Genomic DNA, 144179 nt, shown 5'->3' with positions numbered 1-144179 from the left:
ATGATCGCAGGGGCCAGCGCTTTGGCACAGGAGGTTAAAGCCCTGGCCTGAGGCGCTGGCATCCCACATGGGTGCTGGTTCTAGTCCTGGCTGCTCCTCTTCCGATCCAGCTCTCTGCTTGGCCTGGAATAGCAATAGAAGATGGCCCAATTCCTTGGGCACCTGAACCCATGTGGGAGACCTGGAAGAAGCTCCTGGCTCCTGGCTTCAGATCAGTGCAGCTCCAGCCATTGTGGCCATCTGGGGAGTGAACCAGTGGATGGAAGACCTCTCTCTCTGTCTCCACCTCTCTCTGTAATTCTGTCTTTCAAATAAATAAAATAAATCTTTAAAAAAAAGATTATGATTACAAAGTAACTTGAAAGTATATTTTGCCAAAAATTAAAGGAAAAGAAGGAAGGGAAAAGAAGAGAGGGAGAATATGGAGTATTATAAATTGATGTATTATAAATTATATATATGAAAAACATGAAATCCATTCTCTTGATATAAATTAATAATATACATGTAACCTGCTAAAGCAGGTACCCTATTCTCTGCTTACATAGATTAATATTAGATTCATGTAAAGTACTAGACTTGTTTGTGTGCAAATTTCATATTGTTATATTTGGTTTGTTGTTTCAACCACATGAGAATTTGTTGAATTCTAATCTTATAATTCATCTGTAATCCTAGTCTTATAATCTAATCTTATGATTCTATGCTTATATAATCTATAATTCAAATGTAATTATAATCTTATATAATCTGTAATCTAATCTTATAATTATAATCTTATAATTCATCCTTTCATTGATCACTATATACAGATATCAGCATAATAGCTGTAGTGAAAATGATTAATAATTTAGTGCTGAGGGAATGCTTTCTAAATTATTTCTCCTGGAAACTTTCTTCTACAATTATAAAAGTTCTTACCAAGCATTATTTGGATTATTTAGCTAATTAAAATCCTCCTATCCATGGCACCAGCCTACAGTTGTTTCAAGAGGATGTCATGAGATTCTGGTCAGACTGACATCCTAATATCTTTAGTCTACTAGAGCTCCTTTGATTTCCAGCATATAGCACTTGAGGAAAATGAAAGTGTAGTTATAGTTGTGTTATTCCTACTTAACTAATGCTATTCCCAAATAACACTATTTACTATGAAAACTGATTTTTAAAAAAATCTTTAAAATCAAAAAAAGCTAATCGGAGATGTTAATGCTCTTTGAATAGTTTACAACATAAAGAATTGCTGTTTTATTTTAAAATAAATAAGTAAATAAACAACAAAAAGGATAACACAATAGTGCTCTTGCTAAATAGTGATTTCAAGGAAAACTATGAAATGCCTGACACATAATTCAAAATAATTATTCTATAGAAACAATGAGATGCAAGAAAATACAGCAGACAATTCAAAAAGATGAGGAAAATTACATTATATGAATGAGAAATTGAATAAAGAGATAGAAATCATTTTAAAAATCTATCAGAAATTCTGAAACAGAAAACTTCAATTAATGAAATGAAAAATACAACTGAGAGCTTAAACAACAGAATAAACCAAGTGGTGGAAAGAATTTCTGATCCTGAAGATACTTTGGAACTAACTCAGACAAAAAGAAAAAGAAAAAAATTAAATGGAGTGAAAAAATCTTACAAGACATATGGGATACCATTAATCAAACAAGCAATCATATTACAGGGATAAGTGGAGGAGAAAAGAAGTAAAAGGCATTGAGGACTTGTTAATCAAATAACAGCTCAATATTTCCCAAATATTTTTTTTTATTTTTAACTTTTATTTAATGAATATAAATTTCCAGTGTACAGCTTATGGATTACAATGGCTTCCCCCTCCCATAACTCCCCTCCCACCCGCAACCCTCCCCTCTCCTGATCCCTCTCCCCTTCCATTTGCATCAAGATTCATTTTCAATTCTCTTTATATACAGAAGATCAATTTAGTATAAAGATTTCAACAGTTTGCACCCACATAGAAACACAAAGTGAAACATACTGTTTGAGTACTAGTTATAGCATTAAATCAAAATGTACAGCACATTAAAGACAGAGATCCCACATGAGGAGCAAGTACACAGTGGCTCCTGTTGTTGACCCAACAAATTGACACTCTAGTTTATGGCGCCAGTAACCACCCTAGGCTCTCGTCATGAGTTGCCAAGGCTATGGAAGCCTTCCAAGTTTGCCGACTCTGATCATATTTAGACAAGGTCATAAAAGACAGAGTGAGGATAGTAACCAATGATCCTAAGAGTGGCATTTACCAGGTTTGAACAATTATACAGCATTAAGTGGGGAAGAGGACCATCAGTACACACAGGTTGGGAGTAGAGCCTTGGTGGTAGAGTAGAGGTTATGATTACAAAGGAATGAGGCCCAAGTGCGCTAGACAGGGTCTAGAACAAAGGACAGAGTCATTATTAGAGGAGCTAAGAAAGGTGCTGTCTAAGCTACAATTAAGTTTTCTGATTGAGAGGCAAATAGAACCTGATACAAGGGGCTTGATAATAATCTGGTGGGCTTTAGGCCTTGTAAGTTAAGAGGCCCAGACCTATCTATCTCTTCCCATGGGGTATATCCTAAGGGAGGTGTGAACCTCCTAGGGGAAGGCACTCTGTTGACTTTCATTACTTGGCTGGCCTGGGAGGAGAGCTGGCCAGGTCAAGGCAAGGGGCATCTCTAACAAGAAATTTACAGTTCTGCCTGCAATGTTGCTGACCCTACTTGACCATCCCCTCAGCTGCAGTGGTCACTTTAGAAGTTGGGCTGAGTGAAGGGCTTTTCAGCTTAGAGCCAATAAGATCTGTGGCTCTGACCTGGGCATCCTTCGACTCCAGGGCAGGTCCATTTCCAGTGATCCAACTCTTGGCAGAGCTGCCAGGGCTCTTCACAAGCTGACTTCTGCTGAAGCCCAGGCTTACCACATTGAAAGCCACTGCAGTGGACTGGCCTGTTGGGTCTCCTTGAGGGCAGATCACTGTACAGATCAGCCAGTAATAGGCCTGCCACCCATTGCTTCTGATGCCTAGCTTTCTTTTCCTCCTGGTTTGTGTTAAAGCAGACCAGAGGATGCAAGTCAAGGGAGTGCCCGTGTCCCATCTCTAATCTTCGGTGGCCTGAACTACAAGTCTATAGTCACAGGCATATTCTGTAGTAGTTTTTCTAAGGTAGACAATGCCCATGAGGAAAATTATATTCTCACTTTAAAACTTTCTTTCCCTTTGGTCTGAAAGGGAGGTTTTTTCTACTTACTGTATACTTCGCTGATGGCGAAGTGAATCTAGCTATGAGATTATTATTTAAGTTCTTATTTTGGCTATGCTATCACAGAAAAATGTTAGCCATCTCTTTTATAAGGTCTAAAGATTAAATTGTGTGTCCTACAGATTCCTTCATAATAGAATTAGTTTCCTACCTTGAAGAGAATAGAGAAATGAAAGAACAAGTTGGGCTTAGAATAGAGAAGTGACGGAGCAAGACCTAGATTGCTTGCTGACAATAGCAATATTACATGAATACTTAGCAAACCGTTTCAACCATTAGATAACAACTTAAGAAAACATTTACCAGAAGGTCCAATGCCTTCTATAAATTTTAAGAATCATGTATTTGAAAACACCTCTTAAATATCTAACATGGTGTAGTTTGTTTAGCCAGTAACCTTAAGCACAACCATATAAAATGTTTTTTTTCTTTCTACCAACACGTTTAAAACATATGATACACAGATTCAGGTCACACAAATTAAAATGTATCTTTGATTGATTTTAGCAGCTTAAATTTATGGACAATCTTATCTATAAGCCATTTAAAATAAAACTCTTAATAAAATTTCCCCATGTGGACATACAATATGTACACACATATAACATAGCATAATAGACCAATATAGCAATTTTAATAATAGCTTTTAAAATCTTTAACTCTTTTTGTAGATTACCAATTGATTTGAATTGCTTTTTGTTTTTAGTAACCTCAGTTAACCATACTTTCTCTCAGTTGGTACTGTTAATACATTATTGGCTTCCTCTGTTTACAGAGCCATCCCAAAGTACTGAATACAATAGAAGTGGCTGGAAAAAGTCCATAGGAACCTATAGGAGGACAGCTAAACACAGAACCAACAACACTTTAGTTTTATGAGCAGCAAATCATATATAACTATGGATGACAAAAGACTTTAAGTCGCCATGTTTAAAATTATAAACTCATCAACCAACAAGAGGCACTTGCTTACTTCACGGTATTTTTGAAAGCACCTGTAGGATTATACAAGTATTTAACCCTTTAGGCCTCTGGGGCTTTCTCATTAAGATAACTATCATGTCTAGTAACACAAAATCATTAGACTTTTTAATTCTCAAACATTTGTATTAATATCATTTTCCATTATAGAAACTTAAAGTTTGGCACCACATCACATCTTGACAGTACTTATAATATAATCCAAATAGCCTGACTAGTTGGTGTCTCTATAAGATGAGATACATAGGTCCTTTGATTTTTTCAGTTGGGCCCAAACTGGAAAAACCAAAGTCCAGGATTTACTGGAAATTTTAGAGTCCATATTGTTTGAAACTTTGATTTCTTGAATGCCTGTCACGAATGCCAAGAAGGCTCAAAATCCAAAATATCTGGTTGAAATAAGATTCCTTAAAATCATGACATAACATAGACCAAATTTGATCATTGTTACAAGGTGATTATTCAAATCTTTGAAAATAAGCACATATTTAAATAACCCATAGCTCTTAATAAAAATGTAGCTGTTTTTGAACAATTAGAATTTAACAGACATCAAGAGAACATAATAGATTACTTTAACACATTGATTTAACAGAGCATCAGAGTTTAATTCTATGTCAAAGAGAAATTGAGCTTCCTGTGATCTTTTGCTGTGAGGTTTCCTTCCTTTACCTTCTTTCATATTGGTGACCATGTTTCTGTGTTTCTGTGTGTAACACATCTTTAAGCATTTTTTGCAGGGCTGGATGAGTAGCAACAAATTCTTTCAGTTTCTGTTTGCTATGCAAAGTCTTTATTTCACCTTCATTCATAAATGAGAGCTTTGCAGGATATAATATTCTGGGCTGGCAGTTTTTCTCTCTTAGTATCTGGGCTATGTCTCGCCATTCCCTTCTAGCTTGTAGGGTTTCTGATGAGAAGTCTGCTGTGAGTCTAATTGGAGATCCTCTAAGAGTAATCTGTCATTTCTCTCTTGCACCTTTTAGAATCTTTTCTTTATGTTTCACTGTGGTGAGTTTGATTACAACATGTCGTGGTGAGGATCTCTTTTGGTCATGTTTATTAGGGGTTCTATAAGCTTCCTGTACTAAGATGCCTCTGTCCTTCTCCAAACCTGGGAAATTTTCTGCTAGTATCTCACTGAAAATGCCTTCTAATCCTTTCTCCCTCTCCATGCCTTCAGGAACTCCTAGAACCCGAATGTTAGGTTTTTTAATAGTATCCTGTAGATTCCCGATAATATTTTTTAGATTTCTAATTTCTTCTTCTTTTCTTTGGTTTGCCTGTTTCCTTTCATGTTCTCTGTCTTCTAAGTCTGATATTCTCTCTTCTGCTTCGCCCATTCTGTTTTGAAGGCTCTCTAATGTGTTTGTCATTTGATCTATTTTATTCTTCATTTCATTATGATTTCTTGTCACTATCACAGTTTCTTGTTCCACTAGTTGTTTCATTTCATTTTGATTCCTCCTTAATATTTCATTTTCGCGAGAGAGATTTTCTATCTTGTCCATTAAGGATTTCTGTAGTTCAAGAATTTGTTTTTGAGAACTTCTTAATGTTCTTATCAATTTTTTGAGATCCACTTCTTGCATTTCTTCGATCTCATCATCTTCATAATCTTGAATTGGGGTGTCTTTTTCATTTGGGGGCGTCATAGTGTCTTCCTTGTTCTTGTTACCTCGGTTTTTGCGTTTGTGGTATGGCATGTTGGAGATATTTGGTTTCTTCACTGTGGTGTTTTTTCTTGTTACACTATGGCTCTATATTAAGTGGACTGTCTGCTTTCAGTGGCGCCTTAGAGGCTTGAGATGTGTGTGGACTGAGAGTTGTGTTTGGTTCCTCAGCACACATACCCATTTATTATGATACACACATACACACACACACACATCTATGTGTCCACACAGACACTTTCATTTTTACTCACAAAGTGGCTACAGCATAGGCAAAAAAATTGTAGCTCCAAAAGAAAACAACTGCTTGTCTAATAAAGAGTCCATGTAGCTCAGAAAAAAAAAAAGTCCTCTCAGGAAATTATTACCTAAAAAAATGTTCTTGATATGAATTTGAGATCTAAGCCAATGAAATTGCTTTTGCAAAATAGCCGCTTGGATGCAAGGTGATTTGTGCAATTAGAAGGAATCAACTAAGGCTATTTCCTGTACTTTCTTTAAACATGGGTGTGGGATGCTTGCAGGTGCCCAGGGATGCTCCCATCATGCCAGGTACTGCTGCAATGCCATCTTTGCCTTGTCACAAAACTTTGAATTTGGTGGATGATTCAGTTTTTGTAGAATATCTATGATTCCCATGTCTCATAATTTATCCTGGGATTATTATGAACCTTCTTCATCATTCCCTGTGAGGATTGTTTAAGCTCTTTTGCTATTGTGCTATCTGCTATGTTGGCTAGGATGCACAATGTTTGCTCTTTGACCTCAATGTTGTGCTCCCTTGCAGAACAAGGGTGACAGCTTGCATAATATGCTTTCATGAGTACTCATTATTTTATCTATATAAGGCAAAATAGAGAGGAGATTTCTAAGAAGTCCCAAAGTCCTCATCAGCACATTCAAATCTGAATCTAATAATAACTGGAATAGCTGGTCAGTACTCAAGCTTTGTAAAATATCTGCTTTTATTTTTTGTTCAGCCTTAAATGCTGTATTCATTAAGGCCCCAATTTCATTCACTCATAAAGCAGGATTTTCACTTTGAGTTAATCCAGAAAGTAGCTCTATGACTCCTGATTCTAAAACTGGCTGTTTGCTTGGAAAAGATAAATCAAGAAATTACATAGCACAAAAGGTGCTACTAAAAGGATTTTATCAGGTACATTTTGTAAAAACCTTCATTAAAGTTTTCCAAAAGCATGACCCTAGAAACTGTTTCAAAGTTGCTACACAGATCTGGATAAACCTGATAGCAGCTAACCGCACCTTGACACTAGACTCAGGCAGGCCAGTCACAACTCGGTCCATCATATTTTCAGTCTCAATGATCTTTTTCTTGGTATCTTCATCATTTACTCCAAGAGAGGCATACAGTTTGAATGCACCCTGGTGGAGTTCGTGAGCATGGTTTAAGTCACAATCAAGCTTTTTAAAATCAGTGATGGCATTCCCTGAACTGGGATACTTGAAATAATCAGCAACCATGGCAATGAGGTGATCAGTTATGCCAGTGATTCTCTGTAGCTCAACATCTGGCTCAATTTGATGAGAGTTTCTGCTCCTTCAACTTTCTCCTCTACTTCTCTATCCTTACTGCACATTTGAACCAAACAAGGCAATGTATTTAATGCAATAGAGTTGTCATCTGTCCAAATTGCTCCAGCTCTACCCGTGTAGTTAAAAAGTCTGCTAACGTGGATTGTATCTCAATAGGCTTATTCCTCTGTAATATCTTCACAAAAATTTGTAGCAATAATTCTTCATCAACCAAAACGTTCACAAGGGTCATCAATACCTGGGAGTTTTCAACAGCTAACTTGGAGAAGTACATCAGCGCTTGCATTTGACCCTTGCGTGATAGTGAAGTTAGTAAGTGAGCAATATTATGAACTGCATCATGGTAAAATAAAATTGATTATCTGCACCTTTACAGCAGTGTGAGAGGATCTGATAGATATACTCCTGGGTATAAGGAGGCCTAAGCAGTGCTATGAGGTGTGGTATCACTGTGGCATCATTATACAATAGTCCTCTAGAGAAAGGGGACTGATGAAGATAGTAGGTAGACATGAGCATCAAAACGTCAATGAAGTTCAGGTCAGGGGAGAGTAGTCCTTACAGTAAGGCAAGGATAATATAGCAGCCCAGTAGAGATTTGGCATTGCTTTCAGTACACATTGCAAAGCTTCCTATTACCACTGCACATTCTGTTTTCAGCTCTGTGCTTACGGTTTCTTGCTGAAGCAAGTATAACATTCTTGGAACGGCTCCTAAAACAATGAGGTTGACTCTCTGCTTGTTTCCAATTACAGCATTTTTCATGTCTATGACACCTTGCAGCACTTTCTGGGGATCAGGGTCAAATAGCCTGTCAACGTGGTAGCAACTGCTAGCTCTTACTTCTGAGAGGACACTGGTGTGAATTGGAGTCTAATAGGCATCTTGAGCCTTCCCTCAGTAAATTTTTTTCCTGAAGTAACCTTTTATTTAATGAGTACAAATTTCATAAGTACAACTTTAGGAATATGGTGATTCTTCCAATCATACCTGCCCTCCCAACCCCCACCCCTCTTCCCTTTCCCATTCCAAGTCCCATTCTCCATTAAGGAAAAAACACTGTTCCTCGACAGTCAACACAAGGGCTATTCAAGTCAGTGCTTCTCAAGTGTCAATGTCACTTTTACAGATTGCCTTTTAGGTGCTCTATCAGTTATTACAGATCAGGGAGACATATGGTATTTGAATGACTGGCTTATTTCACTAAGCGTGATGTATTCCAGATTCATCCATTTTGTTGCCAATGACTGGATTTCATGTTTTTACCACTGTGTAGTATTCCATAGAGTACATATCCGATAATTTCTTTATCCAGTCTTCAGTTGACAGGCATTTGGGTTGATTCCTTGTCTTAGCTATTGTGAATTGAGCTTCAATAAACATGGGAGTGCAGATAACTCTTTTATTTGCTGATTTCATTTCCTTTGGGTAAATTCCCAGGAGTGGGATGGCTGCGTCATATGCTAGGTCTATATTCAGTTTTCTGAGGTATCTCCAAACTGACTTCCATAATGGCTTTACCAGTTTACATTCGCACCAGCAGTGGATTAAAGTACCATTTTTCCCACATCCTTGCCAGTATTTGTTGTTTGTTGATTTCTTTTTTGACTTTTATTTAATAAATATAAATTTCCAAAGTACAGCTTTTGGATTACAGTGGCTTCCCACCCACCCCATAACTTCCCTCCCACCACAACCCTCCCATCTCCTGCTCCCTCTCCCATTTCATTCACCCACACAGAAACACAAAGTATAAAGTACTATTTGAGTACTGTATGAGAGCCATTCTAACTGGGGTGAGGTGAAACCTCATTATGGTTTTGATTTGCATTTCCCTGATGGCTAGTGATCCTGAACATTTTTTCATGTGTCTTTGTGATGTATCACATTGTCAGTAAATTTTTAAAAATTGTAATCATGCTATGTATAATTTCAGGCCACAAAGGAATAAGACTAGAAGTTAACGAGAACAATAAAAAATTTTCCAATAAATGGAAATTGAACAACATGATCCTGAATGATCAATGGACCATTGAAGTAATTTAAGTGGAAATTTTAAAAATTCTTTAAACAAATGAAAATGAAAACAGAATATATCAAAAATCTGTGCAACACAGCAAAAACTGCATTAAGAGGGAAGTTTATAGCAGCAAATGTATAACATTAAAAAAAAGTTCTCAAATAAACAATGCAATAATGCATCTCAAGGACTTAGAAAAACAAGAGCAAACTAAACCCAAACCTAGCAGGAGGTGAGAATTAATAAGTATCAGAGGAGAAATTTGGATTGCTTGTATTGCTTTGAGTTCCATTAGTCAATTGCTATTCTTCTTTGAATTTGTTCATCAAATGCTTAGTAATTACTTTCAATATAAAAGGTTATGGTCATCATTACTAGAGATATCACATATGACAGAATAAGGCAATGGGATTTTCATCTATTTAGAAAGTGTTATACATATTCAATACATGTCTCATATGAATCTTTCAAACTAAGAGTTACAGGGATAGAAAGAACCCATCTTTGGTTAAACTGTTGGAATAGATAGTGAAAACAGTAGATGCATTTTCATATATTTGTAAAAAATACTTTGTAGTCTGGGAGCAGAACAGGAGAAGGAATGATGAAGAAAAAAATTTCATATCATTTCTTTAAAGAAATTTCACCTACATTTTTGCCTCTTCTGCACCCTTGACTATTCAACAATGGTAGCAACAGCCCAGACACTAAGGGGAGCCTGTGGCCAAATACAGATGCATGAGTAGCCTGGCTGAATTCAACAGAGGAGCCAGCCATCCAGTCAAAAAAGGGGTAGTGCTATTTCACAGCAATAGAGAACTTATAAGAGGCAAAGGAAGTTTCGTAGGGATGCAAGGCCATAATGAAGTATTAAGTTGTTCAGGTATGTTAGAGCAAAGCATAGAGGAGAAATTGACCAGTAAAAGAATAAATGTAAGGCCGAGAGTAAATTCCCATGGTGAAGAGTGGGTAGAGGGTTATTGTGGGAAAGCAGAATGAATGTTTAGGAGCTTTCTCCAGGCATGGGAAAGAGACTACAGGCAGGGGAGATATAGCTAGTGTGGCTCTGCGTCGTGCATGAACTCCATTCTATCATTTTCTTGGTGAATTGAGTAAAGATCTAAGTTGCATTCTATTGTTTATTCTTAATGCAAAGTGCTTTAAGATTCACTACAAATGTGTGTTCTCAGTAATTCTTGTCACTCTAGGAACAAAGGAGGTGTGGTGAATGGGTAAACTAAGTAGATTTTAAGATGATGGGAGATTAACACAACTAGAATGTGGTTCTAAAACAAAAGATGAAGGCACTAAGGCATTCAGACTGTATGGTTGCTTATTTTTGATGCTTTAACAATCTGATGTAGATGGGAGGCTGACTATGAGGGCAAGGAAATAACTAAACAGGAGATCCAGAAGCCAAGATTAAGAATGATTTGCAGTGTAATCACTTTAGGTAGACAAAAGGAGAAAGTCAATGCTTAAATTCAAGATCTAGACATTAGGAGAATCTGCTTAGAGCAAATGAGTAAAAGTAGAAAGGAATTTGGAAAAGACAGAAAAGAAGCTGGCAAGAACACTAACTCATTCATCGTAGAGAACCAGCAGGGTTGGCAGCAAATGACGGAAAGGAAATCTGTGTGGCAGTGAGGGGGCTCAGGAACTGGCAGGAGAAATAGCTGTGAAGTTGGAGAAAACTGAGTTGGGAAAGGTCAAGCAGAAGGAGAAATAAGACTAAAAATAGAAATTCTGAATGGTAAGGCAACAAAAGCAAACCAAAATGCCCTTGTTAATATGTATCGTTGTACTATATTAAATCCTTTGAAACATTTCCTTTGAAACCAATCCTCAGGCATGAAAATTGCATCTCAGACCTGTCCACCATAGGTCACCTAAAAATAACTTCCAGGTACAAGAGAGAGCTGGCGAGCAGGTTGGAGCTGAGAGGTTTGTGGATCCAGCACGCTATTTAGATCCAGAGAACACACGATCCAGCAACTCACGCCAAGCCAGAGAAGCATGTGCTCCCGGTGGGGCCCCTCTCCAGGACTGCAAACTCTTACTCCTGGTAGTCAGCTGAAAAGCATAGCATTGCTAGTTTTCAAAATTCAACTGTCACAATCAATGAATAGGTGCCTTCTGGTGTTCCCTGGAGCTCCAAAGGCCTAGGATCTGGGCCAGTATTACTGGGCAAGTAGGCTGTGTATTTGCACAGACCTCTGTAAGCTCATGGGTCCTATAACTGGTTTAATGGTCTACTGTTGTCACCTTGAAATTCTCAATAGCTTTTTTGAGCAAGTGCCCAATATTTTCATCTTCCTTTGGGCATCCTAAATTAGACAGTTGGTCCTGCCTGGGATCTGTGTCCTGCATTCTGAATCAACAAAGACTGAAGTGTTGTCACTTCTGTAATCTAAAGTGACAGCTTCTTTTCTGGACTTCTTTCCTGAGAGCACAAACTAGCACATTAAATCTCAGAGATATGCAATGCAGCAACCATTCAAGATCTCTTACTGTTTCTATCCGGGTTGAGAAGAAGAGGCTGCAACAATAACGTACCACTCCTAGAGCACAAGATGATGAAAAGGAAATCCTTCTGAATATTCAAGTTTTTTGGAGGTCTCTGAAGCTTCAGTTAGGCTTTGTATTATATTTCTAGAATCAGTTCTTAGAAAAAAAAATCAAGGCCATAAAATTCAAGTTTTGTGATCACCTGAAGTCAGTAAACATTTTCCATAAAGAGAAAAAGAATAAATATTTTATGCTTTGTGGCTCATATGATCTCAACCTTAACTTCTGAGTTCTGACATGATAATGTGGAAGCAGGCATAAACATGACATAAATGAGTAGGGGTACTCATACGCTGATAAAACATTGTATATGCTATGTATCCATATGTATACCTAAGTACCAATGGTGCTAACACTGAAAGAAAAGAATATTTTAGATAGTTTGCAATATTTCTTGAGATTTTCTAAATTGCTTTGATAATATTGTTGGAAATGAGTAACATCCAATATCATGCATTTCACTTATTCATCATAACTTTGATTCCCTTTAATCTGGAATAGTTTTGTGTCTTTATTTACATTTATGACATTGACATTTTTGGGAGCACAGACTGTTCCTATGTAGAGTGCCTCATCTTGTGATGGCGCCTTTCGTTCTTCATATGATTAATTTATGTTTTTGTGATTTTTTTACTGATCTAAATCCAATCTTGCCAGACAACCACTGAATTAAAAGCATTTTTAATAAAACCAACTTTTGGTCTTCATTCTTTTTTGTATCTGTTTTCTATTTCAATAATTTCTGCTGTTACTTTCTTTATTGTTTCTACTGTCTTTAAAGTTGATTTGCACTTTTGCTTTCACATATTTACAGATTTATTTTTGTTTTATTTCTAGTGATTTGTAATGTTCAATGTAGTGCTATGTATTTTAATCTTAAATTATGTACAATCAGGAAAATAATGACAATGATTTCATTTTTTGATTAGTTTTGGGTTTGGGGGAGACTTCTTTTAACCCAGCTATGATTCTTTTTGGAAAATGTGATGCTCTAAAAATGTAAATTTACTCCAGTTTACAGAATGGGGTTTTGTGAATTACCTGTGTCCTTTGAGAATCAATCCACAAGAAATAATCACCAAATAATTTAGGTGAAAATGGACATATTTATAACTTATTCTTTTAACAGTTTGGGGGGAAATATGTGTATGTGTCTCTTTCATTATTTTGTACTATTTTACCATTTTTCTGTGAATATGAAATTGAAAAAAATCTTAGAAGGTGAAGTCCAAAAAATTAAATTTAAAGAAAATTAATTGCAGTAACATGTGATGGGCAGGACTTAGCTGAAGGATCATTGTCTTCTGACCCCATCCTACATGAAGGAGTCATCTCATTGGATTAAAAATTTCAGTAAAAATCAGATTACCTGAAATTCTTCCCTTGTTTTCCTGTGTCATCTAACCCAGACTGAGTCCCTTATTCTATTGATGTCTAAGCTTCTCTATCTTCTCTATAAAGCTTTTCTTCAAATTACTCTGAGATACATGGGAAGTTTTGGGAAAACTGGCATGGGAAAGCTTGCTAGTTTCTCTTCAGTGTGTGTACCTCTACCACCAGTTGCCACATCACTAATGTGCTTTGTAAGACTACCCAGAGGAAAGAACCATAGGGAGTAGGCAACAACAGGTTGTAGAAAAGATGAGGAATCAAGAAGGTAAAAGAGAGGAAGGACTTGAAAGGAAAGATATAGACCATAAAGTGGGGCAGCAAATTGGAAAGAGGGAAATTGGAATGAAGAATTTGAAGCCAAACCACAGAGAATTCAATCCAATGAGATCACTAAACTGAGGTAGGAAAAGAAACATCACAATCTACTTCCAAATGTGTTTCCAGTCTCTGCTCATTAGAAATAAAACCTCTACCATTGTATATTCCTTACACCCCCAAATAATGTGATACTCACCCTGGGGTAAAATTGAATATCTCAGTTTGTCCTGAGAAAAGATGTTGCCCTCAGTTTGCTGACAACCTGCAGGAACTCATGCAGGAAAGGAATGCTGTATGTGTGTTACTCCTGGAGATACTATATTTAGTACATTATGTTTCCCAATCTTTATCATTATTGGCCCCTGTTGGACACATCACTCATTATCCCTGTCACACTTTAAAGATTTTGCATAAGAAAATAGAATATGCTCATAGATGTTTTGGAAATGTCTACAACATTTTCTGCTTGGCATATGAATCTTGTCCAAACCACAGTCTACACTGAAAATAAATAAGACTGAGATTTGCTTTATTTATTTATATCCAGCCCAGCATCAAAAGCAAGTCCTCTATCATCCGTCTCACACTGTTAGGGTTGAAAGAGTCACAGTAAATCATTGAATGAGAAGAATAATATCTGGAGAGAGTGTGTGTTTCATCTAAGGCTCTAGAGCTAGTCGGTAGTAGGGTGAAGATTCAGGAGACTTATTAAGCCTACTATGCAACTTTAGAGTGCTAGTGCAATGTCAGTTTGAGGTAAACAGGAAATTCAGAGACAGGAAACCCAAACACAAATACCAATGAAACATGACTCCTCAAGTTAGATCATTCAACTTTGCAAAGTCAGAGCTTCTGCAAGTAAGACCTCTTTGGCCCCTTTCTACCACTGGAGCTTCCTTGCTCTGCCATTAACCAGTCGTATAATACTCAGAAATCACTTGAATTTCTGAGTCTAAGCCCCCTCATCAGTACACAAGAATAATCTAATAAATTCAAGCTGAAGTGATGGATTCAAGCTGAAGTGATGGAGGAATGGTGATATCTGACACACAGAGATGTAAAGAGGGTAACTGTCTTGATCAGAAGAAGGAATGAGTTGATGAGTATAACCACGTTCTTTTCCAGAGGCAAACTGAACTATGTTAAGCAGACAAGGTAGGTACTCCCACACCAATGATTTTCAACAGTAACTATCAGCCACTCTCTCCCTGAGGCAATGTGTGCCAGTGTAGTCTACTTGGACTGCATAGGAGAGCCCCCAAAATGCTGGGGAGCTAATGGACCACATGGGCAATCTACAACCAATGACTGAAAACTTCCAGCTGCCTCAACTTGGGATGAGAGCAGAGCAACAATTCTGGAACATATTCTTAATATCCCTGTATCAAAATGAAACCTCAGCAGCACACAGCAACAATCTATTCGACATCACACCCTCTACCAGTTTCCTTTTCTTTCCTGTATCACTTTTCTACTCCATAAGCTATTTCCTGGAATTACCTCACACATAAACTATTTGCCCTCAAATCTTTGTCTTGGAGTCTGCCATGGAGGGTAAGAGGGGACTCCACTTGAAAGAATCAAGTAGAAATACCCTACTGGTAGTGTAGGGTGCAAGCCTGGGAGCTGTGTCAGGAACACAAACTGCATCTCCAAGTTGTTGTGCTGCTATGTGGGAAAAGGTGCTCAGAGTTTAACTTTATATATAAGAACCCGAAGGTGAAACCAAAGCTTCTAAAAGCAGGAGGGAATTTGAGCAGGAAGTATTTCTGCCCAATAGCTATCAAAAGATGATTGCAGGAAAGCTCTTTATAATAAATAAGGAAAGTAAGAAACAGAGAAAAGCAATAAGGATCCTGTTTTACCTCCAACACATCTGTCTCCTAGCTGGATATGCACAAAGAACATAAAAGTCATATAAAATATAAAGAAATGTATCTCTTGGGCAGCTCAACAATTGGAGTCTACAGCCATCCTTCGTGAGTTAGTGCAGAAGGCAGCTAGATCCCTATACAGTGTCCAGAATGGCCCCCTCGTAGAAGTTCTTGCAGATTTAAGTAGATTTCTCCTCTTGTACAACTTAAGGCTGCATCTTTTAGGAAAAAGAAGGAGCTAGGCTCACCATTCCTAGTTTCTATTCCTGAGTGCTGAGAGTCAGGAACCCCATCTATTCTCTGTACATGTTTCAGCAAAGTATGGTTCTGCAGTGACAGCTACATTTATTTCTAAATCTGACCATGAGTATGATGAGTTTTCAGTATTATTATCAACAAACACTCTAACTTGGTTCCTTTCATCTACCTAATATGCATCATATTCTGATATTCAGTCTTGTGTGACCCCCTCCCATGAGTGCATTACCTGTGACTGGTTTCTTATCAATACCAAAAGACAAACGTTATGTCACATAGACAATTAAATTATCTATATTATATAAGTTTGTGACATCCTTCTTGCAAGGAAACGTCTCTTATTGCCTTTGAAGACACAAGTTGGGAAGGTCCATGTGGCGAAGAACTGAATGTGGCCTCCAGTCAACAACCTACAAGAAACCGAGGTGCTCAGTCTAACATGCCACAAGGAACTGAGTCCTATCAGCAACCATGTGGGACTTGGAAACAGATCCTTTGTCAATCAGACTCCATATAAGGCTGTAGTCACCGCTGGTAGGTTGATTATAGCCTTGTGAAGCCAAGGACCAGAGGCCACAGCTACGCCACCCCCTGGCCTTAAAAAACTGAGATAATAAATATGTTTGGTTTTAATCTGTTAAATATGTGGTAATGTTGTTACACAGCAATATATAATGAACATGCTAACTATGATCATGTACTGACTTACTGTCACTATATTCTAAGATTTTTACCATTTATCTTAAGTCCTAAAGAGTAAACCCTGTGATTTGCAAGTTACTGGATTTTTCATTGTCTTTAAAAAATCTGTTAGAATGAAAAAAGGATGCTAAAAATGTTTTCACCAATTCACTCTTTGAACAAGTGGTAGGAGGGCCCTGGCAATGGGCACATCTGAAGAACTGGAGAAGTCCCACTGTGCCTGGGGTAGGTTAGAATCAACCTGAAACAAAATGAGGTTTGGTGCTTTGGGCTCCATTTTCCTCACACTTGAGTTTCAAAAGAAATTACAAAGAAAGCTAAAATGTCAGTAATGTCTAGCTAAAGATTCATGATTGGAAACAAAGGAGGCATGAGATTCTATAAAACGAATCACGTTTATGAAAAATTGGTGAGACTACGGTGCAATGACCAAACCTTAGGAAAACTCTGCACTTGAATTTGTATATAAACTTACATGATCAAGGGTGGTTGTCAAAGAAATGACAAGAGCAATAATATAGAAGAGGCCCCCCTTATCTGCAAGGGATACATTCCAGGACCGTTCCATGGATGCTGGTGGGATGTGATTCATCCCTTTGTTCACTGTATCCATGCTGGATGTACTATCCATCCATTACTCACTTAGTAGCATTCTCAGTGATAGGACTGCAGTGATATCCTAGCGCATGTATGCAGAACAAGGTACTATCTCAGTTCCTGGCATTCTGTTTGCATTCATCATATTTACTGAGTCAGCTAAAAGATAGGTTTCTGAGTGTGGGGAAATACCCTTTCTTCTCCATATCAGACCCCCACCATCCCACATCTTCCTTCGCACAACAACCCTGCTCTCCCAACCTTGCTCTCCCCTTCACCAACCTCCATTCAAAAAGCATCATGCTCCTCACATGCATCCAACCACTCATTCCTAGATAAGTGGGCTGGAAGGACAATGCAGCTCCTCTTTCAGGCTTGTCTAAAGCCCCTTAGCACAATGTCTCAGGAGTACAAAGTCATTGGAGTGGGTTTCTTTCCCACCAATTTCTTGAGATATTGAAGGACATTGCTGTTAAGTCCTATCATGGGCTGAACTGTGTTCCCCTGAAATTCACATATTTTTTAAGGTTTATTTATTTATTTATTAGAAAGAGTTACACACAGAAGGAGAGGCAGAGAGAGAGAGAATATTTTGAAATAGGACCTTTATACTTTTCTCTGAAGGGAGGAGAGAACTTCCACTTTGACTATGACCCTATCGGAATAAGATCAAAGTCAGCGAACTCTAAAGGCTTCCATAGCCCTGGCAACTCATGACTAGAGCCTAGGGAGATTACTGACGCCATGAACAGGAGTGTCAAATTGTTAACTCAGCAACAGGAGTCACTGTGTACTTACTTCTCATGTGGGATCTGTCCTTAATGTGTTGTCCAATGTGAAGTGATGCTATAACTAGTACTAAAACAGTATTTTTCACTTTGTGTTTCTGTGTGGGTGCAAACTGATGAGATCTTTACTTAGTATATACTGAATTGATCTTCTGTATATAAAGATAATTGAAAATGAAAAAAAAAACCTGGTGTTAAATTGGAAATTGCATAGAAAATTAACTAATTTTTTAAAAAATATATCATGTGGGATCTCTGTTTTTAATGTGCTGTACACTGTTATTTAATGCTATAACTAGTACTCCAACAGTGTTTTTTCACTTTGTGTTGCTATGTGGGGGCAAACTGTTGAAATCTTTGCTTGATATGTGCTAAACTGATCTTCTGTATATAAAGAGAATTGAAAATGAATCTTGATGTGATTGGAAGGGGAGAGGGAGCAGGAAAGGGGAGGGTTGCAGGTGGGAGGGAAGTTATGGGGGGGGGGAAGCCATTGTAATCCATAAGCTGTACTTTGGAAATTTATATTCATTAAATAAAAGTTTAAAAAAAATTGCCGCAAAAAAAAGAGAAAGAAATAGGACCTTTAAGGAGATAATGAAGGTTAAATGAAAATATAATAGTGAATCCTTAATCCAGTAATGTTGATGTCCCTTTAAGAAGAGTGTGAGAGAGCAAGCATGTGTGTGCACAAAGGAAAGAGCACATGAGGACACAGCAGAAAGGCAGATATCTGCAAGCCAAGGAGAGAGGCCTCAGGCCAGCGCTGTGGTACAGCAGGTAAGGCTGCTGCCTGCAGTGCCAGCATCCCAAATGGGTGCTGGTTCGAGACCCGGCTGCTCCACTTCCGATCCAGCTCTCTGCCATAGCCTGGGAAAGCAGTAGAGGATGGCCCAAGGACTTGCACCCATGTGGGAGACCTGGAAGAAGCTCCTGGCTCCTGGCTTTGGATCAGCGCAGCTCCAGCCAGCTGGGGAGTGAGCCAGTGGATGGAAGATTCTCTCTCTCTCTCTCTTTCTCTCTCTCTCTCTCTCTCTCTCTTTCTCTCTCTCTCTCTCTCTCTGCCTCTGCTTCTCTCTCTGAATAACTGTGACTTTCAAATAAATAAATAAATCTTAAAAAAAAGAAAGATGTATCAGGAGAAAAATACCTACCAGCACTATAGTCTTCTAGCCTCCAAAACTGTGTGAAAATGTCTGCTGTTTACAACACCTAGTGGTCTGTTACCATCGGCCCTCTATACTTGTGCATCTGTTTACCCAACAAACTGCAGATGGAAAATGTTCCCAAAAATATTGCATCTATAATTAACATGCATGGGCATTTTTCTTGTAATTATTCCTTAAACAATATAATATAACAGCAATTTACATAGCATTTACTATTTTTATAAGTCATCTAGTGATGACATAATGTATACAGGGGGATTGCATAAGATTATATGCAAATACTTTACCATTTTGCACAAGGACTTTATGCGTTACTGGATTTTGGTATCCTTGGAGTGGGATGGTCCTGGACCACTCTACTCCCTCCTCCAAAGACATCAAGAGCCAAGTGTATTTTGTTATGGCAGCCCTAGAAAACTAACAAAGGTACAGTTGTATTGAATGCACAAATTCCAATCTCTGACCTACACATTCTAGTATTGCCTTGGGTGATTTAAAAGTACTTTTTCTCTTTCAAAAGTTTTATTCTGTGCTGTGTATTAGCTAAAGTTTGAGCTATAAACATTGGGATTTATCTTTCAGCATGGAAACATCTCAAGGGCCCCTTTGTTGTCTTCCCAAAGTGAAATCTCAACAAAGCAGAATGAAGCCAGAGGCTTTGTTTCCAACAGCATCGTATGTGTGTACTAGGACACCCATATATGGAATCCATTGTCTTTTTTATTCCAGATGGAAATTTCCTAGCATATTATTAAGAAGAGGTTGTGGGTTTCCTTGGAGATGATACAAAATAATTGTAGATGTTTTTAATCCTTAATTTAAATATTCCCTATTGGAACAGACATGTCCTGCTTGTCCATAATGATTCAAATGAGAGGCCAGTGGACTGAAAATTTTCTCCCCAAAATCAATGAGTGAAAGCTCTCTCATCCTTTGTGGCAAAGTTTGCATACATGAAAATTCTCTTGCTCAAAATTTAGCTGTCCAGTTTCTAGGACAAACCTTCTGAGCATTCAAACCTATTTTAAATCATTTCTAAAGAGGCCTCCTATGTGAGCAATGGTTTCACAAAACCAGTTTTTTACAAAGGTTACATCCTCCATCTTTGCATCAATGGATTGCATCATAATGAAATCTGGGTACGTTGAAGTCATCACCAGCATCTCAGGCACTCTGGGACAGTACTTCTAAACGAATAGTAACTACTGTCCAAGCATTGAATTTATCTTTAGAGTAGACCATACATGAATATTTATTTGTCATTCCTAGAGAATGGCCTTTTTGGAAAGCTTATCACTTCAAGTTGTATTTTTGTTCACATAGGTTCCATGAGGAGAGGGGATGGCCCCACTACTCATGCATTCCACAAACACTCATCAACCTCCCAACTCCTCAATAGGCCACTGTGCTTATACTAAAGGGGAAAAGACCCAGGATCTTCCCTCTACACTTTGGCTACTCAGACTCCTAAGCCCTTTTATTCCCTCTGTTCTGAGCTGTTCTGGGGTTTTCCTCACCTATTCAGTTCTACCTATTTCCAGGTGAAAGAAACCGATGGGAAATGAGGCTTCCCAGGGATGAGTCTGATATCTACAACACCTTTCCTGGCACCAACATTGTATTCCTCTTGGAATATTTCCTAATTATTATTGTTAAATATCTCTGTATCCTTCCTCCTCTATTAAATGCTGTCTCTCTTCTCTTACTCTTGCCATGAGTCAGGATGGAAGAATAAAATTAACAATAACAGCCAGCGCCATGGCTTAACAGGCTAATCCTCCTCCTGCGGTGCCGGCACACCAGGTTCTAGTCCCGGTCGGGGCGCTGGATTCTATCCCGGTTGCCCCTCTTCCAGGCCAGCTCTCTGCTATGGCCCGGGAAGGCAGTGGAGGATGGCCCAAGTGCTTGGGTCCTGCACCCACATGGGAGACCAGGAGAAGCACCTGGCTCCTGGCTTCGGATCAGCACGATGTGCCTGCTGTAGCGGCCATTGGAGGGTGAACCAACGGCAAAAAGGAAGACCTTTATCTTTGTCTCTATCTCACTATCCACTCTGCCTGTCCAAAAAAAAAAAAAAGAAATTAAAAAAAAAATATCCACTTTCAATTCACCAGAATTTATAGAGTACTTACTATCTACCAGATGCTGTGAAAAGTACTTGAGAAACATTATGTCAATTAATCCTCACAAACAACCCTATTATTATAAATGAGTCTATTGAGACATGGGGACCACACAACTTGTAGGTGGCAAGCCAAGGTTTGAATCTCATGTTAAGCTCTCAACTATGTTCACCAAGCAAGATTTATAACAGCCAGGAACTATATTACAATATTGGAAAATACACTCTGGAGTAACGATATTCCAGAATGGACAATTTGGGAGTATCAAGTCAGATATTTTCTGGTTCACCTCTCTGGGGACATTTACCAATGTATGGGAAAATTTGCAGCTGTCACTCACGGGGACCACTACTGGCATCTGTGGAGTAAAGTCCAAGGGTGCTGCTAAACATACAAGATGCCACTACTACAAAGAATTATCCAACCCAGGATATCAAAAGTGCCAAGATTTAGGGTGCTGGTGTCATTAGCATGTTTCCTATCCCCCAATCCATTCTTTTCTGTAGATTTTAATTCTCTATGTCCATTTCAACAGTCTGATTTCGTGTTAATCTTTTGCTATGAGGATGAGGAACCCTGTCTCTTTAGGAAGCAGAGAGAGTGACTAAAGGAAAATATCACATTCAAAGAATCTCCTGAGGGACAGCACCCCACAAGGAACAAAGTGCTCAGGGGGGCAGTATTTCAGGAACAGTGACCCAGCAAGCCCACTGGCTGGCATTTCCACACATATCACTCTCAACCAGTGCTTCCTGGAATCCTGTCCCAAGAAAGTGGTTGAGGATAGGCAGAGTGGTTACCCTGGAACATGCCGTTGCAATGAGAAATCTTGAAAGGCAAAAAAAAAAAAAAAAAAAAAAATCGAAACAACAAATCTGTAACCTGATACCAGCCTTAAATTCTCTCCACTAACCATAAGTCAAGAGAAAGTGAAATAATTTCCATCACACTCATACAGCATGTTCTCTGGGGTTTGAAGGAATCGAAGAAACAATGTGGAGAAAATGCATAGTTCTCTGGTATAATTAGTGAGAAGATAAATTCAACAGGCTTCAGTAATAAAACCTGGGTTCCAGCCATGCCTATGTTGAGCAAGTCCTAAAAGTCAAAGAACGATAAGGCAACTTGAGCAGAGAACATCTTTGTTTACATTACAGGACCCACATGTAAATTTTGAAAGCATGCTATTGACTGAAGAAAATATTTTAATTGGCCTTTAAAAATATTCTTACAGGGACAAAATCAATTTGTTTAAAGTGTTGCCTGGCTGGTCTCCGGTTTTGGCAGCTCATTACACTGTCTTAACGCCATGAGAATTATTAATCATTATGTCAGTTTCTCTAAAATGCATTCCAGATTATATCCAATTCTGGGTAAAGGTTATTTATACCTTAGAATGTTTTTAACTGCTTTATGTCAAAGGAAAATATGGCATTACCTCATTTAACATCTTTTTCAATTATAATATTTTGGCAGATTTCATCTTGTATGAGTAGTCTTCAAAAAGTTTATGGAAATGCATATTTTGAAAAAGCAATGCAAGGATTTCAAAAACAAAGCTGTACCAAAATTAACTTTTAAATCTATTTTTCCACGAACTTTTTGATGTACTCATACTTCTTTGAGCCTGGGATGTCTTTTATCCCCTTGACAGTTTCCCAATACTCTTGTCATTCAAGGCCTAACTCACATACCACCTCCCCAATGAATCAGTCCCTGATTCCCTGCCAGCATTAACGAGAAGTGCCTCTTTGCAATATCCCAATGATATTGCTTCTACTTTCACTAAGAATTTCTAATAGTTTTGCTCTATATTATATAATCATTTGTATCTCTCTTTCTGAATTAAAACAACTTCCATGAGAATGAGAGCATTTTATACATTTGCATCCCAGAAAATTGAAAGGTTGCCTGGAATTAGTAATCATCCAATAAGGATTGATTAAATTATGTGAAGCTGTGTGGGTTTCATCAGAAAGAAATTGCTTTTCAGTTTGTTTTCATCATTTTTGTAAAGTGGCTTGCTGATTTCTATAACTAAGAGACCCAAACCTCAGTCAGTGAGAACAAGTAGTTCTAGTACCTTGCCTGCTCTGAACTTAATTTTGAACTCCAGTAGGTGATAGAAAATGAGCAAAAGATTTTCTGACGAATATATAGTCCCCGAATGGGACCTCACCAAATATCATGATCCAATTAGGTGAATAATGTGCTGAATATTTGGCTTCATTCTAGGAGCTTACAGGAAAGCTAGCTAATAGTTAAGGTGGGATCTGCTATAAATAACTGTATCAAAACTCCCCTACTCATTCTCTCACTCAGTAGTCTCATTTATTATTAGCTAGAGACATTTAAACATTTAATGTGACTAAGCTTCTTCATCAGCAGGGTCTGGGATGGAAAGGATCCCAACTGTTTATAAGCTGGGCTGACCCCTTAGGAATCAAAAGTAAGAAAATTGATAGTGAAAAGAAACTCAGTCAAAGCAAGCTGCAAGTCTAGGGGCATATGATTGTTTTTCTGTCTTTGTAAGAGACCTTTAATGGTCCTATGTGTTCTGTCAATGATTGCCTGTCCCTGTGGGTTGTATGGGATACCTATGGCAGAGTGTATATTCTAGGACCTCAGGAAGGAATTAAATTCCTGTGATGTATACGCTGGCCCGTTATCAGTCTTTATGGTCCAGGGGACACCGAGGACCAGCATGGCTGACTTGACCACTTTTATCACATTACTAGCCTTTTCTCTGGATTGGGCTGTTGAAAATACAGCCTTTGAATAAGTATCTACCACCATCTGGACAAACTTCTGTGTTGTTGCCAAATAACTCCTATGGGAACCTTGAGGGTAGATATGGTTATGGCAAACAGAGGCGCCCTAGGGTCATATCTAAAGATTTTTAAATTTGACAACTGGGTGTTGATCTTTTCTATAGTGGATTTGGCTGCTGGTGTCAATGTGATTTTTGAGGAAGGGCTGTTCCCCTTAGTAAATTGAATAGCGATCTAAGCTCTGCAGGGGCTACAGCCAATTGATTTGGCTACGTAGTTGCTGAAGTTCATTAAGTGAGTATTTATGTTTGACTTTTAGGTTTGGGCCCATTGGAGACTTATGGGAGGAGATTTGATAGCCCAGGAATTGAAAGGGAGGAAAATGTTGTACCTTTTCTGTGGCAATAGACAAGCCCAGGAATTGTAAATTTCTTACTGTCTCACTTAGACAGGCATTCAGAGTTGCTGCATTCTCATGAGCAAGTTAGACATCATCCACATAATGTATGACCAAGCACTGATCTTTAAGCATACTGGTCACATGAGAAATGTATCTTTGGCAAATGGCAGGGCTGTTTTTCATGCCTTGTGGGAGTACTGTCCACTGGAATCTCTTTGCAGGGAGCTGGAAATTGGGCTCCCATACTGTAAAGGTGAAGTAGACCTTATCATCCTCCGTGATGGGAATGGAAAAGAAGCAATCTTTGATATCAATGGTAACTATGTGGTATCTTTTAGGAAAGGCCCTGGATTGGGAATGCCAACCTGGAATGTACCCATTTTTTTTATGATTTTGTTGATGGCTCTCAAATCCTGTAGCAGCCCATACTTTCCCTGTTTCTTTGGTATCACAAAAATGGGTGTGTTGTGGAAGGCTCTATGTGTCCCTTTTCCAATTGTTCCTGTACCAATTCTCTAAGGATGCCAAGTTTGGCTTGTAATATTGGCCACTGCTCTACTCAAATGTTTCCTGTTTTTTCTCATTCAATGGGGATTGGGCCTGGCTTTTGTATGAGGTGAGCAGTGGCCCCTAGAATTGGGAGTAAATCTTACTTGTAGGCTCTCCATCAAAACTGCTGGCTCATGGAGATTTGTGATCCATAGTAAGGATAACTTGCATTTGTGAGAGCACATCTCTCCCCCATAAGGTCATGGAAACCTCACCAGTTAACAGAAAGATGGTTCCCATAACTCCATTGTCATCTCTCCACGTTACAGGCATGATGACCCGATCAGCCAATTTTAATCCTCCAACACCTTGGAGGTCAGGCCCAGGCGCTGTCTTCCATTGTTGCATTTTCCTTGTGTCCCTAGCTTTTAAGACAGTGGCATCTACCCCCATATCAATTAAACCCACAAAGGCAATTTCATCTAAGTATAAGGTCAATTTTGGCCTCAGATTGAAGATAGGCATCAACCAGTTAATGGTGGTGGGACTCCCTCTTACTTGCTGGGCTGAGGTCCACCCCATTGGGAGTTTAAAGGCATGGCCCTGCAATCTTTTGCCTAATGAAAGATAATGGGTGGATTTTGCATCTTTGGGAAAACCACTGAAATGACACTGTGTATTGATATGCATATCACACTCTCTATATCTTCTACCTCACACCCCCAACCCACATTTTTGTTAGACTTTGTTTTCCTAGCACTGATCCCTAATATCCTTCCGTAGGAAAATTACTCTCAGGATGCAATTTGTGGCTAGGATTCTGCTTGCAAATATCTATAATTAGGACTGGTGCTATGGTGTAGCAGGTGAAGGTATCCTATATGGACACCCATTAGAGTTCCTTGCTGATGCACCTGGGAAAAGCAGCAGAGGATGGCCCTGGATTCCACATGAGAGACCCAAAGGAGGCTCCTGGCTCCCAGCTCCAGATTGCCACAGCTCTGGCATTTGTGGCCTTTTGAAGACTGCACAAGTGGATGGAGGATCTCTCTCTCCTCCTCCACTCTTTCTCTGTTACTCTGCCTTTCAAATAAATAAATAAATCTTTTAAAATAAAGTCACAATTATTGGGGGAAAATGATCACAAAAAATTATATCAATAATGGGACAAACCTTTCTGAAGTAGTGAGTTTACAGCTGAAGAGAAGGAAACCAGGTACAATTTAAGAATTCCCAAGTTTTCTTTTTCACTTGCATTTATTACCCTGCAACTCTGACAGCAGGTTCTAGTCCTTTCTAGGTTTTCACAAGTTGTATAAATGTAAGCCAAGACCCAGTTTTCTTATCTTCAGAATAAAAGAGGTTGGCAAAGTAATCTCTAAGATCCACTCCAAATCTAAAGGTCTATGATTTTGTTGGTTTTTAAGTAGAGATATATCTGTTTCCTCCTAGAGCCAACAAGTTATCAGAAGAATCAAGCACAATCACTAAAAACTGTTAGTAATATGAAGAAATGCCCAAACACTTAGACATTCAGGCTTTCCTTGAAATTTTGTAAATTAACTTGTTATTCCTTTTCTCTGGTGATATGCTGATCTCATGTGGACATTACCAAGGTCACTAAAAGTAGAAACATTTGCCTCCTTCAAATCTATCCTTGAAAATGCAAGTATTATTTCCTTTTTTCCTGAATCACATATGTATTTCCCACTGGTATGTAGCAATCAAAAGATAAGCATTTTTTTTCATATTTAATTTTCACAAGCACATGGCTTCAATTTATCTCCAAGAAGCTTCTAAGTTTAGGTCCATCTTGTTTTTAAGAAAGAATTTCATGAAGAAAACAAGGCAGAAAAGAACATAACAAACAGAAACTGATGTATTCCAGAAAGGGAGAACTTTACTTCAATAATGAAAAGTTTAGGCCATAAGGAAGAAGGATATTCATGCAAAACTCATTGCAAATCCCTTTTACTCAGTTTTTTATACAACTGTAGAACCAAATGTAACACAAGAGAAAATCTAAGGAAACTTTATTTTGGAGATTAGGCATTTGAGGCCATACTTTACAGTTTGGGCAATTGGATGACTAGTTTTGCCATTTACTGAGATTGGGAACCATAGAAGAAAATGTGCAAGCGGATAGGGAGAGGAAAGATCGTCAGTTGAGGATTTGGCTTTGAGTTGAGATGCCTGCATAATGTGAGTCAAGATGTTGAGAAATTAGAGGGATACACAGATCTTATACTCTGGAAAATTTTATATGTTTTGTATGTGTGTATAAAACTTTGAAGTATATACCTATGTATGAAATTAATTTGTGAACAGTAATCTATACCCACATTGTAGATAAGAGATTTTTTTAAAAGAAATGCAAAGGAGTCACAGAGAGAACAAAACCCAAGCACCATAAGGAAAACATCAAGATCATGGTTCCATACAAGTAAAAAGATATGTACATTTTTTAAATTTTTATTAAATTAGATTTCATGCACTTCATAGGTGCAGTTCTAATATGATAATTATACTTCCTTCAATTCCCCCTCTCCTTCCCTCATTCTCCTTCTTCCTTCTTTCCTTTTTTTTTCTTTCATTTTTACAAAGACATACTTTCAATCCACTGTATAACCACAGGCTTAATTAACCACTAACCACAATTAACAAGTGAAAAGTAGAAAGACCACAGTTCCTCAGGAGTATAAATAAGGGTTAAAAACAACAATCATATCACAAGATGTCTGTTTCCATCCCATACATTTTCTATATTCTATATTAACTGCCACATATTAGAGAAATTATATGGTATTTGTCTTTTTGAGACTGGTTTATTTCACTAAGCATAATGGTTTCCAGTTGCATCGATTTTATTGTGAAGGACGGAATTTTATTCTTTCTATGACTCATTAGTATTCAAAAATGTATATATGCCACATTTTCTTTATCCAGTCATCAATTGATGGATATCTGGGTTGATTCCATATCGTAGCTATTGTGAATTGAACTGCAATGAACATGGGGATACAGAAAACTCTTTCATGTGCTGATTTCACTTTTTTGGGGTAAATTTCCTGGAGTAGAATGGCTGGATAGTGTATGGTAGATCTATTTTCAGGTCTCTGAGGAATCGCCATAATGACTTCTACAGTGATTGCTCTTTTACATTCCTACCAACAATGGATTGGGGTACCTTTTTCCCCCATATCCTTGCCAGCATTTACTGTTTTGTTTGTTTGTTTGTTTTTTGGATGATAGTGGGGTGAGGTGAAACTGGGGTGAGGTGAAACCTCATAGTGGTTTTTATGTGCATTTCCCTGATGGCTAGTGAACCTGAGTATTTTTTCATGTGTTTATTGGCCATTTGAATCTCATGCTTTGAAAAATGCTCATTCATGTTCTTTTCCCATTTCTTAACTGCATTGTTTGTTTGGTTGTTGTTGAGTTTTTTGAGCTTTTATGGATTCTGGAAATTAATCCTTTATCAGTTGCACAGTTTGTAAATATTTTCTCCCATTCCATTGGTTGCTTCTTCACTTTGTTGAGTGCTTCCTTTGCAGTGAAAAAGCTTCTTAGCTTGACATAATCTCATTTGGCTGTTTGTGCTTTTTTAAAAAAAAAAAATTATTTATTTGAAAGTTAGAGTTACAGAGAAAGGTAGAGACAGAAAGAGATGTCTTCCATCTGCTGGTTCACTACCCAAATGGCTGCAATGGCTGGGGCTGAGCCAGACCAAAGCCAGGAACCAGAAGCCAGGATCCAAGAGCTTCTTCCACATTTCCAATGAGGATGTAGGGGTCCAAGCACTTGGGCCATCTTCCACTGCTTTCCCAGGTGCATTAGTAGGGAGCTGGATAGGAAGTGGAGTAGCTGGGACTTGAACCGGCACCCATATGGGATGCTGGCACCACCATCTGGGTCTTTAACCCACTATGCCACAGCACCAGCCCCTATCTGTGTTTTTATTACCTGTGTTTCTGGAGTCTTTTCCAAGAAGCCCTTGCCTATGTCAATGTCTTACAAAGTTTCCCCAACATTCTCCTCTAGTAATGTCATGGTGTTGGTTTGTAAATTTAAGTCTTTGGTCCATTTTGAGTTGGTTTTTGTATAAGGTGTAAATTTGGGGTCATGTTTCATACTTCTGCATGCATAGACCCAATTTGCTAAGAACCATTTGTTGAAGAGACTGTCCTTTCTCTAGGGATTAATTTTAGCACATTTGTCAAAGATCAGTTGGTTGTAGATGTATGGATTAATTTCTGGGGCTCTATTCTGTTTCATTGGCCTACATGTCTATTTTTGTGTCAATATCAGGCTGAGTTTATTACAACTGCTATACAGTATGTCTTGAAGTATAATTTTGTGTGGTGCCACCAACTTTTTTTGTTGTTGTTTAAGATTTCTCTAGCCAAACAATCCAACATGGGAAGCAGGATACACAGCAGACTCATAGAATGGCAGGTGTCCTAAACAGCACTCTGGCCTCAGAATTAGCCCTTAAGGCATTTGGATCTGGCTGAAGAGCCCATGAGAGAATTTTAGGCATTGAAAGCCTGGGGAAAAAAAAGACCTAAATAAAAGATCTCTTTGAGTGAGATCCAGTGGAAAGAACAGGCCATCAAAGAAGGAGGTACCTTTCTCTGAAGCGAGAAGAGAACTTCCACCTTGACTATGACCTTGTCTAAATAAATTCGGAATTGGTGAACTCAAGAGGCTTCCATAGCCTTGACAACTCGTGACAAGAGCCTAGGATGATTACTGACACCATAAACAAGAGTGTCAATTTGTTAAGTCAACAATAGGAGTCACTATGCACTTACTCCTCATGTAGGATCTCTTTCCTTAATGTGTTATACAATGTGAATTAATGCCATAACTAGTACTCAAACAGTACTTTACACTTTGTGTTTCTGTGTGGGTGCAAATGTTGAAATCTTTACTTAATATATACTAAATTGATCTTCTGTATATAAAAATAATTGAAAATGAATCTTGATGTGAATGGAATAGGAGAGGGAGAGGGAGATGGGAGGATTGCATATGGGAGGAAAGTTATGGGGTGAAAAAGCCACTGTAATCCAAAAGCTGTACTTTGGAAATTTATATTTATTAAATAAAAGTTAAAAAAATTCAATACATAAAAAAAAGATTTCTCTAGCCCTCGAGTGATCACTGACATCATAAATAAGAGTATCAATTGTTAAATCAACAACAGGAGTCACTGTGCATTTGCTCCACATGTAGGACTTCTGTCCTTAATGAGTTGTACTATGAGAATTAACAGTAAAATTTGTCTTCAAACAGTACTTTATACTTTGTGTGTCTGTGTGGGTGCAAACTGTTGAAATCTTTACTTAGTATAGAGTTTATCTTCTGTATATAAAGATAATTAAAAATTAATCTTAATGAAGAATGGGATGGGAGAGGGTACAGGAGGTGGGACAGTTTAGAAGTGGGACGGTGGGTATGGGGGGAAGAACCATTACATTCCAAAAGCTGTACTTATGAAATTTATATTTACTAAATAAAAGCTTTCTAAAAAAATAAACTGTTTACATTTTCTAAAAAAAAAAAAAGATTTCTCTAGCTTTTTGGGGTCTGCTGTGTTTTCTAGATCTGAGAATATTGTTGGCATTTTGATTGGGATTGCATTGAAACCATAAATTTCATTGGGCATTATGAACATTTTGATAACATTAATTCTTCAGAATAGTTACATATTATATTTCTTAAATTCGTAAGTGGAATAGGTCCCTTTTTAATTCAAGTAATGGCAAGAAAAATAGCAGAGATTGTATGACAAAGATAGGCAATATTGAGAAGAATTTGTAAACTTCAGGGAGTTTCAATTATAACATCTCAAAACTGGGACTAGGATAAGCAACCTAGAATTGTATTTCTTTTCAAAAATTGAGACAAGAAGAAAACATGGGAATAATCTCCTGTGCCTTCGATATGTAGCCTGGCCAAGTCAAGACTTACACTTCTTTCAGCATAAGAATAAATGCCACAGAGCCAAGGGTTTATCTGCCTGATGGTTCAGCTGCACCAGCCCACCTTAGACAAGAGAAAATGAATTGAAATTCAGAGCATTGTTGTCCCACTAGTAAACTGCTGTATATGATCCTATTCTAAGAAAATCTCACACAAGTTTGCTAAGAGTAGGAAAGGACTGTGGAAAGTGGTTACTTTATTTGTTGTTGAACATGTTTTTCACTTAAATTCATTCATGTGGTTTTCTGTATGCAATAAGTGTATCTGTTAAAATGTTTTTGACATAAGTCACAGAATATCTAATTCAGAGTAACAAACAATTAAATGCAGGATTCTTTAATTTAGTAGATAAATAATGTCAGCAAGGATTCTAAGGTGAGACTTTGGCATATTAAGACACAGATCATGGTGTCCATATCCCATCAGAGTGCCTGAATTCCACTCCACTCTAGCTCCTGACTCCAGCTTCCTGCTAATAATAGACCCTGGGTAGCAGTGGTGGTGGCTCAAGTGGTTACATTGCTGCTACCTAAGGGAGACACCTGGATGGAGTTCCTGGCTCCCAGCCTCATCCCCAGTCCAGTCCCATCTGTTATGGACATTTGGAAAGTGAACCACTGGATGGGAGCCCTGTCTCCTCCTCCTCCTCCTCCTCCTGTTCCTCCTCCTCAACCTCCTCTTCCTCCTCCTCCTCCTCTTCCTTTTTAACCAGCTAAATGAAATATTTTTCAAACAAGGATCCTGGCTCAAGGAGAGGAAGGCATTTGGTGTGGTGGCTAAGATGCATTTGAGATGCCCAATCTCTTATCACAGTTCTTAGGTTTAAGTCTCAGCTACGCTTTGGATTCCAGCTTCCTCCTGATGAACATCCTGAAAGACAGAAGATGAAGACACAAGAATTTGAGTCTCAGATTGGACTCTAAGCTCCCAGTTTCAGCCTGACTCAGTACTAGTTGTCAAAATCTTTCTCTCTCTCTCGCTCTCTCGCTCTCTTTCTCTCCCACTCTCCCATTCTCCCTCTCTACTGCTCTCTTTCTCCCTCTCTCCTGCTCTTTCAAATAGATAAATTTTCAACAGTTCTGGGAAAACATAAATTATCTTTTAATTTCATTTTTAATGAACTTTTTAAAGTACTCTTGTATTTCAGTTTTATTATCGCTAGTGTGTCACATGACACCCTTCATAATCCACACATGACTGCAGAGGCTTCAGCCAACAGCTCCACACACAACAGTATCCAATGGCCAAAAGATGTGTTTCTTCCTGTGTCTCAATTATCTCTAACAAGAAAATTTCAGAAGCTCCCCAACTGACTTCTATTAGGTTTCTATTGGCTAGATTTGATCACATGTCCATGCCCAACACTATCTGTAAAGGGAATGAGTACTGCAATTACCTTAAACCAATCATAATTCACTTCCTAAGGTACATAGAAGTTGTCACCTAATCTGAGCTTACAGAAAGGTGAAATCAGGACAAAATCAAGCCTCTGCCCTTAAGGAAAAGAGGATGAAATGGCTCAGGCCATGAAAACAACTGTCACAGCAGAATTAAAGAACAAATTTGGGAGGGAAGGGTGTCAGGCCACAAATGAGGGACCTCTGTTATTAGAGTATATAAACCATTCTTGACCTCCCCATGATGAGCAATTAAGTCAACAAAGAGGGTTTGATTTCAAAGAGATCTTCAAAAGCCTAGCTAGTGAATTAATTTATTTACTCAATAAATTTAATGAGTATTTTATATCTATGAGATATGATTAAAGTTCTAAAGAAAATTTCCCAAATCTAAATAACATTTTTACTTGTAAACAACACCTCCAAAATTCCTGAAAACATTTATTTTAAAAAAAAGTTCAGGCTTGAAAATATTCTCAGTAGTACTAAAAAATTGTCCTAATTTTTTTTCTAACCAATAAATAAAAATTACATAGATTTATAGTGTACAGCTTGATGTTTTGAAACATGTATACATTGTGGAGCAGTTAAATCAAGCTAAACAATATATGCTTTACAAAATATACTTTATTTGTAGAAAGAAAATTAAAATCTACTCTCAGCAATTTTTAGTACACTACAATGCTTTTTTTTTTTTTTTTACAGTTTAGGCTTTTATTCAGTGTGAAAGATGCATAAGAGTGAGGACTCTGTCTAAAGGAGAGAAGTAAATCTGGGTTCATACCAAGTACTAGGAACCAGCCACAAGGAAAAGCACCTATGCCAGGAAGTATAGGGTGATTTGGCCCGAAGGCCAACTGCCCTGAGGGGCAGGGCTGCAGTCAGCGCCGTAGTGGCAAGAGGTCAGAGAAAGAAAAAGGGCTGGACACATCGTGTCCCAGGCTTTTAATCCACTTCTGAAGGGGAGTGGTCAATTAACCTGATTGGCCAATGGGGTTCAGGTGTGGCCAGCACTACCTTGCCATTAACCATAGTCAATGTGTTGTACAACAGATATCTTGAACTTAATTCTCCTGCATAACTGGAATTTTGTATCTTTTGACTTCCATCTCACCAAACCCCTACCACATCATGTCCTGGTAACCACCACTCTCCACCCTTCCACTCTCTGCTTTTATGATCTCAGACTTCTTAGATGATGTATATAAGTGAGATCATGGGGTATTTGTCATTGTGTGCCTGGCTTGCTTCACTGAGCACCATGACAGGTTCATCCATGTTGTCACAAATGACAGATTTCCTTCTGAATTAAGACTGAATGCGGCCAGTGTTGTGCCATATTAGGCTAAGCCTCCTCCTGCAGCTCTGGCATCCCATATGGTCACCAATTCATGCCCCAGCTGCTCCTCCTCCAATCTAGTTCATGCTCATGGCCTGGGAAAGCAGAAGAAGATGCACCAAGTGCTTGGGGCCCCGTACACAATGGGAGACCCAGAAAAACCTCCTGGCTCCTGATTTCTGATCAGACCAGCTTCAGCCATTGTGGCCATTTTGGGAGTGAAGCAGTGGATGGAAGATGTTTCTCTCTGTCTCTCCCTCTCTCTGACTGTAACTCTACTTCTCAAATAAATAAATAATCTTTAAAAAAGAAAAGATGGAATAGTATTTATTTGCATATGTACACATTAGTGGGGGCGCTGACTATTCTATTTTTGTCTTAAATATTGAGGTTGCAATTTTCAATCTCAATCTAGGTTAATTTTCTTAAATCTCAAAATCTCAAAGAGCAAATAATTTTGATTACCCAAGTACCTACATATTTGAGTCATCATCTGTTGGCTTCTGAGGGTGCACGTTAGCTGCAAGCTACATCAGAAGTGGAGCCAGGATTTGAAGTAGTCTCTTAATGCTGGACAGTAAGACTGGCCTGCCTGGTTCTTCAACAAACTAAAAATAAAGCTACCATATGATCCAGCAATCCAATTTCTTGATATATGTTCAACAAAATGAGATCAATGTATCAAAGATACCTGTACTCCAATGTTCATTGCTATGTTCACAATAGCCACGATATAGAATCAAATTAAATGCTCATAAGTAGAAAAATGAGGAAAAATGTGGCAAATACACACAATCGGATATTATTCAGGCATTATTTCCTTATAACAGAAGGAAATGCAACAACTTACAAAACGTGAATAAACCTGAACATCACGCTAAGTGCAACAATCCAGGCACAAAAAGACAAATGTCACATGATCACATATACATGCAGTATTTTAAGTAGTTGAGCTCATAGATGTAGAGAGTGGACTGGTGGCTCCCAGAAGCTGAAAGGAGAATTTGAACCAGAGAGATGTTTCTAATGTTTCAGTTAGAAGGAATAAAGTTTGGAGGTTTATTGTACAATAGGGTACCCATGATTAATAATAATGTATTACATATTATAGAATTACTAACAGAGTAAATTTCAAATATCTTACAAAAAAAACGGCTGAGGTAATGAATCTGTTACTTAGTTGTTTTGTTTTGTTTGTTTGTTTTTGACAGGCAGAGTTAGACAGTGAGAGAGAGACAGAGAGAAAGGTCTTCCTTTTTCTGTTGGTTTACCCCCCAAATGGCCGCTACAGTTGGCACACTGCACCCATCCGAAGCCAGGAGCCAGGTGCTTCCTCCTGGTCTCCCCTGCAGGGGCAGGGCCCAAACCCTCGGGCCATCCTCCACTGCCTTCCCGGACCACAGCAGAGAGCTGGACTGGAAGAGGAGCAACCAGGACAGACTCTGGCGCCCCAACCAGGGCTAGAACCCAGGGTGCCAGCGCCACAGGCGGAGGATTAGCCAAGTGAGCTGCGGCGCCGGCCTGTTACTTAGTTTTAATCATTACATACACCTCTATTATATATATACATATATATATACACTATATCACTATATATGAGGTACTATAACTATATACTATATAAAATATATATATACTATATATATTAAACATTATCTTGAAGGTCATGAATACCCCTATAAATATAACTCTGATTTCTCATTTTAAAAGTATTAATTAGAGGGCAGGTGTTTTGTCTACTGCTTAAAATGTGATTGGCACTTCTACAGCCTCTATCAGAATGCTTGGGTTCAAGTCCCAACTCTAGTTTCATTCCCATCTCTAGCTTTCTGATAATGAACACCATGGGAGGTAACAGATAATGGTCAAGTAACTGGGTCCCTGCCATCCATGTGGAGATCTGATTGAATTCCTGGCTCCTAAACATCCCTCTCTCTCTCTCTCTCTTTCTCTCTCTGACTCTAAAATTTAAAAATAATAACATTGATTTTAAAATATATATATATTATATATACTATATATAGATATATATAAACTGAAGACCCTTTTTAGATATGAAATTATTTTACAAACATTACTTATTTCCAGTAAGGTATTTCATGGTTTACTGTTAAAGAGTTTTAAAATAGTAACAAATAAATAAATAAATAGCTTTCCAGCACATAGATCAGTGGGAGGAATGCTGAAGAGAGTACCTAGAAGAGCTCAAGTGTCCACTTATAAGGGATCAGCTTTTGTAAAAGACAAGTTTATTTGTATAATGGTATACTATTGCAGCTATTTCAAAAAAAAAAAAAAAAAGAATGAGCAAGAGTTCTAAATATAAATGTAGAATGGTTTCCAGGTTATGTTAAATAAAACATTAGGTGCAAGATAGCATAAAGGATGCTAACATTATTAAATGGGGAGAAAAGTATGACTCCATCTGTGTACATAAAAACATTAAGAGAATGTATAAAAGTGTAGTAAGATATTCCCTTAACTGGATGGACAGGAACCAGAATATAAATGAGATTTTTGAACAAATACCCTTTTACAACAGTTGAAAGTTTGAACCATGTGGAAGTATTATCTAAAAAATATTTTTTAAAAAATCATATCGCTATTTTTCTTGAAGTTCTAGACATGTTCATTAATAGGGAGGAAAAGATCAAAGAATTCTCCTAGGTCTCACCTCTTTCTTTCTCTCGAGGAATCCATCAATATAATTGTCCATATGTCTTTCGGTCTTCTGACATCCTCCTTTCCTTAACTATCAAAATAAAATCCGATCCCCAGTTTGTAATGTTGTGAAGACCAGAATGTTCCTTGAGATTCCTAAGGATTTCTATTCAAATCTCCCTCCCAGCTTGAGTCTTGACGCCAGTTTAAATCTGGCATTTTATCTGTGCTGTTTCCTTTTGCTCCGGTTGGCTCTACACTCATCTATACTCCTCCCACCTTCATTTTCACAAAGCACCATTAACACATGGTGGTTATAAGATGATTTTATAAACTGCCGAAGATTTTCAAATGAACTAAATAATTGCAAAAGCCATCATTAAATGTCCTTTCAGAGCTGTGACAGCATTTTATGGTCAACCACCAGGGGGTACATGTACCTTTCAGGGTCTTTCTGCTGACAATTACAGAACAACTCTGTAAGTGTAAACTGTATAAAAGTGTTAAGAACACACATGAATTTATCCATTTTGTACAATTTTGAACCCATTTAATATAAGCTATTCCCACTCAGTAAAAGGACACTTCTGAATATTAGATTTTTTTTGTCCTGTAGGATATTTATAATTTTGTACCTGTTTCAGCATTCCTGACTACATAAATATATATGTATATGTTACATATATACACATACATAGTGTGTGTTCACACATGCATACATGTGTGTATGTGTGTTCACATATGTGGCTATTAAAATTATTCTTTAAGCTAGTGTGTTTAAATTTTATGTGGATAATTTAGCTTTTTATAAATTATATTTTAGCAAAGGGATTAGAGCATAATACATTAGAAAGAAAATAATAATTTTAAATATCATTCACCCTATTCCTGAAAATTCTTAGCCACTCTCACCACAAATATTTCTCACGGATCATCTATCACCTTGGGCAATGGCCATCTGCCATGTTTCCCAGACACTTTCTATTTCTTTCCTGTCATTTCTTTTCTTCCATATCTCAACATCTCAAGCACCGAAAGACAATTCTATTTCCTCATAAAGTAGAGAGATTTAACTTCGAACACTCATCTGAAACTTAGCTCCTGGCCTCTTTTGCACATGAAAGAGAAGTTGATTACTAATATTTTATTTAGAAAAAATCTAGGGTGGTCATTTGGTACAACAGTTAAGATACTGCTTGGGACATCTTCATCCCATATTGGAGTGACCACGTTTGTTTCCGGGCTTAACTCCTGTTTCCAGCTTCTACCCTAGGAGGCAGCGGGTAACAGCTAAATTATTTGCATTCATGCAACCCAAGTGGTGGGATAGGATACCTGGATTAAGTGACAGGCTCCTGATTAAGTCTGGCCCAACTCTAGCTGTTGAGGAAATCTGGGAAGTAAATCAGAGGATAGACAATCTATCTATCTCTCTCTCCTCTCTCTCTCTCTCTCCTCTCTCTCTCTCTATTGTTTAATTTTATACCCAAGATTAATACTACTGTTGACTGAGAATTTCTTCTTTTGTTGCCACAGTATACAACACTCTCTGCCAACCCAACATCTATGCCACAAAAACACTCAGATTCAAACTCACCCTAGCAGAAATAATCTCAATATCTGACAATGGCTGGTTTTCATCATAGAACTGTAGCTCAGGACCAGAATCAAGTATAGCAAATGAAATCTCACTGGGTTCTTTTTGGCTAATTTGGAGAGAAAACAAAACAACTTTTTAAATTCCTTCTAAGCTTGAAAGTCAGAGAGATGACAATAATAGTACATGAACTAAAGTTTTATTCATTAAAAGAGTCATCTCCCATTCCTCTAACCTCTCTTTCCTGGAAGAGTCATTGTAGACTCAGGAATTGCGTTAAGTTGTCATCACAATTCTTCTGCCCTCCTGGCGACCTTTGTCTGTCTCTGCTTCTCATGAACTTAGCCTTCCCCACCCTTGATACTGTTCCGGAGATGTGACTGTAACATCCCTGCTCGGTGACAATATTCATCACTGGGTTACCCAGTTATGCTACACTTTGCCACAGCCTGACAGAGTAAATTGTCTTTGAGCCTGGAGCCCTAAGGGGAACAAGGTACCAGACTAACCCTGCAAATAATGGGAATGTTTCTCTCTCCCCATCACCCCAACAATGGCACCTGGAAACCAGCTAAGAGAGAGCGCCATTCTGTCATCAGTAGTGACTCCCTTGGGTCTTGTGCCAGCATCCAGCAACTGGTGGGTACAAGACACCATCTTAACAACAGTAGCAGCTGTGGCAGATCTGATGCACTCACTCAACAACCAGTGGGGAGAAGGCACCATCTTGAAGTCAGTAGCTCTTGTGCACACATATGATCCAGGGATTTTACCAGAGGAAAAAAATCTGCATTCCCCACTGACTTTGAGTCTAGCTGGGAGGATTGACAGGGGGCTTGGCACACATGTAGGACTGTGAGGTGCTCCAAGCCTCTCAACGTATCACAGGCCCTGTGACTCAAACCACCAAGATGGAGCACACACAAGCAGCTAGCTCTGGGATCATCTCTGCCTCTCCTTGGATGCAATAGGCTAGTGGAACAGATTGGATCTTCTGCATCCTATGACTTTGTGTATTGATATGGTGAGAAGTCTATGACTTCACGATAGGGTGCAGGGTGTTGCCAGGTCTCTGGGCAATCATTGTGTGTGGCACCAAAGGATCAGAGGGTGATTCATTGTAGCAAGATCCATGTTCACACAAGGATACCACAGAAATAAATAGAACCATACCAGGACTTACTACAAGGAGCTATATGCCAACAAATTGGAAAGTCTAGAACAAATGTATAGATTCCTGAACAAATACAACCTACCAAAATTGAGTCACAAAGACATAGAAAACCTAAATAGACCAATAACCAAGACAGCAATTTGAATCAATAATAAAGACTCTCCCAACAAAGGAAAGCCTAAGACTGTATGGCTTCACTGGAATTCTATCGGGCTTTTAAAGAACTAATTCCAACTCTTCTCAATCTTTTCAAAACAACTGAAAGGAGGGAACCCTCCAAAACTCCTTCTCTGAAGCCAGCATCACCATAATTCTAAATCAGAAAAAGATACAACAGAGAAAGATAACTATAGACCATAATCCCTGATGAACATAGATGCACAAATCCTCAAAAAAATACTAGCTAATTGATCCAACAGCACATCAGAAAGATCTTTGTCCTGGAGCAAGTGGGATTTATCCCAGGTATGTAGAGATGGTTCAACATACATAAATCAATAAATGTGATATGTCACATTAAAAAATTGAAGAATAAAACCATACAATTGCCTCAATAGATGCAGAGAAATTATTTGATAAAATACAACATCTTTCATGATGAAAACCTTAAGCAAATTGGATATAGAAGAAACATTCCTCAGGGCAATTTATGACAAACCCCCATCTTATTGAATGCAGATAAATTGGAAGCAATTGCACTAAGATCCAGAACCAGATGAGGATGCCAAGTTTCACCATTGCTATTCAATATAGTTCTGAAAATTTTAGCCAGAGCCATTAGAAAAGAAAAAGAAATCAAAGGGATACAAATTGGAAAGGAGAAAATGAAACTATCTGTATTTGCGGGTGGCATGATTCTATATATGGGGAACCAAAGACTCCACTAACAGACTATTGAAACTCATAAAAGAATTTGGTAAAGTGGCAGGATATAAAAGTAACACAAAAAAAATCAACCCAGATTTCCACCAACTGATAATTGGATAAGGAAATTATGGTATACATACCCTATGGTACATAAAAAGAATGAAATCCTGTCTTTTGCAACAAAATTGATGCAACTGGAAACCATTCCATTTACTGAAATAAGCCAGTCCCCAAACAACAGATACCATATATTTTTCCTGATCTGTGGTAACTAATAGAGTACCAAAAATATACTGTATGGGAGTGAAATTGATATTTTGAGCTTATATGAATGTTTACAGCCTTGTATCAACTGTTGAGAAACAGTGGGTTTTTTTTTCTCCTTGGTAATATTTTTGAACTCATTACTTAGTGTAGGGTTAATTTTATGAGTAAAGTAAACTGAAAGTAGATCATTGGAAAAATTATGAGAAGGAATAGAAGAGGAAGATTTTTTTTTAAGGGAAAGAGCTTATTGGGGGAAACCCGACAGACTGGAGGGAAGGAGCAAAGAAGAAAAAGATGGAGAAGGAGAGTGTAAGAAAGAGAGAGAGTGTGTGAGAGAGAGAGAGAGAGAAATACAGAAGTTAGGAGACAGAGAAAAAGAGGGAGAGAGGCAGACAGACGAAGAGAAAGAGAGAGAGATGTGTTCAGGAACAGGTCCTTTTAAAACTTCACCAAGGGGTGGGCAGGGAAGTAGGAGCAGCAAATTCCATTAGGATGCGGATGGGGCTGACACCTGTGGTTGGGCCATGTGGCCACCTGGAAGGAAGATATTTCTTTATACTCTTGGCTACATCTTCCTTGCCTGTGGAGATCCAATTTTCCCAGCCCCATTTCTTTAAAGAGACGGTCCTTTCTCCCAAGAGTGATTTTAGCTTGTTTGTCAAAAGTTAGTTCTAGATTCACAAATTAATTCCTGGGTTTCTATTCTGTTTTGCTGGTCTACATGTCTATTTTTGTGACAGTACCAGGCTGTTTTTATTTCATCTGCCCTGTAGTATGTCTTAAAGTCTGGTATTGTGGTACCAACACTTTTTTTTTTGTAAGATTGCTTTAGTTATTGCACAACTCTTGTGGTTCCATATGAATTTTAAAATGCAGCATTGAAAGAAAATTACAGACCAATATTCCTGATGAACATAGACGCAAAACTCCTCAGTAAAATTCTGGCCAATAGAATGCAACAACACATCAGAAAGATCATCCACCCAGACCAAGTGGGATTTATCCCTGGTATGCAGGGATGGTTCAATGTTCACAGATCAATCAATGTGATATACCACATTAACAAACTCCAGAAGAAAAACCATATGATTATCTCAATAGATGCAGAGAAAGCATTTGATAAAATACAACACCCTTTCATGATGAAAATTCTAAGCAAATTGGGTATGGAAGGAACATTCCTCAATACAATCAAAGCAATCTACGAAAAACCCGTGATCAGCACCCTATTGAATGGGGAAAAGCTGGAAGCATTTCCACTGAGATCTGGTACCAGACAGGGATGCCCACTCTCACCACTGCTATTCAATATAGTTCTGGAAGTTTTAACCAGAGCCATTAGGCAAGAAAAAGAAATTAAAGGGATACAAGTTGGAAAGGAAGAAGTCAAACTCTCTCTCTTTGCAGATAATATGATTCTTTTTTTAGGGGACCCAAAGAACTCTACTAAGAGACTATTGGAACTCAGAAGAGTTTGGCAAGGTAGCAGGATATAAAATCAATGCACAAAAATCAACAGCCTTTGTATACACAGGCAATGCCACGGCTGAAGAAGAACTTCTAAGATCAATCCCATTCACAATAGCTACAAAAACAATCAAATACCTTGGAATAAACTTAACCAAGGATGTCAAAGATCTCTACGATGAGAACTACAAAATCTTAAAGAAAGAAATAGAAGAGGATACCAAAAAATGGAGAAATCTTCCATGCTCATGGATTGGAAGAATCAATACCATCAAAATGTCCATTCTCCCAAAAGCAATTTATACATTCAATGCAATACCAATCAAGATACCAAAGACATTCTTCTCAGATCTGGAAAAAAATGATGCTGAAATTCATATAGAGACACAGGAGACCTCGAATAGCTAAAGCAATCCTGTAGGATTGCTTTTTCTAAATCTGATAAGAATGTTTTTGGTATTTTTATTAGGATTGCATTGCATATGTAAATTGCTTGGGGTAATATGAACATTTGGTTATACTAATTCTTCCAATCCATGAACTTGGAAGATTTTTCCATTTTTTTTTTGTTTTGCTTTTAAAAATTAAAAATTCAAGTCAAATATATAAAAATGAAAAAAAAAAAAACCTTCCCTGGAAACTAAGTGATGAACTAGCAATGGATTTTGGTGATGTAATGTGCTAGACAAAACGTACCAAGAAATAAACTTTAATCAAAGGAAGTATACCTGAGTGAATTAAAGAAACTATATCATAGGCCGGTGCCATGGCTCACTAGGCTAATCCTCTGCCTGAGGCGCTGGCACCCCAGGTTCTAGTCCCAGTTGGGGTACTGGGTTCTGTCCCGGTTGCTCCTCTTCCAGACCAGCTCTCTGCTGTGGCCCGGGAAGGCAGCAGAGGATGGCCCAAGTGCTTGGGCCCTGCACTCACATGGGAGACCAGGAGGAAGCACCTGACTCCTGGCTTGGAATCGGCACAGCATGCGGGCCGTAGCAGCCATTTGGGGGGTGAACCAACGGAAGGAAGACCTTTCTCTCTCTCTCACTCACCGTCTACTCTGCCTGTCAAAAAAAAAGAAACTATACCATTAAAAATATAGAAATCAGGGGCTAACATTGTAGGGGAGTGGGTTAGGCCACCACCTACAGCAACAGCATCCCATATGGACACTGCTTCATGTCCTGGCTGCTTCCCTTCTGATCCTGCTCCCTGCTAATGTGCCTGAGAAAGCAGTGAAGTATTACCCAAGTTATTGTATCTAGTTCCCACAGGGGAGACCTGGAAAAAAACTTCTGGCTCCTGGCATTGGCCCAGCCCAGTACCTGGCATTGCAGCCATTTGGGAAATGAACCAGCAGATGAAATATCTCTACTCTCTCTCTCTCTCTCTCTCTCTCTCTCTCTCTGTGTCTCTCTTTCTCTCTCTCTCTCTCTTTCTCTTTCTCTTTAATTCTGCATTTCAGATAAGTGAATAAATAAATCTTTTAAAAACATATAGAAATCAGTAGTTACAGTGCTAGTCCCATATAAAAAGACTCATAAAATAAAGGAACCCTTTATTCTATACAACTCTTAATTTTCCAATTAATGAAACACAATGATAGGTTTGATCTGAAATTTTCATACAGGACCAAGAATTTAAATTTTTTCTGCCTGAAGGGAACCAAATGAACAACCAAATAAATCATCAGTGCTATTTTCTAGAAATACAATAAAAGTATATTAATATCTTTAACATACAAGAAATATATTGATTGATTTCAACATAACATTGCCAATAGTTAATTTTTTGTATGGTGGGATATTAATTTCAGTGTACAAACACAAATTTCCAGATGTATCCCAATAGTAAATTTTCTTCAGACCCACTTAAATGCAACGTCATACAGAACTGCTATTGTAATATAATTCATCTATATATAACATTGTTCATTATTCTTTTTTCTTTTGCACTTTTATCTAGCTAATTAGCAAGTCCTGTCAATGCTTCTTTCAAAGTGGTTCTCAAAAATAACATTTTCTTATGATTTTGCATCCACTGGTTCACTCCCCAAATAGCCACAATGGCTGGGGATGAGCCAAGCTCAAGCCAGGAGCTTCATTTGGATCTCCGACATGGGTAAAAGGGGCCCACGTACTTGGACCATCTTCTACTACTTTTCCAGGAACCTTGGTAGGCAGCTGGATCAAAAGTAGAGTAGCTGGGACTTGAACCATTGCTCACATGGATGCCAGCATCACAACCCAACGACTTAACCTGCTGCACCACAATGCTAGCCTCAAGAGACAGGTGTAAAAAAAAGAAAAATAAATAAATAAATAAAAATAACCTTTTCTTATTTCCATGCATTATTACCCAATTTCAATCTCTTCATACTTTACTCCTGATTGCTCCAATAGCCATCTTATTATTCTTTACTATTTTTTGCTTTTTTTGAGTGATTTTATTAAACAATTTTACTGATTTATGAAAGCATAATTTATAACAGCGCATATTTAAACTGTGTCATTGGGTGAGTTTTGACATACATAGCCATTGCCTGAGACAACTTGATCAAGACATTGAACATTTCTTCCCAGTCTGAAAAAGTCATGAAAAGTTTCTGTGCATCCTTGGCAACCAATTCTTCTCTCCACTCCCTTAATCTCCAAGCACATAATGGTCTGCTTTCCGTCACTATACACAAGTTTTCACTTTATATACTTTTATGTAAATAAGATGGCACAGTGTGTATTCAGAATAATGATTTCAGAATTTATCCATGTTATTACATGTATTTGATCCTTTTGATTATTGAGTGATAGCCCCTTGTATGGATATACCACATTTTGTTTATCCATTTACCTGCCAATGGATGTACAAGTGTTCTATTTTGGAGTTATTACACATAAAGCTGCTATGAACATTCATGTAGAAATCAGTCATAAAGAAATTTCAATCTAACATGTTTAAAAATTGAGGAGTAAACATAATTGCATGACAGAAGAGACAGGAAAAAAAATCAAAGAGTAGCCTTCATTGTCTTGGGGATTACAAAGATCTAAATAACAAAGATGAATCCCACAAATAAAATAACTTATAATCACACAAGACCAAGACCATTACAAGGAATATATGACAGTGGAAAAGATGAGGAAATGGGTAAAAATCACAGGGTATGGGTTACAGGCTGGTCATTATAACATCAGTACAGTAATGATCACTTACCAGTGGAAGGAAAAGAAATAATTTGAAAAAAAAAAAGAATATGTGTTATGTTTTCAGAATTATCCAAGCAACAAGGAAGCCTGCTCCAAGATACACCATTGAATGAAGTGGAAATACAAACAGAAGGAGAGAGAACATAGTTTTATTGAACAGCTACATGGGTCAGACACAGAGCTTGGCATCTACATGCGTTCTCTTACTTGATCATCACTACAAACTTGTGCCAGTTATTATTGATCCCATTTTTGTAACAATTTAATGAATGCTTTGGATGTGCCAGGGATTGCACTAAGGTTTTGGCTTAGAACGCCTCTTTAAACCTCACAGTTCTGTTGAATGTTAATGTTATCATATTTTACAGAAACAGAAACTGAGATTCAGAAGGTTAGATGACTTGTCTATGATCATGCATGTATTAACAATGAAACAGATTTCACAGCCCTGGGATCCTTCCTAACCCATGATATTCCCACCAAACTAAATAGAAGAATGAGCTGTAGAAAATATGATGAAATGGATCCAGGCAAGGTTTCTCATCCTGGAAAGGAAAGGCTCTAATGAAAAGTCACTAAAATTCTTCTAGGAATACTTTTCTAAATAAGTTAAACAGACATCCAATCAATAATTGGTATAATGTGCAATCACATTAGCTAGAATATGCCAAACTGCCCTGACCTGAGCTAGTCCAAGGCAGGGAGCTCCCCATGATAGACAGCATTCACCCCCAGAGGCCAGCAGATAATCACAGGTCCAGACAATTTACATCACTTCATCTCTCTGCACAAGGGAAGAAATCACTGAATGAGCACATCTCAGCAACAAGACTCAAAATATCAGTCTTTCTTGAGAAACACCAAGAGAGATGTTCACTGATTAGCATAAAATGGAGGCTATTTATAAAACTGAGATACGATTTCCCACAATTGGTTCCATGGCCACTATGTAGTGATAAAGTATCAGGTTGTGTCTGCCCTCAGAGAGGTTACCTAGCAGCAGAGGCAGACATTGAATAAACATAAAAGTTACAAAAGCTATGCACAGGAACAGTTATGGAGCATGGGAGCCTAACAAAAACTGGAGCCAAAAGCCAGGTAACTCATCCACTAAGGCTTTCCTGGGGAAGTAATGTTTAAGATGAAAGCTGGAAGGTGAGAAGATAGGCTGAGGTTACCAACGTGTGTGTGTGTGTGTGTGTGATGGGAAGTGGAGGTTGACAGTAGAGAATATCCTTGGAGAAGGGAACAGCATATCAGTACATACACAGGAATTAAGGAACTCAGAACATTCAAGAATTGAAAGAAAATTGATGGAACTAGAACAGAAAGAACAATGGAAATGAAGTTGTGAGAGGTTGGAAAGGTAGGCAGAGTCATTCTGGCTTCTTTATCAAATTCATGGGCTTATTTAACAAGTCTGCTGTTGATAGAGATTTGCTCTCAGTGTTCTGCCAAAACCCAGTTTAAGAGTGTGCAAGACAGAAGACCAGGCCAAACCATGAAATCCACCAAGGCTATGATGCCATCCTATTGGCTCCACAAGAAACAGCCCACCAGCCCTTTATCCTCAGAGGTGATATGGTTCTGCCGAATGGCTATAGAAGCATTTTCTTCTGTGGTTAGTCACAGCATATCAGCATAGAGACAAAAAGATTCTTTATGCTTTTTTGTAATAAATATTTTTTACACATCTTGGTAGAAATCTAAACATCCATTTGTTGGGTTTTCCACATTGGCCAAATATCCACCTCCTTAACCAGAAATGACATTGTAACTCATCAGCATAAGTTTCTTTGCTTCCAAAACCCAATCAATAGGATTCTTGCAGAAATTCAATGCATTCTTGGGTTGCATTCTCTAAAATAACTGTAACTGATAATATAATCTAACTTACTGATGATAAATACACTCATTTTAAGCCCTCATAAGAATTTTACAGAATATCACTTAACAAATTCTGAACCAGAAGTCCTCTTCCCCAAGAAAAGCTTATGAAAATCTTAAGCTCAAAATCTTTTTTGCTGCTCTGCCAAAAGTCTGAACCCAAGTCTGAAAAATAAGTTGCCATGTCTAATGATTACAATTTCCATTTCCACAGACAATTCCAGAAGCAGATGTGGCCCCAAAACATGTTTAGAATTTTTCTACAGTTTACCACATATCCATTACTAAACACTGAAAACAGTGAGCTCAAAATTGATATTGAATATCCAAACTTTGAATGTATATAAATAAAATACCCAGAGTTTTCTAACTGAATTTTGTAATTTAACTTTGGTACCATTAGATGTATCCAAACATATGCAGAAGTTCAGAAGAATGAGGTCAAGACAGAAAGGGAAGCTGAGAACCAATGGTGGAAGGAGCTAAGCAGAGAGAGGATTCGGTTAATGTACAGGGTAAATATCCCTCGTGGCATGTTCCACTTCCTAAAAGAGCGAGGTCAGCCTGGAGATGACCAATTTCCAATAGAGCTCAGTGGAGGACAAATAAGATATTAAACTGTAATTTATGTAAACTGAACATGTAACTGTTGAAAAGCAAAACCTGTGCTTGGCTTATTTTAATTAACAATGTCCTCCAAGGTCACCCACGTTGTCACAAATGCCACAATTTTTTTTTCTTTTTTCTTTTTTCAATAAACTTCTTTTTAATTTGAGATCATTTTTATCCTTACTGAAAATCTGCAAAGATAGTTTCCATAAACTCCACAAACACCTAGTTTCCCCTATTGTAAACACCTTTATTTTCATGGTATATCTATCAAAACTAAGGAACCAGCATTAGTATATTGCTGTTAACTAATCTCCTCATTCTCTTAAGATTTCAGTAGTTTTTCCCTAATGTTCTCTTTCTTCCAGAATCCCATCCATGATCCATATTACTTTTAGACATGTCTAGATTTCCCTCATTTTAGGCTGAAAAGTATTACACTATATATATATATATATATATATATATATATATATATATATATATATACTATGTTTTCTTTATGCATTTATCTGTTGATGGACACTTAGGTTGTTTCCATATCTTCCTTGGCTATTGTGATTAATACTGCAATGAACATTGGCATTAGACAACTCTTCAACATTCTGATTTTTTTTTTACTACTTTTAGCTCTCAGTGGTATTTGCAGTTTATTTTTTATTATTTTTTTAAAGATTTATTTATTCATTCATTTGAAAGGCAGGTTTACAGAGAAAGGAGAGCCAGAGATCTTCCATCTACTGATTACCTTGCTAAATGACCCCAACAGCTAGACCTGAGCCAGGCTGAAGCCAGGAGCCAGCTTCTTCCTGGTTCCCCATGTGGGTGGCAGGGCCCCAAGCACTTGGGCAATCTTCCACTGCTTTCCCAGCCATAATAGCAGGGAGCCAGATTAGAAGTGGAGCAGCTGGGACATAAACCAGCACCCATTTGAGATGCTGGAGTCACAGGTAGAAGCTTTACCTGCTATAACAAACACTAGCCCCAACATTTTGAGGTCAATTCCTCTGGATATATATTCAGAACTGGAATTTTTGTGTTATCTAATAGCTCTATTTTTAGTTTTTTGAGTAACCTCCATACATGATCTCATGTATATGTAGAATCTCAAAAGGTCAAACTCATAGAAGTAGGAAGTAGAGCAGTGGTTAGCAGAGGTTGGGGCAGATAGAGAATTGCAGAAGGATAACAAGGTATTGATTGAAGGGTACAGTTGACTATTGGATACAAGGAATAAGATACTGAGATTATTGCGCACCATGAGGAGTATGGTTAATAAAAATGCAATGCATACTTCAAGATGGCTGAGAGTAACTTTTAGTTTCCAGAACAAAATATGTGAATTGATGAATGTGTTAACTATCTTCATTGAATCATTCGTAATATATACATATACCAAAAATGTTGAGCTTGATAAATATATAAGATTATGATATATCAATTCAACTGTTCAGCTTCTGAAGATGACACATGGGGTGGCTAAGTGAAACACAAATGTGTATTTCAATTTGAATTTCAGATAATGATGATTTCAAATAAGTTTTTATTTGCAATATCAGCAAAGTTTTTGTTTTCTAAATTGGGCAACCTTAGTGGTAGGAGACAATATTTTTATTTTTACTGCATGCCTGCTTGATAAGAGACTGAGAATGAAAGTTTGGCTGTGAGTTGTTGAGACAAGGAGAGAGAGATAATTGCTCAACTGAAACCTAGGAATATTCACACAAGCAAGGAAAAGACAAGAAAATGAACCACTGTTCAATGACGGGGGACACAAGAAGTGATATTTATGATATGCCACTTTGCTGATGTGTAAAATCATCCTCCTATCCTCTACAAATTCATAGTGAAGATTTGGATTGCTCACTAATGAATGCTTTGGGGTAGGAGAAAGTAAATTCTTTCTGGAATGGATTCTTCCTTGACACTTAAAGGTTCTGAGTATTGCTTAAAGTCTCGTAAGCAAGTCCACATCTGTTGGTTTCAGCCTTTAAACCAGCAGGTCTTCAAAATCTGCTGCATTGATATGAGCCCCAGCAGACATGACCCTGCTTGGGACTAGTAAAGGACAGCTCCCAGCAACTAAAGAGCAGGGCTTGGACCCAGATTAGACTAACATCACTAACTTCCCTACTCTGATAAGGCTTCGATGACATCCTATCCACGAAAGACTACAACAATTCCCATAGGAAGACTTTTTTAATATTGTTGTTGTTAAACGTTGGACTAATGCCAGGTTTCAAAATAAAAACTTGGAAATATGATTCCATCCTGATGAATAACACCTGCAATAAACAGAATATTTTTCTAAATCACTCTCCCAATTCCATCACACATCAAATTGTTACTTGGTTAGGTGGAGGGGCTGGGGGATATTGTTGTTATTAAAAATTGTTTTATAAACAATGAAATCCGGTCATTTGCAACAAAATGGAGGAATCTAGAAAACATCATGCTGAGTGAATTAAGCCAGTCCCAAAGGGACAAATATAATATATTCTCCCTGATCGGTGACAACTAACTGTGCACCAAAAAGGAAACCTGTTGAAGTGAAATGGACACTATGAGAAACAGCCCTTGTCCTGACTGTTGATGTACAATTTAATACTTTATCCCTTTTAGTATTTTTTTTGTTCTGGTTAATACTATTGGTTGAGCTCTGTGGCTAACACACAATTATTCTTGGGTGTTTGGATTTAGCTGAAGAGTGATCCCTGTTGGATATAAGAGTGGGAATAAGAGAGAGAGGAGATGTACAATTTGGGACATGCTCAATTGGACTTGCCCCAAATGGTGGAGTTAGAAACATGCCAGGGTATTCCAACACAATCCCATCAAGGTTGCATGTACCAATGCCATCTCACTAGTCCAAGTGATCAGTTTCAGTTCACAATTGATCACACTGGTAGGACTAAAAGTCAAAGGGATCACACAAACAAGACTTAGTGTCTGCTAATACTAACTGATAGAATAAAAAAGGAAGAGAACGATCCAACATGGGAAGCGAGATACACAGCAGACTCATAGAATGGCAGATGTCCTAAATAGCACTCTGGCCTCAGAATCAGCCTTTAAGGCATTTGGATCTGGCTGAAGAGCCCATGAGAGTATTTCAGGCATGGAAAGCCAAGACACTCTGGCAGGAAAAAAAAAACACAACCTAAATGACAGATCTCTGTGAGTGAGATCCCAGTGGAAAGAACGGGGCCATCAAAGAAGGAGGTACCTTTCTCTGAAGGGAGGAGAGAACTTACACTTTGACTATGACCTTGTCTAAATAAGATCAGAGTTGGCAAACTCAAAAGGCTTCCATAGCCTTGGCAACTCATGATAAGAGCCTAGGGAGATTACTGATGCCATAAACAAGAGTGTCAAATTGTTAAGTCAACAACAGGAGTCACTGTGCATTTATTCCTCATGTGGTATCTCTGTCCTTAATATGTTGTCCAATGTGAATTAATGCTATAACTAGTACTGAAACAGTATTTTACATGTTATGTTTCTGTGTGGGTGCAAACTGATGAAATCTTACTTAATATATACTAAATCAATCTTCTGTATATAAATATAATTGAAAATGAATCTTGATGTGAATGGAATGGGAGAGGGAGTGGGAGATGGGAGGGGTGTGAGTGGGAGAGAAGTGATGTAAGCCATTGTAATCCATAAGGTGTACTTTGGAAATTTATATTCATTAAATAAAAGTTTAAAAAAATTGTCTTGTATTATTGAGAGAGAATTGAAATACATGAACCTGCACGTGTCAGGCATCTTGCAGACTGCCACACATGTGCAGGTTTAGATGTTTTGCTGATCCTTTGGTCTGGACATTGTGACTGTTCTTTGGTCTCAACTTTGGCTACACGTTACTATTACCTCAGTTGCTTTCTTAAAATCCTGACTCCCAGACTACATCCCACATCATTAAACCAAATTGTGTGAATAGAATCCAGGCATCATTTTTTTAAAGATTTTATTTATTTTAAAAAAATAAGATTTTATTTATTTGAAAGGCAGAAAGAGAAAGAGAGATCTTCCATCTGCTGTTCACTCCCCAAATGGCCACAATGGCCAGGCCTGCACCAGGCCAAAGCCAGGAGCCAATAGCTTCTTCCTGGTCTCCCACATGGGTACAGGGGCCAAAGCACTTGGGCCATCTTCCACTACTTTCCCAGGTGCATTAGCAAGGAGCTGGATCTGGAGTGGAGCAGCCGGGTATCAAACTGGCACCCACACAGAATTCCAGTATTGCAAACTGCAGCTTAACTAACTCCACAACAGTGCCAGCCCCCAAATTTTTTATTTTAATTTTTAAAAGGAATCTCATTATGCAATCAAAATTGACAACGTCTTATAGACTCTGGTTCTCCTCCATTCCCATATAAAAGTGACCCATTCTAGACAAGGAGTGAATAAAATCCACCATCCATTTTGAGCTTGAGGGCATTGCCCTTCTTGACTTAGAACAAGTCACCTTCCTCATTGTCATCCCAATTTAAGGCAGATAAGGCAGCCACCAACCCCCCCCCCCCACACACACACACACACACACCAGCATACAAAGAAAAGCGGAGGGGTTGCATAAGGGAAGCTGAACAATCTGTCTTCTCTTTCAACGAAAGAGAGTCCTAGGAGGAGGGTATAGGAAGCAGCAGCAGGGGCACGGGCCCTGCGGTTGAGTGCATGGTGCCCGGCATCCTGGGCTAGCACCATGCTCCGCAGCTGGGCCCACATCTTCCTTCCCTTCCCCGCGCCCACATCTTAGATGGCTGTCTGAAACAACCACCACACGGCGCGTTTCCAGATGCCAGCCCACCCTGGGATTTCCAGAGAAATCGACTCATTCTGCACCCACCCCAATCCTCTGCCCTCGACACCCCTCTGTGGTGTGAAGGATTGTTTTAAGGAGAACAACAGCCTTTCCACACACACACACACACACTCACACACAAAGGAAACGAAAAATTCCAGGTAGACCAGCTGTTCAGAGACTGCGTTTTCATGGAAGCTTCCCCTGAGATCTAGGAAGCTGAGACCAAGCCTGAAGGACTAAAGATTTCTGCCGCTGAAAGGTGCTAATTTTATTGTCGTTTGGTGGAGACTTTTTTTCTGTTGGGTGAACAATTCATTCCTTATTTGCAATCTGATGTTTTCCTGGCACTTTCCAAGGCTTGGGAAATAATTTAAAGGGATCCAGTATATCAATGACTAGTAATGTTGAAAGCCTTGAGGATAGATGAGACCTTGAAAAATGGCTTATTTGCCCTCCATGACTTCAGGCAGGATCTCATTTAAACTGTCCCAAACAGAAACAAATTCTAGATAGCTTGAAGAAAACCTGAAACCTCTTGAGACCAACTGGAAGAAACTCCCATGGTGAAGATTTTTGCCATCCCTGTGTTGTTTCTGGAGCAATAGCCAACGCCCAGACTTGATTTAGCATGACTTTGTGAAAGGAACAAATTCCTGTCATTGAGCAACCAAAGGTCTGTAATCACTGTGGAGGAGACTTCAAGCTCCATCCTTGGTGTGCATGAGAAAAAATCTAAACAGAAATAATTCCTGAAACAGGAAAATAGGCTGGAAGTCTTCACCTGTAGGAGGAAAGTTCTTGGAGGAACCTGGGGAAGCCCCGATGGAGAGACCTGCTAATCAGAGAGCAGTATTTGTTGGACATGGGAGGATTCTCCCATCAGTAAACTCAGTGTCCCGTATAAAGAACATCTAGTGTGATTGCTCATCCCTCAGTCAACATTAGGATCCTGGTACTGTGGACAGACCAGCACCCATCTCATTGTAGAGAGGTCAACCAACTGTGGCGTTCCCATCAGAAAACTCATATTGGGAAGAAATGCAATAAAGAACCCTTTAGCATGCAAACTGAGCAAATAATTTGGCTTCTTGTCAAATGGTGTTACTTAATGGAGATTAAACACATAAGTTATAAAGTGCTGAAGGAAATGTTAAATGCACAAATGTTGACAAGTAAAACCAAACAAGCTAGCTTCAATAGATACATGCTCACGTGTATGTATGCATTAAGAGTTGCTGCACAATTGTGTTGTATTTGTCTTGCTAAAACCAGAAAATACTATGTCAAATAAAAATGGGCCATTTTGCCTTTAGTAATACCAAGAACAAGAGATTCTTCCTAGAATACTTTATTTGATAGAATCTTATGAAAGTCAATATTCAAAAGAAACATATGGTGTGGGCATTTGGCCTTGTGGTTAAGATGCCTACATCAGAGCTGCTGCCCAGCTCTGGCCCCTGACTCCAGCTTCCTGCTAATATAGACCCTGGGAGGCAGCAGTGATAGCTCAGACAATTGGGTTGCTGCCATCCAGGTGGGAGACATGGATTGACTTCCCAAGTCCTAATTTTGGTCCCAGCCCATCCCTAACTGTTGTAGGTATTTAGAGAGAGAACTAGTGGCCAGGAGTTCTCTCTTTCTCTTTGCTTCAAATAAATAAATAATAGGCAATTATTTTTAGGAAAGCTCTAGTAGAAACATAATTTTCTATCAGTCAAGGTCAAAGTTAAGACCTGCTGCTCTAGTGTCTTCTGCTTGAGGGCTTAGCAGTGCCTGAGCTGGCCATGAGTCAGTCACTAACAGTGTTAAGCAACAATAGGATGATGGGCCAATCTACTGCCCATAATGTGCCTTGAGTCCTCACAGATGGGAAGGGTGAGCTAATAGGGAGAAACTCATGGACTCCGTATCCCATGCATTGGAAGGTCTTCTGTGCCATGACTTTGTGCTTGTAGGAACCAGAGTCCCACAGTCTGTCTCAAGTTATGAGGGTTTTGTTGTTGTTGTTGTTGTTGTTGTTTTGACAGGCAGAGTGGACAGTGAGAGAGACAAAGGTCTTCCTTTCTGCCGTTGGTTCACCTTCCAATGGCCGCCGCAGCCAGGTGCTTCCTCCTGGTCTCCCATGGGGTGCAGGGCCCAAGCACTTGGGCCATCCTCCACTGCACTCCCGGGCCACAGCAGAGAGCTGGCCTGGAAGAGGGGCAACCAGGACAGAATCCAGCGCCCCGACCGGGACTAGAACCCGGTGTGCCGGCGCTGCAAGGTGGAAGATTAGCCTATTGAGCCACGGCGCCAGCTGTCATGAGGTTTTTCTGGGTGGATAATTAAGACAGTAAGAGAAGCATGAACACTATAGGAAGCTCCAAATTATGAAATGGTCCTACTAAACAGTAGCTGTTTGTTGAAATTGTGTCCCTAGGGTAATGTGGCAATTCTCTGCAATGTGGCTTCTACTTTCTCAGTGGTAGTGCTGTTTGCCAACCCCCATCCCCTCTGTACTGTATCTTTCTTCCATCTCACTCTCTCTGTTTACCCAAGACCATAGCTTCTTCTGTCTTTCTAGGAATCCAACTGTCTTTTGTCTCTGGATCTTTTCAGAATTTGATGAGAATGCCCAGGCAAATCAAATTTTCTTATGGGCACTTACGCTCTAGGAACCCTTCAAAACTCCCCACAAGGATTCCAAGGTGTGTGCAAGGCAGAAAACTACTGTCCCAAAGAAGAGTTAGTACAAGTAAAGCAACCTGGATTTATGACAGCCTCAATTCAAAACGAAAACAATGTATGGAAATCCTATTGCCCTTGCATTTTTGCTTATATTCAGTGTCTTATTTCTCTTTTTACAGAGTATACAAGTATGTATATATATATTTTAATATTTTAACTGTTTTCTTGTACGTGAGAGGAAGCAAAAGTTGCCTTATTAAGTGATAGTCTCTTTTTTTCTTTTAAAATAGCATTTTATTTTTTCAAATATAATTTAATTCCAAATGCAAATAATAATTCAGTCAATTTAATAAAGCTCTTTAAAAGATTGAATTTATTTCTCTTAGCAATGACTTCCATTAGTCAAGACATTGGTACTTTCTCATGAACCAAGACTGCCATCTAGTGGTGACTACCTCTGAATTCCAAATACAGAGTGTCAACTTTTAACTCTTGGGGAAGTGACTGGTTAATTCCAACAACTACCTAAAACGAAATGCATCTGCTCACAAAAGGAGCTTTGCCAATTTCAAGCTGTGTGTGTAAATATCCCCGGGATAAATTATTTTTATTTTACTGAACTTATAAAGAAAAAACAACTTCTGGATTCTGTCAAGTATGTTTATTTTAGTGAATTTAGAGGTTTTAGGACTGATAAACAGTTTTTATAAAGTAGTTTATATACTCCCAAAGTGAAATGATTATTCATGAAATCAGCATATAGTGTGGGTTTAATGGTGACCACTGAAAATATCATATCCAAACTCTGAAAAGCTGTGGGTGTGAACTTATTTGGAAAAAGGGTCTCTGCCATTGTAATTCAGCTAAGGATCTTGAAACCATATCCTGGTGATCCAGGCAGGACTTAAGTCCAATGAAAAATCTGGAGGAGATACAGAAAAGAAGAGAAAGCACAGGGAGAAGGAAAAGACAGTCATACGGAGACAGCAGCAGAGATAGGAATTGATGCATCTATGAGGCCAGGGACACCTGAAACCAACAGAAGCTAGAAGAGCAAGGAAGGTATCTCCACGGAACCTCTAGAGAGAATGTGCCCTGACACCTTGACTTCAGATTTCTGGCCTCCAGAACTTTGAGAGAATAAATTTCTGTTGCTTAAAGACATCTAGTTTGTGGTAATTTATTACAGCAGCCCTGGGAAACTAATATAATTTATTCTACATCCATTTTCCATTTTCTTTTTTTTGTCCTTTTTTCTCCTTCAGGAAAGAAAATAACATGCTTAGAAATGACCCAAGCATCTAAATTTCCTATTTTATATATATACATATATATGTATACATACACACACATATATATATAGAGAGAGAGAGAATGCATGTAAATTTATTAGTCTACAACAGTATAGGATGCTATCCAATTAACAACATGAATACTTCACTGCTACTCACTGTCTCCAAAGGTAATTTGCATGTCAAAAATTTCATTTCAAAAGTTTTTCACTAGAGATACCTAAATAGAAAGATTAGTCAACCAAAATTCCTCTTTCTAACATAGAACACAAAGCAACCAAAGTTTTGTCTAAATATGGATATCTATAATCAGAAAAACTCAAATGTCAGGCCCTGTTAGGACAACATAGTAAACTCAGCAGGAATGTTCATGAGCTGCCCTTCATGTGAGGTATTTGGAAGCTATGCGAACACTGGAAACAACAATGCCAATACAATTGAATGGAGACATTAATAAAATTGTCATTTGGATCAGCAGATAATCTTGTTACTCATTATTTGGGAATTTGGAGGAAGGAAATATACAAGTAACCAAAGGCAGCAAATTCCCTTCAGAAAATGTGGTATGCACACATTGTGGCACAGGTTTGGTTCAACTGAATAATGCATGAAGATGTCTGTTTTAAATTACACACTGACTAAAGAGTCGACAAGGAACTGCTGAAGAACAATTGGATGGCCACCAGGAGCCTCTATTTCATGTCTGATTCTCTGAAGGTGATTTTTTCCCCTAGGTTACTGGGGATTCTGTATCATATGGGGCTGAAGAAACAAGTGTGGATTCTGTGGTTTGCGCAGGAGACAGCTCTGTTGAATGTGCTGATAGAATTCTGGAGCTGAATAGTCTGAAAACAGGACTCACTGAAGTCCACCTGGTACTCCAACACTGTCATGTGTCAAAGGGTTTTCTGCAATACATATATCCAAATATATCTACTTAAAACTTTGAGGTATAGGGTAAGCTCAAATGTACCTTTGGGCAGAGAGTGAATAACACACAAGAAGGGGAGAGTGCTATCTTTGTTGGATTTATTTCATTATTTCTCATCTACTTTGTTTTCAAGATGTTTGGAATACACTGAGAAAGAAAGGACACTGGGGCTGGCGCTGTGGTGCAGCAGGTTAACGCCCTGGCCTGAAGCACCAGCATCCCATATGGGCACCAGTTCGAGACCCGGCTGCTCCACTTCCAATCCAACTCTCTGCTATGGCCTGGGAAAGCAGTAGAAGATAAGTCCTTGGGCCCCTGCACCCATGTGGGAGACCCAGAAGAAGCTCCTGCCTCTCCTCTCTCTGTGTAACTCTGACTTTCAAACAAATAAATAAATCTTTAAAGAGAAAGAAAGAAAGAAAGAGAGGGAGGGAGGGAGGGAGGGAGGGAGGGAGAAGAAAGAAAAGAGAGTGACTCTGATAATGATGGCTTCCCATTATAAATCCTTGAAAAATAAAATTGACTTCCCCCTTAATAGAGGATAAATTTGAAGTTTAAGTTGGTTGAGGAGGTGGCCTGAAGATTCCACAGACAAAATATAAGGTCCTTCTTGCCCAGAGTTTGTGTTACTTCATGGTCTTTCTGACCACCTGACCATGAGCTTTGGGCTTGCCTTTCCAGTTCCAAACCAGTTGGCTGCAAATTCATAAAGAGCAAGGACCTTGTCTTTCCATCATCTCATCAGCATCACCTCACTCAATGACTGTGCACAATAAAGCACTCAACGAGTATTGACTGGATGAGCAGGCAAGAGGTACAAAAAAATATGCACTTGGGGAAAAACACAACATCAAATATTCCACAAGCACTTGCCATTTCCATATGTAAGTATCTACCACAGACAAATATTCTAATCATAAAATATATAAAAATCCAGGGCCGGCGCCGTGGCTCACTTGGTTAATCCTCCGCCTGCAGCGCCAGCATCCCATATGGCCACCAGGTTCTAGTCCTGGTTGCTCCTCTTCCAGTCCAGCTCTCTGCTGTGGCCCAGGAGGGCAATGGAGAACGGCCTAAGTGCTTGGGCCCTGCACCCGCATGGGAGACCAGGAGGAAGCACCTGGTTCCTGGCTTTGGATCGGCGCAGCACGCTAGCCGTAGCGGCCATTTGGAGAGTGAACCAACGGAAGGAAGATGTTTCTCTCTGTCTCTCTCTCTCACTGTCTATAACTCTACCTGTCAAAATAAAAAAATACATTAAAATTCATAAAATGCATGAAAAGCAGCCCAGTGTTCAGTAAATGCAAACTATTTTCAGTGAATTTAGGACATACTTTCAGCAGCTGAGAAGCTGATCAAGTAAGAAGCTTGCTTCAGGATTTATGATGTTCAGGATTGTGACCAAAATTAGTTATCCTAAAGTGATGTTGAAAGCTTTGTCTGTGTATGATGAAGATATTAGAAATCTGAATTAAGGAAATGATCAACAGTTTGACAGTTTAAAGGTTTGTTGATTATTCCCTTGTATGTGAAGATTAATATCGATGCACTAGTATAAGCTTGAGCTAGGGGTTTAAGTTTTTCCTAGGTTCATTATTTTATCTATTTATATTTTGGGCTTATCCACAGTTTTGCTGGTTGCACCTAAGTATAACCTAAGGTCATTGGTTGATCCTTCTGACAATTTCTAGGACTAAAAACATGTCTTTCTCATAGTAGAGCTGAGGAGTTGGTAAACTGTCTTCAAGATTGAGATATGCATGTTTAATGAACATCTTATAGAAATCATCCACAATAATCTCAGACATTAACTCTTCACCTGTATCGAGGGCCATCATCATTGTTGAATGCACCTTGTACCCTTGTTCTTGAGGGACCAAGGAAGGTCAGGAGATGAGTGATGGCACCAGGCCAGGAAGTCAGCAAGAAAGAATCTATAAATGTAAGTTTTAAAAAGACAAAAGTAGGAATGTAGAGGCTTAAAAATCCAACTCTGAATATTAAAGGGTGGGGGGAAAACTTGGGTGAAAGCTAAAAATAGACATAGAAGAATAGAACACAATTTCATCATAGCAAAGAAAACTGGCTAGTGTAAAATAGGTGATGATAGGTTGATAATAAAATGTTACTGCCTGTTGTTGGTCAAAAGTAAAAAAAAAAAAAAGAGAGAGAGAGAGAGAGGAGAAAGTGGGAATTCTGTGATGTATGGGAGGAAAAGGAGCTACTGAAAGGCTAAACAGAGAACAGATGGTCCCCAATTTATGATAGGTCAACTTGCAATTTTCTGACATTACAATATAGTAAAAATAATACACACTCGGTAGAAATGGCACATTCCATTTTGAGTTTTGATCTTTTCCTAGGGGCCATCCTCTCTCATGATACTTGGCAGCAGCAGCAACCACAGCTCCCAATCACCCTGCAACCATGAAGTAAAACAACTTTATAGTGTGTTGTGTTGCTGAACTAGGATGTGCAGTAGGTGAGGTGAATTCGATGCATTTTCAATTTGTGATGAGTATGTTGAGATGTCACCATATGGTAAGTGGAGGAGCAGCTGCACTTGGAACTGATATAATCAATCAAGATTTCTGGGAGAAGCATTTGGCCCTGCAGTTAAGATGTCACTTGGGAGAACCTCATCCCAGATCAGACTGCCTGGTTTCAAGATTTAACTCCACTCCGACTTGAGCTTCCTGCTAAGGCACACCCTAGGAGGTTGCAGAGGAAGGCTCAGCTATGAGTCCCACCTACCCTTGTGAGCAATTCAAATTGAGTTTCCCCCTCCTGGCTACAGCCCGGTCCAGCCTTGGTTGTTAAACATTTGGGGATTGAGTCAATGGATAGAAGCAATCCCTCTCTCTCTCTCTCTCTCTCTCTCTCTATATATATATATATATATATATATATATATTTTGCCTTCCCTCTCCCCTCTCCTCTTCTTACTTTGCCTCTCTCCCTTTATCTCCCTCTCCCTCTTCACTCCATCTCTTTTCCTTTCTCTTCTGCTGAAATTAAAAGAAAAGTCCATTGATTTATATCCATATGGCTAACCTGATAGATGTCTACCAAATACTCCTTGATTTCTGGCTGAAGCCTCCTCTTGGGCTTAATTTTTGCCAACAGCCAGTCCTGAAAATCTATCAGCAAAGCCAGTAATCCTGTCTTGCTGGAAGCCATCTCAAGCATGGCTGTACCTGCTTGGAACTGCCTCTCCTTTGCTCATCAAGCAGTAGCCATCCACTGCCAGGGCTTCTCTGCACACACATCACAGAGAGTCCCTGAATTTGTGAACCTCAGGTTGGGCTCTGGGTTGACTGTTGGGTGTTGGGTGTTGTATTAGTCTACTTTTCACTTTGGCCTTGGTATCAGCTTGGCTCTAGTGAAAATCTCACGATGGATGGGATCAGAATGGTGGGAATATGTGCAAGAGGAAGAGTTTATGTCACCATTGAAAGCGCAAATCAGGCATTTATTACCTAGCCTCATGAGAACTGACTCAGGGATCCCACAAGAACTGCTAATACCTCCTGAGGTAAGAACTCCCAATGACCTAAAGATCTCCCCCTAGGTTTCCCTTCTGAAAAGTTTACCAACTCCCATAATAATGGGAGTTATTCTTTTAACGATAGCATTTATAATGCATTGATGATAGATAAACTACTTATATTTCTAAGTAATTTTAACATATAGAAAGGTGAAGAACAATAAACTCACAAGCACAAATGTGCACGCACACACACACACAAACATAGTGGAGGGGGAGAAAGGTAGTATGGTATTATTTGTTCTTTGAAATATATAATTTTAGGCCATAGTTTAAAATCATTATCTCCATAACTCCTAACTCGTTCTAGATTAAATCCAAAATAAGCAGAATATAAACAAAAGATCATTGAACTTTGGAGCTCTACATCTTTCACTTAGTAGCTCTTTGATATTGGACAATTTAAATTATCTGTGTTTCAGTTTCCTCATCTGTGAAATGGGTACAATACAACTATCCACTCCAGAGAGCTGAGAGCAACATTAGATGCTATATGTTCACCAGTCACTCTGTGTTAGCCTGTACTAATGACTAGACCAATTATTTATATTTATTTTTAGTATCATTATTCTATTTGATAGCAATAAATTTTGAAATTCAGAGCCTAAGTGGAAATTAAAACAAGAGGCATAGAGCCACCCACATTTTTTCCTTTTAATCCTCACCCTATGCCCTTTGGGGCCCTAGGCAGGAAAAACAATGGCAGGGGTAGGGTTGTCAACGAACCCCCAGATTAAGAACAGTAGTGACAGTGGTCAGAGAAGGAATTGTGCAGTAGAAGCTGTGGTAATATCTGACATAACTAATATTCTGTAGGTGGCTTTGTGCCATAGGCTGTGTTAAAATTCTAACTGTCCACTGCATCTCTCATTGCTCCTACTTTGAAAGCTAGAGATGTGACTGATCTTGGAGAAGTCACAGCTCCAGCAAGAAGCATCCTTGTCCATCACCCAGTAAAAACTGAGATGACTGTGCTTTCCTGAAGATCCTTCAAGATGCTCTGACTGCCTGATAGAACCCTAACTTGAGTGCTGTCCTAAGCTTATACAGAAACACACAGCTGGTGGGAGTCAAAATGTATGATACACTCCATGAAAATGCCCAATTTTCACAGCCACTCCCTAGGATAGGAGTTGGGACAGATGGCATGGTCAAGAACTTGCCTTCTAAAACTCAGACCTTCTAGACTCAGAGAACCTTGCTTTTATCTCTTTCTGCATTGACCTCCCTTAACCATTACCTCATTCATAACGCTGTAGACAACCTCAGATTCAGAGACTGAAAAACTGTGGTAGCCACTAAACTTGGTTTCTTCATATAAAACAGTAATTCTAAACCCTTTGCAGTATTTTGACAACTAAATAAGTGTTTAATTCTTGAAGGTTTGGAAAGTCCTGTGAAATTTGCAAGACTGCTCCTTATGTGAATATAAAATATTATTTATTCACCTTTAAATCCACTGACTATTGAGCACTATCTTTATACGTTGTTCGTGATCAAGTATAAAGCTGGGTATGACAAAATTTTGAATATTTTATGATTTCTTTTTATGTGATTCAATGAAGAAAATGTGCAGCTTCAAGAAAACAGCTGGGAAAAAAAACAGCTGGATGCCCACTTTTTGATTTCTCTAAGTAATAGCATTTTCCAAGAACACTTGAGTCTTTTGGTGTACATTCGGAGACTTACATGATAGCTTTGCCAATCTTGTTTTAGCATATGCTGTGACAGTTCATGTGTGATTGTACTTTCCAAGACAGGGAAACTCCTATGGTGGTACCCATTGGCCCACACCTACAATTGACTGGAAGATCAAAACAGGGTCACCAAGTCTGAATTATTTGCCTTTTGCCTCCAAGTAGGCTCCTTTGTTTTAAAGCAATGTTGTTTATATAAACACCAGAGTGAGCCATCTTATTCTGACATACGTGTGAAATTCTCAAACTACACAACTTGGACTGCTTAGTGTTGTGACAGAACAACTAACCCAACCACTGAAAAGTCCAGTTAAAAACAAAGACTTAATGTAATATTTTTCTATTTTAACATAATGCAAGCAAGGAAAGAACACAGAAGTTCTGTTCAGGATACTGTCAGTCCTTCCCCTGTGTGTATCCTGATTTTACTGGTCCTGCTCTGTGCCTCTACATTGAAACTCTAAACCCTGTTTACTCACAGCCATAAAAAAGTCTCCAAAACACATGGAAAATGCATTTGATGAAAAAAATTGTGCATGTATTTCAAAAAATTACACCAAAATAAACTCATATTCTAATTCTATTTACCTAAAACTTTGAAGTATCCTTGTGTGTGTGGGGATGGATGAATGAATGGATAGATTGGTTGACTGGTTCATATATGTGTATTAAAGGATTCTGAGGCCTCTAAAGATTTGAAAAGTGCTAAATAATCCCTGTATTTTAAAAAATAGAGTGTTTTATTGTCAATTGCTGGGTAAGTTCTCTTTTAGAAAAGTCCAGTTTTCAATGCCTTCAAATTCATGCTGTTTGCTAACTATCTCATGCTTTAAAAGTATCCAGAAAAAAAAAAAACAGAATAAATAGGTATCCTAAGTAAAATTAACTGTGGCTCTTTATTAACTAACCTTTCACCCACCTCATATAGACTCTCTCCCAATAAAAATAAGGCAACACAATGAGAAGAGTAGACACAAAGGGTACATAGAAATATGTGTAGAGCAGACAGATAAGTGTGTCAGATTAGGAACAGTTGCCAGGAGGAAAAAAAAAAAGGGAGGCACGAGCCCCATACTAGTGTCCAAGGCAAATTCTGGCAGCAATACCCTGCACACAGGATGTGCTCTCTAGACATGCATGAATTGCTCACACAGAGGAACATGATACTAAGCAGGAAATGTAAGTTTTTTTTTTAAAAAAAAAAAAAAAGGAAATGTAAGGTTAAAAAAAACTAATCGTAGTTTTCACCTAGTTCCCTCAATATTATCCAGAGAAACAGGATAAATAGGCTTTGTATATAGATGGAGAAGCAAAAGAGCAGGTGGAGAAGGAGGCAGATTTACTTTAAGAAAGGGCTTGAGCAGTTGTGCTGGCTGGCATTTCTGAAATACATAGGCAAGCCAACAAGAGGGATATCCAGGTCACAGTTGATGTGACAGTCTTGAGTCCCAAATCCATAGGACAGGATAGGCTGACTGGAAACTCCAGCAGGATTCCTTGAGGCAGCACCGGATCTGCTCTAGCAAAACTGAAACTTTGCTCTTAAGACCTTCAACTGATTGGGTGAGGCCCTCCCCCCCATTATGGAGAGTGATCTGCTTTACTGAAAATCAACTAATTGTAAAAATCAATTAAATCTAAAAATACCTTCACAGCAATATCTAGACTCATGTTCAAGCAAGGAACTCAACAGCATAACCTGGCCAAGGTGACACAGCCTGTTCACAATCACTCCATTCTCTTTTCTACTTTCTACTACTGTAAGTCAGCTTCTATCACAAAAACCCTTGGCACAAAACTGTTTACACATGACTTTTATGTCCCTTATTAAAACTATCATGAAATTAAGATGATAGATTGCCTTTGCTGACACGTATTTTCTCTCTTGCGAGATGTTGTTGTGGGTCAGTCAATCTCAGTAACTAAAGCATATGGTACCAGCACATGAAGTGATACAACAGAAAAAAAAATAAAATAAAAAAACAGGGGGCCAGCACTGTGGCGCAGTGGGTTAAAGCCCTGGTCTGCAGTGTTGGCACCACAGATGGGCACTGGTTCAAGTCCTGGCTGCTCCACTTACGATCCAGGTCTCTGCTATGGCCTGGGAAAGCAGCCCAAGTCCTTGGGACCCTGCACCCACATGGGAGACCCAGAAGAAGCTCCTGGCTCCTGGCTCCTGGCTTCGGATCAGCACAGCTCCAGCCATTGCAGCCATCTGGGGAGTGAACCAGCAGACTGAAGATCTTTTTTTCTCTCTCTCTGCCTCTGCCTCTCTGTAACTCTGCTTTTCAAATGAATAAATAAATAGTAAAAAAAAAAAAAAAAGAAAGAAAGAAAGAAATCTCTAAATAAATCCACCTCCTTGCAGGTAGTTAGCATATGATCCAGATGGCATATCAAACCAATGAATGGAAAGGTCCTATTGAATTAATGGTTTCAGAACAACTAGGCAGAAAATTAGAAAGATTAAAATAAGATAAATTTAAAAAGCAGAGGGCTGGCATTGTCGCTCAACATGTTAAGCCCATACCAGAGCTGGGCTCGAGTACCAGCTGCTCCACTTCCAATCCAGCTCCCTGCTAATGCACCTGGGAAAGCAGCCAAAGATGACCCAAGTGCTTGCGCTGAAGGAGTTTGCGATTATTACAATTCTTTTTCTCCATCAGGTTCATGTCTCTCATCCATGAAGAATTGAGAAGGAAGAATGGAATCCAAGTGTGTAAAACTGAAGTAGCTCATTGAAATAAATTAGAGAAAGCAAAAGTGAAAAACTTCTGGTTGCGCCAAAAGGGGTCCCTGGAATGGAGAGCCATTGAGGGCTGATTATCTAGGGATTTTTATAGGCTGTAAAAGGGGAGCTGTCATTATTGGCCCAGGAGAGGGATACTTTTTATTGGTTAATTGGGTGAAAGTTCCAATCAAACTTGATAGACACAACAGAAAACACATGAAAAGTTCCCCCAAGATGCATAAAATTCTCAGTACCTAGATCAGTTACAACAGCACACAAAAACCTTGATTAAAAGGACTAGCACGTGGCACCAACATCTTTCACAGAACTCAGGTGCTTGACTTTTCTCAGTTCTCTGAAACTCCAGGTGGTGGGGAGGGACTCATTGTCCTTGTCTACCTAGCTAGCAGTCTCTTTTTTGGGCCCTGCTGCCCACATGGAAGACTCTGATGGAGTTCCAGGCTCCTGGTTTTGGCCTGGCCTACCCTCAACCATTGCAGCCATTTGAGGATTGAACCAGCGGAAGGAAGAGCTCTCTGTCTCTCCCTCTCTCTGCCATTTAAATAAATAGACACATCTTTTAAAAAAATAAAATTGGATCCATAATTCACATTTTTTAAGTGAGACAAATTACAAATGGGCCAAAGATTTTTATAGTTAAAAAAATTAAATCACAAATGTCCTCTTTTAAAAAGAGAAGAACCCTTTGTTTCAAAGCTCTTATGACTATCCTGGCGTGATTCAAGCCTGTGGTGGCTGTTCTTTGCAGCACTGAGCATTTATCTCTGTCTGCATTCTCTCCCAGCTAAGTGTATTCTACCTTCCCAAGGAAGATTCGATGGACATGGACATAAGTTCCCTCAGGCCCTAGAACTATCTTTTTTTTTTTTGCCTTTAAAGCATTCTTTTTTTTTTATTAAACTTTTATTTAATGAATATAAATTTCCAAAGTACGGCTCATGGGTTACAATGGCTTCCCCCCTCCCATAACTTCCCTCCCACCCGCAACCCTCCCCTTTCCTGCTCCCTCTCCCCTTCCAATCACATCAAGATTCATTTTCAATTCTCTTTATATACAAGAGATCATTTTAGTATATATTAGGTAAAGATTTCAACAGTTTGCCCCTATATAACAACACAAAGTGAAAAAAATACTGTTGGAGTACTAGTTATAGCATTAAATAACAGTGTACAGCACATTAAAGACAGAGATCCTACATAATATTTTTTAAATTAATTTTCTATACCATTTCCAATTTAACACCAGGTTTTTTTTTTCATTTCCAATTATCTTTATATACAGAAGATCGATTCAGTATATAATTAGTAAAGATCTCATCAGTTTGTACCCACGCAGAAACACAAAGTGTAAAAATACTGTTTCAGTACTAGTTATAGCATCACTGCACATTAGACAACACATTAAGGACAGATCCCACATGGGATGTAAGTACACAGTGACTCCTGTTGCTGACTTAACAATTTGACACTCCTGTTCAGGGCGTCAGTAATCTCCCTAGGCTCTAGTCATGAGTTGCCAGGGCTATGGAAGCCTTTAGAGTTCGCTGACTTTGATCTTATTCCGATAGGGTCATAGTCAAAGTGGAAGTTCTCTCCTCCCTTCAGAGAAAGGTACCTCCTTCTTTGATGGCCCCATTCTTTCCACTGGGATCTCACTCACAGAGAACTTTCATTTAGGTCTTCTTCTTTTTTTTCTTTTCCATGGTATCTTGGCTTTCCATGCCTACAATACTCTCTAATTTGTGTTAGCCTGTAGTTCACAATCTACTAGAGAGTAGAACTATCTTTTTGATTGTGAACTACAGGCTAACACAGATTATCACTTGAAAGTGGACCATGTCGAAAATGAGCACCAGTCATCTTTAAGAATGGTCAATCTAGATATTGGTGCAAAGGATGAACTGCACATTGTTGGAGCAGAGGCAATGAATTATGAGGGAGGTCCAACTACAGCAAAACTGTCAACTTTGAAAATGTATGTACAATCAACTGTTTTCCTTGGGGGCTCTGAAAAAACATTGCCTAAAGTCTTAAGTTTGAAATGTGGTTCAGGGCCTATGCAAAGTAGTGGGCAGCACTTAGTAGCTTTGGAGGAAAATGCCGAGTCAGAAGATGAAAAGGAAGATGTGAAGCTATTAAGTATATCTGGAAAGTACCCTACTCCTGAAGGTGGCAGCAAGTTGCCACAGGAAAAAATAAAACTTCCTGTTGGGGAAGATGACAAAGAAGATGATGATGATCATAATGAAGATGATGATGATGAAGATTTTGGTGATGAAGAAACTGAAGAAAAACTCCAGGAAAGAAATCTGTATGAGATACCCCAGCCAAAAATGTACAAAAATCCAACCAGAATGAAAAAGACAAAATCATAACCAAGATCAAAAAGTTAAAAGTTCCAAAACACCAAAAGGACCTAGTCCTATAGATATTAAAGCAAAAATAGAAGCAGTCTTGGGCTCTACTGGTAAATTAACCTCAAAGAGTAAGAGAGGAAAATGAGCAAAATATTGACCATACTGAGTATCACCACCAATCCACACCGAAGTCTTCTGTTTTAGTCTCCATCCTCCTTCCTGATTTGTCATCCATACCCCCTTCCAGGCTGAAAGCAATTTCTTTACTAAAGCACTTTCCTTTGACTGCTGTGATTCAGTGAACATGTCACATTGCTCTCTATTACACATGCCTATGCCTCGTCTCTTTAACCACATTTTAATCATCTTCGTATCTCCTTAGCTGCTTAAGAAATGTTTTAATGCTAAATAAAAGTCTTGTGACATTCAAGATTGCAACAGCAGAGCATTAAGATAATAATGAGTCCCCTTGTAAGCATGGGCTTCCATGAGACTGCCCCAATCACCCACCTATGCAGTTGGCCCTGGAATTACACATGACTGGATTCCAATGTACCCAATTCAAAATCTGGGAGTAATAAAGAACTCCCTTTGTAATTTGGGGCCAGAGATGATCTTCTTACTACAATTCAAAATCAATAAACTGGGGCAGGTGCTGTGGTATAGCCAGCAAAGCTGCCACCTGCAGCACCAGCATCCCATATGGAGGCCAGTTAAAGTCCTGGCTGCTCCACTTCTGATCCAGCTCCCTGCTAATGGCCTGGGAAAGCAAGGAGGATGGCCCAAGTTCTCGGGACCCTGCATCCACATGGGAGACCCAGAGGAAGCTCCTGGCTCCTAGCCTTGGATCAGCCCAGCTCTGGCATTTGCAGCCATTTCAGGAGTGAACTAGAAGATGGAAGATCTCTTTCTCCCTTGCTTTGTCTGTAACTCTGCCTTCCAAATAAATAAATATATCTTTTTTAAAAATCAATAAACTATACAAGGAAAAATTTGATGACATAAAACTTCTGAACAAATCTCAAAAGCAAATTGAAGGAAAATTTGAGTAAAAAAATGTGAAACATATTTAAAAAGGCTAATCTCCCTTACACAAAAAGATCACCAAGAAATCAATTAGGAAAAGACCAAAACAATATGGATAAATGATATGAAGAGATAGTACAGAAAAAGGAGTGTTATATTAGGTTAATTCATTTGAAATTGTAGCCTTTGTATGTCAAAAATGTACGAAAACTGGGAATTTCATATGGTTTAAATTAATTGCTATTAAAGATGTGAACCAATGTTCAACTCATAATAAAAGAAATACAAATCAGAACATCACTATTGGATTAACAAACCAAAAATCAAGAAGTTTTGAAACACATTGGTGAGATTAAGGGAAACTGAGGTGCTCACACATCACACATTGGTATAAATTAATCTATCTCAGAGGCCAGTTTGACACACCTATTGAAATTAAACATATATATATATATATAATTTTGGAATATTAGATGGAAAATTTAAGCATAGAATAGTGTGTGTTGGCCAGCACTGCAGCTCACTAGGCTAATCCTCTGCCTGTGGCACCTGCACCCAGGGTTCTAGTCCCAGTTGGGGTGCCGGATTCTGTCCCAGTTGCTCCTCTTCCAGTCCAGCTCTCTGCTGTGGCCCAGGAGTGCAGTGGAGGATAGCCCAGGTCCTTGGGCTCTGCACCCGCATGGGAGACCAGGAGGAAGCACCTGGTTCCTGGCTTTAGATTGGCACAGCACGGCAGGTGCAGCATGCTGGCCATAGTGGCCACTTGGGGGAGAACCAACAGAAAAAGGAAGACCTTTCTCTCTGTCTCTCTCTCTCTCTCACTGTGTAACTCTGCCTGTCAAAAAAAAAAAAAAAGAATAGTGTGTGTTGTTACATCTTGCATAAAATAAAAAGAAGAGAAATAAGATTCTACAAGTATATCTACAAGTATATTTCTTTTGTAGGCTTAAAGAAACTTTGGAAGTTTATAACACAAGAAATTATAACACCAGAGGGAAGGTGTTAGAAATAGGGAGCAGAGAATTAAAAAGAAAAATCTTCTTGCCAACTGCTTAATAATTTTAGCATTTTGAACCAGGGGAATATATTGTCTATTCAAAAAAAGCTTAATTTAAATAAGTTAGTCTTGGGACTGATTTAAAAAGACTATGTAGTACATACCTATTTGTATCATCTATGCCTAGAGCTACTATTTTTTTAACTTTTATTTAATGAATATAAATTTTGAAAGTAGAACTTTTGGATTATAGCGGCTTTTCTCCCCATAACCACCTTCCCACCAGCAACCATCCCATCCCCCACTTCCTGTCCCATACCATTCTTCATCAAGATTCATTTTTCAATTATCTTTATACACAGAAGATCAATTTATTATATACTAAGTAAAGATTTCAACAGTTTGCACCCACACAGAAGCACAAAGTATAAAGTACTATTTGAGTAGTAGTTATACTGTTAATTCACATAGTACAACACATTAAGGACAGAGATCCTACATGAGGAGTAAGTGCACAGTGACTCCTGTTGTTGATTTAACAATTGACACTCTTAATTATGACGTCAGTAATCACCCGAGGCTCTTGTCATAAATTTCCAAGGCTATGGAAGACTCTTGAGTTCACCAACTCCGATCTTATTTAGACAAGGCCATAGTCAAAGCGGAAGTTCTCTCCTCCCTTCAGAGAAAGGTACCTCCTTCTTTGACGGCTCCTTCTTTCCACTGGGATCTCACTCACAGAGATCTTTCATTTAGACCATTTTTTTTTTTTGCCAGAGTGTCTTGGCTTTCCATGCCTGAAATACTCTCATGGGCTTTTTAGCCAGATCTGATTGCCTTAAGGACTGATTCTGAGGCCAGAGTGCTGTTTAGGACATTTGCCATTCTAAGAGTCTGCTGTGTATCCCGCTTCCCATGTTGGATCATTCTCTCCTTTTTAATTATATCAGTATTAGCAGACACTAATCTTGTTTATGTGATCCCTTTGACACTTAATCCTATCATTATGATCAATTCTGTACTGAAACTGATCACTTTGACTAGTGAGATGGCATTGGTACATGTAGGGCTATCTATTTGTAGGGCCTAGTGAAAATGAAAATACAGGGCCTTGTGTGAAAAAATTCTTACAACTTTCAACTTTCATAGCAGTGACAGAAGAGTATTAACATAATCATGGAGTCCCTTCTAAGTATGTGCTTCCATGGGACTTCCCAAGTCATACACCCAAGAAGTTGCTCCTGAAGGTACACATGACTGGCCTCATCAATATGCCCAATTCAAAATACCAATGTAGCTCCACAACAGAAAACAGGTTGTTTCCCAGAAGGTCTCAGAAACAGAAGTCTGAAAAATTTATTTCCTTCATTTTCTCATGTTCCATATTCTCTTATTTTCTAAACAACTCATCTGAATATATATATATATTGACATTAACTCAATGGGACTGGCATACATATCCTTAAATCTCAGGCTTTGGGACAAAATTGTCTTGCATCACAACTTTATCATTATCCAAAATGATAGAAATTTTAGCATTATGGGCTGGCATCATGGCTCAATAGGCTAATCCTCCACCTGCGGCGCCGGCACACCGGGTTCTAGCCCGGTCGGGGCGCCGGATTCTGTCCTGGTTGTCCCTCTTCCAAGCCAGCTCTCTGCTGTGGCCTGGGAGTGCAGTGGAGGATGGCCCAAGTTCTTGGGCTCTGCACCCACATGGGAGACGGAGCACCTGGCTCCTGGCTTCGGATCAGCTTGATGCGCCAGCTGCAGCGTGCTGGCCACAGAGGCCATTGGAGGGTGAACCAACGGCAAAAGGAAGACCTTTCTCTCTGTCTCTCTCACTGTCCACTCTGCCTGTCAAAAAAAATTTTTTTTTTAATTTTAGCATTATGGTACAGAGGGTTAAGCCACTGCTTGGGACACCTGCATCCACATTGGAGTGCTAGTTCAAGTCCCGGCTATTCCACCTGCATTGAGCTATCAGCTTATGGTTCTGGGAGGCAGTAGGTGGTGGCTCAAGTAATTGAGTTCCTCCCTGCCATGTGGGGGACTCAGACAGAGTTCCTGGCTCCTGGCTTTGGCCTGACCAATCCCTAAATATTGCAGCCATTTGAGGAGTGAACCAACAGATGGAAGATCTCTCCCTTTCTCTTTCTCTATCACTCTTTGTGTCATTGTTTTTCAAATAAATGAATAAATCTTTTAAAGTCATATAATTTTTATACATGGTATTTGTATACATCGCCAGATTTTTCAAAGTAATAAAAAGTTTTCATTGTACTGCATTCAACCAAGTTGTGAAACCCAAATAAGTCCTGGAGACTAATGTGATCCAATTTCAGTCTAGTGCTGCAATCAAAGAATCATAGTTTGGCAGCCAAAAAAATAATAGAGAGAACTTGCAAGGTTTTTGTTCAGCCTCTTACAGAAAGAGACACATCCTTAGCCAAAGAAAGAAACACATCCTTAATGCCCAGGAAAACATCTTCAAAATTATCTCTCATCACTGTCTCTCTCAGATGACTCTACTCAGCTGCTTCTCAAAATTCTCTTCTTTCCCATCACTCCTTATTCCCACCTACATAGATTTTCCTTTCCCTACCCCATTCTTCCTATCTCCATCACTATATCTTCTTCCCATATGGTCACATGTGAATCATTCATCTGCATTTCTTGGGGACCCTTGGGGTTATATTCACATGAATAATCCAAACTGGAGGAATGGGAGTTGCAGAGCAAGACCAGAATTGTCTTTCATGAGCATGAAGTTACGCATACTCATAAGCCATAATTTTTGCCCTTGATACAATTATCACTGCCAATATTGTGCTGTTAACAGAAGTTCTCCCAAAATGAACACAGTGTATTCCTTAGGAAAAAATCACAACTGAAAATTGTTTTGGAATCAAGTAATGAAGAACAAGTGTTCTAAAGAATGAAGTCAACATTTTAAATGATCTTGTTAAATTAGCATGTGGTATTTATTAGCTTTGTCTCCAAAAGATAAATGCTATCTTCTCATAAGCAGGCTTTGTTTTTTGCCATGTCTTCTAGAATCAGGAGGCACAGGCAAATTTACTTGATTTTGCAATTCAGACCAGACCAAGAATTACCATATGGTACATTTGTACCACATAAGTTTAGTTAATGGTGTTCCATTAAAAAGAAAGAATAGGAAAAAGTGCAAAATAAAACATGAACATTTTGTAATTCAAAACAAAGATAAGGACAGCTAGTTTTTTTCCCAGCTGTTAACAGAAAGATTCCAGTGCTCTTCATTTCAATGCTACATAATAATTTTCATTGTTCCTGACTTGCAGAAGCAAGAAAGCTGAAGCATCAAGAACTGAACAATTTGTCAGGGCACTCAGATGATGCAGAACAAAGGTAAATGTTCATTCTCAACTAAGTTGACTTCTAAGCCTATTTTATTACTGTTCCATGCTGCAGACCAATGAAATCCTATTTGTGTTTCCAAATTCTGAACTTGAATAATAACTCTAATGCCAAGTTCACAACAGTGCTAGCTCCCTTCTACATTTTTCCTTCCCACCACCTGTCCATAAAACCCAGTATCACTTAGGCTACCGAATTACATTATTAGCTATTACATGACAAAATTTAGCTTACCACCTTGCATAAAAAGATAAACTAATGAGCATGAGCTTTTCCTAATTGTCTTGAACCATATCAACTTGTCAGGAACTTGGAGGCTGCCATCAACTAAGTTGCTTCTCAAACAATGCAATCTCAAGGGCCTGTGCTTAGGTGTAGCAGGCTAAGCCTCCACCTGTGGAACTGGCATCCCATTTGGGCGCAGGTTCATGTCCTAGCTGCACCTGTTCCAATCCAACTCTCTACGGATGGCCTGGGAAAACAGTGGAAGATGGCCCAAGTGCTTGGGCCCCTGCACTCACATGGGAGACCCGGAAGAAGCTTCTGGCTCCTGGTTTCTGATTGGCCCAGCTCTAGCCATTGTGGCCATTTGGTGAATGAACAAGCAGATGGAAGACCTTTCTCTATCTCTCTACCTCTTAAATAAATGAATAAAATTTCTTAAAAAAATGCAGTACCAGTCTCAGAGTCTCCACATCTCAAAGCTGGGTACTATCTCCATAGAGACTTCCCTGAGACTTTACATTGTTGTGAAGTTGTGCTTTTCCTCTGAAACTAGTGTACTTATAGGTGCTACATACTTTAAGCTTGTACAACCATGAAAACTGAAGTGACAGCTAAACAAGCAAAATCTTGACAGAAAGCTGAAAATAAAGTTGTCCAAGAACTCAGTGGTACGTTGTTTCTGCCTACTGGTTCTTCAGCAGTTTGGGGAGCTCTTTTCTCTCTCACTTGTTTTTGAGTATGTGCAACAGTATGTACTGTGGCATAGTGTCTGTTTTCCAAAACTCCAGAAACATGAGTCAGCTGTTCAACTATTATCTACAATTTTGGTAAAGTACTGTATTGATATAATGTGAACATTTTTCCAGGAATTTCATCTCCAGTGCTTCCGTAATGCTGTCAAAATGACTGTCCTGTTGGGCATGAGAAATATCTGTGTTGACTTTCCAAGGGAAATGTTGTCAAAATGGATTGTTATGGGCTCTATTTATTTATTCAGAGAGGCTATACAATGCACTAATTTAATGAATTTGACATCTTTGAGCATGTAAAATGTCACATGCCATATGCAACATGACTGTAACTTAATGATATCGTTTTAACTCACAATACTTGGTAGAAAATCCTTTTATCAGACTGTTCCCAGTTGAATTGTCTTCCCTCAAAAAAAAAGATATGATGAAGTCCAAACCCCCAGTAACCCAGAATGTGACCTTGTTTAGAAATAGTATTGTTGTGGATGTAATTAGTAGTTAAAAATCTACTCATACTACAGTAGGGTAGAATCCTTGGCCACCATGACTGGTACACTTATGAACAGAGGAAATTTGCACACAGACTAGACATGCACAAAGGAAAGACTGGGCAAAGAGACACACAGGGGAAATGGTCATGTGAAGAAGGAAACAAAGATTCAAGTTTGTGCTACCACAAACAATGCCTGGGAAGGATCCTCCCCAGTGCTTCAGAGGGATCATGGCTTCACCAACACCTTGATTGCAGACTTCTAGACTATAAAACTGTAAGACAAGAACCTTCTGTTGTTCTCAAGCTACTTAGTTTGTGGTATTTTGATATGAAAGCCCTATGAAACTAATAAGGAGCCCTTGATGGTGCTTCAAGTATGATTGTTGGAAACTACCAGAGGAAGCCAGGACTGAACTGAGATTCCTGCTTAAGTGGACTTAACTGGCTCAGAACTTTGCCATTTACATCATATGATTTCCAAAAGTACTTAACTGTCTATAGTCAATGTCTCTCCCTGAACTCCAGAATCAGATCTCATTCTGGGTTGCTCCTCCTGTCTAGTGCATCCCAAAACTAGTATAACAAATGAAGACCCTGGCCTACTCCATCTAAGTGCATGACAACACTATCTTCTAAATTATTTCTGCCAAATCCCTGAAGTCACCTTCTTATTGCCCCACCAGATCCAACCCTTCTGTGAGTCCTCATAAGTTCTACCTCTAGGTCAGTTCCCTGGGAACCCACTGTGAAATGGGGATAATGTGGAAGATCTTTATTAAGGATTGCCCTCCAAAACACCTACAGAGGGAGAGGCTGAGCTGCAATGCAGTCATCACAAAGAATACAGTTCACCCAACGGAGAGCTCTGGAGCTGTGTGAGCCCTTTAGAGGTATTCCATATTTAGTTAAAGATACCTCCTCTTTAACTTCATCCCACTTTCACAATGGTGAATATGAGATGTCCCTGAGAAAGAAGTCTGGCCTTGGCAGAGATGCTCTATTTTGGCAGAGAACAATTCCCAGAGAGGGTCCTTAGCCAAGGGCCATGAACCTTCAAAATTTCCAACAACTGGAGGAATAAGCCTCTTAGTTCAGAAAAGACATCTTGGTAGCATATCACAGCAACTGCTACACTAGAGGCGAAAGAAGACCCATCCCAATCCAGCTAAATCTCATGAAACCAAATACCTATGAAACTTTGGGAACAAATGCAATGACGTGATTGCAAATGGGGCAAGATAATAAATTATAGCCAATGATTGCTTTTCTTCTGGCAGTTCACTTTTTTCTTGTCCTTCCTCTCCCATCTTTTACTCAAACAGCCAGACTTTCTGTTGTTTTTGCTTCAGTAGATAGCTGTGAAAAGTCCCTCCAGTATGACTCTCCATCAACCGAGGTTTGCTGGGGTAGCAGGAGAACTTACTGTCTAGAAATAACATTTGAGAGAAACAGTGGGTTCTGGTTCAAGCTAAGCTCACTGCCCTTTAGTCAGACAGGATTCAGCTGGGAAAGCAGAAGCTGCTGTAAGTATTTCAACCAAGAACTCATTTAATAGAAAGATTCAGAGACTGGCAAAACTGTTAAAATTACTGAGAGAACAACAGTCATAGAAGCCTCCATTTACATTCAATAAATCAGAAAGAACATTCTTTATTTAGTGGATGGTTAAGCTTATGATTATACAATAAACTGAAAGTACGTCATTATGAAAATCAAAAGAAAAAGAAAGGAATGAGGAGGGAGAGTGGGAACACGGGTGGGAAGGAGAGTAGGGTGAGAAATATCACTGTGCTCCTAAATCTGTATTTATGAAATACATGAAATTTGTTCACCTTATATAAACAAAAAATGAAAAGAAAAAAAAGAATCCCAAGTCAGTTCCACTAGTATCAGAATGGCTACGACTAAGGAAGTTGTATAGGGCCTTTGGTGCAAAACCTCATTTCTGTCATCTGCTGATGTTCATCCATCTTCCTACCAGGGCAACCAGGGATCAGTGGCTCCTCTTTCTCTTCTGCTTTCCCAAGCTCATACATATGCCTCACATTGGGAAAATATAGACCAAGAACTTGCTGATGCAGTAAACTGGGAAACAAAACTTTTAGCTTTCCAGTCCTACAATGCACTGTGAACCTTAATGGGTCAAGGCTATTCACAAAAACTAATAGAAAAACATCCAGCACATATGTCACGCCTTCATAATCCACAGCCAAAACCAAAGCTGGAAGCACCACTCATCCCTCCACAGTATTTCCATCACGGTGATTTCCCTTCAGAGACTCAGTCAGTGTGCCTCCTTCTCCACTCTGTGTTTTTCTGCTGCTTCTGGTAACCATAGCTTCTTGTTCATGGAAAGTAGCATCTCTCACACCTCATCTTCTAAAGAGCCACTTTTCCAGAGTTCAAATAACATTGTGTAGGCTACTGTGGGTGGAAAGGTGGAAGGGAAGTCATGTGGAGAGACTTTCACTAAACCAAAGATTAAGGCTCATAACATGAAAAGGATAGGTTGTGCAATACATACTAAACAATGTTCCAATGATCCAGCCAAGAACATACAAAAAAGTCCAAAAGTGTGTCCAGTACTTTGGCATATTCCAACACAAAGGAAACCCACAAAGTGAGTAGAGATGTAGGAGTGGCTTATCCTCACTATTCCACTCATTTATAATAACTCTATATATGTAAGATTCTTCATATTTCTTCTGTATATAAAGAGAATTGAAAATGAATCATGATGTGATTGGAAGGGGAGAGGGAGCGGGAAAGGGGAGGGTTGTGGGTGGGAGGGAAGTTTTGGGAGGGGGAAGCCATTGTAACCCATAAGCTGTACTTTGGAAATTTATATTCATTAAATAAAAGTTTAATAAAAAAAAGATTCTTCATATTTCTGACTCTCATACTAAGTTGTAATTTACTTGGGCATTAAGTACCCTTGGGTTGCTAATCTTTTTGTATTCTGGTATATAAAATGATACCAATTACATTGCAGGATTTCATTATTATTATTATCTATTTGAAAGACAGAGTTATAGAGAGAGGTAGAGTCAGAGAGAGGTCTTCCATTCTGGTTCACTCCCCAAATGACCACAATGGTCAGAGCTGAGCTGATCTGAAGCCAGGAGCCAGGAGCTTCTTCTGGGTCTCCCACATGGGTGCAGAAGCTTAAGGAGTTGGGCCATGTTCTACTGCTTTCCTAGGCCAGAACAGAGAGCGAGATTGGAAGAGGAGCAGCTGGGACTTGAACCAGTGCCCATATGGGATGCTGGTGCTGCAGGCTGGAGCTTTAACCCATTGCACTACAGCACTAGCCCCTCAGAATTTCCATAAGTAAGTGGAATGGTAAGATGAAGCTAGAAAAGTTTTCTACCACATTTTCAACTGGCTGTATAATGGGGTGCATTTAAAAAGTTTGTGAAAATGTATGCTACCTTTTATTCAATTTTTTCAGAACTTTTTGAAGTATCCTCATGTATTCCACTTAGTCACTTTAAGCGTCATGCATCTAAAGTAAAATTAATCTGTTCCTTCGAACTTTCTCCCCTTAATAGTTAATAGTGATTTTTAATAATGTGACTCATCAAAAAAGTAGATAAATCCTAAGGCCAAGGTGTCTTATGATCTACATGGCTGTTAAACATATTTAGGAAGTGATCTGGGAATAAAAACAGTAGGAGGAAAAATTCTCAGGAAGATAAAATAAATATTTTTGGACATTAGACCACTATCTGTAGTCTAGTCAGAAATATTAATGACATTCTTAAAGTATTTGAATACCTGGAATTATTGAGTTATAATGTATGGCATTGCTAGGTTTATTTCATATGGATAGAAAATTTTTTGAGTAATTACAAACATATTTTTAAAATTTTCTTATGTGTTCCTATACCAAATTTCATGAAAAGCCAAAAAAAAGACATAGAAAGAGATAAACTCACCATGGTATTAGAAGAAAGAAAGTGTACCATCTGAAGACATTTTGAAGTGTCTCTAAAAGACAATAAAGTGGCTGGCAGTCAGAATCATATCTGCAGAGTCACAAAACTCAAAAGAGCTCCTATTAAAATACCTGTAAGAGAAGGCTATAATTCAGTCCAGGAAGTTCCACAGTTAATACACAAAATAACAGCAAAGTTCTGAAGGAAGCCTTAAAGATGCTAAGTAAATTAAGTCCCTCCTACAACCTACTAAACAGCTGCTAGGAGAGACACAGGCAACCAGGCTACAGTACCAGATCAGCTCCAGGGCCTGAGACACAGTCAGTGATCAAATAAAACAGGCCAAGGAGGAACATGGCTTCACCTTACTTAGCACTTGGCACCCAACAGGATAGTCCTTACTCCATCCCTCCAACACCATTACAGAGTGTGAACTGTAGTTGCCACCATCAGCATCCTCAAAGATGAGCAAAGATGAGTAAGCAACCAAAAATTAGAAAACATTTGCATAAAGGTGACAGAATTAAAGAATGGTAGCAAATATAATCAATTGAATAACTGACATCTGAGAAAACAAAATGACTAGAAAAACCAACATAGGAAGATCTTTGAAGTAAATTTTACATATGGTTGTTATGCACAGAATGGTACCCTCTGAAATTCACATCTTTGAAGCTCCAACTTGTATGTTGAGATAGGATCTTAAAGACATAATTAAGATAAAACCTGATTGAAGAATAGGGTTTACAAAGGGACACAGGCATGTGCACACACACAGGGATGGAACATGAGAAGGGACAGGATGAAGATGGCCATCTGTAAACCACAAAGAGAGGCCTCAGGAAATCAATGCTGCCAGCACTTTGATATGGACTTCAGTTCTCCAGAACTACGAGAAAATAAATTTCTGTTATTTAAGCTACTCAGGCTGTGGTATTTTGTCCTAGCAAACTAACACAATAGTGATATTTTCAGAAAGAAGTCAAGGGGATGCTGCCACTTGGAAAAATAAGGCGTTTGGAAATTTAAAATGTTATTGCAGAGGGGCGAGTGCTGTGACGTAGCAGACAAAGCCCCCACCTGCAGTACCGGCATCCCATATGAGCACCCGTTTGAGTCCCAGCTGCTCCACTTCCGATCCAGCTTTCTGTTATGGCCTGGGATAGCAGTAGAAGATGGCCCAGGTCCCTGGGCCCCTGTACCCATGTGAGAGACTCAGAAGAAGCTCCTGGCTTCTGGCTTCAGATCAGTTCAGCTCCAGCCATTACAGCCATCTGGGGAGTGAACCAGCAGATGGAAGACCTCTCTCTCTCTGCCTCTCCTTCTCTCTCTGTGTAACTCTGACTTTCAAATAAATAAATAAATCTTTAAAAAATGTTATTGCTGAAATTTTTTTTTAAGTTTTCTAAATAAGGTGCGCATACCAAAAGCATGAATTGGTATACCAGATCAAGCTAAGCAATTCTCCCAAAATGCTGTGTGAAAGAAAGTGAGATGGAAAGCATGAAGGAAGGGCAGACAAACGTGGAGTCTCAGCAGCTGTATGACAGTTGTCTCAGAGGGAAACACAGACGATAGGAAAGCAAAGATAGCAGCGACATCACTGTAGAAACTTCCCCAGAGATGAAGAAATATATGAATCTTTTCATTTGAATAGATAATCCATTGCCAAGCTGAGTGAGCAAAAGAACTACAAAACACATACAAATGAAATTGAAAGTACCTGATGAAAAATAAGATCTGAAAATCCTAAATCCTTCTGGATGGGATTATTAATTTATGAATAAGAGCTTAATATCTGTAATCTCAAAAGATATACCAGATGCTAGAAGATATTGAAGTACTATACCCAAAAGTCCAAAGAAAAAATAACATTGAACCTATAATCCTATTCCCAGTCATATTAAAACCCCAAATAAAGACATATAATAACATTTTCATACATGCAAAAGCTCAGAAAGCTTCTTCGTTCATCTTTTTTGAAATAATTTCTCAGATACACTCCAAAAAAAGTTAAAAGTTAAATATAAAAATGATAAATATATGGAATACATTAAATTAGAAAAATCAGAGAAAAGAGTAGCTATTTCAAAAGTTATTGGCGGTGGCACCATGGCTCACTAGGCTAATCCTCTGCCTGCGGCGCTGGCACTCCAGGTTCTAGTCCCAGTTGGGGCGCCAGTTCTGTCCCAGTGGCTCCTCTTCCAGTCCAGCTCTCTGCTGTGGCCCGGGAAGGTAGTGGAGGATGGCCCAAGTCCTTGGGTCTTGCACCCACATGGGAGACCAGGACGAAGCACCTGGCTCCTGGCTTCGGATTGGCACAGCGCCGGCCGTAGCGGCCATTTGAGGGGTGAACCAACGGAAAGAAGACCTTTCTCTCTGTCTCTCTTTCTCACTGTCTAACTCTGCCTGTCAAAAAAAAAGTTATTGGCATATTTTTAAATTTTAGAATCATTTATTACAAAAATTACAAATGACCTGAACACGGTAGATATGGAATTAGGCAAAGAGGATTAAAGTGGAAAAACACTTTTCTTCTTTAGGGATAATATTTAGATATTTATAGACTCTACATTTCAATCGAAAAATGTAAACTTAAGTATTCATCTTGGAGAAATATACTCCTTATTGGCATTATTAAAGAAGAGAAATTATAGCTCTTATTTTTTGTAAAGATTTATTTTATTTATTTGAAAGACAGAGTTACAGAGAGAGGTAGAGACAGAGAGAAAGGTCTTCCATCCACTGGTTCACTCCCCAGATGGCTGCAACAGCTGGAGCTGTGCCGATCTGAAGCCTGGAGCCAGGAGGTTCTTCTGGGTCTCCCACGCAGGTGCAGGGGCCCAAGGACTTGGGCCATCTTCTACTGCTATCCCAGGCCATAGCAGAGAGCTGGATCAGAAGAGGAGCTGCTGGGACTAGAACCAGTGCCCATATGGGAAGCCGACGCTTCAGGCCAGGAATTTAACCCTCAGCACCAACCCCTATAGCTCTTATTAACATTAGTAATTTGAGGGGGACAGCATTATAGTACAGAGGGTTAAGCCACCACCTGTGATGCCAGGGCACCAGTTCAAGTCCTGGCTGTTCTCCTTCTAATTCAACTCCCTCTTAATGTGCCTAGGAAAGCAGCAGAAGATGGCCCAAGTCCTTGGGTGCCTGTACCTACATGGGAGATCCAGATGAAGCTCCTGGCTTCGGCCTATCCCAACCCTGGTAATTGCAGCCATTTGTGGAGTGAACCAATGAATGGAAAATCTCTCTCTCTCTCTCTCTCTCTCTCTCTCTCTCTCTCTCTAACTCTACCTTTCAAATAAGTCTTTTAAAAAAGAAAAAACAAACTAGTAATTGCACCAAGTAGTTAAAAGATGTCTGATGGAATAAAGAAAATGTCTCCTTGAAAGCAGCAAGAAGCAACAACCTTTCTCAACTGCCCTTTGCATCTTTTGGGCATTTGTGTTAGGAGACAGTACAAAGATCAAAAATATACAAGGGGCCTCAAACTCCAGTTCCCCATTTAATAGCTGTGTGGCCTTAAGCATGATACTTCTCAAAGCTAGAACTTGTCCAATGTTAAAAAGGAATTAATGTCACCTTGTAAAATTGCTGAGCAAATAGTAAGTTAAGCCTCCCTTGATGATGAACCATCTGTATTTATGGACAGGTAAACAGACCTGAGACCCTCCTTTCCTCCAAACCACCTTTGGCTTTTCCCTTCTTCCTTTCTTTGCCCAATCTCTCCTTAGGAGTTTTCAGACAATCCAAAATCTCAGGCAATTGTAGGGAGAAGTCATCGAGATGGGTTTGCTGCAGTTGAGCCCCTTTGTGTTTTTCTGCAACCTTATATTGGGCTCCACATAGAGCTCTGTCAGCATTAGCTGAGATTCTCCCACTGATTGCTACCACACTGAAGCAGAGAACTACTCTTTTCAAATCCTCCTCAAATCATGTCAAGTAGACAGAACCATACAGAAAAGCACTGGGATCCATTCCTTAAGATGGAAAGTGATAAAATTAGAGAGGTACATTCTTTTCTTATCTAAGAGTTGCTCCTGGGTATGTTGACCTATCACCTATATTTGTCATCCTAAATGTGTCTCCTTACTTGTCCTTTTCTTACCATTGCCAAGCCTAAGAACTGTGGGTTATCTATAATCAGTCATTAATGTTTTAGTTCTCCTCAGTTAGTGAATACTTGAAGAAACTAGGAATTCTTGAAGCTCTGGTAGCTGCTCAAGAAAAAAAAAAAAAACAGAAAATAGTAGGGTATAGAAAAGCCTCAAGTAAAACTAGATGGGTACTGTGGATATCCATGACGTAAGGACGCACAAAGGCTTTTGTGTTGTGGAGGCAAAATGCACCATCTAAACTAAATGAAAACCATGTAGCTTATTAGCTAAACAAAAGCCTCCATCATTTAAATCTATGCCATTAATTTGTTTACAAGTATTTTATATACTTTACTAATGAAGACTTTTAACTTTTTGGACTGAAGAATAGGTAAGTCATACAGCTTTAAAAAAAACTTAACTCAGATAAGGCTATTTGAGCAATTTTTTTGCTTCTCAAACTTCTAGGTAGTGGAGGGTTTACCCAATAGTTCCTCTAGCTTTCCACATTCATTCTCTAATGACTTCTTTAAAAAATCATCCCATGTCCCTGACTCAAGATGTACATTATACTTAAAATGGTGCATAAAGTTTTTCACCAATGAGTTCTTATTTTTAAATCCTTCAGAAATATTATTCTGGCTTTCAATTTATTGAAAGTGATACGAATTCAGGGGTAGAATACAGAAAGTTAAGTAGATAGGATACTTATCATAGATAATGACATATGTGGGCTTTTCTAAAACCAAGACAAGAATCTGTTGGCATTTTATCTCATTTTTGTAATAAGTTAAGCATAGTAGAAAATTGCCAGATTTCATCCTGATGTCCAAGTGCTTTAAAGCTCATAACTTTTGATTTGTTATAGTTCTGACACTTATTTTTGGACTATTTGCAATGGTGGATTTTCTTTGTGTAACAAAAATATGGGGAAGCTAAAATGTAGGTAATCTGAAGCAATCTATATGTTTTTGCTTGACCTTAAACTTGAGATACCCAAGTAAAGTGGCTTGTCCAATACATACATCAGAGGCTGAATTCCAAAGATAGCCCATTTGTCTGAACACTCTTCACTGCCTGCAAATATGTTCCCTGTTTTCAAGCCACCACAGACCCAATGTTTTCCTTATATTCACATTCTTAAGGAAGATGGTAAAGAAATGGTAAGTGCATGGCCGGCGCCGCGGCTCACTAGGCTAATCCTCCGCCTTGCGGCGCCGGCACACCAGGTTCTAGTCCCGGTCGGGGCACCGATCCTGTCCTGGTTGCTCCTCTTCCAGGCCAGCTCTCTGCTGTGGCCAGGGAGTGCAGTGGAGGATGGCCCAAGTGCTTGGGCCCTGCACCCCATAGGAGACCAGGAGAAGCACCTGGCTCCTGCCATCGGATCAGCGCGGTGCGCTGGCCGTAGCACGCCAGCCGCGGCGGCCATTGGAGGGTGAACCAACGGCACAGGAAGACCTTTCTCTCTGTCTCTCTCTCTCTCACTGTCCACTCTGCCTGTCAAAAAAAAAAAAATGGTAAGTGCCTTTATAGTTTTGGTCTACTTTGGGCTTCATTCATTCTCCCCACCCCCTCCATCCCACCCATCAGCATCCCATCCCAACCCCACCCACTCGTTTCCCTGACAACTTCTGAAACCTATTCCAGCATCTAGCATGGGAGAGGGTGTGGGCTCTGGAACCAGTAACCTTAGTGTGAATCTGTGATGCTCTACTATGCTGGAGTATAGGATTAGGCAAGAGATTCAACCTCTCTGAGGCTCCACTTCCTCATCTGTAAAAATAGATATGATAGCACAAATTCAGGAATCTCCCTGAAATGAAAGTCCTCATACTAGATGCTCAATAAATCCTAGTCTTGATGAAGGTGGGGAGGTGGCTTGCAAGGAGGAGCTGAGGTGTCCAGCCCCTCGCCGAAGCCCTGCCTGCACTGCAGCCCACTTGCACTGCACCAAATCACCCTACTTTCCACGCAGCAAAAAAAACCACAGCTTCCATGACATCATCACTTAAAACAGCACCGACCAACAATCACCAGTGTGGCTGCTGACCAAGTCCTCGTGATGACCTTTAGCTCATTATAATGTTATTATATTGTCATTATAATAAAATTTACATGACTGACACTTCTGTATCTATCCTGTATCTGACAGTATGAGATTTCCAAAAAAGGGCAAGGCGATGGGCAGTGCTCAAGCGCTATCCCAAACTCTGCTCTCTATGAGTATTCAACTAAGCCCCACATCCCCCAGAAGTCACCTCCAGTGCCTGCAAAGGGTATTAAGAGATGACCTCACACCTCACTGAACACAATCATGCCGACATATGCCCACACTCCTTCTTGACTGTGTGCTCTTGCTCTGCATGCAAATAAATCTCTATTTTCCTTTACCTACATATCATCCTGACTTCCATCAAAAAACCCAGACCCAGCTACCCCATGACAGTCTGAGGAACTTGAAAAGAGGAAGAACAATAGTTGTGTCTATAGACTCATATTTCTTTACTACTACAACCCTTTATCTTAACAATCCAAACGAAAGTTCAATGGCAAAGTACCCAAAGCAAGAGGTTAAAATGTTTGCCTGAAAAAAATCAACAAAATCTTCTGCCAAATTTCCAGTTTCAGCAAACCTATGAATATTCCTCCCAAGAATTTCCACTATCCCTCTCCCAACCTCTAATAGTAAGACAAACAGTCCAGACATTTGTTTGTTGGTAGAGTAGTGGCTCAATCTTCAATCAATTTTTATTGTAACCAAATGTATCCCAGTTAAAGTATAATTTAAAACCATTTTACACATTAGAAGGTATTTTAAGACCTTGTCCTAACTCCATTTGCTGAGAGAATCATTCATTAGTGATTTATTCTGGTTCTTTATATGGCCAACCTCTATGGAGCTTGTTATTGGAAATGCACTGTAGTAATGTCTACCAGGAACCAAAAAGTGAGATAAACACAGACATTAAGGTAACTCAGTGAGTGAATATGAGCAACAAATGCAAAGAAGAGAGGTGTTCTGTCTTACAGGATATCACATTCCCTGTTCCTTTTTTATGGATATTTCATCCTACCACAGAATTCCAATCACCAACTTAGCCACAATCTGAAAAGACATTTTCCTACTTCAAATCATAGCAGAGCCAATAGGTTTAGATGCACATGGGGTGGGGGTGGCGCTGTGGCACAGAAGGTTAAAGCCCTGGCCTGAAGCGCCGGCATCCCATATGGGCACTGGCTCTAGTCCAAGCAGCTCCTCTTCTGATCCAGCTCTCTGCTGTGGCCTGGGAAAGCAATAGAAGATGGCCCAAGTCCTTGGGCCCCTGTACCCACATGGGAGACCTGGAAGAAGTTCCCGGCTCCTGGCTTTGGATTGGCACAGCTCCTGCTGTTGCAGCCAATTGGGGAGCGAACCAGCAGATGGAAGACCTCTCTCTCTCTGTCTCTACATCTCTCTGTAACTCTGTCTTTCAAATAAAATAAAATAATTATTTAAAAAAAGAAGAAGCAGCAGTACATGGGGAGGAATCTTATTTACCATCTGGGATAAAGAAAATATTTTCTTCATTTCCTTAGCAAATACAAATTTATCAAATGATATCAGCTCAAATTAAACGAGGCAAAATTATTTTAATTGTCTAGCAAATGTACTGTAAGAACAATATTAAATACCCACAATTTAAAATAACAAACCTTTTAAAATAGCACCTTGCTTTTAAAATACTGTGTTTCTTGGCTTGTGTTATAAAAATATATTATAAGGGACTTTGTAAGCAAGGTCCTGCAGTAAGAATTTTATAGAACATTTGTGGAATAAAATATGTGAGGAATTTCTCTAGTTTATTTCCTTAAAATGAGCCACACCATAAAATTGGTTACAACACACTTTTATATATATAAACGTCCCTGGGCCCTCATAATTGTTGGATTGTTAGAGGAGCTTTGCTGTGAAAAAGTTGAGGAATTCCAGCTGGAATCTTTCCCCAATTGTTAGTGAAGTTTCTATTTAATTATCTAGCAGAGCTGCTGTAATCAGCATCAACAAAGCCTTGTGCTATAATGACTTCATATGCAAACTTTTGGGAAGCCCATTACAGTTTGGATGGACTTCTGAAATATAGCATTCCACCTGGCAGCTAAACCCCAGAAATAAATGTCCATTCAATTCCTACCCCCCCTCCTAATGTGTTTGTGTACTGCTCGTTGACAACTGTAACATGTTTGCAGTACAAATAGTACTTTGAATTTGGGGTTTAAAGCTGTTCAGCCTCTCTCATGTGGTTGGAATGTTGGCATGGTTTAGGAAACAAAAGTCAACTTTAAAAAAAAAAAAAAGAAAGAAAGAAAGAAAAGGCTGATTCCTCCAAGAAGAGAGAGATGACTATCGACCTTGACAAATGCACTGTAATGTGAACAGGGCAACAGGGCTCATTCTGTTGAGTGATTGCTATAGGCCTTTGCTGTCATGGACTTTTAGCCTTTTGGTGCAAACAGAGTTCGGCTTGTTAAACTGCCAACTTGACAATTTCTATCCAAAGGCTTTTGAAAATTCTATATTCCAAAGTTGTGCTTTTCTGTTGTTATTTTTCAGCAGGAAAACTCCAATGCTCTGGGGGCTTTTGTTTCTGAGCCCATGATGATAACACTTAGCCAACTCAATGGGTCATTGTTCACTGAATCCAAGCCTAGAAATTCTAAAAGGGGAAAAAATGATTGAATAAAATCATTGATTTGGATATCACACTGCACTCTGATAATTTCTTTCAGATCTCTGTTTCCACAGAACTATTTCAGAAACCAAAACATAAAACGGGGTTGGAAACTAATCTTGGTGTGAGGTTATCTCCCTACTGTTGGGCATTTTCCAAATGAGTAAGGATCCAAATACTATGGAGATGTATATTGATATCTTACACTACCTCGTTTATTGTAGGCCCGGTGCTCCACAATCTAAGAACTGGAAGTACTGTCACTCAATGGACACAAACCAGCAAAGCTCATTTAGAAGATATTTATTACATACCTGTAGAAAACAAGGTACTGTCTATAAAAATAAAAAGTCAGAATTGAATATGTCTAAAAGTGAACTGATCTGCCAACCATCTCTAACATCTAACATCTCCAACTCCATCAAGTAAGCTTGTGTCCTAAGAAGATTCCAGCATGCCACTCCAGACATACTTAACCAGATTAAAGGTGGGGTCTACTTTTGCGTGGACAGAGGCTACCATCGATTTCCTCAGTATCTTGCAAGAGACATTATGTTCTCTTTGGAAAGTGTTCCTGGGTTTGTTATTGTTAATCAAATGACATATTTATATAGCATCCTTCCAAGAAGCAGAATGATTTTATAGACACCACTTAATCTCACTTATCCTCACTTATCCCCTGAAATGTAATTAGAAGACAATTTTATTACCATCAAGCTTACAGATAAAACAAAAGATCAGTACTTTGCCTGAGATCACACAGCAAGTTCATTCTAAAAATTCTGGCTCCATTGAGTTGCCCCTCCCCCCAAAATAATTATTTGAACAGTGCTGGTTAGAAAGTTAACTATTTGATGCTAAAACTATTCAAATACATAAAGCAAACACAAGCCTGAGTCATCCCTTTGGTATTTCTTTCTTTTGTTTATACAGGAAGAGATACCCTGGATGGTCAGTAATCCTCTATTTCTCCATTTCTATGTTTTCATAAGTCAATAGCATCAAGTACATTAATGGACTTTTCACCCATTCCAGTTTGCCTGGAATTCCCCAGTTTTGGCATTTCAAGTCCCATGCCCATGAAACCTCCTTGGTCAAGGGCAAACATGAACAGCCCTGAATACAGGTAAACAGTGCTTTGGACATCTATATAACAATGGGAATTCAAGGTTAGTTAGGAAGGAGATGCTAGACCATAAATAGGGTGAGAATAAAACAGTGAGGAGATTTTGTTATAAACTAGGACTAGACTTCCCATATGATCCAGCAGTCTCGCCACTGTGTTTAAACCCAAAAGACTTGAGCACAATGTACCAAAGGGATACCTACATCACTATGTTTATAGCTGCACTGTTTACAATAGACAAAAAATTTTGGAATCAACAAAGGTGTCCATCGTCAGATGAATGGATAAACAAAAATGTGGTATATATACACAATGGAATATTATTCAGCTATTCATAAGAATGAAATTGTACCATTTGCAGCAAAATGACTCAACTAGGGGACATCATGTTGAGTGAAATAAGTCAGACACAGGAAGACAAATACCACATGTGCTCCCTTATATGTGTCAGCTAAAATGTTGAAAACAAAAAAAAAAAAGAGAGAGAAAAAAGAAATGTCTGTGTGTATCAGTACTGCTGCAAATATAGTTTTGTAAAACTTTGTTTTATACCTTTGTCAAACGAATGTTATACTATTGTAGTTTTAATGATCTATGATTACTTTAAAATTTATTATATATGGGTGAAATGATCTTTTTTCCATTTATTTCATGTTTATAGCCATTGTCTATATTCCCACTGAACCAGGGTCCTTTTGCTTTTTACTTGTTAAACTTCTTATTCAGTGAAGTACTAAGCCTTTTTACTGTAATGTAAATTTAAAATATATTATCTCAAAAACTAACAAAAGAGAGAGAAAAAAAGGAGAAGGAAGGAGAGTAAAAAGGAAAGATAGGGAGAGAGGGAGGAAGAGAATTTCATTATGTTCTTAGAATTGTATCTACAAATCACATTGAATCTGTTAAAAAAAACTCATTAAAAACTAAAATAAAAATTTTTAAAGCATAAATTTATTTTGGTGCAAAATATTTTGAAATCTATCCATGGGGGCCGGCGCTGTGGCACAGCAGGTTAAAGCCCTGGCCTGAAACGCCAGCATCCCATATGGGCGCCGGTTCAAGACCCGGCTGCTCCACTTCCAATCCAGCTCTCTGCTGTGGGCTGGGAAAGCAGTAGAAGATGGCCCAAGTCCTTGGGCCCCTGCACCCACATGGGAGACCCAGAAGAAGCTCCTGGCTCCTGGTTTTGGATCGGCACACCTCCGGCCATTGCGGCCAATTGGGGAGTAAACCATCAAATGGAAGACCTCTCTCTCTCTCACTCTCTCTCTCTCTGCCTCTTCTCTCTCTGTGTAACTCTGACTTTCAAATAAATAAATAAATATTTTTAAAAATTAATCTAAGATTATAAAATATAAGTTGAAACATAAAATATACCTAATTAAAGAGTAAATTTGAAATTTTCAAAAAAAAAGAAATCTATCCATGGCTTTTTCATAACACACATTTTCCATGAACTTGTTGAAGACCCCTCATATGCATGGATTTCAATTTTTTTAATAAATTTTTAATTTTCAGAATAGTTTTAAAGTTGCAAAACAAAAATTGTGATGTGAGTTCCAATATATCTCAAACTCAGCTTCACCTATTACTGACAGCTCATATTAGCGTGGTGTATTGGTCACAATTAATGACTCACACCCAGCTTCCCCTTTTTTTAAAATTTTATTTAAGGTATAAAAATTTCATGTATTTCATGTATACAGATTTAGGAACATAGTAAGACTTCCCACCCTACCCTCTGCCTGCCCACATTCCCATCTTCCTCCCTCCTTCCTCTCCTATTCACACTCTTAATTTTTACAAAGATCTATTTTCAGTTTACTTTATACTCATAAGATTAATCCTACACTAAGAGCTCAACAAAACACTGTGGGTTATTTTGTGCCAAAAGAAATTTATCTTTTAATTGCATTTTCCATGTACTTTTTGAAGCACCTTCATTTGAGCAAGACCTTTCTGTCCAATGAAATAGATTCAATGTCCAATCACTGAAACTACTGAACTAGGAATTCTTAAGGATTCTCTGGCAAGGACAAAAGTAGAGTGACAAGTGACCAACCATCATGATTCTCCTAGGATTTTCCTGATTTTAGTACTGATAGTCCTTGTGAAAAGCCTCAGTCTCAAGACAGCTGGAAACCCTAAGAATACTTCCAAGAAAGTGGAACCTAGATTCATCTGCATGTCCTGGTCAGGCGGCTGCAGCCATGAGAGAGGAAAGTATGAGTGGGAAGAGGGGACCCAGTTGGAGAAAGAGGCAGAGCGCTAGGGTACACATTGCAACCTATGGCTTTCAACACAGGAAAAAGACACCCAGAAATATGGTCCATTAATGCTGAAACATGTTTGCTTTAAATGGTCAAAACACGTTAAATGATTCCACAGGCCTAGAGTTTTTCTAAACTCATGAAAGTGGAAAAGTTCAGCACAAACAGAGCAATCCAGACACCCCATAGATGGAAGTCACTCTCACCGCCTTTTGACACTCATCAGACACACTTCAGATGTAATTGTAAGTGTAGCCTTAAAGGGCTGTGATGTTCACACAAAGCCTGGTAGGAAAAAAAATTGTAAATATTAGCAGAGAATCCTATGTTCTTTTAGTTCCCTCTATTTAAAAAAACACTATAATAAGCAAAGTGGAATGAACACAGTTTAAAAATGGTGAAAGCACTGAGGAACATTTGAATCAGGAAACAATCTCCCGGGTTGGAATGTGAATCCCACCTAGGGTACTCAGAGCCATCATCTAGCACGTCAAAGCCATTTTTAATGCCTTCCAGGACCAAATATCAGTGTCTTTCCACCAGAATGCGAAGTGAGAGGGCTACTGTTGACAACAGCACTCCTACAAATAATGATAGCTGTTTGGGGCCAGCATTGTGGCACAGAAGGTAAATCCGCTGCCTGCAATGCCAGCATCCCATATCAGAAAGCCCATTCGAGAACCGGCTGCTCCACTTCTGATCCAGCTCCCTGCTAATGTGCCTGGGAAAGTAAACGATCCCAGTGTGTGGGCCCCTGCTACCCATGTAAGAGACCCAGATAGAGTTCCAAGCCCCGGGCTTTGACCTGGCCCAGATCTGGCCATTGTGGCCATTTGGACTCTCTCTCTGTAACTCAACCATTCAAATAAGTAAATAACTTTTTTAAATGATTTTAAGCTGTTTGAGATGCTCTTCACTAAGGCCATCCACATACTGTAAAAAAATAAATAAATAAATAAGTGAATGACAGAAAGTATTCTGACAGTAACAAGAAACACCATCAAAGGGACTAGTGCTATGGTGCAGTAGGCTAAAGCCCTGGTCTGCAGTGTTGGCATCCCATATGAGTGCCAGTCTGAGTCCCAGCTGCTTCATTTCCTATCCAGCTCTCTACTGTGGCCTGGGAAAGCAGTGGAAGATGGCCCAAGTCCTTGGGCCCTTACACCTGGGTGGGAGACCCAGAAGAGGCTCCTGGCTCCTGGCTTCTGATCAGCATAGCTCTGGCCATGGCGGCCATCTGGGGAGTGAACCAGCAGCTAGAAGACCTGTCTCTCTGCCTCTCTGTAGCTCTACCTTTCAAAATAAATAAATAAATCTTAAAAAAAAAAAAAAAGAAAGAATCACCACCAAGGAAAGGACCAGATCCAAAACCAAATACTAAACTACTCTGTCCTCTGAGAAATTAAGTAAATCTTGCAAAATGCTATGTAGGAATAATCTGCTCAGTTACATTCAGCATATTCACTATGATGGTGAATTTCAGCCACAGTGAGTTACGACAAAGCATGCTCCAAATGCCGAGTCTCCTTGACTGAGGAGAACACAGCATAACAAGGGTCTTCAAACTCCAAGGATTTTCTTCCTGAATACGCGGTATCATCCCTTAAGCACAGACAGAGCAACCCAAGGAGGAGATTCCCCCAGAGCCTAAATGAGAGATCAGAGCAGAGTGGAGAAGAACCTCCCTGAAAACATGGCAAACGCTGGAAGAAACAAGCTTGTAGAGCTGGCGTTTGACACAACACCTGCATTCCACACCCGAGTACCTGCTTCACTTCCTCACTCCAGCTCTTGTCTCCAGCTTCCTGCAATGCACACCCTAGAAGGCGGTAGTAATAGCTCAAGTACTTAGGTCTCTGCCATCCAGGTGGGAGGCTTAAATCCAAGTGGGAGACTTAAATTGAGTCATGGGCTCCCAGATTTAGCGCAGCTCCAATTGTTGCAAGTATTAGGGGTGTGAGCCAATGAGTGAGAGCTGTCTCTCAAGTAAAGAAATGGATATTTTATTTAAAAACAAGAAACACAACTTTGCTCATCTAATCATTCAGTCATTCAACAAACGGTTATTATATGCTTTCTACAAGCTGCACCACATGCTAGGAAAAAAAGGCCAAAAAATTTAGTCTAACTGCTTTCTAGGTATTCATAATCAAAGGAAAACAAATTTAGAAATAACTACAATATCTCTAGAATGCAGTATAACAGAGGGCCCTAAGCAACCTCACAGAGGAGATATAATTCTTTTACATCTTTGTATTATTTTTCGTGCAGCTGTTTTAACACCAAAGTTTTAAGATCTTCCTTCTCAGGTGCTTGTTATTTGAGTAACTCATAAAAAAAGAAATTATTGCTTTCATGAGAGATCAGATGCTGATCAAAATATGTTTGTAGGACTGTCAACAACTACCTTTTACTGAGCATTTATTATGTCCCAGGCATACACTAAGTACTTTGCACACTTTATCCTACTCAATGCTCAGTCCTACATGACCAGCAACATACTATCACCACTTCATTAATTAAGGGGAAATGAATTACAGCAGGGTTAACTAGTTTACCCTGCACCAGTCAGTGATGGGGCCAGAAAGTGAGCCCACACCTAATCCACTAAGATCGTAACCACTATGTTGGCACCACTTACATAATAAATGTCCAGAATTCTATAGTGATTACTTTTCTATTATTAGAATAACATGTATGATTTTTGTTTTTGATGAGCTCTTGTGAAGAATTGTAGTCTGTTTTTAACACTGTTTTATTTGAGTTGATAACTGAACTTTTTTATTTAAACCAATTTCTGCTGGTCTTAACCACAATAGCTTCAAGTTTTTGAAAGCTTGTTCTGAGCCAATATTTGTATCTTTTTCCATTCCCTCAGGCCCTGAGTGGTGTACATAGTATCTGTGTATTCTTATATACTTATAGTTACACACATGTATATGTAATGTGGATTATGAATTGGCTTATTCATGGCCACAGGCACACATGTTGAAGCTTAGCTGCAAATCCCCCACCAGCACAGGCCCTTCCAAGTTCCTGAAAATGATGCTTAGAAATATGTTTGCATGGTCATACATTTTTACATACATTTTTAAAGACATTGCAAAACGTGTATATGTTAAGAAGACCTATAAAGCCTGATCCACCCTGAAGACCTCAGGTAATGGAAACAGGGTTTGGGTGCAGGAGTGCTTGACCCTAAAGACCCAAGGTTCAAATCCCATGAGACAGTGAATGGCGAAGGAGGGGAAGTGCAGCAGGGAATCAGGTGGATGTTAGGCTTACTCATTTGCCCTCATCATTGGAGATTTCAAGGTAAGGTGCAAGAGCAGTTGATTTGAGGGACTTGACTCCCTCCTCTAAAGTGACTTGGAAGTCTTCATTTTAACACTTCATTTACCACCAAAAAGTGGGAAATCCAAGTGATTCTAACACTTCCAAGGCTCTAAGACATACTGGGTGGTTACTCACAATAGTGGCCCCTATTCTGGACAACACATTTGAAAAAAAAAAAAAGTTATTGGACATGAAGCATGTCAAACAGACCACAGGCCACTGAATTTATGGGGAAGTTGGACTGTCAGTTCCTCATAACTCAGAAACAGTGGAGCCAAGTTCAGCATGGACCAATGTATTGGACAATGTTCCCATTCCTTCTAGAAACCGTACACCTGCTCCTACAGTAGGAATTTCCATCAAGCTCAATGACCTTTGACCAACCCAAATAGGCACCCAACAGCTTACAAATACCCACCCCTCTATAAAAAGCCACACTCACTTATAACAACCTGTTTTGATTCTTCAAACTCATTAAGTTATAAAGCGTCTTTCTTCAAAATAGGTAGGCATGACATTTAGTAAAAATACATACGGTGTTAGTTATAAGCAGAGAGAAGCAAGGCTGAAAATGAGTGAGTATAACAAGTACTTTGACAATTTTAGTGGAAATACATTTTTTTTTGACAGGCAGAGTTAAACAGTGAGAGAGAGAGAGAGAGAGAAACGTCTTCCTTTGCCGTTGGTTCACTCCCCAAATGGCCGCCACGGCTGGCGCACTGCGCTGTTCCGAAGCCAGGAGCCAGGTGCTTCTCCTGGTTTCCCATGAGGGTGCAGGGCCCAAGCACTTGGGCCATCCTCCACTGCCTTCCCGGGCCACAGCAGAGAGCTGGCCTGGAAGAGGAGCAACCGGGACAGAATCTGGCACCCCAAAAAGGACTAGAACCCGGTGTGCCGGCGCCACAAGGCGGAGGATTAGCCTAGTGAGCCGCCGGAAATGCACTCTTTACATTCCTGTGTTTCTCAAACGGCTGAGGCTTAAAGTTCATCTGAGGGTTGGTAAAATTGCTAACTCCTGGTGCTGCTCTCACATTTTCTAATTCTGTATGCTGCGACCCTCAAGAATCTTCATTTTTCTTTTTTTTTTTTTTTTTTTTTTGACAGAGTTAGACAGTGAGAGAGAAGGAATCTTCATTTTTAACCATGATTTTAATGAACATGGTCTGTGGCTGCCCTTAAGGAATCCTTCAGAACCAGTTAAACTGCTAATTACATAGTAACGTCTTAGACATCTCCCATTACCAAAGTCTTGGTTGTGATTTGCCCTGGGGTGTCTCATACTCAGCTGCAACAATTCTTTCGAAAACACAAAGCTGCTGGCCGGCGCCGTGGCTCAACAGGCTAATCCTCTGCCTTGCGGCGCCGGCACACTGGGTTCTAGTCCCAGTTGGGGCGCCGGATTCTATCCCGGTTGCCCCTCTTCCAGGCCAGCTCTCTGCTATGGCCCGGGAAGGCAGTGGAGGATGGCCCAAGTGCTTGGGCCCTGCACCCTCATGGGAGACCAGGAGAAGCACCTGGCTCCAAGCTTCGGAACAGCGAGATGCGCCGGCCGCAGAGGCCATTGGAGGGTGAACCAATGGCAAAAAGGAAGACCTTTCTCTCTGTCTCTCTCTCTCACTATCCACTCTGCCTGTCCAAAAAAAAAAAAAAAAAAAAACACACACACACAAAGCTGCAAGCATTTTAGGTCTTCACTATAAGAAGAGCTAGTTACATACCCTCAAAGATGTATTTCCTTTGACCAATCAGCTTACAAGGATCCATACGCTCTGTTCCTGGCTCTTTGGAAACAGAGATGTGGTTCCCATTGGAGCAAAGGTTTCCTTGATACCCATTGTTGTGAATATGTTTGATTCTGACAAAGTGGCAGGAAATATTCTGCGTCTTTGGAGGGAATCCCTGGAAAGGTGGCAGACAGAATTGCTACCTCCCATGCCTAAAGGGCAGAAGATCTGCCTGCTCCCAGTCAGAATGGGGCTCCCCTACACTAAGGTCTTAGCCATACTTTGCCTTTCTGAATCCTTGTCATAGCCTGGACCTCCAGGCTGTGTGTTATCCCAGTAAGAGTCATCATTTTGTTTCTTTACCAAAAATAACTGGAGTCAAATTCTGATATTTATTTGAAAGCAAAAATTCTGGGTGTTGTGCATCCATACACTTACAGCAGAAAATATCTTTAAAGTGCTAAAAAAAGAAAAGAGGAAGGAAGTGAGGGAGGAAGGGAAGCAAATTTAAAATAGAAAGAAAAGGATGAAAGGAAGAGAACACAAAGGAAACTGAGGACTAATTTTTCACCAATGAAAGACTTTCAAAAACATGTATTGTGTTCCATTCTGACTTCTTTTGTATTGATTGATTTGCCCGCAACTACTGATATTAGTAAATAAGTAAAAAATCAATTTGTGGGAGAAGGAAGGATGAAATATATTGCAATAGCTACTCAAACAACAGCAGCTTGAGGATTAAATATTACAGGACAGAACACTATCACCTTTCAAACGATGGCTGGGTCCTGGCATCCAGGTGCCAATTATTGTGAGACTCATATCTCACAGCTATTTCAGTTCTATGTCATTTTTACTATCTGTGCACAAGACAGAAAACAAAAAACATGGTTCAGTTCAGGTTTTGAAAAATATAATGTGCATGGCATAACAGCTTGCTTAAAAATCATATTTGCAAAAGGAGCAGAGATTAATTTATTAATAAACTGTTAAAGGGAATTTATTATTTTTCAAGAAGAATTTCTTTAATGTATCACTCCCAGACTTTAATAGCTCCATTACTGTGCATATTTTTTTTATTTTCAGGGTTTTTTTCTATCATAAACTCAGCCTAGCACAGCCCAGACACTGGGCATATTTCATTGGAGTCACTCTGCTTTATTATCATGACTGGACTTAAGTATCCTTCCCTGGAAATGGCACACGATCTCACATTATAGGACAAACATTCTGGAGTTAGTACAAAGAGGCACAGTAATGATTCAGGATGTAGTTTCTGCCAAGGGTGATACAATCACAAGGTTGGTTTGAGAGAGGAAGTGACAATTTGGAGCTGTCTTGAGTGTGTCCCTGTTACCTGGAGCCTGCCTTACCTTTTCACCTCTCTGATTCAGAGTTTCAATTTCCATCGATGTAAACAATTTGTAATCAGAGCCGGAAGCAAAAGCATTGGAATACATGAGCTCTTGGAACACCAATGTAATAGCAGTAGGAAACTAATAAATCAATCACTGAATTGAGGACAGGTTCTATTGCACAAAAAATCTTGCATTATGACATAAATTGAGAAGCTTGTCCTTAACTGAACACTATATTAAGAATTAACTTTCCCAAAACATCATGTTCCACCTAAAAGTTTATTATGGTTTGAATAAGATTTGGCTTTCCAAACTCATGTAGAGGTGTAAAGCCAAAGCCTTTCATTACTAATTAATGGATTGATGGATTAAATAAGACTTTAGGGGGCCGGTGCTGTGGTGTAGCAGGTTAGTGCCCTGGCCTGAGGTGCTAGCATCCCATATGGGTGCTAGTTCAAGTCCCGGCTGCTCCATTTCCGATCCAGCTCTCTGCTATGGCCTGAGAAAGTGATGGAAGATGGCCCAAGTCCTTGGGACCCTGCACCCATGTGGGAGACCTGGAGGAAGCTCCTGACTCCTGGCTTCAGATAGGTGCAGCTCTGGCCATTGCGGCCAACTGGGGAGTGAACCAGCGGATGGAAGACCTCTCTCTCTCTCTCTCTCTGCCTCTCCTCTCTGTGTGTGTGTAACTCTTTCAAATAAATAAATAAATTTAAAAAAAAAAAGACTTTAGGAGCCAGCATTGTGGCATAGCGGATAAAGCTGCTGTCTGTGCCCCCAGCATCCCATATGGGCACCAGTTCAAGACTCAGCTGTTCCACTTCCAATCCAGCTCCCTGTTAATGTCCTTAGGAAAGCAGCAGCAGATGGCCCAAGTACTTGGATACCTGCACCTATATGCAAGGCCCAGTAGAAGTTTCAAGTTCCTGGCTTCAGCCTGGTCCAGCCCCAGTTGTTGCAGCATTTTGGAGAGTGAACCAGCAGATAGAAGAACTTTCCCTCTCTCACTCTCTTTAGAACTCTCTCTCTAGAACTCTCTCTCTAGAACTCTCTCTCCCTCCCTCCCTCCCTCTCCCTCTGACTCTCATCTGTTTCTCCCCCTCTCTCTATAACTCTGCCTTATAAATAAATCTTTTTAAAAATAATAATTTTTAAAAAGGCTTTGTGTAATTATGGTTTCTTGCAGGTGGGCCTGTTGGGAGGTCTTTAGGACACTGTGACATGCTCACAGAAGGCCGTTCTCAGGAGAGGGACTGGATATAGAAGCAGAGCATGCTGCTTGCCTTTCTCTGCTCCCAGGCTTGCCATTGCTTCCTGGCTCACCATGTGAGTGTTCCTCCAAACACATTCTGCCATTACCAGCCACCACCAGATGCCAGACTAATGGGGCCACCTTATCTTGGACTGTGAATCTCCAAACTGTGAACTGAAATAATCCTCTTCCCTATTAAGTTGCTCTTCTCAAGCATTTTAGTTAAAGCAATGGATATCTGGCTAATACAGAGCCATTAACTCTCCCATCCTCACTGCTTGGGTTATAAATATTCACATTCTCAGTCTTTGGCTTGTCTCATTACTCATTATGAGAAGATGCAACATGCAGGTGTTGCACTACCTACGAACAACCATGGTAACCATACTCATTTGTAGATTCATTTCAGCAAGAATTAGAGATTATTCTTCAGTAGCTGAAATCAGTGCTTCTTTGATGCTGCTGAACATAAAATTCATGACATTCATCAAGAAAAAATAAATAAGTGTCTATAATTTTTAGTTACTATTGTGAAGGGTTGGTTGTGAAAAGGAAACATCCATACTTAAGACACATTATCTCTAGTGAGACCCAAAAAGATTTTGATTTTGTGTTATGTGGCCAAAGAGAAATTCCACATCCTACACCTTGGTCTAAAATTTGAGTAAAAGTGCTTCTAAAGTGGAATATGCATTTAATAATTCCACTTCTATATGCTATAACCTCTCTGAACAATGCTAAGTTCTCAATCATCTTTTTGTCTCTGCTAAATAATTAGTAAAGAGCAAAATAGCATCCCTTATTTTTCTTCCATAAGAAAATCTGAAGTTGATGCTAGCAGGACACTTGTACCCTAGGAAATATGTGACTTTCATTCTCCATATTCCTTGAAAAACATTCTATAATACAATTTTAATTCTAAACAAGATTTTCTGAACATAGAAAGTTAAAAAAAGAAATGAATCCAACAATCACTGTGTAAGTATAAGCAGAAAATTTTGTCAGAAAATTTCATCAATCTAAAACAAACTACTAATTTCAAAAGTAAACCCACTGGAGGGAGGGAGCATTTGGCCTAGTCAGCAATACATCCATATTGAATATCAAAGTACCTGCGTTCCATACTTGGCTCCAGCTCTTTGGTTCCAGATGTCTGCTAATGTGAAGCAATGATGGCTCAACTAGCTGAGTTCCTGCCACACCTAAAGACCTGGATAGAGTCTGGCTCGTGATGTCAGACCCTTCAGCCATTGTAGGCATTTGGATAGTAAACCAATGGATAGGAGAGCACTTTCACTCTTTCTCTGTCTCTATCAAAAAATTAATAATTAATATAAAAGATACGTTTTTACATGGATTAAAGACTTAAATCTACGACCCGAAACCATCAAATTATTAGAGAGCATTGGAGAAACCCTGCAAGATATAGGCACAGGCAAAGACTTCCTGGAAAATACTCCAACAGCAAAGGCAGTCAAAACCAAAATTAACATTTGGGATTGCATCAAATTGAGAAGTTTCTGTACTTCAAAAGAAACAGTCAGGAAAGTGAAGAGGCAACCAACAGAATGGGAAAAAATATTCGCAAACTATACTACAGATAAAGGATTGATAACCAGAATCTACAAAGAAATCAAGAAAATCCACAACAACAAAACAAACAACCCACTTAAGAAATGGGCCAAGGACCTCAATAGACATTTTTCGAAAGAGGAAACCCAAATGGCCAACAGACACATGAAAAAATGTTCAAGATCACTAGCAATCAGAGAAATGCAAATCAAAACCACAATGAGGTTCCATCTCACCCCGGTGAGAATAGCTCACATTCAGAAATCTACCAACAACAGATGCTGGAGAGGATGTGGGGAAAAAGGGACACTAACCCACTGTTGGTGGGAATGCAAACTGGTTAAGCCACTATGGAAGTCTGTCTGGAGATTCCTCAGAAACCTGAACATAACCCTACCATACAACCCAGCCATCCCACTCCTTGGAATTTACCCAAAGGAATTTAATTTGACAAATAAAAAAGCCATCTGCACATTAATGTTTATTGCAGCTCAATTCACAATAGCTAAGACCTGGAACCAACCCAAATGCCCATCAACAGTAGACTGGATAAAGAAATTATGGGACATGTACTCCATAGAATACTATACAGCAGTAAGAAACAACGAAACCCAGTCATTTGCAACAAGATGGAGCAATCTGGAAAACATCATGCTGAGTGAATTAAGCCAGTCCCAAAGAGAAAAATATCATTTGTTTTCCCTGATCGATGACAACTGAGCGCCAAAGAGGAAACCTGTTAAGTGAAATGGACACTATAAGCAACAATGAACTGATCAGCTCCTGTCCTGACTTTAGATGTACAATGCAATACTTTATCCTTTTTAGTATTTGTTGTTGTTGTTGTTGTTCTAGTACTATTGGTTGAACTCAGTAATTAACACACAATTATTCTCAGGTGTTTAAATTTTAACTGAAAAGTGATCCCTGTTAAATCTAAGAATGGAAAAAGAGAGGGAGGAGATGAACAATTTGGAACATGCTCAATCGGACTGGCCGCAAATGGTGGAGTTAGAAATGTGCAGGGGATTCCAACACAATTCCATCAAGATGGCATGTACCAATGCCATCGCACTAGTCCAAGTGATCAATTTCAGCTCACAATTGATAGCTCTGATAGGTCTAAGAGTCAAAGAGATCACACAAACAAGACAAGTATCTGCTAATACTAACTGATAGAATCAAAAAGGGAGAGAAAGATCCAACATGGGAAGTGGGATACACAGCAGACTCATAGGATGGCAGATGTCCTAAACAACACTCCGGCCTCAGAATCAGCCCTCAAGGCATTCAGATCTGGCTGAAGAGCCCATGAGAGTATAGCAGGCATGGAAAGCCAAGATATCATGGGAAAAAAAAAAAAAAAGACCTAAATGAATGATCTCTGTGAGTGAGATCCCAGTGGAAAGAACGGGGCCATCAAAGAAGGAGATACCCTTCTCCGAAGGGAGGAGAGAACCTCCACTTTGACTATGACCCTATCTGAATAAGACCAAAGTCAGTGAACTCTAAAGGCTTCCATAGCCCTGGGAACTCATGACTAGAGCCTAGGGAGATTACTGACGCCATGAACAGGAGTGTCAAATTGTTAAGTCAGCAACAGGAGTCACTGTGTACTTACACCCCATGCGGGATCTGTCCCTAATGTGTCGTCTAAAGCCAAGTGATGCTATGACTGGTACTGAAACAGTATTTTTATACTTTGCGTTTCTGTGTGGGCGCAGACTGATGAGGTCTTTGCTAATTATATACTGAAGTGATCTTCTGTATATAAAGAGAATTGGAAATGAAAAAAAAAAAAACAACCTGGTGTTAAAATGGAAATGGCATAGAAAATTAATTATTTTGAAAAAAAAATTATGTAGGATCTCTGTCTTTAATGTGCTGTACATTGCTATTTAATGCTATAATTAGTAATCCAATGGTAGTTTTTTCACTCGATGTTGCTATATGGGCAAAATGTTGAAACCTTTACCTAATATATACTAAATTGATCTTCTGTATACAAAGAGAATTGAAAATGAATCTTTACATGAATGGAAGGGGAAAGGGAGCGGGAGGGGGGAGGGTTGCGGGCGGGAGGGAAGTTATGGGAGGGGGGAAGCCATTGTAACCCACAAGCTATACTTTGGAAATTTATATTCATTAAATAAAAGTTTAATAAAAAAAAAAAAAGAAAAAAAAAAAAATAAAAGATACGTTTTTAAATCTAAAAACATTAGCAAAATATTTTTCAAGTATATCCCTTGTTTATCTGCTTTATTTCCATCTAGTAAAAGTGTCTACTACTTAGCATGACCTGGTAGTTTTCATGTTTCCTAAGCCCTACAGGGGAAATAGCAAACACTGGTTTTGGTTCATAGACTCTAAGATTCTTTTCAAAACTGTTTTTCAGGTATTGTGTCAAGAAGAATATCAAATTGTTTCTCTTCAATTGCTCACTCTCCTCCTCTTCCCAGTCCCCAAGCTATCTCAGGAGCCATCACATACCTTTGTTCCTGTTGTATTATAATATTATTTTTGAAAGCATACCACTCAACAACAGGAGTCACTGTACACTTACTCCCCATGTAGGACCTCTGTCCTTAATGAGTTGTACTATGAGAATTGATGGTAAAATTTGTCTTCAAACAGTACTTTATACTTGTGTGTCTGTGTGGGTGCAAACTATTGAAATCTTTACTTAGTATAGAGTTGTTCTTCCATATATAAAGATAATTAAAAATGAATCTTAATAAAGAATGGGATGGGAGAGGGAGTAGGAGGTAGGACAGGAGTGGGGGTGGGAGGGCAGGTATGGGGATAAGACCCTAAAGCTGTACCTATGAAATTTGTATTTATTAAATAAAAACTTGCTGAATAAAAAAAGAAAGTATACTGTTTATCAATATATTTGTGAAAGTGACAGGCATTTGGGAAGTAGCTGATAATTGTTTCTTTTGCTGCTCATTGGCCTATTTGCTTATCTGTTTTTGTATTAATAGTATAAGACATCAATCCTATTTAAATACATTCTAATTCCATGTATATTTTTTCATGAATCACCATAAATTAGTAGTATGAGTCTCAGAAATGCTTTTTCCTCTCTCTAAAGGAGAAACAATTCAGATCGATTGTGTAAAACAGATCATTTCAGATTGATTGACTATACTGCTACTCACATGCAGCTGTCCACACTGAACTCACTATCTACTATTTCATAGTAGTTGTAAGTGCAGGCTTTGAAATGGAGATGAAAGGTGTGAATTCTCCCTCTATCCTTTTTTCACTACATTTGAAGTAGGTAATTCAACTTCTTTCAAGCCTCTACTTCCTCATATGTAAAATGAGTAAAGCAATATCTACTTGTGCAGGAAAGAGTTAACACAGCAGGCCTGAAATGCTCCAATTGTACACATTTCCAAGAAGGGTTTGTTTTCATGACTGGCCCTTGGCCAGTTCCTGGAAATTGAGCTGTTAGAATGTTCCAAGAATTAAGAGTGTTTTGCACATTCAAAGCCTTGAGCCAATGTGTACCAGTTTGTCCAGACTGTTGTGCAAGCATTGTGATTTATGGTAAACACCTGCTTGTCTTTGCGGGTGGGGAGCATCAGAGTCGTGGTCAGTCAGACGCATACATGGAAGACACCAATAAAAAAATTAAAAAAAAAAAACTGGTTTTTAGGCACATTGGAGCCTCTCTGGTAGATAACACTTCTTGTGTGTTGTCTCAACTCATTACTGGAGGAAATATAAGCATGTCCTGTGCACTGCACTGGGGGTTACTTTTGGAAGCTAGAGGCTTATTTCCTTTGTGCTTAGTCCCAAGCACCTTTTCCATTTGCTGCTTTGGTTTTTGTATGCTTTCACTGGGATAAACTGTAACTATGTTGTGGCTGAGTCCTGTGAGTCCTTCCTGTGAATCATGGAAACTGAGAGCCAATTTAGGGATACCTAACATACTAACTCAACCTATGGTTATGAAAGTTAAATAAGTGTTGGTAAGGAAAAAAAAGTATTAGATGCTACTTGTTAAGACACAGTAAGGAAGATTTCATTCAGGACCATCAGAATGCATACAGAACCACTGCAACGGGAGAGGGATCAGCAGGTTAAGCCACTACCTGGTACACCTATATCCTGTATCAGACTGTCAATTCAAAATTCTGGCTACACTGCTTCCAATCCAGCTTCCTGTTAATGCTCCTGGGAAGCAACAGATGATGGTCCAAGTACTTAAGTTATTGCCACCCAGTAAGAAACCTGGATGGAACTCCTGGCTTCTGACTTTGAATTAGCCGAGCCACAGCTGTTGCAGGCATTTGGAAAGTGAATTAGCAGACAGAAGATCAATCCTTCTCCTCTCTCTCCCTCTCTCAAAATTCACAAAGCTAAGACATGCAATCAACACAAATGCATGTTAACTGAAGACTAGATAAAGAAATTATGGGATTGCACACCGTGAGATGCTACACAATGGTAAAAAAAAAAAAAATGAAACCAGTCATTTGCAACAAAATGGAAGACTCTGGAAAACATTATACATAGTGAAATAAGCCAGTCAGTCCCAAAGGGACTTTATTTTTTCCCTGACCTATAATAACTAATAAAGCACCTAAAAGGCAATCTGCATACGTGAAATTGACATCTTAAGAAGTGATAGCCGGCGCCGCCGCTCACTAGGCTAATCCTCCGCCTTGCGGCGTCGGCACACTGGGTTCTAGTCCCAGTCGGGGCACCGATCCTGTCCCAGTTGCCCCTCTTCCAGGCCAGCTCTCTGCTGTGGCCAGGGAGTACAGTGGAGGATGGCCCAAGTCCTTGGGCCCTGCACCCCATGGGAGACCAGGAGAAGCACCTGGTTCCTGCCATCGGATCAGCGCGGTGCGCCGGCTGCAGCGTGCCTACCGCGGCGGCCATTGGAGGGTGAACCAATGGCAAAAGGAAGACCTTTCTCTCTGTCTCTCTCTCACTGTCCACTCTGCCTGTCAAAAATTTAAAAAAAAAAAAAAAAAAAAAAGAAGAAGTAATGACTTGAACAGCCCTGTCTTGTCTGTTGAGGAAGAGTTTGGTTTTTTTTCTTACTATTTGTTGAACCCTTTACTTAACATAGAGCTAATCATATGTGTATAAAGTCAATTAAAAATTGATCTTAGTAAAACATAAAAGTGGGAATACAAAATTTTCCTGATGAACATAACGCAAAAATCCTCAATAAAATTCTGGCCAATAGAATGCAACAACACATCAGAAAGATCATCCACCCAGACCAAGTGGGATTTATCCCTGGTATGCAGGGATGATTCAACGTTCACAAATCAATCAATGTGATACATCACATTAACAAACTGCAGAAGAAAAGCCATATGATTATCTCAATAGATGCAGAGAAAGCATTTGATAAAATACAACACCCTTTCATGATGAAAACTCTAAGCAAATTGGGTATAGAAGGAAAATTCCTCAATACAATCAAAGCAATTTATGAAAAACCTACGGCCAGCATCCTGTTGAATGGGGAAAAGTTAGAAGTATTTCCATTGAGATCTTGGTACTAGAAAGGAATGCCCACTCTCACCATTGCTATTCAATATAGCACTGGAAGTTTTAGCCAGAGACATTAGGCAAGAAAAAGAAATTAAGGGGATATAAATTGGGAAGAAAGAAGTCAAACTATCTCTCTTTGCAGATGATATGATTCTTTATTTAGGGGATCCAAAGAACTCTACTAAGAGACTATTGGAACTCATAGAAGAGTTTGGCAAAGTAGCAGGATATAAAATCAATGCACAAAAATCAACAGCCTTTGTAGACACAGCTGAGAAAGAACTGCTAAGATCAGTCACATTCAAAATAACTACAAAAACAATCAAATACCTTGGAATAAACTTAATCAAGGATGTCAAAGATGTCTACAATGAGAATTACAAAATCTTAAAGAAAGAAATAGCAGAGGTTACCAAAAAATGGAAAAATCTTCAATGCTCATGGATTGGAAAAATCAATACCATCAAAATGTCCATTCTCCCAAAAGCAATTTATAGATTCAATGCAATACCAATCAAAATACCAAAGACATTCTTATCAGATCTGGAAAAAATGATGCTGAAATTCATATGGAGGCACAGGAGACCTTGAATAGCTAAAGCAATCTTGTACAACAAAAGCAAAGCTGGAGGCATCACAATACCAGATTTCAGGACATACTACAGGGCAGCTGTAATCAAAACAGCATGGTACTGGTACAGAAACAGAGGATAGACCAATGGAACAGAATATAAACACCAGAAGTCAATCCAAACATCTACAGTCAACTTATATTTGATCAAGGATCTAAAACCAATTCTTGGAGAAAGGACAGTCTATTCAGCAAGTGGTGCTGGGGAAACTGGATTTCCACATGCAGAATCATGAAGCAAGACCCCTACCTTACACCTTACACACAAATCCACTCAACATGGATTAAAGATCTAAAAGTAAGACCCAACATCATCAAATTATTAGAGAACCTCAGAGAAACTCTGCAAGATATAGGCACAGGCAAATACTTCTTGGAAAACACCCTGGAGGCACAGGCAGTTAAAGCCAAAATTAACTATTAGGATTACATCAAATTGAGAAGTTTCTGTACTGAAAAGAAACAGTTAGGAAAGTGGAGAGACAACCAGCAGAATGGGAAAAATATTTGCAAACTATGCAACATAAAGGATTGATAACCAGAATCTACAAAGAGATCAAGAAATTTCACAACAGCAAAACAAATAACCCACTTAAGAGATGGGCCAAGGACCTCAATAGACATTTTTCAAAAGAGGAAATCCAAATGGCCAACAGACACATGAAAAAATGTTCAGGATCACTAGCAATCAGAGAAATGCAAATCAAAACCACAAGGAGGTTTCACCTCACCCCGGTGAGAATGGCTCACATACAGAAATCAAATAACAATAGATGCTGGAGAGGATGTGGGGAAAAAAGGACACTAATCCACTGTTGGTGGGAATGCAAACTGGTTAAGCCATTACGGAAGTCAGTCTGGAGATTGCTCAGAAACCTGAACATAACCCTACCATGCAACCCAGCCATCCCACTCCTTGGAATTTACCCAAAGGAAATTAAATTGGCAAATAAAAGTGCTGTCTGCACCTCAATGTTTATTGCAGCTCAATTCACAATAGCTAAGACCCAGAATCAACCTAAGACTGGATCATCATCAGAAGACTGGATAAAGAAATTATGGGATATGTACTCTATAGAATACTATACAGCAGTAAAAAAAAAATGAAATCCGGTCATTTGCAACGAAATGGAGGAATCTGGGAAACATCATGCTGAGTGAAATAAGCCAGTCCCAAAGGGACAAATATCGTATGTTCTCCCTGATCGGTGACAACTAACTGAGCACCTAAAAGGAAACCTATGGAAGTGAAATGGACACTACGAGAAACAATGACTTGGTCAGCCCTTACTTACTATTTTATTCCTTTTAGTATTTTTTGTTCTACTTAATACCATTGTTGAACTCTTTAATTAACACAATTATTCTTAGGTGTTTAAATTTAACTGAAATGTGATCCCTGTTAAATATAAGAGTGGGAATATGAGAGGGAGGAGATGTACTGTTCAACACATGCTCACTCGGACTTACCCCTAATGGTAGAGTTAGACACGTGCCAGGGGATTTCAATTCAATCCCATCAAGGTGGCATGTACCAATGCCATCTCACTAGTCAAAGGGATCAGTTTCAGTTCATAATTGATCATAATGATAGGATTAAGTGTCAAAGGGATTACATAAACAAGAATAGTGTCTTCTAATACTAAATGATAGAATTAAAAAGGAGAGAATGATCCAAGATGGGAAGCAGGATACACAGCAGACTCATAGAATGGCAAATGCCCTAAACAGCACTCTGGCCTCAGAATCAGCTCTTAAGGCATTCGGATCTGGTTAAAAAGCCCACAAGATTTTCTCAGGCATGGAAAGCCAAGACACTCTGGCAAAAAAACAACAACAACAACAACTAAATGAAAGATCTCTGTAAAAAAAAAAAAAAAAGAAGAAGAAGAAGAAAGAAAAAGAAAGATCTCTGTGAGTGAGATCCCAGTGGAAAAGTGGAAAGAGTGGGCCATCAAAGAAGGAGGTACCTTTCTCTGAAGGGAGGAGAGAACTTCCACTTTGACTATGGCCTTGTCTAAATAAGATCAGAGTCGGCGAACTCAAGAGGCTTCCATAGCCTTGGCAGCTCATGACAAGAGCCTCGGGTGATTACTGACGTCATAAATAAGAGTATCAATTGTTAAATCAACAACAGGAGTCACTGTGCTCTTACTCCCCATGTAGAATCTCTGTCCTTCATGTGTTGTAGTATGTGTATTAATGGTAAAACTACTTCTTAAACAGTACTCTATACTTTATGTGTCTGTGTTAGTGCAATCTGTTGAAATATTTACTTAGTAAATACTAAGTAGATCTTCTGTATATAAAGATAACTGAAAATGAATCTTGATGAAGGGTAGGATGGGAATGGGAGTGGAGATGGGATATTTGCTGGTGGGAGGGAGTTTATGGTGGGGAAAAGGCACTATATTCCAAAAGTTGTACTTTGGAAATTTATTTTTATTAAATAAAAGTTAAAAGAAATAATTGTACCTATAAACACATTCTCATTATATTAATAAAATTTTTAAAAATGAAAATGAAAAAAGAGTAGGAATACAAGAGGGAGGAGGAAGAGGGGCTAGGAGTATGGGGAGGAGGGCAGGCACAGTGGAATAATCACCATGTTCCTAAAGTTGTAATTGTAAAGTGCATGAAGTTTGTAACTGTAAAGCTGTACAGTTCTGCATACATTCCTATGGACTTACTTCTAAGGGTATAGTTTAAAAACTTGCCATGGAACCCAAAATCCCCTTAAGCCAGGTGGTAAAAATACCATCTTCAGTGTTAAAGTGATCATGTGGATAGGATTAAGTGTCAAAGTGATAATATAAATAGGATTAAGTGTCTGGTAATAATAATACATAGAATTAAAGAGGAGTGAATCCTCCAACATGAGAAGCAGTCTACACAGCAGATTCATAGAATGATAATCACTTTTAACAGCATTCTGATCTTAAAATCAGCCCTTAAGGCATTTTGGTCTGGCTGAAAAGCCCACAAGAACATTTAAGGCATGGAAAACCAAGACAATGAGGCAAAAAATGTCCTACATAAAGGATCTCAGTGAATGAGACCCAGTGGAAAGAAGTGGTCATCAAAGAAGGAATTACATTTCTCTGAAGGGAGGAGAGAACTTCTACTTACTTATGGCCTTGTCTAAATATTGAAGGAAATTGTGGATTCAAAAGACTTCTATAGCCTAGGCAGCTCATGTCAAGAGCTGTGAGCGATCACTGACATCATACACAAGAGTGTTAATTGTTAAATTAACAACAGGAGTCACTGTACACTAACTTCCCATGCAGGACATCTGTCCTCAAAGAGTTGTATTATGAGAATTAACAGTAAACCTTATTCTCAAAAACTTATTTCATTTTAATGTATTAAGTGGAGGATATTATTATGTCTGGTAAGTTTTAGTTATGCCTAAGTGTCCAACTCCATTGCTTGTTTTCTTAGGTGCTTCTTTAATTAATGATAAAACTCATTCTCAAGGATTTACTTTCTTTTAATGTATTAAGTGGAGGATAGTCTTATCTCTCACAAGTTACAGGTATGTCTAACTGCTTGCAAAAGATGTATCATTCATGGGTGCTTCTTTAATTAAGTTTCTAAAAAAAAAAGTGAAATCAACTTCGAGATGCAATGACTTGGAACAGCCCTTGTCTTGACTTTATTTATTTATTTATTTATTTATTTTGACAGGCATAGTGGACAGTGAGAGAGAGACAGAGAGAAAGGTCTTCCTTTGCCATTGGTTCACCCTCCAATGGCCGCCGCGGTTGGCGCGCTGCAGCCGGCGCACCGCGCTGATCCAATGGCAGGAGCCAGGTGCTTCTCCTGGTCTCCCATGGGGTGCAGGGCCCAAGCACTTGGGCCATCCTCCACTGCACTCCCTGGCCACAGCAGAGAGCTGGCCTGGAAGAGGGGCATCCGGGACAGAATCCAGTGCCCCGACCGGGGCTAGAACCTGGTGTGCCGGCACCGCAAGGCAGAGGATTAGCCTAGTGAGCCACAGCGCCGGCCTGTCTTGACTTTTGAGGAACAGTAGCTTTTTTTTTTTTTTCATGCAAATTATTGAACTCTTAGCATAGTTGGTCTTCTGGGTATAAAGTTAATTGAAAATGGATCTTAGTGGAGAATGGGACTGGGAATGGAAGAGGGAGAAGGAGGAGGGATGAGAATGTGAGTGGGAGGGCGGGTATGGTGGGAAGAATCACTATGTTCCTGAAGTTGCATTTATGAAATGCATGAAGTTTGTATTCCTCAATTAAAATGTTTCTTTGGAAAAAAAAAGACTGGGTACTTGTGTGGTTGCCATCCCAGGTTTATGATGGGACACATGATCAAATAACAGGAAATGGAAACATAGCTTCAATTCTTGATAAAATTATTGAACAATGAAACTAACCCTGTAACTATTTCTCTCCAGACTTCCTTTAAATAAGCAAAATAAATGTTCATTTTGTGTAGTCACTGTTAGCTGAGTCTTCTCTTATTTGTGACTCATAGCATTCTGAAACACTGGTTTCAACATGTGCTTTCTAAACACAAATTATGCACAGCTCTTATCTGGGAATTCCAAAAAGGTAACACATGTGAAATTATAATTCAACAATGTTCTTCCAAAAGAGACTGACTCAGTAATAACAAACTTCAAAGAGAACCCAATAATTTTTTGTGAAAACAAGTGGAGACTCAGAACTAGAAAATTCTTTGCTCTTTTTAGGAGTCTCAGAATCTCCTTTGCCTTAAAGGTCTTCTTTATGAAGCATAAAATTCTCTGTGCAAGTGAGAAAGTTCTGTGTATATGAACCCTGAGGAGCATATTTTATATTTATACTGTGGATATTAATGTTCGTGTTTGGGAAATGAGAAATGAATGCTATTTTACATGCCATTATCCTTGCCAATTTCTCCAAAGTTTTCCTGCTTCACTTCATAGTAAAATAGGTAATTTGGGACTGGAAGGCCATATAAGAAATGAATGTTCTTTAAGGAATTTTAAGGGAAACTGAATTTGAAAATGTTTCAACATAAAACATATTTAAATATGATATTCTAGAGTATTATAGCTATAAGTGTTTTTTAAAAGATATTTTAAAAATCTATTGTTTGTTTATGGTTTACATAACACCTACTTCAAGACATGTGAAGCAACTTAACAGATAAAAAAAATTGTATACACACACATATACAAAATGCAAATACATATACAATTATTGAGCATCCTCCAAAGTGGTCAATGTAGCAAGTTTTAATTGTTAGAGATCCTCATTGGAAATTTTATTTTCAGTCACTATCAAATAATTTTAAATACCCACAACAATGGTTAATATTTATCCTTTGTAAGAAGAGACGCTACTCAACTTCTTATTTCTCTGCTGCTTATATTAGCTTATTTCATATTTCACTCCCTAAGTAATCCTATACATAAATGTAAAAATATTCATATATATGATTATCATTTACTTTGTAAAAGGAGATATTATAATTTCTATGTCTTACTCTTAATATCTTGTAGAAATCACTACAAACCAGTAGGTACAATACTAATTCATTATTGTTAATGATATCTTTGCCACCACAAATACGTGCTTGTACATATTGATGCTTTTCATTTTATGAAATAGTTTAAGGACTAGAATTTCCAGGCACAAAAGTATCCACATATTTAAAAATTTAATAGATATTGGCAGATGGTTTTCCAAAAACTTTAACACCTCATATTTTCAACAGCCATGGGACAGATCCTTTCTCTAAAGCACAATAATAACCACAGTTGTTTCCAATTATTGTCTGATTGGTGTAAAATTAATTTTATTTTTACTTTCATTTCCATTTTCCTTACTATTTGTGAGTTTGAAAATATTTTTATAACTTTATTGAACATTTGGATTTGCTATTCTTTGCCCATTTTTCAATTGTATTGCTTCTTTCTTTGTCAAATGAATTTACTTGGATAATTCAGTTACAAATAGTTTTCCCTAGATTGAATGTTGGTCTAATTTATTTATGGCATCTTTTGTAATATGAACGTTATGAGATTATGAATTCCAATATTGCTATCTTTATTTTATAGCTTCTAGAACAGACATTCTCACCCTATATATGTTAAACATTTAATTTTCTAAGTATTCTTGCAAAAGTTTTCAATTTTTGATCATGGAAGATTTTCAGCCATCTGGAATTTATATATGAATGCTGAATACGATGAAATCTACTTTTTTATTTCAGATGGATAATTAATCAATTGCCCAAACATCAATTATTGAAAAATCAATCTATCTCCTGCTAAAACAAACTGCTATTTGGGGGATATATTAAACTATCATCTATATCAGGCTGCATCTCTGTGTTGTTTTGCCAGTATTACATGATTAGGATGCAGTGCTCGGCGCCGTCCTCGTCCAGCAAGAGACAGAGACCGAACACTTTGCACGGGGTTCCTTTATTGCTCGGCAAGCAGGAGATCCAGCTTCGATCTCTTCTGGGCAGGAACTTCCCTTACACCCGCGTAGCAAGGGTTTATATGCACAATACACGTCACAAATCAGGTGATAGGCTAGAAGCGCGGGGATAGGACAATCTCGTGGCAAGGCGGGAAGGAGCGAGCAAGAGCGGGAACTCCCTGAGATGAGGAAGAACCCGGAAGCAGGGAGTCGGCGCCATCTTAGGGGCACGGTTCCTCCGGTCTGGTTCCCTACATCTCCCTCCTTTTGTTTTTGCACAAATCACATCCCCGACGGCCCTGGCTCATGAGGGCCGGGAGAATATTTACTAGGCAGAGAGTAGAGGTGCATACCCAGCGTGCTTGTGATCCGTTAGTTACGGAACTTCAAGGGCCTGGCCACAACCCCTGATGTCTCCGTTAGGGATCAGTTTTTATTCCCTTTTGCTGGGGCAGGCTGGGAATTGAACCTGCATGCATATGCATATGCTCTCCCAGGACCCCCGGAACCCCCGGGTGGACTCCTGCTGCAGTACCTTTGGTCTCGCATACCCAGTTTTCGCTCCCCGTCAGGGATGGGTGATACAGCCCAATGAATGAGAGGGGGAACAAGACAACTCGAGGAAGGTGTGTGCCTGATGGAGGCATTGTCCATATGTGAGGCGTGAGTAGGGATGGGGGGACGAGGGTTTTAATCGCTTTGTTAGCTGTTGGTGGCGGAGCTGGTCCTGTGGGCCTCCGCCATCAGAGATATGCACGGGTGCCGTAGTGCGCCAGCACGCCCACTGTCCAGGCGTACCAACACAGGGGGCTGAGAGGTAGGGGGATGAATGGACTACCTGTGGCAAATGGTCAGGACTAGAGGACCTGCGAGTACTTTGTAACTGGGTGGCATAGTACGACTGACCGCCAGAAGTGCATTGGAAGTATGAGGAATCGCAAGAGCTGTGCATGGATTCTTGAAAGGTCAAGCAAGGACAGGAGTGGTTTTTGCTATGGGGATCAGAAACGCGGGGTTTGGGCACACATATGTAGCCGCGTGGTAGGCCGGGGATCCCCTGGAGGGGCAGATATGCAGTTTTGTCCCCACAATCAGCTGTGGCGATGTGAGTACGCTGCAGTACGGTGTTGCTGGTCCCCCCCTTGCAGTCGCAAGGGTTGCCTACGTTCTGCAGTAAAGCAGTGGGGTTGGAGTTAAAGCCCGCATAAGAGCCAGGGAGCAAAGCCGCTGCCAGTATGAAGAAGCGGAAGGGGTGCATCTCACGTCTCGTTGTTTTGTTGCAATTTGTCGTCCTGTGAGAGCGTGGTAATCTCGGTTATCTCGGGGGAGATGTCGTCCGTAGGTGATAGAGGTGTATCTTGTGGCGGCGGGGCTGTTTTTCTGACCAATCTTTCCGGTATCCAGAGAGGTTCTCTTCCAGATTCCTGTGGGAAGACACAGACCGCGCCTCGGTTCCAGCATAATACCGGATCCGGGCCGTACCACTTTCCCGTGAGGACATCTTTCCAACGGACATAGCCTCGTGAAGATGGCTCCTTTAACATGTGTCTCTCAGCGGGGGACATAGAATGATCTGTCAAATTCAAAAAGTTTATAGTAAACAGTGCAAGGGAGAGGCGCATTCGAGGGGTTTTGCCCGTGGCAATTCCCTCCTTTTGTTTTAAGAGAAAAGCCTTGAGGGTTCGATGAGCCCTTTCAATTATGGCCTGTCCCTGAGGGTTATAAGGGATTCCAGTTTTATGTTGTACCTGCATACGGGTGCAGAAATCTTGGAATGATTTACTTGTGTATGCAGGACCATTATCTGTTTTTAAAGTTTTTGGTTTGCCCCAGGCTGCCCATGCAGCAAGGCAGTGATTAATGACATGGGTGGTACGCTCACCCGTCTCCAGAGAAGCAAAAATTACTTGGGAACAGGTGTCAACTGACACATGAACATACTTTAAGGTCCCAAACTCGGATATGTGGGTGACATCCATCTGCCAGATATGTCCTGGTAGTAATCCTCGGGGATTAACCCCCACCGAAGGCACAGGGGTTAAAGTAGGGCATGCGGCACAATGGCGAACAATATCGCGAGCGGCAGCACGAGAAAGACCGAATTTGGCGGCAAGGGTTTTTGCGTTTACATGGAACTCTGAATGAAACTGGATAGCCTGCTCTTCTGGGGAAGAAAATTGGAGTATCCAAATGGGGCGTGTGGCTTGATCAGCTATAGCATTGCCTGTGGTCATGGGTCCAGGTAAGGAAGAATGAGCTCTAATATGAGTAATAAAGAAAGGAGCAGACCGATTCCAAATAGATTTTTGCAGGGTGAGGAAAACTGTCGCTACGGAGGATGAAGAATTGACTAGTCCTGCGGCCTCAAGGATAGACACAGAATTAACCACATAGCGTGAATCAGACACAATATTGACAGGTCCGGGGAAATCAGAGAAGACTTGGTTAACTATAAGAAGTTCAGTTACCTGGGGGGAGTTAGTAGCGAATTGGAATGTTTTTGGCACAGATCCTGAAACAACATATGCACCGACTCCTGTTTTAGAACCGTCGGTATACACTACTGGGGCTCCCTGTAAGGGCTTTTGGGATGTGGACTTTGGAAAAATAACTGGGTGAGACTGAACAAAGGTTAGCAAAGGATCAGAGGGTGTTCTGTTTGTAATAGTTGCGGAAGTGGAGCAGACTAAAACCGCCCAAGCATCAGTACAAGCGATTAGCACACGTACCTGTTCCATGGAATAGGGGACAACAATGGTGGATGGTTCGCGTCCAAAATGTTGGATAGCCCTCTGAATGGCTAGGAGAGTTATCTCCGCCACTGCCACGGGATAGTAACTAATAGATCTAGTAGATGACATTGAGGGATGGATCCAGAGGAGAGGCCCATCCTGCCATAGGACCGCGGTGGGCTGTTTAAGGGTGTCGAGGACCCAAAGAGTAAGGTCTCCCGCAGGGTCCCAACGTTTTAGGGCAGCTTTACTAAGGGCATCGTTGACAATTGACAGTGCTTGTTTGGCCTCAGAGGTGAAGGTTCGGGGGGAAGCAAGATCCGGGTCTCCTTTAAGTATATTAAAGAGGGGCTGCAATGCAGCATTAGGAATGTTAAGGTAGGGCCTAATCCAATTGATATCCCCTAAAAGTTTTTGTAAGTCATTTAGAGTGGAGATAGCATTGATTTTTATTTGAATTTTTTGAGGTCTAATTTGAGTAGGGGCGACTATAGCCCCAAGATAAGAAACTACAGACGACAATTGCACCTTATTAGGTGCAATATGCAGCCCTGCCCCTTCCAGCACTTGTTGGAGTGTACTGTATAAGGCCAGGAGCCTCTCTGCTGTGGGGGCTGCACACAGTAGGTCGTCCATATAATGTAGGCACCTGCAGTCGGAATATCGGTCTCTAAGAGGTTTTAGTACTTGGGCTACATAGACTTGACACATGGTGGGGCTATTAGTCATACCCTGAGGCAAGACTGTCCACTCCCAACGCTTGTCCGGTTGTTCCTGGTTCTGGGTGGGGACAGTAAAAGCAAAACGTGGGGTATCCTTTTTGTCCAATGGAATGGAAAAGAAACAATCCTTAAGATCTATTACAATAACAGGCCATTGGTTGGGAAGTGCCGAAAGCAGAGGAAGACCACGTTGCACAGGGCCCATAGGCTGCATCTGTGCGTTGACTGCCCTAAGATCATGTAAGAGTCTCCATTGACCTAATTTTTTGCGGATGGCAAAAATAGGCGTATTCCATGGAGAGGTGGATGGGATCAAATGACCAGCGTTGACCTGCTCCAAGACCAGAGTGTTGACTGCCTCCAGTTTCTCCTGAGATAGGGGCCACTGTGGAACCCAGACGGGTACGTCCGTTAGCCACGAGATGGGTAAAGGCTCCACTGGTTTAGGAGGCGAAACAGTGACCCCTAGGAAAAACCCAGGCCAACTTTACTTGGTCTTTGTTTTGGTTCAATGGGGGAAGGGTGGCCCTGGAGCTGGACACCGAGTCCCTTGCCTGGGACGTAACCCATATTTTGTAGCATAGATCGTACTGCAGGGGAAGTGGTGACCAAAGCAACATCCATTTCGGCCAGGACGTCTCTCCCCCAAAGGGAAATGGGTAGAGGTAAAATGAATGGAGAAAACTGTCCTCTATGACCCTCGCTATCCTGCCATGACAACAAGGCTGCACTGATTTTTGGGAAATGAGCAAAACCAAGTCCTTGCAAGGTTTGTTCCGCCACATTTGTAGGCCATGTACTAGGCCAGTCCTTTGTTGCTATAATGGATTTGTCGGCTCCTGTGTCTAAAAGTCCCTTAATGTCCTTGCCATTAATCTGCAACACTAAAGTGGGACGTTCATTTAAAAGCATATGTAAGCCGGTAAAATTAATGCCAGAGGACCCAAAGTTACCAGCGCCGCGAACGTGGTTTTTAGCTGGGATTAAAGAGTGAAGACTGGGCAGTAATAACATTTGTGCGATACGGTCTCCAGGATTGATTACTAAAGGTCCCTGAGGGGCCTGAACCATGATCTTTACTTTACCAGTGAAATCAGAGTCAACTACCCCGGGGATCACAGCTAGCCCTCGGAGGGCGGCGGAGGACCGACCCAACACTAATCCAACCGAATCCGGGGGCAGAGGACCGGAGCAGTCGCTCTCCACTAATTGTACCCCCATCTCCGGAGTTAAGAGGAGAGGGGAGGTGGCGCGGAGGTCCAGGCCTGCGGACCCGTGAGTGGCACGGGCTGAGGGTGCACTGGGTGTAGCGCAGACACGGGAGGTGGAACCTGAGAGTAGATTTGATTTTGGGGGCTCCTCGCTGGGTTGGGGAGCCCCCTCTGGCCGTTTTTTGGCCCCTGGGCGCTACCTGTAAGTGGGTTGCCATCGATATCGAAAGCAGAACGGCATACCTCTGCCCTATGAGGGCCCTTGCGGCAACGGCGACAAGGCTCTATGCCTGAAGGCTGTGCCGTGGAATACCCATGGCTGAGATTGGGGCAATCGCGTTTTCTGTGACCCGGTTGATGACATTGGAAGCAAAGTCCTGAAGATATGGGGGGTCGGGTCGATTTAGATTTTGGACTGTTTTCTTTGACTTTTGCCAGCATCGCAGCTAGGCCCGCATTAGTAAGTGGCCCACCGGTATCTCTGCAGTATTTTAACCAGGAGTCCAGAGATTTATGTCTATATTGTCGAAGAATGTTTTTGCACTCTTTATTAGCCTGCTCAAAAATAATTTGTTTGACCAGTGGCTGAACGTCAACCTCGGAAGGGAAAATACGCGACGCAGCCTCAAGTATGCGAGCGACAAAATCAGCGAAGGGTTCGGCCGTGCCCTGAACGATCTTGGTGAGGTGGCTAGCTGAGTCACTTGGATTGGACGCCTGCCTCCACGCACGTTGGGCACAGTTGGAAATTTGCCTGTATACTTGTCTAGGGAATTGGGTCTGGTCAGCCTGATAAGGTCCACGCCCTAAAAGCATATCAGCATTCCACGTAGGGTGGCCGTCCTCAGCATTTTCATCTGCCTGGTCATGACAGCACTCTGTATTCATAGATTGCCACAAAAGAAAGCCGCCTGGACTTAAACAGGCCCGAGCCAATTGGGTCCAGTCGCTAGGTGTTAAAATGGACTGGCCGACTGATTCAAGGAGTGACAATGTGAATGGGGCTGTGGGTCCATAGTCATGGACCGCAGCCTTAAGTTGTTTTAATACTGTCATGTCCAATGGTTCGTGCCGGGCCTCTCGCGTGCCCAAAGCCAAAACAGGGTAAGCCTGAGCGGGGGCAGCGGGAGCGCCAGTTCGCAACTGTTTCCAGGCTTGTTGATGAAACTGTCTGCCTGAAAAAGGTGGCACATTTGGGACGTTTAATGGCCATGGCGGCACGGGTGTTAGATGGGGCTGAGGCACGCCTACATGACCGCCAGTAGGAGGCGCTGCGTCTTTAATCTGATGGGCGGGCACGACATCGATAGGAGGAGCCGTAGGCACTAGAGGGCGTAAACAGGCATCTTTTAACTTTTGCCGCAGCTGCGCATACGTAGGAGGCGGGGATTTAGGATCGCCGTCCCCTTCCCCCTCAGACTCAGAGGAGGCGGAGCCACATTCGGAGCCTGAGGCCAGTGAGGAAGTCTGGCATCCCGTGTCCTTAAATTGTATGAGGTCCCGGGCGCCGTCCGAGCTCTGAGAACGAACTTCCTCGAGAGCCTCGCGAACCGCCGTAAGAGTCGGGCGGTCCGCTCCCACCGACCTCTCCTCTTGGAGGCACGCCCGCAGTAGTTCCCATAAGGGGAGAACAACGGGGTCGATATCGGGTTCCTGGGGATCGTTAACTGTGCGCCGGAGATCCTTTCCTAATTTCTCCCAAGACTCAAGAGTTATTTGGCCCTCGTGGGTGAGCCACGGCGCAAAGAAATCAACACTTCCAAGGAACCTGACAAGTGTGGTCTTAGAAACCTTAATCCCTTTGCTACGCAATAATGCTTTTAACGGATTAAGCAACATTGAATGGCTAGATGAATTTCCCATTTTCAGTTTAAAGCGGGAAGACACGTCCGCTATCTTATTTTCAGTTTAAAGCGGGGGAACAAGTCTGCTATTCTTTCAGTTTAAAGCGGGGAAACACGTCCGCTATCTTAGGGTGCGTCCACCCTCCAACCACGAGATATACCTCACTCGCGGGGCCCAGACGGTAAGACTGACCTCGCTTACCTTCTACTTACCGGGCAACGTAGAGGAAGTTCCCCGTACGGGCCACCAGCTGCTCGGCGCCGTCCTCGTCCAGCAAGAGACAGAGACCGAACACTTTGCACGGGGTTCCTTTATTGCTCGGCAAGCAGGAGATCCAGCTTCGATCTCTTCTGGGCAGGAACTTCCCTTACACCCGCGTAGCAAGGGTTTATATGCACAATACACGTCACAAATCAGGTGATAGGCTAGAAGCGCGGGGATAGGACAATCTCGTGGCAAGGCGGGAAGGAGCGAGCTAGAGCGGGAAATCTAAGGCGGGAAGGAGCGAGCAAGAGCGGGAACTCCCTGAGATGAGGAAGAACCCGGAAGCAGGGAGTCGGCGCCATCTTAGGGGCACGGTTCCTCCGGTCTGGTTCCCTACAATGCAGCAGTTGCATTATAGGAAAAGAATCTTCAAAAGGTTCATGAAATGGAAAGCCAAGACACTGTGGCAAAAAATGACCTAATTGAAAAATCTCTGTGAGTGAGATCCCAGTGGAAAGAACAGGGCCATCAAAGAAGGAGGTACCTTTCAAAATCTGGAGGAAAGAACTTCCACTTTGACAATGCCCTTGTCTAAATAAGATCAGAGTCGGCGAACTCAAGAGGCTTCCATAGCCTTGGCAGCTCATGACAAGAGCCTCGGGTGATTACTGACGTCATAAATAAGAGTGCCAATTGTTAAATCAACAACAGGAGTCACTGTGCACTTGCTCCCCATGTAGGATCTCTGTCCTTAATGTGTTGTACTATGCAAATTAATGGTAAAACCAGTATTCAAACAATACTTTATACATTGTGTGTCTGTGTGGGTGCAATCTGTTGAAATCTTTACTTAGTATATACTAAGTTGATCTTCTGTATATAAAGATAACTGAATATGAATCTTGATGAAGAATGGGATGGGAGAGGGAGTAGAAGATGGGATGGTTTGCAGGTGGGAGGGTGTTTATGGGGGGAAAACCACTATAATCCAAAAGTTGTACTTTTGAAATTTATATTTATTAAATAAAAATTTTTTAAAAAAAGAAAAAATAAAACAAAATTTTAAAAAGTTCATGAAATTGCTTATTATGGAAAAACAATAGGTAAATGCTGATTGTTTGCATCAAAACTATCTTTTAATTCCATTTCTCCTTGTTTTTAAATCATTTTATACACTAATATTCAGTAAGAAAAGATCTCTCACTAAGCTCCCTTTGCATGATTTCTTAACTATGCTAGAGTATTCAGGTTTCAGTATGAACTTTACCCTTCTTTGACTAAAAACCACCCCAAAAATTTTAATTTTAGTGCATCATATTTATGTCTATTAAACATATACACTTAGTATTTGTCTGACGAAGTATTCCTATCCACCATGGTATGCTTTATTTGTTCAAATCTTGTTTGATTTTTTTTTCTGAAAGATAAATAGTTTTCTCTATATAGGTACTTTTCTTATTCAATTTATTCTTCTATGTTTTATATTTTTCCAATGATGACAAAGAGAAAAATTTTTTGGATTACATTGATAGATTTTCTAATCAACTGAAAATCTGAGGAGAAAGTTTGCTCTGAACAGAAAATTGTTCTTCTGATACATTTCAGATATTCTTTGACTATGTTTATTAAGAATTATTTGGAGCCAGTGTTGTGGCATAATGGCTGAAGCAACCACCTGTGACATGGGCATCCTATATGGACACCAGTCCCATATGAACACCACTTCCAATCCAGCTCCCTGCTAATGGCCTGGGGAAAACAGCAGAAGATATCCAAGTGTTCAGGTTCCTACCATCCACACGGGAGACCTGTAAGCTATTAGGTTCCTGGCTTTGGCCTGGCCCAGTGCCATCTGAGGAAAGAACCAATGGGTAGAAGTTTCTCTCTCTCTCTCTCAAATAAATACATCTTTTAAAAAACTATCCTCTATATTGCTTAGAATGATCCACTATTTTATATGTTGTTTAACTTTGGTAGGTTTTGCTACAGAGTTACTTTGACTAGATAAAATGCAGTAGAGGGGGCTAGTGTTGTGGTATAGCAGGTAAGGACACTGTCTGCAAGGCCAGCATTCCATATGGGCACCCCTTTGAATCCTGGCAGCTACACTTCCAAACAGTGCCCTGCTAATGCAGCTGGTAAAGTTCTTGGGCCCCTGCAACCACGTGGGAGACCCAGATGAAGCTACTTCGACCTGGCTTAGCTTTGGCCATAGCAGTTATCTAGGGAGGGAGCCAATGGATGGAAAATTCTCTCTCTCTAACTCTGGCTTTCAAAATAAATAAATCTTTTAAATTTTGTTTAAGTTATACTAGTTTCTTGTATTTCATATATATAGAGATTTTTAAATCATTTGAAAAGATTTCTTTAGCATCTTAAATATTTATGATTATTATTCTAAAGATTAGCTGAATCTGGGTTATAAAAACATCATATCATAATACTTTTTAATGATAAATTTATAATAATCCTTCCTGCTAACTTTTATTTTCCTGTGAAACAATATTTTATAGGTTTTTTTAATTTGTTACCTTGTAATACATTCATGTTACTTTTATAATTTTTGAACTTTTCTCTACGTGTGATTATGTTTCTTTTCACATTGTTAATCTTTACTATTTGTCATTCTTTCCCTTACTCAGGGATGTAAGATAGTCATCTATGTTATGGTGGATTATGGATGTTTATCCTTTTTCCTAATTTTTGTTTATTAATTTCAGGTTTTATTTCTTATAACTCATCCTTTTTGCTTTATTTTGCTTTTTTCTTTCTTGAATGGAATCATTATTCCATGTAAATTTTCAATTAAAAGCAAAAATCTGGGGCCCATGTTTTAACATAGCAGGTTAAACAACCATCTTCAATGCCTGGATCCCTTATTGGCTCCAGCTCAAATCTTGCCTGCTTGATTTCTGATTCAGCTCCCCACTAATGGACCTGGGAAAGCAATGAAAGATGGCCCAAGTGCTTGGGCCCCTGGCCCCAAAGCAGGAGACCAGGATGGAGAACCTGGGTCGTGGCTTCAGCTTGGCCCAGCCATGGCCACTGGGGCCATTAGGGGAGTGAATCAGCGGGTAGAAGATCTCTCTCTGTCTCTGTCTCTCCCTTTCTACCTTTGTATCTTTATCCTCCAAATTAGTAAAATAAATCCTAATCAAAAAAAAAAAACTTTTCTGTACAAAAATATCCTCCTTGCCAATGTTTTCAATATAATCTAAAACTTCTCTCTCAATTTTTCTTTGATTTACCTAAAGGTATAACTTTTTTTTCAAGGAGATTAAAATTTTTGGCCCATTCTCTATTATTTTTCTGTCATTGAATGTAATTGGAGACTCTAAACTTCAAAGTTTACTTTAATTATTGTTGACATTTTCCGATACCAAGTCAGAGTAAGTGCAAAACCTTTATGGCAAATGTTCCATGGACATAGGCAAAAAAGATTCTTCCTTAGAAGGATGGAAGTTGCAACTATTTTATTTTCTATTAAATAATTCTATTTAATTCTGCTAAAATTTATTTTCTAATACATAAAGCTAATTGATGATATCATTCTTTCTTTGTGGCTTGTTTTTAAACTATATATACTAGTTCTGAAGCAGGAATATTTTGTCTCCCATGAGTTTTATTGTTTTCTAATTTTAATTTTGCCTCTATTCATAAAAATGTTGCTTGTGAAGTTAGCTGCCATGTTATTTAGTGCAAGCAGATTAATAAATGTAAAATTCTTTTCATAAATTGTTCCTTTTATTGCTATATAATGTATCTCTTCAGTGCATTTAATTCTGTTTAAACTTTCTAAATTAATAGGATCATTTTCTGCATTAAAAATTTACATTCATGTCATAAAATATATATTCTGGGTCCTGTTAAGAAAGTCCAAAGAACGCATTGTGGAAAGTTATTTTCTTAGAGAGTTTCCATGTAAGTCTTTATACTGCTTGACTAGCATGCATTTATATAACAAGGTGATATATGTTCTAAGAACATAACTCTTGAGTGGTCAAATATTCGTTGGAATACTACCCAGATTGTGTCAGGGTTGTGGTTGTTTTGACTTTTAGACAGTAACAGACCTCTTGCTTTGCAGGTCATGCTGACCCAACTCAACATATAATCCTAATATAAATATCTTCTGTTTGGTCTTATCTTTATGTGACTGGACCAAAAAAAAAAAAAGCTACAAAATTTCACTGCACTTTCCTTCTTTCTTTTTGTTTGAATTTCTCTCATATCTCTTTGTTTAATCTTTTATTTCAGCCTTTAATACTGTGTAAATGAGGTTTTAGTTTATGTTTCATCTGTACACTATTCTACAGTCTCTGTCAACTCTGTCTCTAAAAACTATTTTCCTCAGTAGAAAGTTCTACTTCACCTCTCCTTCTTCCTCAACTCCAATAAAATGAGAAACAGAGAACTCTAACTTCTTCACCCATCATTCACCACTCACCATCCTGATATGAACTTGGAGTGCTTCTACTATCCATTTCTCCCACAATCGCCAACTCCAGAGTTAGTACCGTACATGTTAGAAATTTTCTTACACCATATCCTCTCTGTTTCAAGAGACATACATAGGACTGGTGGGATCGCATCTTGAGATATCATATTTGTATTCAGATGGAGGTATAAATAGAAAAAAGAAAGGAAGAGAGGGAGAATGAAAAGAGAAAGAATGAAGGAAGGAGGGAAGGAGGCAGGAAGGAAAAAAGGGAAGGAAGGACATGTATTGCTGCTTAGGACTGTTGCTTTGTTGTCTTGCTTTTTTGTTTTCCCCATCGTAAAATGTATGCTATGGTTCATTTATTCTTCAATTAGACTATGATTATTTTCTCAAGGATTTTGTAAAGTGTATGGCTGATATATTCTCTGAATTCTTATTTCTCTTCACATATCTCTCTTTTACCTAATAAGTCAAACACATCATATTTGACAATACCTTGGATTACAAATCTCTGATGTTCTTCCTCTATCTGCCAGCTTTTAGTAAATACATAAAAACATAACAAATTATGTTATTGCCCATTGCTTCCCCAATATTTTCCTTTGTTAGTTGGTCGCTCTTCCAGCCTCACAGCTTACAATATATAGACATTAACACACTGATATGATTATTCAATGCTAAATAAGACTATTATTGTGTCAATAAGACTTGGGCCATGGGAATGCCTGAGGAATACCCATGAACTGCATGGAATGGTGACCTCAAATAAGTTATTGCTGATTTTTTTGAAATAGTAAAACTCATATATGAAAATTGGGCTACAATATGCAAATAGGTAACTTTTACTTGGTATTGCACTTATATTCCTGGCTATGTTATGATTTTAATGAATTTTCCAGACTTGCCCAAAATGGTGGAGTTAGAAACGTGCCAGGGGATTCCAATACAATCCCATCAAGGTGGCATGTAACAATGCCATCTCACTAGTCCAAGTGATCAATTTCAGTTCACAATTGATCACACTGATAGGTCTAAGAGTCAAAGGGATAACACAAACAAGACTTGTATCTGCTAATACTAACTGATAGAATCAAAAAGGGAGAGAACGATCCATCATGGGAAGCGGGATACACAGCACATTCATAAAATAGCAGATGTCCTAAATAGCACTCTGGCCTCAGAATCAGCCCTTAAGGCATTCAGATCTGGCTCAAGAGCTCATGAGAGTATTTTAGGCATGGAAAGCCAACAAACTCTGGAAAGAAAGAAAGAAAGAAAGAAAGAAAGAAAGAAAGAAAGAAAGAAAGAAAGGAAGGAAGGAAGGAAGAAGGAAGGAAGGAAGAAGGAAGGAAGAAAGAAAGAAAACCTAAATGAAAGATCTCTGCGAGAGAGATCCCAGTGGAAAGAACAGGGCCATCAAAGAAGGAGGTACCTTTCTCTGGAGGGAGGAGAGAACTTCCATTTTGACTATGACCCTGTCAGAATAAGATCGAAGTCAGCAAACTCAAAAGGCTTCCATAAAGGCGAGAGGGAGCAGGAGAGGGGAGGGTTGCGGGTGGGAGGGAAGTTATGGGAGGGGGAAGCCATTGTAATCCATAAGCTGTACACACTGGAAATTTATATTCATTAAATAAAAGTTTTTAAAAGAAAGCTTCCATAGCCTTGGCAACTCATGACTAGAGCCTAGGGAGATTACTGGTGCCATAAACAAGAGTGTCAAATTAGGCCGGCGCCGCAGCTCACTAGGCTAATCCTCCACCTTGCGGTGCGGGCACACCGGGTTCTAGTCCCGGTCGGGGCACCGATCCTGTCCCAGTTGCCCCTCTTCCAGGCCAGCTCTCTGCTGTGGCCAGGGAGTGCAGTGGAGGATGGCCCAAGTCCTTGGGCCCTGCACCCCATGGGAGACCAGGAGAAGCCCCTGGCTCCTGCCATCGGAACAGCGCGGTGCGCCGGCCGCAGCGCACTACCGCGGCGGCCATTGGAGGGTGAACCAATGGCAAAAGGAAGACCTTTCTCTCTGTCTCTCTCTCTCACTATCCACTCTGCCTGTCAAAAAAAAAAAAAAGAGTGTCAAATTGTTAAGTCAACATCAGGAGTCACTGTGTACTTACTTCTCATGTGGGATCTGTCCTTAATGTGTTGTCCAATGTGAAGTAATGCTATAACTAGTACTGAAACAGTATTTTACACTTTGTGTTTCTGTGTGGGTGCAAACTGATGCAATCTTTACTTAATATATACTAAATCAATCTTCTGTATGTAAAGATAATTGAAAATGAATCTTGATGTGAATGGAATGGGAGAGGGAGAGGAAGATGGGAGGGGTGGGAGTGGGAAGGAAACTATGGGAGGGAAGCCATTGTAATCCATAAACTGTACTTTGGAAATTTATATTTACTAAATAAAAAAAAAAGTTTAAAAAAAGATTTTAATGAATTTTCACAATACAAGCTAAATATCTTCTTAGCATTCAAGCTATAAAGCAAATAATCTTTGTTAGTTTCTGAATAGCTCGCATGTGGTATTTAAAGAATTTTCAAGTGATTAAGGATACATTAGAGTTTGAGGGGGACTAATTTTTTTTTATTTTTAATTTATGTCACTTGAGTATTTCATTTTTCATATCAATGTTATAAATTGGAAAGGAAATTTCTAGATAGTGTATTCAAATTACAATGTTGGTCATAATAACAGCAGCTATTGATTTTAAAAGTGTCACTGAACACCTTGTAATTTTTTGCAAAATAGGAATGATAATTTTACATCCCTGAAAAACAGTATAAAATTTGAAGATGTGATGATTTTTATGTATGTGCCTTCCTTGCAAGATATTTTGTGAAGACATAACGTTAACTATAAAATATACTTTCCCATAAGAGATAAAATCTTGCTTTTTTTGAGAGGGAGGCGGGGGGGGGGGGAGAGAGAGAGAGAGAGAGAGAGCGAGCCAAATAACTGCAATGGCCAAGATTGGGTCAGTCCAAAACTGGGAACAGGGAACTCAATTCAAGTCTCCCACCTGAATGACAAGACAAAAGCAGGCAGCTAAAATCAGGAGCAGAGCAAGTACTCAAATCTAACCATTCATTATTATATGCAGGTATCTTTTTTTTTTAACTTTTATTTAATGAATATAAATTTCCAGTGTACAGCTTATGGATTACAATGGCTTCCCCCCCCCCATAACTTCCCTCCCACCCGCAACCCTCCCCCCTCCCGCTCCCTCTCCCCTTCCATTTGCATCAAGATTCATTTTCAATTCTCTTTATATACAGAAGATCAATTTAGTATAAAGATTTCAACAGTTTGCACCCACATAGAAACACAAAGTGAAACATACTGTTTGAGTACTAGTTATAGCATTAAATCAAAATGTACAGCACATTAAGGACAGAGATCCCACATGAGGAGCAAGTGCACAGTGGCTCCTGTTGTTGACCCAACAAATTGACACTCTAGTTTATGGCGCCAGTAACCATCTTAGGCTGTCGTCATGAGTTGCCAAGGCTATGGAAGCCTTCCAAGTTTTCCGACTCTGATCATATTTAGACAAGGTCATAAAAGACAGAGTGAGGATAGTAACCAATGATCCTAAGAGTGGCATTTACCAGGTTTGAACAATTATACAGCATTAAGTGGGGAAGAGGACCATCAGTACACACATGTTGGGAGTAGAGCCATTGGTGGTAGAGTAGAGGTTATGATTACAAAGGAATGAGGCCCAAGTGCACTAGACAGGGCCTAGAACAAAGGACAGAGTCATTATTAGAGGAGCTAAGAAAGGTGCTGTCTAAGCTACAATTAAGTTTTCTGATTGAGAGGCAAATAGAACCTGACAGAAGCGGCTTGATAATAATCTGGTGGGCTTTAGGCCTTGTAAATTCAGAGGCCCAGACCTATCTATCTCTTCACATGGGGTATATCCTAAGGGAGGTGTGAACCTCCTAGGGGAAGGCACTCTGTTGACTTTCATGACTTGGCTGGGCTGGGAGGAGAGCTGGCCAGGTAAAGGCAGGGGGCATCTCTAACAAGAAATTTACAGTTCTGCCTGCAATGTTGCTGACCCTACTTGACCATCCCCTCAGCTGCAGTGGTCACTTTGGAAGTTGGGCTGAGTGAAGGGCTTTTCAGCTTAGAGCCAATAAGATCTGTGGCTCTGACCTGGGCATCCTTCGACTCCAGGGCAGGTCCATTTCCAGTGATCCAACTCTTGGCAGAGCTGCCAGGGCTCTTCACAAGCTGACTTCTGCTGAAGCCCAGGCTTACCACATTGAAAGCCACTGCAGTGGACTGGCCTGTTGGGTCTCCTTGAGGGCAGATCACTGTACAGATCAGCCAGTAATAGGCCTGCCACCCATTGCTTCTGATGCCGAGCTTTCCTTTCCTCCTGGTTTGTGTTAAAGCAGACCAGAGGATGCAAGTCAAGGGAGTGCCCGTGTCCCATCTCTAATCTTCGGTGGCCTGAACTACAAGTCTATAGTCACAGGCATGTTCTGTAGTAGTTTTTCTAAGGTAGACAATGCCCATGAGGAAAATTATATTCTCACTTTAAAACTTTCTTTCCCTTTGGTCTGAAAGGGAGGTTTTTTCTACTTACTGTATACTTCGCTGATGGCGAAGTGAATCTAGCTATGAGATTATTATTTGAGTTCTTATTTTGGCTATGCTATTGCAGAAAAATGTTAGCCATCTCTTTTATAAGATCTAAAGATTAAATTGTGCATCCTACAGATTCCTTCATAATAGAATTAGTTTCCTACCTTGAAGAGAATAGAGAAATGAAAGAACAAGTTGGGCTTAGAATAGAGAAATGAGGGAGCAAGTCCTAGATCGCTTGCTGACAATAGCAATATCACATGAATACTTAGCAAACCGTTTCAACCATTAGATAACAACTTAAGAAAACATTTACCAGAAGGTCCAATGCCTTCTATAAATTTTAAGAATCATGTATTTGAAAACACCTCTTAAATATCTAACATGGTGTAGTTTGTTTAACCAGTAATCTTAAGCACAACCATCTAAAATGTTTTTAGTTTCTTTCTACCAACAAGTCTAAAACATATGATACACAGATTCAGGTCCCACAAATTAAAATGTATCTTTGATTGATTTTAGCAGCTTAAATTTATGGACAATCTTATCTATAAGCCATTTAAAATAAAACTCTTAATAAAATTTCCCCATGTGGACATACAATATGTACACACATATAATATAGCATAATAGACCAATATAGCAATTTTAATAATAGCTTTTAAAATCTTTTACTCTTTTTGTAGATTGCCAATTGATTTGAATTGCTTTTTGTTTTTAGTAACCTCAGTGAACCATACTTTCTCTCAGTTGGTACTGTAATACATTATTGGCTTCACCTGTTTACAGAGCCATCCCAAAGTACTGAATACAATAAAAGTGGCTGGAAAAAGTCCATAGGAACCTATAGGAGGACAGCTAAACACAGAACCAACAACGCTTTAGTTTTATGAGCAGCACATCATATATAACTGTGGATGACAAAAGACTTTAAGTCGCCATGTTTAAAATTATAAACTCATCAACCAACAAGAGGCACTTGCTTACTTCACAGTATTTTTGAAAGCACCTGTAGGATTTTACAAGTATTTAACCCTTTAAGCCTCTGGGGCTTTCTCATTAAGATAACTATCATGTCTAGTAACACAAGATCATTAGACTTTTTAATTCTCAAACATTTGTATTAATAGCATTTTCCATTATAGAAACTTAAAGTCTGGTACCACATCACATCTTGACAGTACTTCTAATATACTCCAAATAGCCTGATTAGTTGGTGTCTCTATAAGATGAGAGACATAGGTCCTTCGATTTTTTCAGTTGGGCCCAAACTGGAAAAACCAAAGTCCAGGATTTACTGGAAATTTTAGAGACCAGATTGTTTGAAACTTTGATTTTTTGAATGCCTGTCAAGAATGCCAAGAAGGCTCAAAATCCAAAATATCTGGTTGAAATAAGATTTCTTAAAATCATGACATAACATAGACCAAATTTGATCATTGTTACAAGGTGATTATTCAAATTTTTGAAAAAAGCACATATTTAAATAACCCATAGCTCTTAATAAAAATTCAGCTGTTTTTGAACAATTAGAATTTAACAGACATCAAGAGAACATAATAGATTACTTTAACACATTGCTTTAACAGAGCATCAGAGTTTAATTCTATGTCAAAGAGAAATTGAGCTTCCTGTGATCTTTTGCTGTGAGGTTTCCTTCCTTTACCTTCTTTCATATTGGTGACCATGTTTCTGTGTTTCTGTGTGTAACACATCTTTAAGCATCTTTTGCAGGGCAGGATGAGTGGCAACAAATTCTTTCAGTTTCTGTTTGCTGTGAAAAGTCTTAATTTCACCTTCATTCACAAATGAGAGCTTTGCAGGATATAGTATTCTGGGCTGGCAGTTTTTCTCTCTTAGTACCTGGGCTATGTCTCGCCATTCCCTTCTAGCTTGTAGGGTTTCTGATGAGAAGTCTGCTGTGAGTCTAATTGGAGATCCTCTAAGAGTGATCTGACGTTTCTCTCTTGCACCTTTTAGGATCTTTTCTTTATGTTTCACTGTGGTGAGTTTGATTATAACATGTCGTGGTGAGGATCTCTTTTGGTCATGTTTATTAGGGGTTCTATAAGCTTCCTGTACTAAGATGCCTCTGTCCTTCTCCAAACCTGGGAAATTTTCTGCTAGTATCTCACTGAAAATGCCTTCTAATCCTTTCTCCTTCTCCATGCCTTCAGGAACTCCTAGAACCCGAATGTTGGGTTTTTTAATAGTATCCTGTAGATTCCCGACAATATTTTTTAGATTTCTAATTTCTTCTTCTTTTCTTTGGTTTGCCTGTTTCCTTTCCTGTTCTCTGTCTTCTAAGTCTGATATTCTCTCTTCTGCTTCGCCCATTCTGTTTTTAAGGCTCTCTAATGTGTTTGTCATTTGATCTATTGAACTCTTCATTTCATTATGATTTCTAGTCACTATCAGAGTTTCTTGTTCCAGTAGTTGTTTCATTTCATTTTGATTCCTCCTTAATATTTCACTTTCAAGAGAGAGATTTTCTATCTTGTCCATGAAGGATTTCTGTATTTCAAGAATTTGTTTTTGAGAACTTCTTAATGTTCTTATCAATTTTTTGAGATCCGTTTCTTGCATTTCTTCGATCTCATCATCTTCATAATCTTGAATTGGGGTGTCTTTTTCATTTGGGGGCGTCATAGTTTCTTCCTTGTTCTTGTTAGCTTGGTTTTTGCGTTTGTTGTTTGGCATGTTGGAGATATTTGGTTTCTTCACTGTGGTGTTTTTTCTTGTTACACTATGGCTCTATATTAAGTGGACTGTCTGCTTTCAGTGGAGCCTTAGAGGCTTGAGATGAGTGTGGACTGAGAGCTGTGTTTGGTTCCTCAGGGTTGAGGGTGTGTCAAGGATGACACTCCCAGGTTAGGTGTGGTAAATCTCTCTTTCTTTTTTTGATTTAAAAGGGAAGTAATTCCACACAGCTGAACGTAATTGGAGGTAGTTAGCAGGCAAATGATATACCCACAGGAGCCAGAGATCGGAAGCTCTTTCCCGAGGGCCACACAGGGAATCTCTTTTGCCCTCAGTGTGGGCTCCAATTCTCCTGCAGTCTCCCACTGGGTTGCCAAGTTAGATGCTAATCTCCTGTTATTTCACCCCTCCCCCCAGAGTCAGGTTTTTCTGCTAGGCTCAGGGCTGGTGCAGACCTGAGGTCGCCCTGCTTATGACGTATGTCCAAAATGGCGCCTGCTCTGTCTTGCTCGCCTTTGAGAGGTGAGCGGAGAGAAACTTGTGTCCGTATCAGTCACTTTTTTTATTTTTTTTCTCTCTCTTCTAGTTAGCCTGGTGAACTTTTCCCCACGGAGTTTCAAGCCTCGTTCCCTCTAGCCTCCTCTTTCCGCTTGCCTGCTGGTATCTCGGGCTATGGAGGTTCGGCTCACCTCGCGTTCCAGCGCTGGTGCGTTGAGTCTGCCGCTGGTGTCCCAAACTTGGGCTCCCACACTCTCCACGCAGGTCCACTGTGAATCACTAGTTCCGGAAGAGTTTCCTCTGCTGTTTCATCCGCTACTCTTCCTTGAGCCTGCAGTATCTCCACTTATATTGAACTTTCTCTCCCCCCAGACTAAGTGTGCTTCCTGCCTATTCCGCCATCTTGCCGCCTCCCTCAGGTATCTTTTTTTAAGATTTATTTATGTATTTGAAAGTCAGAGTTACACAGAGAGAGAGAAGGAGAGGCAGAAAGAGAGAGAGATCTTCTATCTACTGGTTCAATCTCCAATTGGCCGCAATGTTCAGAGCCACACCAATCAGAAGCCAGGAGCCAGGGCTTCTTCCAGGTCTCCCATGTGGGTGCAGGGGCCCAAGGATATGGGCCATCTTCTACTGCTTTATCAGGCCATAGCAGAGAGCTGGATGAAAGGTGGAGTAGCCAGGTCTTGAACCAGTACCCATATGGGATACTGACACTGCAGGCAGTGGCTTTACATGCTACACCACAGTGTTGGCACTAGTATGCAAGTATCTGAACCAGTGTCTTAACCTCTAGGAAAATGGCTGCCCAAGGAAGTCTTCCATTTTCATTATCAAGTCTTTGGGAATATTTCAGTTTAGTACACAAATTCAGGTAAGATAAAGGCCACTTGTTTTCTAATAAATCCAGATTCAAGTCCAAAATTCTAGATAGCAAGTTAGTTATTACATTACTAGTATGTATCTCATAAGCCTACTAAATAAACTTAATTCCAACTACAAACATATTGTAGTAACTATAACTTTCTTTAACCAACATATAATGAGAAAATAAAATATTCTTTAACCAACATAAAACAATGACCAGCACATGTGGTGGAATGAGAAGGCCATGCCAAGATGGCCACTGGCAATGGAAACTTCCTGGCAACAGGCTGTGATTGGATGGCTTCAGAAACCACATGACAATGGAGCCTGCCTGGCAACAGGTTGTGATTGGATGGCTTTAGAAACTGCCTAGCAACAGGCTGTGATTGGTTAGGGCATAGACCTCCCCTTGACCAGATTGGCTGCCTTGACTATATAAGCTGCTGTAGCAACTGAAATAAATGAGTCTGGTGCCCAATGTGACAGAGAGAGACAGCGTGTCGGACTTGGTGATGTCCCTCCTTGATTAAAGCAAGGCCCCTTGGTGTTTTGTGTGCTGTTCAGTTCTGTGAGGGTGAGCACAGAATCCCCTCCTACATCCCTTTCCTTGTTTTCCATGTCCTTGTCATTCCACCACATGTGCTGGTCATTGTTTTATGTTGGTTAAAGAATATTTTATTCTCTCATTATATGTTGGTTAAAGTTATTACAATATGTTTGTAGTTGGAATTAAGTACCTTTCTCTGGAGGGAGGAGAGAACTTCCACTTTGACTATGACCCTGTTGGAATAAGATTGAAGTCGGCAAACTCAAAGGCTTCCATAGCCTTGGCAACTCATGACTAGAGCCTACGGAGATTACTGACGCCATAAACAAGAGTGTCAAATTGTTAAGTCAACAACAGGAGTCACTGTGTACTTACTTCTCATGTGGGATCTGTCCTTAATGTGTTGTCCAATGTGAAGTAATGCTATAACTAGTACTGAAACAGTATTTTTACACTTTGTGTTTCTGTGTGGGTGCAAACTGATGAAATCCTTACTTAGTAATACTGAATCGATCTTCCATATATAAAGATAATTGAAAATGAAAAAAAAAACTTGGTTTTAAATTGGACATTGCATAGAAATTTAATCAATTTTTTAAAAATATCATGTAGGATCTCTGTCCTTAATGTGCTGTACATTGTGATTTAATGCTATAACTAGTACTCCAACAGTATTTTTCACTTTGTGTTACTATGTGGGGGCAAACTGTTGAAATCTTTACTTAATATATACTAAACTGATCTTCTGTATATAAAGAGAATTGAAAATGAATCTTGATGTGAATGGAAGGGGAAAGGGAGTGGGAAGGGGAGGGTTGCGGGTGGGAGGGAAGTTTGGGGGTGCGGGAAGCCACTGTAATCCATAAGCTGTACTTTGGAAATTTATATTAATTAAATAAAAGTTTAAAAAAATAGAAAACAAGTGGCCTTCGTCTTACCTGAATTTGTGTACTAAACTGAAATATTCCCAAAAAAAGTGACCCCAGGTTAGGCACACACCACCCAGAAGCGTAATGCCGCTTCTCAGGCCTCCTTTTACTTATAGTTCGCCCGGCGAATTCACATAAGGAGCTGATCATCCCAGAATTCTGAACCAAGTCATCTTCCCTCACTCGAGAGAGGTGACGCTCCAGAGACACCGTGTGGGCATACGGCCTTGACCTAATGAATCAAGGAAGTCCCCCACTAAGCACAGGACATACTTACAATCTGATACACCACTATTTGTTCATCTAACATAGGGAACCCCCTGCATAATGCCATCAGCCACTGAGGTGCTAGGAATTTGCTTTGTTATGGCAGCAGTGCTGTGCATGTCTTTCCTTTGGCTAGAGTTGGCATGGCATGCTGCTCTTAAACACTCAAACATGGGAAACATACCCTCTCTTAGAAGCACACACAGATTACCAAACACAATGAATCTGTGAGTGATAAGAGCCTGTCACTCCAGGCCTCTGCCTCACAGGCAACACTTGATGACTTAGCGAGAGAGAGCTCAGTGAAAATGACATGACAGCAGACAACGCAGCAATGCCTAGTCAGCCACCCACCAAATACCCATGGGATGAACTTAGATGACCTCAAGGCAATAACCCATGTGAGGTCATCCCATCCACACCCAGTGAGGATCCCCACATTTGTGGCAGTCCCCAGGCACCCCAGGCTCTCAGGACAGCTGCTAGACCTCATTCCACCCACATGTTTGCCATAAATGTAGGAGCGGAAGCAGAATTTGGGCCCTGGATTTCAACGCCCATAAATGGCCTAACTATGCTAAAAAAGGCTTCTCAAGAATCAGGCCCCTACTCTCCCTACTTTGAACAGGTGCTCACACAATGGGTAGTGAACCTCAAACTCATTTTGACTGGGTTACACTGCTCAAAGCATGTTTGTCGAGACCATAGTTCTTACAGGGAAAGCCTCCTATGAGGAAGAGGCTGAAACCGAGGCAAGGAATAATGCTGCCAATGGAATTGCGGTAAACTTTGATATGCTTACAAGCTGCAGCACCTACATAGATCCCCATGAACAGGCCCGCATTGGAGTAGTTGCCTATTTTGATCAGGTCAGAGATTTGGCACTTAGAGCCTTAAAAAATATAAATCCTTCTAATTATAGTCAGCTCTTTAGAAACCCAGTCAAGGTCCAGGAGAATGGTTCCCCGACTTCCTTGCCAGAGTCTTGGAGGCAGTAGAGAAAAGATTACCACATGGCCCTGATCAAGACAATTTGGTCAAACAATTAGCTTGGGAAGGGGCTACCAAAGAGACAAAAGCTGGCCAGCACCGCAGCTCAATAGGCTAAGCCTCTGCCTGCAGCGCCGGCACACCGGGTTCTAGTCCCAGTTGCCCCTCTTCCAGGCCAGCTCTCTGCTGTGGCCCGGGAGTGCAGTGGAGGATGGCCCAAGTCCTTGGGCCCTCCACCCGCATGGGAGACCAGGAGAAACACCTGGCTCCTGGCTTCGGATCAGCACAGCACGCCGGCCACTGTGGCCATTGGGGGGTGAACCAACAGTAAAGGAAGATCTTTCTCTCTGTCTCTCTCTCTCTCTCACTGTCCACTCTGCCTGTCAAAAAAAAAAAAAAAGAGAGAGAGAGACAAAAGCTGTAATCACCCCAGTCCATAATGAAGACATTTCTAAATGGATAGTAGCTACAAAGGAGGTAAACCCTGCTGATACACGCATACAGGCCCTAACTATGGCCATTAACAAACTGAACACAAGGAAGTCTAATGACTCTCCAGTTTGTTGGGGATGTCAGGAAACAGGACACCTACGGCGAAACGGCCCAAATGCTGACTGATGGAGCAAGCCCAAAATGCCATGTCTCTGATGTAAAAAAGGCTTTCATTGGGCAAGAGATTGCAAGACCAAGCCTTTAAACTCCCAATGGGGTGGACCTCAGCCCAGCAAGTAAGAGGGAGTCTCACCACCATTAAGTGGTCAATGCCTATCTTCAATCTGAGGCCAAAATTGACCCTATAATTAGATGACATGGCCTTTGTGGGTTTAATTGATATGGGGGCATATGCCACTGTCTTAAAAGCTAGGGACACAAGGAAAATGCAACATTGGAAGACAGTGCCTGGACCCAACCTCCAAGGCGTTGGAGGATTAAAATTGGCTAATTAGGTCATCACGCCTGTAACATGGCAAGATGACAATGGAGTTATGGGAACCATCTTTCCATTAACTGGTGAGGTTTCCATGACCTTATGGGGGAGAGATGTGCTCTCACAAATGCAAGTTATCCTTACTACAGATCAATCTCCATGAACCAACAGCTTTAATGGAAAGCCTACAAGTAAGATTCACCCCCAATCCTAGGGGCCACTGCTCACTTCATACAAAAACCAGGCCCAATCCCCATAGGAAACATCTGGGTAGAGCAGTGGCCAATATTACAAGCCAAACTTGGCATCCTTAGAGAATTGGTATAGGAACAATTGGAAAAGGGACACATGGAGACCTCCACTAGCCCTCACAATACGCTCATTTTTGTGATACCAAAGAAACAGGGAAAGTATGGGCTACTACAGGATTTGAGAGCCATCAACAAAATCATAAAAAAAAAAAAATGGGAACATTCCAGGCTGGCATTCCCCACCCAGGGGCCATTCCTAAAAGATACCACATAGGTACCATTGAAATCAAAGATTGCTTCTTTTCCATTCTCATCACTGAGGAGGATAAGGCCTACCTCGCCTTTAAAGTAGGGGAGTCCAATTTCAAGCTCCCCTCAAAAAGATTTCAGTGGACAGTACTCCCACAAGACATGAAAAACAGCCCTGATATTTGCTAAAGATACATTTCTCATGTGATCAGCACACTTAAAGATCAGTGCTTGGTCATACATTATGTGGATGATATCTTATTTGCTCACAAGAATGTGGCAACTCTGAAGGCCTAAGTGAGACAGTAAGAAATTTGCAATTCCTGGGCTTGTCTATTGCCACAGAAAGGTACAACATTTTCCTCCCTTTCAATTCCTGGGCTATCAAATCTCCTCCCATATATCTCCAATGGGCCCAAACCTAAAAGTCAAGCATAAATACTCACTTAATGAACTTCAGAAACTATGTGGCCAAATCAATTGGTTGAAGCCTTTCCTTCTCCTAACACCTGCAGAGCTTAGACCACTATACGATTTACTGACTAAGGGAAACAGCCCTTCTTCAAAAATCACGACAACAGCAGCCAAATCCACTATAGAAAAGATCAACACCCAATTGTCAAATTTAAAAACCTTTAGATATGACCCTCAGGTGCCTCTATTTGCCATAACTATATCTACCCTCAAAGTCCCCTTAGGAGTTATTTGGCAACAACACGGACCACTTTTTTGGGTGCACATAGCCTGGAGTGAGTGTCATAAAATAGTTAACAAAGTAGATGCCATCCTTATGATAGGACTTAAATTAAGATATTATGCCAATAAGATATTTAACACAGAGCCAGATATAGTGGTCCTACCCCTATCACAATTAGAACTGTCAACACTGATGCAGAATAGCACGCTCTTTAAAACTTTAATGATAAATTTCCCATGACAGGTTGACAATCACCTGCCAGTGGACAGGCTACTCCAGATTTTCAAACCTTAGAAATAGACTATCAGCCAGCGCCACGGCTCACTAGGCTAATCCTCCACCTGCAGCTCCAGCACCCTGGGTTCTAGTCCTGGTTGGGGCACTGGTTCTGTCCTGGTTGCTCCTCTTTCAGTCCAGCTCTCTGCTGTGGCCCAGGAGTGCAGTGGAGGATGGCCCAGGTCCTTGAGCCCTGCATGGGGGCCCAGGTCCTTGGGCCCTGCATGGGAGACCAGGAGGAAGCGCCTGGCTCCTGGCTTGGGATCAGCACAGTGCACCAGCCATAGCGGCCATTTTGGGGGGTAAACCAATGGAAGGAAGACCTTTCTCTCTATCTCTCTCTCTCTCTGTGTCTGTCTGTCTAACTCTGCCTATCAAAAAAAAGAGAGAGAAAGAAATAGACTATGCAAAACATGTTTTCCCTTCTAATCAACCTATACCCATGGCACCGTGTGTGTTTACAGACACCAACAAGACACCAACAGAAAAAGATAAGATCCATGTAGAACCCACAGGGGGATCAGTACAGTTGGGAGAAATAAGGGCAATAGTCAAGGTTCTACTCCTTAACCAGGATGGGCCAGTAAATATATTTTCCAACAGCAAATACTCAGTACAGGTAGCAAAGACGATCCCTTTTCAAGTCTTTAACCCAACCAATAAGCCAATTGACCAGATGTTCACAACACTTAAAGAGCTAACTGAGAACAGAAAACACCCATGGTATTTCTCACACATAAGATCACATACTGGGTTACCTGGCTTTATTTTCCAAGGCAACAAAAAGGTTAATTGTCTTATCTCCTGCAACACGGCTTCCATTGGAAGCCTAGAAAAATCCCGTATTCTATACCAAAAATTTCATATGTCAGCAAGCAACATAAAATTGCTTTTCCCGGAGCTAAAAATGAGCCAATGCAAACACCTAGTGCACTCTTGCAAGAATTGTGCACCCCTCGCCCCATTAGGCCCACTGCAACAAGCAGAAGTGAACCCGCAAGGCCTTGCTCCTAATAAGCTCTGGCAAGTGGATGTCACCCACATTAACTCCTTTGGTAAACTTAAGTTTGTCCATGTGGTGGTAGATACTTATTCAAAGGCTGTATTTGCAACAGCCCAATCTGGAGAAAAGGCTAATAATGTGATAAAGGCAGTTAAGTCAGCCATGCTGGTCTACGATGTCCCTTGGACCATAAAGACTGATAACTGGCCAGCATATACATCACAGGAATTTAATTCCTTCCTGAAATCCTGGAACATACAGTCTGCCACAGGTATCCCATACAACCCACAGGGACAGGCAATCATTGAAGGAACTCATAGGATGATTAAAGATCTCTTACAAAGACAGAAAAGCAATCATATGCCCCCAGCTTGCTTTGACTGAGGTTCTTTTTACTATCAGTATTCTTATTTTTGATTCCCAAGGGATCATTCCAGCTTAAACACTGGGGATCCTTTCCATCCTAGACTCCAACCCCTATGGTTAGATGGAAAGACCCCCTGACAGGAGAATGGAAGGGACCACACCCTCTGCTAACCAAGGGTCAAGGATATGCTTGTGTCTTTCCAGAGAATGCGGGATAGCCCATTTGGGTACCAGCCAGAAACATCAAGCCTGCAATTAACAGCCAACCAGAACCAGCTGAACAAGACTGAGAGTCCACCTTGTTAGCAGACGCACCTGCCCTATCATCCTTCCCTGAGGAATTGCCCATAGCCACATCCACTAGTATTTTATACCCCACTAGCTCTGGTCAGCCACTCAAATGGCCCACAGCCTATGTGCAGTTATGCCATTCCTGATTACCATTGTTCTTCATTCCTACCCCCATCTGAGCAAGCACTCCTGTGGTCTCCCATTTTGAGTGCTAGTTAGTCAATGATGGGTAAGATCCCCTGGGGAACGACCTATGACAGGCACAGCCACATACAGAGACCACATGGAAACAAAGTTAACAATGGTATGGCCAAGAATCATGCCTCCCATTGCTCAAAAATAAAAAAGGGGAAATGTGGTGCAATGAGAAGGCCATGCCAAGATGGCCACTGGCAATGGAAACTGCCTGGCAACAGGCTGTGATTGGATGGTTTCGGAAACCACGTGACAACAGAGCCTGACTGAAAACAGGCTGTGATTGGATGGCTTTGGAAACTGTCTGGCAATAGGCTGTGATTGGTTAGGGCATAGACCTCCCCTTGACCAGACTGGCTGCCTTGGCTATATAAGCTGCTGTAGCAACTGAAATAAATGAGTCTGTGGGCTGCTCACCTCTGGCGTGCTTTCACCCGGCTCCCGGAGTCTTTGTGGTGACTCCACACCTCTTGCCCCCACCATGCTCCTCCTCTCAGAACGAATCCACCTCAACAAGCACACAGGTTACATTTCATAGCCACATTTAAAACTGGAAAGTCTCATAGTTGGGTCAGGGGTCCTTAGAACTAGTAAACCAAATCTGTTATGATATAGGAAAGTTTTTTCAATAATTAGCCAAAAATGCCTCAATTTTACTAAAAGAGAAACTAGATACAAACAGATATGATTTAAACTTTATGACAATGTATACATCCATGATGGTTGAATGTGAGAAGCCACGCTGACCTAAACTACAGAAAGATAACAGAAAAGTTAAGGACCACATTACCAGGAGATTGATTGAGAGAAATTTTCAGTGAAGAATGGACAAAACAGAACATAGACTCTGTGAAGCAATGAAGAGAGAGGACAGAAACAGAGCTGCCAACCATGTGCAACCAGAGAACTCCTAAAAATACGCACCTGGCTCCCAGATGGAAAGCACCACCTTCCAGGGAAAGATGAAGGAGGCTGCCCTGGCTCTTGCTGCTGGTGCCTTTGACTGAGGGAGGATTTCATGGTCCTCACTAGTTTTGAGTCTGGAAAACTTATAGGGACTATGCAACTACCTTGCTTCATAAACAGAAGCCACAATAAAGCTGCAGGAAAAGCCTGGAGGGAATCCAGCTTGGAGACTTGTGGGGGATATTGTACCTGCCAAACAGACTCAGAGAAGCAGAAAAAGAATATCTGAGTAAGAAAACAAATTGCTGGAAATTTTACAGTCAGATCAAGAAGAAGGAGGAGGAGGAGGAGGAGGAAAACTACAAAACATGTTGGAGATCTATGGGATATTATCAAATGACCCAACATACTGGTATAAGGCGTTCCTGAAGATGTAGAGAGAATGCTTTAGGAGGCTTTTTTTGGGGAAATAATTACAGAAAAATTCCCTAATTTGAAGAAAGAAAGGGACATCCAAGTACAGGAAGCACATACAACTCCTAATAGACATGACCAGGAAAGATCTTCACCACGACACATTGTAATCAAACTCCCCACCGTAAAACATAAAGAAATGATTCCAAAATGTGCATGACAGAAAGGCCAAATTACTTTCAGAGGATCTCCAATTAGACTCAGAGCTGACTTCTCATCAGAAACTCCACAAGCTAGGAGACAATGGTGAGATATATTTCAAACTGTCAACCCAGAATACTGTACCCTGAAAAGCTCTCAATTATGAATAAAGACCCTCCATAACAAACATAAATTGAAAGAATTTGCCACCACCAGTCCAACCTTGCAAAAGATTCTTAAGGATGTGCTGCACACAGAAACACAGAAACATGGTCATTATTATGAAAGAAGGGGAAGTCAGAAGACCTCCCAGTAAAAGTAAAAAGGAAATCCAAAGTAAAAAGTAGGAATAGTTATCAAAAAATGGCAGGGCAAAATCATTACTTATCAATAGTCCCTTTGAATGTAAATGGCCTCAAATCTCCAGTTTAAAGATACAGAATGGCTGAAAAGATTAAAACCCAAAACCTATCTAAATGCTGCCTGCAAGAAACACATTTCACCAACAAAGATACAGACTGCAAGTAAAATGATGAAAAAAGATATTCCATGCCAACAGAAACCAAAAAAGAGCTGGTGTATCTATCCTAATGTCACACAAAATGGACTTTAACACAAAAACTATTAAAAGAGACAAAGAAGGGCACTATGTAATGATTAAAGGATCAATTCAACAAGAAGATGTGACTATTACAAACATATATGCATCTAACTATAAGGTACCTGGGTAGTTGAAAAAAAATGCTAATGGATCTAAAAGGAGACATGGACTCCAATATAAAAGTAACGGGGGACTTCAATACTCCACTTTCAGTAATGGACAGATCACCAGACAGAAAATCAGCAAGGAAAAACAGAGTTAATTGACTATTGGCCAAATGGACCTAACAGATATCTACAGAATTTTTTATCCTACAGCCACAGAATACAGATTCTTTTCATCAGTGCATGGAACTTTCTCTAGAATTGACCACATGCTAGGCCATAAAGCAAGTTTCAGCAAATTCAAAAAAAATCAAAATCATACCATGCATCATCTCAGACCACAATGGAATGAAGCTGGAAATCAACTCAAGAATCTCTAGAACATATGCAAACACATGGAGACTGAACAATATACTCCTGAAGGGACAGTAGGTAATTGAATAAATCAAAAAATTTCTGGAAATGAATGAAGATGATAACACATTATATCAAAACTTATGGGATACAGCAAAAGCAGAATTTTGAGGAAAGTTTATAGCAATTGGTGTCTACGTCAAGAAACTGGAAAGGCACCAAATTAAATCAGCTACTGATGCATCTCAAGGATCTAGAAAAACAGCAGCAAATCAAACCCAAAACTAGTAGGAGAAAAGAAATAATTAAAATTAGGGAAGAAATCAACAAAATTAAAACCAAAAAATTCAAAAGATCAAAAAATGAAGAGCTGTTTTTTTTGAAACAATAAGCAAAATTGCCACAACATTGGCCCAACTAACCAAAAAAAGGAGGAAGAACACTCAAATCAATAAAATTAGATATGAAAAATGAAATGTAACAACAGACACCACAGAAATAAAAAGAATCATCAGAAATTACTACAAAGAGCTGTTTACCAACAAATCAGGAAACCTAGAAGCAATGGATAGATTCCTGGACACATGCAACCTACCTAAATTGAGCCATAAAGACCTAGAAAACCTAAACAGACCCATAACCAAGGTGGAAATTTAATCAGTAATAGAGACCCTCTCAACAAAGAAAAGCCAAGGACTGGACTGCTTCACTGCTGCATTCTACCAGGCATTTAAAAAAGAACTAACTACAATTCTGTTCTAGCTATTAAAAACTATTAAAAGGGAGGGAATCATACAAAACTCCTTCTATGAAGACAGCATCACCTTAATTCCTAAACCTGAAAAAGATACAACAGAGAAAGAGAACTACAGATCAATTTCCCTGATGAACATATATGCAAATATCCTCAACAAAATTCTAGCCAATCAAATCCACCAACACATCAGAAAGATCATTCACCCAGACCAAGTGAGATTTATTTCTGGTATGCATGGATGGTTTAACATTCACAAATCTGTAATTGTGTTACATCATATTAACAGACAGAAGAACAAAATCCATATGATCATCTCAATAGATGCAGAGAAAGCACTTGATAAAATACAACACCATTTCATGATGAAAACTTTAAGCAAATTGGGTGTAGAAGGAACATTCCTCAACACAATCAAGGCATTTTATGACAAACACATGGCCAATGTTCTATTGAATGGAAAAAAATTGTAAGCATTCCCACTGAGATCCAGCACCAGGTGAGGATGACCACTCTAACAATTATTATTTAATATATTCCTGGAGGTTTTAGCCAAAGCCACTAGGCAAGAAAAAGAAACCAATGGGATACAAATTGGATAGGAGGAATTCAAACTATTCCTATTTGGAGATGACATGATTCAACACAAAAGAGATCCAAAAGATTCCACTAAGAGACTATTGGAACTTATAGAAGAGTATGGAAAAATGGAAAGATTTAAATCAACACACAAAAATCAATATCCTCTGTATGCACAGACAATGCCATGGCTGAGAAAGAACCTCTAAGATCAATACTATAGCTATTCACAATAGCTATAAAAAATCAAATACCTTGGAATAAATTTAGCCAAAGATATCAAAGATCTCTATGAAGAGAATTATGAAACATTAAGGAAAGAAATAGAAGAAGACACAAGGGGCTAGCACCATGGCACACTAGGTTAATCCTCCACCTGTGGCACCAGCATCCCATATGGGTGCTGGTTCTAGTCCCAGCTGCCCTTCTTCCAATCAAGCTCTCTACTGTGGCCTGGGAAAGCAGTGGAAGATGGCCCAAGTCCTTGGGCCCCTGCACCCATGTGGGAGACCTGGAAAAAGCTGCTGTCTCCTGGCTTCAGATTGACACAGCTCTGGCCATTGCAGCCATCTGGGGAGTGAACAAATAAAAGGAAAATCTTTCTCTCTGTCTCTCCCTCTCACTGTTTGTAACTCTACCTCTCAAGTAAATAAATAAAATGTTTTCTTTTTTAAAAAGACACAAAAAATGGCAAAAAAAATGGAAAAATCTTCCATGTTCATGGATTGGAAGAATCAATATCATCAAAATGTCCATATTCCAAAATGTAATTTACAGATACAATGTAATACCAATCAAAATACCAAGGACATTTTTCTCAGATATAGAAAAAAGATACTGAAATTCATGTGTAAACACAAGAGACCCTGAATAGCTAACACAATCTTATACAACACACATTCAGCTGGAGACATCACAATACCAGATTTCAAGACATACAACAGGCAGTTATAATCAAAACAGCCTGGTATTGGCACAAAAACAGAGGCTAGACCAATGGAAGAGAATGGAGATGCCAGAAATCAATCCATGCATCTACAATGAACTTAGTTGACAAAACAGTTAAAACCAATCCCTAGAGCAAGGACAGTCTTCAACAAATGGTACTGGGAATAT

The 144179-nt window shown here is 39.8% G+C and overlaps 4 pseudogenes; 2 read left to right on the top strand and 2 right to left on the bottom strand.

Annotated features, from left to right (window-relative positions):
• Positions 1 to 368, bottom strand: part of LOC133747393 (E3 SUMO-protein ligase PIAS2-like) — a 3689-nt pseudogene extending 3321 nt beyond the window's left edge.
• A 6108-nt stretch (positions 369 to 6476) lies between these two features.
• LOC133747377 (armadillo repeat-containing protein 8-like) lies at positions 6477 to 8357 on the bottom strand (annotated as a pseudogene).
• Positions 8358 to 46417: 38060 nt separating this feature from the next.
• Positions 46418 to 126339, top strand: LOC133750398 (nucleophosmin-like; annotated as a pseudogene).
• Positions 126340 to 134593: 8254 nt separating this feature from the next.
• Positions 134594 to 144179, top strand: part of LOC133750389 (protein DEK-like) — an 18893-nt pseudogene continuing 9307 nt past the window's right edge.

The sequence above is a fragment of the Lepus europaeus genome, chromosome 2 (assembly GCF_033115175.1).
Source record: "Lepus europaeus isolate LE1 chromosome 2, mLepTim1.pri, whole genome shotgun sequence".
Classification (NCBI taxonomy): domain Eukaryota; kingdom Metazoa; phylum Chordata; class Mammalia; order Lagomorpha; family Leporidae; genus Lepus; species Lepus europaeus.
The sequence above is the reverse complement of the archived record's forward strand: the minus strand, read 5'-3'. Positions and strand labels throughout refer to the sequence as shown.